The sequence below is a fragment of the Ranitomeya imitator genome, chromosome 2 (assembly GCF_032444005.1).
Source record: "Ranitomeya imitator isolate aRanImi1 chromosome 2, aRanImi1.pri, whole genome shotgun sequence".
Taxonomy (NCBI): domain Eukaryota; kingdom Metazoa; phylum Chordata; class Amphibia; order Anura; family Dendrobatidae; genus Ranitomeya; species Ranitomeya imitator.
In genome coordinates, this window is record NC_091283.1 from 152953604 (window position 1) to 153097782 (window position 144179).

General features: G+C 45.5%; 1 protein-coding gene across 1 annotated transcript; it reads right to left on the reverse strand.

The window, feature by feature from the left end:
* Positions 1–498: 498 nt before the first annotated feature.
* LOC138667256 (uncharacterized) lies at positions 499–96528 on the reverse strand. The gene is made up of 3 exons (XM_069755516.1): positions 96374–96528; positions 1537–1690; positions 499–1444 (listed from the first exon to the last, which is right to left on the reverse strand). Exons 2-3 carry the CDS (start codon positions 1548–1550, stop codon positions 856–858), a joined length of 603 nt encoding a protein of 200 aa, XP_069611617.1. The 5' UTR covers positions 1551–1690; positions 96374–96528; the 3' UTR covers positions 499–855.
* Between the last annotated feature and the right edge of the window lie 47651 nt (positions 96529–144179).

The window sequence follows — 144179 nt, forward strand, 5'->3', positions numbered from 1 at the left end:
TGATTGCCCATCATCTGCTGCAGATGACATTGATTATGCAAATACTGTCTTGACAACTACACGTGTTCGTCCTTCACGTCGTCAGCCCTCTGGCCTAAAAGTTCGTGATGTTTTAACCAATTTTTTTGTGTCACCAGAGGGATCTACGGTTTGGCAAGACAATGCTGTTTTGCCTTAATTTTTGTTTAGATTCTAAGTTAATAATTCACATAATTTCCTTCAGAAATTGGTGTAATATGTATCTGATGATGAAAAGATGTAAGTGTGTAAAGTTGACAAATCATGTATGTAGCTGGACCAAGACATAAGACTCTGTTTTCAGAACAAATTTTTACTGCTCTGCGCATATATATATGTATTCCCAAAACATTTTCATATGTAATTTAAACAAAACAAACAACACAGCTTTACATGCCATGGTCACAAAAAACTAAGGCCAACAAAAGGCCAAAATGACAGGCAAAATCTAACATCCAAAACATTACAGGTTATGGTAGGTTGGGGGTGGTGATGGTGATGGCGGGTGTCCAGCATGTGCGGAATTTGGCCTGGGTGGTTGACCAACCACTCTGTCTACCTGTGTTATTGCAGATAGAAATTGCGGGTGTTGCTGCAAGCTGCGATCATGTGTATGACCTAACACTTGATGTGGAGGGTAGAAGGGCATTAAGTCCTGGCTACTGGCTTGACCCATTTGTTCCGAACCCCCAATATGGCCATGTCGAGCAGACACATGTTGGGACCAGCCTCCAAACATGTGTCTGTTCAAGAGGTCAGATTGGGGATGTGCTGCAAAATCATAAATACCCCTGTTTTGGCCTTGTTGTGTGGTTTGTGCAGGCTGTTGTTGTGGAGCTATAGGTTGCGGGGGTGGTGCTGACACAGTTTGTGATTGGTCCTGTGGAAGGTCTTGCACCGCCAGAAGGTTGTAGATGACATTTGCCACCGTTCAAGATTATTAAAGATATTAGTCGGGTTGTTTGGGGGTGTTGCCGCATCTAGCAAAATTTGGATGCAACCTCTGGTCCGCAGCCTGAGCGAGCGGGGAATGGGACGTAAATAGCGGGCAAGACTGCAGAAGTAAGCTTCCTCCCCATCATCATTGGCAGCTTGGGACAAATAGTCCAACACCCCGGTATCAACTTGCCTCCTGGTGCCAATGTTCAAAGCCACCCTTCTGCGACGACCACGGTTTGGTCTGGTAGTAGGCTGTGGTGATGTATCCAGAGCCAATGTTGGACTGCTGCTCTGGCCTCCTTCATCAACCTCAGGATTTGCCTCCTGTGGAGCGGTAGACGCTGCTGCTGGTTGTGGTGGTGGGGGAGGGTGGTTGCTGCCTGTTGCTTGCCCAGATGGTCCAGCCAATTCTGCATCTTCAGCAACAGGGTCAATCAGCAACTCAGAGTCAGATCCAGTCTCTCTTTCAGTCAGATTTGACTCTGTTCTGTATTTCACAAAACATTATTTATATTAAAAAATACATACATATTCACATCATAAAATGTGTTAAATATTTGTACACATGCATGCACTTACGGTCGTAGCTCCATCACCGGGGCAAGAAAATTTAGACGGTCATAATAAAGGTATTTCCTTTTTTGGGGGGCTGCATCACCACTCCGCCCATGAACTTGACGCTCACGCCGGTATTGGTCCCGGCAACTCCGCCAGCGTCTATTTACATCATTGACTGCAAATATACAAAACATTTGAGATAAAAATGTGGCACCCCTAGGGGTATTTGCCACAAAAATAGTTACTGACAGTAAGTACAAATACTAAAATAGCAAGACTGCACTACCACCTCCGGCCAGAAGGGGGAGCTCCAGAGACTCCCCTTGATCCATTCTGGTCTGAGAGAAGAAATGGCAGTTGGGCCAAGGAGCTGATGGTGAGAGGTCATACAGTTGAATCTCTAACAGCCCTATGACTGTTACCAGGCCTAAATCACCGGCCTGAGGAGAAGAGGGATAGAGAAAAAGGACATTGTGAGAACCGGGTAGCATTAATCACTACCCAGAACAGGCGCAAAGACGGATACCGGATCCGTGGCTGTATTCATTATATATAATACAGCAACCGGAAAAACGTGAGGTGATATCAGCTTCACTATGGTCAGATGCAGCAACAGACACAGAGTTCAGCGGTACTCCCAGAGGGGGTAAACCGATAAAAGGACTCGGGTTGCCCGTCGAACTAGGACCCGGAGGGGACAGATTGGGCCGGCAGCCAGTTCACATACAGCAGCAGGGCCACACAGAAATTGCGCACAATAAGAGGCGAAGACCCCGGCAGGGTCAAAGTAACTCAGAGTTCCCATACAGACTTCGGTGACAGGACTGGTTGTAAATCCTTTTATGTTAAAGTAAACTGGTTAAACGTTTCAGTGCCTCAGTCTTTCATTTGGACAATAGCCATCTATCCAGGATCAGGATCGTCACCGCTGGGAGTACCTGCTGCTGATCAAGTAAGTGCCTGTCCCCTCATGATACCCCTTACACTGTGCATTGCCTGAGGCCACAGCACCGGGTCAAGCCACCCGTGACATCCCCCTCAAGAGACAGACTCCATTGGTCCGGTGCTGGGTATCCCGGTCTCCTGGGCGTCACAATTGGCGTCACGAACAGGATCTAGCCAGCCCGTATACCGGGTATTGTGTGCCGTGATTGGAGCCCAAAACTGTGAAAACTGGGATGAAAAATCTTGAAAATTGACTTTATTAAAGAAAAATCCATTCCCCATTGAAAACTATTGAAAGTGACTTTTCCCCATTGGTTATAATGGAGTAAAGATGGCCGCCATCCCCTGAGGTAATCACTTCATAACCGTTAGGCACGAGACTGTTAATTGAGCTACGCCATCACCTGAGCCCCAGTCTAACTGAAAAACTTCAGAATCCGCCATTACAGAGCGCGGTAGGTGGGAGCAGCAGGGGGCGTGTCATTGTGGGCGGCACCAAGCTGAGCGCTCTGACATCAGAGCAAGGGGAAAATCGATCCTGCTGCACAGCGGAACGAATCTACACTATCCCGACGGAAGCGGAGGACCGGAAGGGTCCGGATTAACTAAGGGGGCACAGTATGTCGCAGCACGGAGACGCCGCAGCACTCGGCAACGCTAATGCAGCTGAAAGACAGAGTGTCAATAGAGAGTCCGGCAGCGCAGCGGTGCAAGGAGTGGCGCCCATCATGCCGGTGCTGATGCCATATACCCCGGGTGGCCCATGGCTTCCAATGTATGAAGGTGAGCCTAATACCCTTGACGATTTCAGAGAAAAGATGCTGGCCCATTTTGACATGTTCCCTGTGGGTGAAGTTCAGCGTGTTAGTCTCCTGATGATGCAGTTAAGTGGCCATGCTAAGCGAGAAGTCACAGCATGGGCAGCTGATCTAAAAGGCACTGTTGAACGCATATTTGCTGGATTAAAAGCTACATTTGAAACCACGGCCAGCAGCAAAGCTAAAATACGATTCTTTAGTTGCAAACAAAAAGCTAATGAGGGCGTGAGAGACTTTGCCTTAAACCTGCAGGAAGCCCTTAAATCACTTACACTGGCTGAACCCATTTTTAACACCGGAGCGGATAAACTTCTAAGAGATCAATTTATTGAGGGACTCTACACCCCTTCTCACCGGGGGCATGTGAGCATGCTTGTTTTTAAGAACCCTGAATTGACATTTGCCCAATTAAAGGAGAGCGCTATACGTCTCCAGCTGGCAGAGGCACCTCGGGATCAGGATCCTGCGCAACCCATGGCAGAGGCACCTCAACAACAGGGAGTGCCAGTGACATCAGCTATGTCTGGGGCCATTGCTAAGCCCCTGGGGCCCAGTACTAATGAGGCTCTTCAACAAAAGCTTGACTCTTTAGCTGATGTTGTTGCTTCAATGGCTAAAACCATGCAGGAGATGAGAGGACACAAGATGGAGTTGGCAAACTGTAGAGAGGATGTTCCATGGATGAGACCCCGGAGATACCCGACATGGAGAGGACGACCCCGCGACCGCTACCAACCGGATGGACAGCCCATTTGCCGCCGTTGCCAGCAGCCGGGCCACTTTGCACGAGATTGTGATTTAAACGGGAATCCCCTGGGAATGCGGGCCGCTTCGCAGGAATGAACTTTCAAGGCCCAACACCCTGGCACGACAGGTACATCGGAGGACGACCCATTATCCCTATCGTGCTGGACGGAATTCCCCTCAACGCTTTGCTGGACACAGGTTCCCAGATTTCATCTATACCGTATATCCTTTATAAGAGGTACTGGGCTGATGCAGATATTGATAAAGGGCCCTCTGATGTTGAACTAGATATATGGGCCAGTAATGGTAAGTTGGTACCGAAACTAGGATTCAGGGAGATGACCATAAAGATTGGTAAAGTAGAACTGAAGAAACAGGGTATAATTGTTGTTGATGTTGACCGGCGGAACTGTGAACCAACTGTATTGATAGGAATGAATGTGTTAGAGAACTGCTTTTCCGAAGTCATTTCTGTCTTACAGCAAATTGCTGAAACTGCCCAATCCTGCCAGCAGAGAGTTCTCCGGAGGGAAATAAAAGTATTGATGTTAAGGCAACAGGTAGAAGTTGCAGGTGGAGAAATCGGCAGTGTGAGGGTAAGTGATCCAACGTCTATTGTAATCCCACCAAAAACAGAAATGCTGGTATGGTGTAGAGCAGCCATTGGTACTAATGGACGAGATTATCAAGCCTTAATAGAACCAGTGTACACCGACAGCAGGCCCACTGTACTCACAGCACGAGGGATAGTCGAGGTACACCGGGGACGAGTGCCGGTACGACTTTTGAACTGTGGAGAGGAAGAGGTCACTTTGCCAAGGTATGCTACAATGGCAAAGCTATATACTGTTGACAACAATGCCATCACAACCATTGAGCCCTTAGAACCAACCTGTCAGGTGGAAGGCAATGGCTCAGATGGAGAAATGGAGGATTGGTGCCAACAGCTACACGTGGGCATAAATTCAACACCTACCCATCAAAAACAAGGGGTGTATAGGCTAGTGACGGAATATGAACAAGTCTTCAGTAAACACCCATTGGACTTCGGACGGAAAGAAGGGGTAGAACACACAATCCCCACAGGTGACCATCCCCCAATAAAAGAAAGATATAGACCCATACCGCCCGCTCACTATCAATGTGCAAAAGATATGCTGAGGGAAATGAAACAGGCCGGGGTAATAAGAGACAGCTGTAGCCCCTGGGCGGCCCCTCTAGTGATTGTCAAAAAAAAGGACGGAACCATGAGAATGTGCGTAGACTACCGGAAGATTAATAACATCACCCATAAAGACGCCTACCCCTTGCCTAGGATAGAAGAGTCCTTAACTGCTTTGAAATCTGCTAATTATTTTTCCACCTTAGACTTAACAAGCGGGTATTGGCAAGTCCCTGTGGCTGAGAGAGATAAGGAAAAGACGGCATTCACCACACCAATGGGTCTATGTGAATTTAATCGCATGCCGTTCGGACTCTGCAACGCATCCGGTACCTTCCAGCGGCTGATGGAATGCTGCCTCGGACACAAGAACTTCGAGACCGTCCTCCTGTACCTAGATGATGTGATCGTCTACTCAAAGACTTACGAACAACACTTAATAGACCTGGCAGAAGTGTTCGAAGCCTTATCCAGGTATGGCATGAAAGTCAAGCCATCCAAATGTCACCTTCTCAAGCCAAAGGTACAGTACCTGGGACACATCGTGAGTTCGGAGGGAGTAGCACCAGATCCCGAGAAAATAAGCGCCATAAGGGATTGGCCAAGACCTACCAGCGCAAAAGAAGTGAGACAATTCCTGGGATTGGTGGGTTACTATCGCAGATTTATAAAAGGATTTACCAAGTTGGCAGCACCCTTGCAAGACACCTTGGTAGGGCAGACGAAGAAACCTTCAAACCGAAACCCTCCTTTTCAGTGGAACGACGAAAGGGAAGACTCCTTTGAACAACTAAAGAAGGCACTAACCGGAGAAGAGGTTCTGGCATACCCAGATTACCATAAACCTTTCATCCTCTACACCGATGCCAGTAATGTGGGACTAGGAGCGGTGCTGTCACAAAAGCAAGAAGGTCGGGAGAAAGTCATCGCCTTTGCAAGTAGAAAGCTCCGGCCTACTGAAAGAAATTCAGAAAATTACAGCTCCTTCAAATTGGAACTACTGGCAGTAGTTTGGGCTGTGACGGAGCGTTTCAAACACTATCTGGCCGCTGCAGAATTTATTGTCTATACTGACAACAATCCGTTGACCCACCTGGACACAGCCAAATTAGGTGCGTTAGAACAGCGATGGATAGCCCGGTTATCTAATTACAACTTCATAATCAAGTATCGAGCAGGTCGCAAGAATGGAAATGCCGATGCCCTATCCCGGATGCCACACTTGAGAGATGTAGAAGAGGAAACGGGGGAGCTTGAAGAAATTGAACTACCAGCCTTCCATCGTCCCAAGGCAAAACATCATCAGTCAAGTACCTATCAGAAACAACAAGAGGTGAATTTTAATCCGTTAGCACACCATAGATGGGCTGACACCCAAGACAGCAATCCGGCTGTGAAGTTGGTGAAGGAACTGTTGACTGAGCAAAGTGCATATCCCGATGAGGATGCCCCAGAAGAGACGCATCAACTCTGGAAAGAGAGAGGCAAAATGTTCCTGTATCAAGGGAAGCTCTGTAGAAGATACACCAATCCGAAAACACATGAATTGGTTTGGCAGATTATTGTGCCTAAACAAGATGTGAAGATGGTCCTCGAAGCTTACCATAATGGTGCTGGTCACTTCGGTTGGAAAAAGTTAGAAGTACTTCTAAGAGAAAGATTTTATTGGGTCGGGATGAGAAAATCAATCGAACAGTGGTGCAGAAATTGTGGCCCGTGCAACCTCAGAAGAAACGATCAAAAGAACCAAAGAGCACCACTGCAGCCCATAATCACCAAACAACCACTTGAACTTGTAGCCATGGACCACGTGAAGTTGACACCAAGCCGGTCCGGCTATGTCTATGCCTTGACCATCGTGGACCATTATTCACGTTTCTTGGTAGTAGTACCCGTAAAAGATCTGACAGCAAAAACAGCAGCCAAAGCGTTCCAAACGTACTTTTGTAGACCCCATGGATATCCGGAACAGGTTCTCACCGACCAAGGTACAGCCTTTGAATCAGAGATCTTCAGAGAATTCTGTAATATGTATGGTTGCAAAAAGATCCGGACGACGGCCTATCATCCACAAACAAACGGCTTATGCGAGAAGATGAACCATATTGTAATAGACCTACTAAAGACTTTACCTGAGACAGAAAGGAATCAATGGCCAGAGAAATTGCCTGACTTGGTGGATCTGTATAATCATGTCCCGGTGAGCTCCACCAACTGCACCCCAGCTTACCTTATGCGTGCAAGACCCGGCCAATTACCAATCGATCTAGAAATGGGAATTCTGAAACCAGACGCAGAAGTTCAAGACTCCAATTGGGATATCATACGGCAAAAGCAGTATCGCCAAGTGCAAGAGAGTGTGGAAAGAAGCCTTCAGCAAACTAGAGAAAGACAAGAGCGAACTTTCAACCAGAATGCTCTAGCGACCCCATTAAGACCGGGTGACCAAGTGCTCAAGAGAAATCGTCGAACCAATAAACTGGACAATCAGTGGGAAGCCGTACCCTACACAGTTTTACCAACAAGAGTGGATAATCCTAAAATGTGTCTCATTAGCAAAAACGGAGGCTTAACATCTGTACTAGTGTCAAGAGACAATCTTAAATTATGTCCGGAAGCATTGAAAGAGCCAGACGTTGTCCAGCCAGAACCAGAAGTTATTCAACCCATACAGGTTCAACCAGTAAAGGAAAAAGAAGAGGAAGTGTATCACACCTGTATAGGAGACTTTCCCAAAACCCTACTAACATACCATGGTGCAGTAGTGGTTCCCATGGTGGCCTTTTACCCAACACCGAACCCAATACCAGAAGTCCCAAGACAGGAAGAGGCTGACCCCGTACTACAGGAGGTTCCAGGCCAGGAAGAACAGATTCCTGGTCAGAGTAATCCCATTCACGGTGGACTTGCCAACTCCATAGTCGTGGAATTATCTTTAGCAGAGCGGGCAGATACTACATCCGCAGTAGACAGTAGTACACCACATGAAGAGACACCGCTATTACGTAGATCACAGCGTAGTACCCAGGGTCAATTACCGGCCAGGTATGCAGATTACCAACTATAAAGCTCATAATGTGAATTGTATATATGTTATGCCGTATATAGTTAAACAGAAAATGTAGTATAGTCATTGTTATCAGTCTGCAACGTTTAAGCCCAGTGCCTACAGAGACTTGTCTGTATGAACTTCTTGCATATTCTTGAACTTTTTATCAGCCCGGAGGCACTAAATCAAAGCTCCGGAAAGACTGCTTTTTGAACTTTGCTTTTTGCTCTTTTTGAACTTTCTTTAGACTTTATATTGATAACTCCGTTGGAAAAATGGAACTAAATTCCTGGACACTAAGTACAGTGCCTTTCCTAATACCTTCAAGGATAGAACTGTATTAATGGACGCTATTTGAAGTGACTTTTTACAGAACTCTATTTTTGTTTCCTTGAGTGGTTTTTGTAACTTTTCATTTTTAAGACTCTGTACATATTAATTGTTATTTCAAAATGTTATTGTCCCACAGTCCCGGAGTACTGTTCTTAACTAAGGGGGAATGTGGCACCCCTAGGGGTATTTGCCACAAAAATAGTTACTGACAGTAAGTACAAATACTAAAATAGCAAGACTGCACTACCACCTCCGGCCAGAAGGAGGAGCTCCAGAGACTCCCCTTGATCCATTCTGGTCTGAGAGAAGAAATGGCAGTTGGGCCAAGGAGCTGATGGTGAGAGGTCATACAGTTGAATCTCTAACAGCCCTGTGACTGTTACCAGGCCTAAATCACCGGCCTGAGGAGAAGAGGGATAGAGAAAAAGGACATTGTGAGAACCGGGTAGCATTAATCACTACCCAGAACAGGCGCAAAGACGGATACCGGATCCGTGGCTGTATTCATTATATATAATACAGCAACCGGAAAAACGTGAGGTGATATCAGCTTCACTAGGGTCGGATGCAGCAACAGACACAGAGTTCAGCGGTACTCCCAGAGGGGGTAAACCGATAAAAGGACTCGGGTTGCCCGTCGAACTAGGACCCGGAGGGGACAGATTGGGCCGGCAGCCAGTTCACATACAGCAGCAGGGCCACACAGAAATTGCGCACAATAAGAGGCGAAGACCCCGGCAGGGTCAAAGTAACTCAGAGTTCCCATACAGACTCCGGTGACAGGACTGGTTGTAAATCCTTTTATGTTAAAGTAAACTGGTTAAACGTTTCAGTGCCTCAGTCTTTCATTTGGACAATAGCCATCTATCCAGGATCAGGATCGTCACCGCTGGGAGTACCTGCTGCTGATCAAGTAAGTGCCTGTCCCCTCATGATACCCCTTACACTGTGCATTGCCTGAGGCCACAGCACCGGGTCAAGCCACCCGTGACATCCCCCTCAAGAGACAGACTCCATTGGTCCGGTGCTGGGTATCCCGGTCTCCTGGGCGTCACAAATATCACACACAAACAGTTACAGGCTTTGCCAAAACACATGGGCCCAGGAGGCTAGGGGGACATAAAATTCCTTTGGCCCTATATTAACGGACTATAGCTAAATTAATTTAAAGCCATATTTGTGTCTCTTGGGAATGTTTTGGCATCTTCAACCAAGAGCATGGATGATTTACTAACATCATAAGCAAAACACATATGATGCTTTCAGGCTTACATGAAAAAAAAAAAAAATTTTGAAGAATGGTACTTACATATTTCTTGCTGAACCTCTTGAGGTCGCTCATCAAAATCGGGGAACATGTGGCGACATATTGCCCTCCATGCTGCATCTTTACGTGCACGGTCTGCATAATGTGCGTCGCGTTGGTCCCATAATTCGGGCCTATCATGGACCAGAGCAATGAGCATCTCCACATAAATATGCCTGGCCATGCTGCTACTACAGAACACTCCGTGGAGGCGTGCTTCCTGGTTTGCAATCCAGCGTGGGCCAGAAATTAGCATTCCAAAGCTTCCTGATAATGGATGATTCAATTTCCTGTCACCTGGAGAAGTCTTCCGTATTTCTCGCAATGTACACGCATGGTCCGTATGTAATCCGATGTTTTCTCGCACCCATAGACTTTCATTGGCGAGTCTCGCCCGAGATACGCTGACAATCGCAGCATGCTGCGATTTCACTCGGATCCTGAATACGGCCGAGAAAATATCGGATGATGGGAGCTGCCCCATAGATTAACATTGGGGCGAGTGCTATGCGATTTTTTATCGCATTGCACTCGTCCGTATTACGGTCTAGTGTGACCCCGGCCTAAAACACAGAAGCAGAGCCTCTCCAAGAAAGAAGTATTTGCGCTACGCAGTGATATTAAAAAAGGGGATCTAAAGTCCAATATTATTCCAGCTCAAGGCAAAGATCCACATCTGGATCCGCTCATATGACTCCATGTTTTCCGGAGCGTTACACAGCACTGAACACCTGCGGGATCCTCTGTGATTAAAAAGAAAGTTGTTGCTTTTGAAACTATTCATTTCCCGCAATGGATGTGCAAAATATTGACATATTTGTGATGCATATGTTTATCAAAATGTGTACCGGGCCACCTCAACAGTGGTTTGCAGAAATGCAGTCCACATACCGTATGTGGCAAAATGCAATGTGGCTGACAAGGGCCAGGTATGACAGCAAACTACACCCCAAGTTATACCACTGCTAGTCAGCTGTCAATCAGAAAGGACTAAGAAATAGTCAAATAGAGCTTAATCTTAGGGTATGTGTCCACGTTCAGGCTTGCTTCAGGATTTGGTCAGGATTTTATGCAGGTAAAATCCTGACCAAATCTGCACCTGAGGTCACTGGCAGGTCACCTGCGGTGTTCTGGCGTTTTTTGCTCATTGTAGCAACATGCTGCGTTCTGAAAAAACGCAACGCATGTGCGTTTTCGCAGCAAAAACGCATGCGTTTTTTCCTGCATAGTGGAGACGGGATTTCATTAAGGCTACATTAGCATTGCGTCGGGCGCAGCCGCGGCGACGCATGCGTCATGCTCCCCTATATTTAACATGGGGGCGCATGGACATGCGTTATCTTTCGTTTTGTGACGCATGTGGCATTTTTGGCGCAAGCATCAGGGCGCAGAGGACGCAGCAAGTTGCATTTTTTTTGCGTTCAAAATCAAGCCAAAAATGGACGCATGCGTCACAAAACAATGCGTTTTTGCATGTGTTGTGCGTTGCGTCGCCGACGCAACACACAACAACGCAAATGTGAACGTAGCCTAAATCCCCTCCACTATGCTGAGACGCGGGATTTCTACGTCGATGCTGTGCCCGTCACTCAGAAAGGCGGGATTTCCAGGACAGACAGACAGACAGAAAGACAGACAGACGGAAAAACCCTTAGGCAATTATATATATATTTTACTTTGCGTTTTAGCGGGAAAATGCACTATGCCAAGTATAAAAATGCCATAAACGTCATGCATCTTTTACATGCAACCTCTTTAGCCTTATTCCAATTACTATATAGAACCTAAACAAAGACGACTGAAAAACAATCATCATACTTAGAGCACAAAAAAAGGCAACAAACCCCAAAAATGCAACAAAATGTAGAAATACTCCCTTAATAAACAAAACATTGTTTGCAGTGTGTCTTACATTTCACTATTGGCTTTCAGCAAACATCTGGCTGCAAGATCTATTACAAAAAAAAGAAGAAGCTTGGAAACAAAAACAAGAAAAAGCTGCAAAATCGCTGTGTGTGTGAAAACACCCTCAAACTTTGTGGAAATCGATAATCTCATGGACAGCTCTGCAGAGCCGCAGGACAGCATTTCTCACCCTTTTAGGGTATGTGTCCACTTTCAGGATGGCCGGCGGTATCGTCGGAGCGGCTTAGCAGCTCTGCGGTAAGCCCCGCCCCCTTTCTGGGACGCGATGATGCCGGATGTGTTCATAGCACACATCCGGGATCATCGCTCCCCACCATAGGGCCCTGTGCTATATCTTGCGGCGACGCAGCGTCGCCGCAAGATATACGGACATGCTGCGATCTGAAAAGACGCGCAGCATGTCCGTAGTCGCAGGGCCGCCGCGTGCGTGTTACTACGCATAGTGGAGACGGGATTTCATTCAATCCCCTCCACTATGCTGTAACATCTGGATGCTGCGTGTCTGACGCTGCGGCTCTATGCAGCGTCAAACACGCAGCGTTTACTGCACGTGGACACATACCCTTAGGGTATGCAGAGGCGTAGCTAGAGCTTTTGCCGCCCGGGGCTGTTCCCGAGCTTGGCGCCCCCCCCCACCCACCCAGGCGGAAAAAGACCTCAGATGGAGAAGTTAAATTGTTTCGCCGGTGAATGTTACCATCACATGATTGGGACTGCAGAAAAAAAAAACAAGTTCTGCTTACCTGACCGCGCTCCTGCTCTTTCCACGCAGCTGAAACGTGCGCTCGCCGGCGACTGACAATGATGTCAGACGCCGGCGACATGCACACTGGGACTGACGTCAGCTGCCTCAGATTGGCTGGCGGCTGTTAACTATTGACGTGCGGGCGCGGGCCCGCACGTCAATAGCGTTAAACAGCTGCAGCGCCGGGCCAGTGACCCACCCCCAGGGCTGGCTCCAGGTTTTTGAGGGCCCCGGGCAAAAGAGTCTCAGTGGGTCCCCCCTTTAACACATACCATGATTCATGATGCCCAGATACGGCAGAGAAATCTAGGTATAGTACAATGCCAGATTTCACTTCTAACATGAGTGACAGCTATTGCAAATTCTACAGTGTATGTATACAGGATAGGAGGAGTGGTACTGTGCATTGTATATATACAGGGGAGTGATGGTACTGTGCAGTGTATATATAGAGGGGAGTGGTACTGTGCATTGTATATATACAGGGGAGTGATGGTACGGTGCAGTGGATATATACAGGATAGGAGGAGCGGTACTGTGCAGTGTATATATACAGGACAGGAGGAGCGGTACTGTGCAGTGTATATATACAGGGCAGTGGTACTGTGCAGTGTATATATATACAGGAGGAGTGGTACTGTGCAGTGTATATATACAGGAGGAGTGGTACTGTGCAGTGTATATATACAGGAGGAGTGGTACTGTGCAGTGTATATATACAGGGGCAGTGGTACTGTGCAGTGTATATATACAGGGGAGTGATGGTACTGTGCAGTGTATATATACAGGGGCAGTGGTACTGTGCAGTGTATATATACAGGGGCAGTGGTGCTGTGCAGTGTATATATACAGGGGCAGTGGTACTGTGCAGTGTATATATACAGGAGGAGTGGTACTGTGCAGTGTATATATACAGGGCAGTGGTACTGTGCAGTGTATATATACAGGAGGAGTGGTACTGTGCAGTGTATATATACAGGGCAGTGGTACTGTGCAGTGTATATATACAGGGGCAGTGGTACTGTGCGGTGTATATATACAGGGGAGAGGTACTGTGCGGTGTATATATACAGGGGCAGTGGTACTGTGCAGTGTATATATACAGGGCAGTGGTACTGTGCAGTGTATATATACAGGGGCAGTGGTACTGTGCAGGGTATATATACAGGGGCAGTGGTACTGTGCAGTGTATATATACAGGGCAGTGGTACTGTGCAGTGTATATATACCGGGCAGAGGTACTGTGCAGTGTATATATACAGGGCAGTGGTACTGTGCGGTGTATATATACCGGGCAGAGGTACTGTGTGGTGTATATATACAGGGGCAGTGGTACTGTGCAGTGTATATATACAGGGCAGTGGTGCTGTGCAGTGTATATATACAGGGGAGTGATGGTACTGTGCAGTGTATAAATTTCAACAGCCGCCCAGCCCAGGCCCCCAGCACCTGTCCTGTATATATATTATATATACTGTCATGCAGGCTGTACAGATACAGTATATACATATACAGGACAGGTGCTGGGGGCCTGGGCGGCTGCTGAAGTATATATATATATCAGCTGTGGCCGCCCCAGGTCACCCAGACTGTCAGAATACAAAGATACATCGCACTCACTCAGGGCGGCAAGGAAGGAGCTCCTCCGGAATCTGCCTGTCCTAATAAGTGTTCACTTCACAGCAGCCAGCAAGGGGCGGGCGGAGGAGCAGAGCAGGAGAAGTGCTCTCTCCGCCCACAAACAAAGTCACGCTGCCTTCTTAACCCCGATGTGCCTGCACTGCCTGGCCCTGCACTGAATGAAAAGATGCTTGTGCCAGCAGGGCTAGATGCCCGCCCCCCGCATTGTGCCGCCCGGGGCGGCCCGCACCCCCCGCAGCCCCCTTCCTACGCCACTGAGGGTATGTGTCCACGTTCAGGATTGCATCAGGATTTGGTCAGGATTTTATGTCAGTATTTGTAAGCCAAAACCAGGAGTGGGTCATAAATGCAGAGGTGGTGCATATGTTTCTATTGTACTTTTCCTCTAATTGTTCCACTCCTGGTTTTGGCTTACAAATACTGACATAAAATCCTGACCAAATCCTGATGCAATCCTGAACGTGGACACATACCCAAACACAAGTCACCATCATGTTCAGATCATTCAGGAACCTGCATTGCTGTATTTATGTTATAAGGATGAAGGACAATTCTGGCAAAGTTTGAAAACGTTTCACAAACTTTCCATGGAACGACAGCTGTGAGGAGCCACGAATGACCGTCCAGTTTAGTTGGCTTGGCCTCAAATGTCATATAACATTTGATGAGCAGCCTGCAAGTATTAAGCTCTAGTCCTGAGATTATTTTACCATTGCAGCCTTCTCAGTGACGCAAAATGGAATATACGGTATCTTTTACTTGTATCAAAAGCTTTTACCACAAATTATTGATAAGCACCAGACTGAATATTCTGCAAATACTTTAATCAAGGATATAACATAATTGAAATGTATTTTGAAGCTTCTCCTTGCATTACAAGGGCTCACCTTAATTTACCTAGTTTATCAATATTTAATGGAAGTTTTTCCAATAGAAATAGATATGAGTCCTTGCCTAAGAACTTCACTTATCAGCTGAGTAGAGCAGCTAAAAACATCTCTTGCTCTGGAGGACTTAGCACATGTGCATTACATGGTCAGCCCATGTACTTCATACAACAGGTCACGCATAAAGAGCTCCTGTGCAACTTCACGGGAATTAACCATTTGATACAGGATTTTGCAAAAGATTACAGCTTATTACTGGAGGTCCCAAAAATGTGACATCCTAACTGACTTATTATTATGGGACTCTTGGAATGAAAGGCATTGTTCAAAGTGGTTAACCCTTCTTAACCGATATTTTACACATTCAGTCACTTGCCATAACTTTGCAGCAGGTCTGGCACATAAGGTGGAGAGAAGGGCATATGTGCTTATTAATACGAAGACAATAATAAAAAAAAGGATCATTAAGGCTTGGTTTTTGCATTGCCTTGTATTAAGGTTTTTGGAGAATATAAAGATTCCTGTGGAGCCTCAGTACAACGTCCTGGAGGAATCTCTGTCCTGACATGTTTCTGAACTCTGCAGCATTGAAAGCCCTTTTGTTTCATTATACAAATTAACATCCTACAAGTTCTAAGATGGTTTCATAAAATACCATACACAAATAATTCTACCACCCCACCTGAGAGTGATGAGAATCGTGTGGAGAAATGTAACTGAATCATACGGCTGCAGAGTCAACACTGGGCATGGCAGCGACGCTGTTTTTATTGGCAGGGGAGTTCAGTGGAGAATCCCTAGGGATTTAATGTATTTATTGATCAATGTTACATCGTGTAATCTGCTGAGTCTGGGATTTATGCAATCATGTATTTTTATTCCAGTGTCCTTCATGTAGCTTCTGAACCCTGGGATTTCCAAGAAGAAATTATAGAAACAAAAAAGAACTAGGTCATAACCTCAAGTATTTTCAAGGTAAGAGAAGCCTTAGAAGGTGTTGACCCAACTGGATTTTTGACCACATAAAACATGGGCATGAAAAAGGAGTGGGGCATCCAATGACACAAGGACCCACCAGCTACTGTACCTTCCCCAGCAATAACTGCTGACCCAAAGGGCTTAAGAACACCTTAATGATATATTCCCACTGGACACTCCTTTGAAAATGATTGAAAAATGAGGTACCTGGCATGTAGAAGCCATGATAATTGCAGGGGTGAGACCCTTCAGGCTATAAATTTTGCACAGATCGCACAGAATTCAGCACTTATACAAAATCTAATAAGTGCTTTATTTGTAACGTGGTACGAGGTGATAGCGGTAGAAGACGTACTCATCTCGGAGCTTCAACTCCCTCCATAAATTTTCTATGGTATTGTCACAGATGTGGATTGTGGAGCCACTGTGCCACAGACCGTGGAGAATCTGGAGGGGCGTGACTAAGTGAACACCTGTTCACTAGAGCCTCTGATGGTGAGGTTACGCTTGGCTCCCATTGAACGGCAGGCGCCACTCCAGGACAGGCCAACGGAAGCGCAGCAACTGGACCCAGAGGAAATAGTGGAGGGAGCAGCTGGCACAGTTTGTATTAGAATGCAGAGTGCGGCAGACAGAGTTTGTATCAGAGTGCAGAGGGCAGTTTTTGTTTCAGAGTGCAGCTGACAGGATCTGCAGTAGAGTGCAGCAGATAGGATCTGCAGTTGAGTGCAGCAGGAAAGGTCTGGATTAGAGTGCAGCAAGCAGGGTCTGCAGTTGAGTGTAGCGGGGACTGGTATGCAACCTTACGCAACTTAGACTGCAAAACAGGAAGGTTGATCAGGCCACTCCGCAGTGGGGAGGAAGCAATATATACATAATGTGCAAAAAGGAAAAAAAAGAGCATGAACCGCACATCCCAAATTCATACTTTGATCTAAAGCCGCTAGGCAAAAATTTATATACTGAACATGAGGTTTTCAGTTTAACATTCTGATCAGACTGTATGAAGCCCACTGCCACTTCACGGCAAACCTCGTAGTGGGTCCTATTGCCCTAACGGAGCGGAGCCGTGCGGCAACCACCGCCACAGCGGCCACGCACCAGCAGGGCGGACGGCCTGTTGCCCCACAGCACCCATGCTGCGAGACTGAGCCCCCATGACTCCAGACCGCGCCGCCCCACCAGCACAAAGCCACAGCAACAATGGCCGCCACACAGCACCAGCACCAAAATGAAAGGAGCATTGAAACTCACCTTCCTCCAGCTCTTCAGTGAGCGCCAAAATGGGCTAGACCCCATACTTTGCAGTCTCCTGCTAATTAAAATCACCTGTGCCAAATGGGAGGAGTGCTGGTCCAAGAAAGAGACAAGAACATGCTTTGCAAAAAGGAAAAAAAAGAGCATGAACCGCACATCCCAAATTCATACTTTGATCTAAAGCCGCTAGGCAAAAATTTATATACTGAACATGAGGTTTTCAGTTTAACATTCTGATCAGACTGTATGAAGCCCACTGCCACTTCACGGCAAACCTCGTAGTGGGTCCTATTGCCCTAACGGAGCGGGCACGGCTCCGCTCCGTTAGGGCGATAGGACCCACTACGAGGTTTGCCGTGAAGTGGCAGTGGGCTTCATACAGTCTGATCAGAATGTTAAACTGAAAACCTCATGTTCAGTATATAAATTTTTGCCTAGCGGCTTTAGATCAAAGTATGAATTTGGGATGTGCGGTTCATGCTCTTTTTTTTCCTTTTTGCAAAGCATGTTCTTGTCTCTTTCTTGGACCAGCACTCCTCCCATTTGGCACAGGTGATTTTAATTAGCAGGAGACTGCAAAGTATGGGGTCTAGCCCATTTTGGCTCTCACTGAAGAGCTGGAGGAAGGTGAGTTTCAATGCTCCTTTCATTTTGGTGCTGGTGCTGTGTGGCGGCCATTGTTGCTGTGGCTTTGTGCTGGTGGGGCGGCGCGGTCTGGAGTCATGGGGGCTCAGTCTCGCAGCATGGGTGCTGTGGGGCAACAGGCTGTCCGCCCTGCTGGTGCGTGGCCGCTGTGGCGGTGGTTGCCGCACGGCTCCGCTCCGTTAGGGCGATAGGACCCACTACGAGGTTTGCCGTGAAGTGGCAGTGGGTTTCATACAGTCTGATCAGAATGTTAAACTGAAAACCTCATGTTCAGTATATAAATTTTTGCCTAGCGGCTTTAGATCAAAGTATGAATTTGGGATGTGCGGTTCATGCTCTTTTTTTTCCTTTTTGCAAAGCATGTTCTTGTCTCTTTCTTGGACCAGCACTCCTCCCATTTGGCACAGGTGATTTTAATTAGCAGGAGACTGCAAAGTATGGGGTCTAGCCCATTTTGGCTCTCACTGAAGAGCTGGAGGAAGGTGAGTTTCAATGCTCCTTTCATTTTGGTGCTGGTGCTGTGTGGCGGCCATTGTTGCTGTGGCTTTGTGCTGGTGGGGCGGCGCGGTCTGGAGTCATGGGGGCTCAGTCTCGCAGCATGGGTGCTGTGGGGCAACAGGCTGTCCGCCCTGCTGGTGCGTGGCCGCTGTGGCGGTGGTTGCCGCACGGCTCCGCTCCGTTAGGGCGATAGGACCCACTACGAGGTTTGCCGTGAAGTGGCAGTGGGCTTCATACAGTCTGATCAGAATGTTAAACTGAAAACCTCATGTTCAGTATATAAATTTTTGCCTAGCGGCTTTAGATCAAAGTATGAATTTGGGATGTGCGGTTCATGCTCTTTTTTTTCCTTTTTGCAAAGCATGTTCTTGTCTCTTTCTTGGACCAGCACTCCTCCCATTTGGCACAGGTGATTTTAATTAGCAGGAGACTGCAAAGTATGGGGTCTAGCCCATTTTGGCTCTCACTGAAGAGCTGGAGGAAGGTGAGTTTCAATGCTCCTTTCATTTTGGTGCTGGTGCTGTGTGGCGGCCATTGTTGCTGTGGCTTTGTGCTGGTGGGGCGGCGCGGTCTGGAGTCATGGGGGCTCAGTCTCGCAGCATGGGTGCTGTGGGGCAACAGGCTGTCCGCCCTGCTGGTGCGTGGCCGCTGTGGCGGTGGTTGCCGCACGGCTCCGCTCCGTTAGGGCGATAGGACCCACTACGAGGTTTGCCGTGAAGTGGCAGTGGGCTTCATACAGTCTGATCAGAATGTTAAACTGAAAACCTCATGTTCAGTATATAAATTTTTGCCTAGCGGCTTTAGATCAAAGTATGAATTTGGGATGTGCGGTTCATGCTCTTTTTTTTCCTTTTTGCAAAGCATGTTCTTGTCTCTTTCTTGGACCAGCACTCCTCCCATTTGGCACAGGTGATTTTAATTAGCAGGAGACTGCAAAGTATGGGGTCTAGCCCATTTTGGCTCTCACTGAAGAGCTGGAGGAAGGTGAGTTTCAATGCTCCTTTCATTTTGGTGCTGGTGCTGTGTGGCGGCCATTGTTGCTGTGGCTTTGTGCTGGTGGGGCGGCGCGGTCTGGAGTCATGGGGGCTCAGTCTCGCAGCATGGGTGCTGTGGGGCAACAGGCTGTCCGCCCTGCTGGTGCGTGGCCGCTGTGGCGGTGGTTGCCGCACGGCTCCGCTCCGTTAGGGCGATAGGACCCACTACGAGGTTTGCCGTGAAGTGGCAGTGGGCTTCATACAGTCTGATCAGAATGTTAAACTGAAAACCTCATGTTCAGTATATACATTTTTGCCTAGCGGCTTTAGATCAAAGTATGAATTTGGGATGTGCGGTTCATGCTCTTTTTTTTCCTTTTTGCAAAGCATGTTCTTGTCTCTTTCTTGGACCAGCACTCCTCCCATTTGGCACAGGTGATTTTAATTAGCAGGAGACTGCAAAGTATGGGGTCTAGCCCATTTTGGCTCTCACTGAAGAGCTGGAGGAAGGTGAGTTTCAATGCTCCTTTCATTTTGGTGCTGGTGCTGTGTGGCGGCCATTGTTGCTGTGGCTTTGTGCTGGTGGGGCGGCGCGGTCTGGAGTCATGGGGGCTCAGTCTCGCAGCATGGGTGCTGTGGGGCAACAGGCTGTCCGCCCTGCTGGTGCGTGGCCGCTGTGGCGGTGGTTGCCGCACGGCTCCGCTCCGTTAGGGCGATAGGACCCACTACGAGGTTTGCCGTGAAGTGGCAGTGGGCTTCATACAGTCTGATCAGAATGTTAAACTGAAAACCTCATGTTCAGTATATAAATTTTTGCCTAGCGGCTTTAGATCAAAGTATGAATTTGGGATGTGCGGTTCATGCTCTTTTTTTTCCTTTTTGCAAAATATATACATAATGTCCCACAGCCATTGGCTGGGGAGGAAATAGCAAGTGCACGCGCTGGCCATTTAAGAGGGCGGGAGCACACATGCGCATGCCCTAAGGACCTGGCTAGAGGACCGGCTGGAAGCATGCCAAGCATGGGGAAGGGAAGAACTGTATGCAGCATGGGTGAGTGAAGAGACACGCCGGAGACCCTGCCTGTCAGACCAGGGATACGGCATAGTGCTAACAGTGCCCCCCCCCTCCTCTTCAAGCCATCTAGGAAGTTCCGGAGAAGAATCGGAGCGTGAATATTCTCCTTAGGCTCCCAGGACCTTTCTTCAGGACAAAATCCCTTCCAGTCAATGAGGAATAAGGTCTTGCCTCACCTTCTTAATGGACAAGATGTTCTCCACTTCAAAAACATCATCCGAGGCTGTTGGCAGGGGCATGGTACTGGGATCCTTGAAGAAGGGACTCAGGATGACGGGCTTCAGTAGAGATACATGAAAGGAATTTGGAATTTGCACAGAAGGAGGAAGCTTCAATTTATAGGAGACCTTGTTGATCTGCTTCAACACCTCGAAAGGCCCGATAAAACGAGGACCCAACTTGTAAGAAGGAACCTTCAGCCGGACGTACCTGTATGAAAGCTATACCTTGTCACCAGGACGGAAGCAAGGAGGATCCAGATGCTTTTTGTCTGCATGTTTCTTTATTCGGGCGGAGGATGCCTTTAAAGTGGCTTTGGTCTCCTCCCACAACTTCACAAAATTCTTGGAGAGGACATCTGCCACAAGGACAACAGGAGGAACAGTCACCAGGAGAGGAACCTTGGGTTGCCGACCGAACACAATGTAGAACGGAGATTCTCCCGAGGCTTCACCAACATGATTGCTATACGAGAACTCAACCCAGGGAACTAATTTCCCCCAATCATTATGGTGGCCATTGATGAAGTGTCGCAGGCAATTGCCCAGGACTTGGTTGACACACTCCAATTGCCCACTGGACTGGGGGTGAAAGGTCGATGAGAAATCCAAGATGATAACCAGATGTTTAGAGGGAGCTCGCCAGAATCTGGAAGTGAACTGTGAACCTCGATCAGACACAGGCAGGCAGAAAATATGTTTGATGAAGCGGTCAGGCAGTTCAGGAGTGGACAGAAGAGCAGACAACGAGGTAAAGTGCGCCATTTTGTAGAAGCGATTCACGACTACCCAGATGATGGTGCAACCCTCGGATACTGGCAAATCCGTAATGAAGTCCATTGGTATGTGCTGCCATGGACCAGATGGTACGGGTAAAGGCAGGAAGTTGTCTGGAGACTTTATTGAGGGCACAAATCAGACAGGCAGCCATGTAAGCATAGATCCCTCTCCTAATGGACGGTCACCAGTAGTGGCGAGAAATCAACTGTACAGTCTTCCTTTGTCCCGTGTGACCAAACACCTTGCACAAGTGGCCCTACGACAAAACTCGCTCCTTCTCGGATTCAGCCACAAGGGTCTTCCCTGGAGGAATTTGTGACAGACTGACTGGAGCGACAGTGACCATCTTAGATGGTTCAATGATAAATTGTGGATCCTCCTCTTGATCCTCAGACAGAAAAGACCGAGAGAGGGCATCTGCTCTGATGTTCTTGTCACCGGACCTAAAATGTAAAAGGAAGTTAAAGCAAGCAAAAAATAAAGACCACCTAGGTTGGCGTGGTTTAAGTCTCTGGGCGGACTGGAGATACGCAGGTTCTTATGGCCCGTGTAGATCAGGGGTGGGGAACCTCAGGCCCCATGGTCATTTATGGCCCTTGATGACCTTTTATCAGGCTCCCAAGCAGATTCTCTGGGACTGCATTCTTGGGCAGGGAGGTGTATTTTGATTACAATCAGCTCATTAATTTATTATTGCTCTGTTAGCACACACATGCAGTGTTCACTACTGAACACTGAAGGGCATGCAATGAAAGATTACATACTGAAACCACTGCCAGAGTCAGGATGTACTTTGTGGGCAGAGTTTGTACAGCCCCCGACGGATGGTATAAATATCCAAATGGCCCTTGGCAGAAAAAAAGATTCCCCACCCCTGGTATAGATGATCACAGGATAGACTGCACCCTCCAGCAGGTAACGCCACTCCTCCAAAGCCATCTTAATGGCAAGTAACTCTTGGGCCCCGATAGAGTACTTACGCCCCGATAGAGTACTTACGCTCAGGAGCTGAGAAGGCCTTAGAAAAGAAACCGCAGGACACTCGGTGACCCGAGGAGGCCTTCTGGGTGAGCACAACTCCAGCCCCTAACGAGGATGCGTCCACCTCTAGGAAGAACTGTTTGTTCAATTCCAGGTGATGTAGAACAGGAGCGGCGGAGAAGGACCATTTAAGATAGTGGAAGGCCTCTTCAGCCTCGGAGGACCAGTTCTTCGGATCGGCTCCCTTTCGAGTCATAGCAGAGATAGGAGCGGTCAGCATGGAGAAGTGAGGAATGAATTGCCGATAATAATTAGCATAGCCAAGGAATCACTGAATTGCTTTGACCCCCACAGGCAGCGGCCAAGGATGGAAGAGACTTTCTCAGGATCCATCCTGAGTCCGGTATCTGAGATAATGTAACATAAGAAGGGAAGAGAGGACTGTTTTAAAACTAATTTCTAATACTTGGCGTATAGGCGATTCTTCCTCAGATGCTGAAGAACCTGCCAAACTGCTCGTCTGTGGGAGGCCAGATCCGAGGAAAATACTAGAATATTGTCTAGATACATGAGTACGCAGAAATAACGCAGGTCCAGGAAGATGTCGTTGACGAATTCTTGAAAAAATGCTGATGCATTACTGAGACCGAAGGGCATCACTCGGTATTCATAATGTCCGTCCCTAATGTTAAAATCCATCTTCCATTCGTCTCCCGGCAAATGCGGATTAGGTTGTAGGTGCCTCTTATGTCTAATTTGGTGAAGATCCTGGCACCCCTTAATTAGTTGAACAACTCAGGACTCAATGAGATAGGGTATTTATTGTTCACTGTGCTCTGGTGGAGACCTCAATAGTCAATACAAGGTTGGAGTGATCCATCCTTCTTCTTAATGAAGAAAAACCCAGCCCCAGCAGGAGAGGAGGATTTCTGAATGAACCCACTGGCCAAATTCTCCTGAATGTAGTCCGACATGAGTCTCAGCTGAGGACAGAGGGTAAATTCGGCCTCTAGGGGGTGTAGATCCAGAAATCAAGTCGATAGGGCAGTCATAGGACTGTGGGGCAGCAAAGTCTCTACTTTCGTCTTGTCAAAAACATTGGCAAAGGACCAATAGGCTGACTGCAAACCGGGCAGCGATGCCGGACATGACGGGGCCTTAACCGGATGTACTGGAGCCAGACACTTCTCATGAGAGGAGTATCCCCAGAGGAGCACCTCTCCAGTTCTCCAGTCCAACACAGGTTCGTGCTGCCGTAGCCAAGAAAGGCCTAAGAGAAAGGCGCGAGACATGTGTGAAATAACATAGAAGGCAATTTTCTCAGTATGAAGCATTCCAATACGGACCTCTTGCGGCTCAGTAGCCAGACGAACGGCCTCCCGAAGAGTTCTCCCATCGACATATGTTATTGCCAGGGGGTTCTTGAGTGGATGAACTGGGATTCGGAATAGATCCACTACCGCTTAGAGGATAAAATTTCAGGCTGCACCAGAATCCAAATATGCCGACTCAACAATCTGGGATTCACCAGATGTCACGGCTACAATAAGGGTCAGAGGTAGGGAGATGTCCTTTCCATCTAGAGAGGCCTCTCCTACCGCCCCTAGATACTGGAGCTTCTCTGGTCTCACCGGACAGACTCGAATGGAGTGACCCACAACTCCACAATAAAGGCACTGGCCTTTAGTGCAACGATCCCTCAGTCTCTGTCTAGCAAGGGCAAGGTGGTCGATCTGCATGGGTTCCAATGAGTCCTCGACAAGGGAGGGCAAAGGAACAGGTGGTCCTTGAAAAGACAGAGCCAGGCACCATGGTTTTCTTTCACGTGCAACCTCATTAGCACGTTCATGGAAGCGGAAGTCTATACAGATGGTGAGGGAGATCAGGTCGTTGAGGGTAGTTGGTAGGTTGGTAGGTCTCAACTGGCTAGCTCATCCTTGAAGGGACTCTGTCACCTGAATTTGGAGGGAACAATCTTCAGCCATAGGGGCGGGGTTTTCGGGTGTTTGGTTCACCCTTTCCTTACCCGCTGGCTGCAATATTGGATTGAAGTTCATTCTCTGTCCTCCATAGTACACGCCTGTACCCCATAGACATATAAAGCAGTATAATGCACCCCAAGTCATATATAGTACTAGCTGTACTACCCGCCTTCGCTCGGGTTAATAACTGCTGTTAGCAAAATAGAATGTGTTAATAAAAATTTATTCTGCACACAAAAACCACAAAACAAATAGATAGAAATGTAATTATTAAAAGGCAAAAACTAAGCTAATAGAAGCATTTCACAACATATATTTCAACACCAGAGATATTCCACACAGATTTAACTAAATTGACCAAGTAATGTGAAGTAATCTTCTACTACTTATTCGAGAGCCTTTTGATAAACGACATTCTTAGTTTTTCCCTCAGGTGCAAAGACAAACAGATTTTTGGCTGTTCCAACTCTTGAACAGGCCACAAAGTTGACCATGGGAAAAGCATGGAGATTGTAAATCGATTACAACTACTTTCAATGACTGGGGGCAGAATTGTTAACACTTAAAGGGTAGGATAATTTTCATGTACCATCACCCACATATATATATATATACATACATATATGTACATACACACGCATATATATGTGTATATAACTTTAGGGTGAGCCCAGTGATAACAGAAAGATTGAGTGGTAACCAGTCACATAGATAGCAGAATGCCAACCACCAGAGTCATAGACCGCCTACCAAGAAATTAGTGGCACGGATATACGTTATGTAGAATATTACTTTATTTAATTGAAAAATGGTAACAACATAATAATTTCATGTGCACATGTTGGAATAAAAATAAAAACAATAATATAATAGGTGACATATATATATATACAAAATGATCACCAATATATAAAAACCGAAATTGGCATAGGGTGTACCATATAAGGGAGAATAAATCTCAGGGCTCCTAAAAAAACTTTATGTAAAGTACTGAGTAACACAAGTGAAAAAATAAAATAGGAGTGTATAAGTATAAAATATGAGGTTAAAATATATTACCCAAGAGATAAGCCGTAGGCTATATGCTAGTGCAAAATGTGCAATGTGCAATATGCAAAAAAAGAGCCAAAATGTGTTATGTGCTAACGATACAAAGTACAGTAGTACGCGCATAGTTTGGATCGGTGGCACCATTAAGGTATTGGCATTCCTCCTATTTAAAGGGACACGGTCACCTGAATTTGGAGGGATCAATCTTCAGCCATGGAGGCGGGGTTTTTGGGTGTTTGATTCACCCTTTCCTTACCCGCTGGCTGCATGCTGGCTGCAATATTGGATTGAAGTTCATTCTCTGTCCTCCATAGTACACGCCTGCGCAAGGCAAGATTGCACCTTGTGCAGGCATGTACTCCGGAGGACAGAGAATGAACTGCAATCCAATATTGCATGCAGCCAGCGGGTAAGGAAAGGGTGAATCAAACACCCAAAAACCCCGCCTCCATGGCTGAAGATTGTTCCCTCCAAATTCAGGTGACAGTGTCCCTTTAACCCTCTACTACTGTACTTTGTATCGTTAGCACATAGCACCTTTTGGCTCTTTTTTGCATATTGCACATTTTGCACTAGCATATAGCCTACGGCTTATCTCTTGGGTAATATATTTTAACCCCATATTTTATACTTATACACTCCTATTTTATTTTTTCACTTGTGTTACTCAGTACTTTACATAAAGTTTTTTTAGGAGCCCTGAGATTTATTCTCCCTTATATGGTACACCCTATGCCAATTTCGGTTTTTATATATTGGTGATCATTTTGTATATATATATATGTCACCTATTATATTATTGTTTTTATTTTTATTCCAACATGTGCACACGAAATAATTATGTTGTTACCATTTTTCAATTAAATAAAGTAATATTCTACATAACGTATATCCGTGCCACTAATTTCTTGGTAGGCGGTCTATGACTCTGGTGGTTGGCATTCTACTTTCAATGACTGTCCCTCCCTCTCCTCAGAAAGTTTATTGGCCCTTGAGGAAGCAGCTCTTGTTCTCTTGTCTGCAAGCCTCAATTCCCTCTGCTCAGAATGTTCATTGGCTCTTGAGGAAGCAGCTGCTGTTCTCATGTGTGTCAGCCTTGTTTCTCGGTCTTCACATTTTTCTTTTCGCATCAGCTGACATTCGTGTCATGGAATTCCTTTTCTTATGAGGCATTATTGTGGTAAAAATAGTCTAACTGGCAGTTTCTATATCCTCTCACATAGAGGTAATGTGACTGACATCAGCCTTTCCACCAACACACCCTAACTGACATTCTATTACCTCACACAAGCTTTGTTATACTGAGAATGTCCTTTGTTGCCTATATTAACCAATCAGAGCTCAGATTAATTAACTGTAGCAAAATAGAAGCTGAGCTGTGATTGGTTGCTATTGGCAGCCTGATAAATCCCCAGCCAACAGGAAGCCCTCCCCCTGGCAGTATATATTGGCTCACACATACACATAATAGACAGGTCATGTGACTGACAGCTGCCGTATTTCCTATATTGTACTTTTGTTGCTCTTGTAATTTGTCTGCTTATTAATCAGATTTTTATTTTTGAAGGATAATACCAGACTTGTGTGTGTTTTAGGGCAAGTTTCATGTGTCAAGTTGTGTGTGTTGAGTTGAGTGTAGCGACTTTTGTGAGATGAGTTTTGTGTGGCGACATGCGTGTAGCAAATTTTGTGTGTCGAATTGCATGTGACAGGTTAGTGTAGCAAGTTGTGTGCAGCAAGTTTTGCGCATGGCGAGTATTGCGCGTAGCAAGTTTTATGAGTGGTGCGTTTTGAGTATGTGCAAGTTTTGTGTAAGACAACTTTTGCAACTTTTGTGTATGTGGCAATTTTTCCACATGTGCAAGTTTTGCGTGTGGCGAGTTTTCCATGAGGTGAGTTTTGCACATGTGGCGAGTCTTGCATGTGGCGAGTTTTGCATGTGGCAGATTTTGCATCTGGCGAGTTTTGAGTGGCGACTTTTGTGTTTCGACTTTTATGTGGCGAGGTTGGTGTATGTGTGGTGAAATGTGTGCTGACGGTGGTATATGTGTTCAAGCATGTGGTAGTGTGTGTGTGTGTGTTCATATCCCCGTGTGTGGTGAGTATCCCATGTCGGGGCCCCACCTTAGCAACTGTACGGTGCATATACTCTTTGGCGCCATCGCTCTCATTCTTTAAGCCCCCCTTGTTCACATCTGGCAGCTGTCAATTTGCCTCCAACACTCTTCCTTTCACTTTTTCCCCATTATGTAGATAGGGGCAAAATTGTTTGGTGAATTGGAATGCGCGGGGTTAAAATTTCGCCTCACAACATAGCCTATGACGCTCTCAGGGTCCAGACGTGTGACTGTGCAAAATTTTGTGGCTGTAGCTGCGATGGTGCAGATGCCAATCCCGGACATACACACATACATACACATACATTCAGCTTTATATATTAGATAATGCCTCAGTCATATATAGTTTAATGCAGCCCCATACCAGTATAATGCACCCCAATAGTAGTATAATGACGCACAATGGTGGTATAATACAGCCCCATGGTGGTATAATGCACCCCCATAGTCATATATAGTATAATGCACCCCCATAGTATATTGCACCCCCTTGTCATATATAGTATAATGTACCCCCATAATGGTATAATGAACCCCCATAGTAGTATAATGCAGCCCCATAGCAGTAAAATACAGCCCCATATTACTATGATGCACCTCCATAGTGGTATAATGCACACCCATAGTGGTATAATGCACCCCCTTGTCAAATATAGTATATTGCAACCCCATAGCAGCATAATGCAGTTCCATAGCAGGATAAGGCGCCCCATACTGCAGCTTTACAAAAAAAAGTCTTAGTTACTCACCGTTAATGGTATTTTTCGGAGTCCATGACAGCACCACGATAGAGGGGATCTGCCCTTCAGGAACAGGAAACCAACAGTTACAAAAGGGCGGCACCTCTCTCATGCATCAGTTGGATTACAGAGCTTGAGAGGACCACCATGGTTAATAGCAAAATTATGTACAAAACTCTAACGACTAACTATTCTACACATGTGAACCTCATAAGAGGAAGAAGTGCACACCCAATGTAAAAAAGGGGAGGGAATGTAAGGGTGCTGTCATGGGCTCAGAAAAATATCATTAACGGTAAGTAAGAATTTATTCGATTGCCCATGACAGCACCATGAGAGAATTACAGAGAGTAATAACTACTTAGAGAGGGACTACAGCCTGCAGTACCCTTATCCCGAAGGAGAGGTCTGTGGAAGCACCCAAGTCTCACCTATAATGATTGTAAAATGTGCTCAGAGAGGACCAAATGTCCGCCTTACATATTTGGTCAATGGAGACTTCCGACCTCTCCGCCCACGAGGCTGCCATGGAACGAGTGGAATGCACCCTCAGCTTCTCAGGTGCCGGCCTGCCACTTGAAGTGTGCGCTAGAGAAATAGCCTCCCTAAAGGTACCTTCACACTCAGCGACGCTGCAGCGATACCGACAACGATGTCGATCGCTGCAGCGTCGCTGGAGAGCTGTCACACAGACAGCTCTCCAGCGACCAACGATCCCGAGGTCCCCGGGTAACCAGGGTAAACATCGGGTTACTAAGCGCAGGGCCGCGCTTAGTAACCCGATGTTTACCCTGGTTACCAGCGTAAAAGTAAAAAAAACAAACACTACATACTTACCTACCGCTGTCTGTCCCCGGCGCTCTGCTTCTCTGCACTCCTCCTGCACTGACTGTGAGCACAGCGGCCGGAAAGCAGAGCGGTGACGTCACCGCTCTGCTTTCCGGCTGACCGACGCTCACAGCCAGTGCAGGAGGAGTGCAGAGAAGCAGAGCGCCGGGGACAGACAGCGGTAGGTAAGTATGTAGTGTTTGTTTTTTTTACTTTTACGCTGGTAACCAGGGTAAACATCGGGTTACTAAGCGCGGCCCTGCGCTTAGTAACCCGATGTTTACCCTGGTTACCAGTGAAGACATCGCTGGATCGGTGTCACACACGCCGATCCAGCGATGTCTGCAGGGAGTCCAGCGACTAAATAAAGTTCTGGACTTTCCTCAGCGACCAACGATCTCCCAGCAGGGGCCTGATCGTTGGTCGCTGTCACACAGAACGATTTCCTTAACGATATCGTTGCTACGTCACAAAAAGCAACGATATCGTTAACGATATCGTTATGTGTGAAGGTACCTTAATCCACCTAGCCAACGTGCTCTTTTACACCCTAAGACCCTTCCTGGTTCCTTGAAAGGAGACAAACAAGGCATTGTCCTTCTTCCAGGAATCAGTGACCGATAGGTACTCTAGGAGACATCTCCTAACATCTAGAGTGTGGAGCTTACTCTCTTTCTGGTTGGCAGGATTGGGGAGGAAAGATGGAAAGGACTATTTCTTGTGTTCTATGAAAACTGGAAGCTACTTTAGGTAAGTAAGCTGGATCAGGCCAAAGAATTACCCTATCGTCACAGCAACGGGTTTTAACTGATCATGCGTCTCACAATATTTAAAAACACAAGTGTTTTACATGGGGTTAGAAAAATATTTTGAATTGAATGTCCTCAGTGGTTGATACCTTATATATCTTTCCTGTATCATTACATGGGGTTGACAGTTGTACTTTCCAGCTGTCACTGGGGCGTGGAGTGTAGAGAGGCTTATTCTATAATGAACATGCAACTACAAAAGAAAAAGGGTGGAGGAAGAAGCCGCAGAATGATAGCTTGAGGTGGTGCTTTCTAGTTGGAAAGTGAATAAAGAACTTATATACAGCCTTAGCAGATGATACAGGCTTTTATACAATTAATTCATATGGCAGAATGCGAAGGAAACAGACTGTTCCTAGCTGCTTTTATGGAGTCATAAAGCAATCCCCTTGTCAGATGAGCAGTCTGGCAATCTGCGGGAGGGGCTGGAAGCATATTATTTCTCGGTCTTTCTGAACCTTATGTAACCTGAAATCTGGCAAGGTAATATAGAAGGCAATGGACACCAGTAGACCTGGAATTATATAAAACAGAATTTCCAATTAATGACTTCCTTGAGGTTAATGTAATGATGTAATGATTGCTATTACTATTCTGCCACACATTTCACAGAAAAACATGCAAGGAATTACTGTGAGGGTCCATACAAATCAATGTCCTATACACACACCAGTAAGCACAATGCATTACTGTGGTGGTCCATACACAATATCAGTATCAGCAATGAATTCATTACTGTGGAGGAAGGTCTACACACGGTATCAGTATTTGCGATGCAGCACTGTGGAGGGAGGTCTACACACAATATCATGCCTTGCAGCGCTGGGGTCCTGGGTTCTAATCCCACCCAGGACAACATCTGCAAAGAGTTTGTATGTTCTCTCCATGTTTGCGTGGGTTTCCTCCGGGTACTCCGGTTTCCTCCCACATTCCAAAGACATACTGATAGGGAATCTAGATTGTGACCCCATCGGGGACAGTGATAATAATGTGTGCAAACTGTAAAGCGCTGCAGAATATGTTAGCGCTATATAAAAATAAAGATTATTATTAATATCATAATGTGATATGCAGCACTGTGGAGGGAAGACTACACACAATATCAGTACGTACGATGCAGCACTGTGGATGGAGGTCTACACACAATACCAGTATGTGTGATGCAGCACTGTGGAGGAAGGTCTACACACAATACCAGTATGTGTGATGCAGCACTGTGGAGGAAGGTCTACACACAATACCAGTATGTGTGATGCAGCACTGTGGAGGAAGGTCTACACACAATACCATTATTATTTATCATTTTTATTTATTTAGCACCATTGATTCCATGGTGCTGTACATGAGGAGTTATATACAAATTACAGATATCACTTACAGTAAGCAAACTAACAATGACAGATTGATACAGAGGGGAGAAGACCCTGCCCTTGCAGGCTTATATTCTACAGGATGGTGGGGAAGAAGACAATAGGTTGAGGGTTGCAGCAGCTCTGGTGTTAGTGAGGCGGTAGCTCAGGTAGTGATGAGAAGGCAGCGGGGTCAGTGCAGGCTTTAAGCTTTCCTGAAGAGGTGGGTTTTCAGGTTCCGTCTGAGGGATCCGAATGTGGTTGATAGTCGGAGGTGTTGGGGCGAAGAATTCCAGAGGATGGGGGATATTCGGGAGAAGCCTTGGAAACGGTTGGATGAGGGGCAAATGAGTGTGGAGGAGAGAAGGAGGTCTTGGGAGGACCGGAGATTGCGTGAGGGAAGATATCAGGAGATTAGTTCAGAGATATATGGAGGAGACAGGTTATGGATGGCTTTGTAGGTCAGTATTAGTAATTTGAACTGCCAGTGAAGAGATTTGCAGAGTGTAGAAGCAGAGGAGTAGTGAGGATAGAGATGAATTAGTCGGGCAGCAGAGTTAAGGATGGACTGGAGAGGTGCAAGGGTGTTAGCAGGGAGGCCACAGAAAAGGATGTTGTAGTAGTCGAGTCGGGAGATGATGACGGCATGCACAAGCATTTTAGTAGATTGACGGGTGTGGAAAGGATGGATTCTGGAGATATTTTTGAACTGGAGGTGACAGGAGGTGGAAAGAGCTTGGATGTGCGGTTTGAAGGACAGGGCAGAGTCAAGGTTTACTCCGAGGCAGCGGACTTCCGTTACAGGGAGAGCGTGATGTCATTAATTGCGATAGATAGGTCAGGTAAGGAAGATCTATGAGATGGAGGAAAGATGATGAGTTCAGATTTGTACACATTGAATTTGAGGAAGCGAGATGAGAAGGACGATATGGCTGATAGACACTCCGAGATTCTGGACAACAGAGAGGTGACGTCTGGGCCAGAGAGGTAGATCTGAGAGTCATCGGCATAAAGGTGGTATTGAAATCCATGGGACTTTATAAGTTGTCCCAGGCCAAGTGTATAGAAGAGTAAGGGTGCTAGAACAGAGCCTTGTGGATTTCCAACAGAGAGAGGGTGGGATGAGGAGGTAGTGTGGGAGTGAGAGACGCTGAATGTGCGGTTGGAAAGGTATGAGGAGATCCGGGATAGGGCGAGGTATTTGATACCAAAGGAGAAGAGGATCTGTAGTAGGAGGCAGTGGTCAACTGTGTCGAAAGCAGAGGACAGGTCTAGAAGGAGAAGTATAGAGCATTGTAAGTTAGCTTTGGCTGTAAGTAGGTCATTAGCCATTTTGGTCAGGGCTGTCTCAGTTGAATGATGGGGTGGAAACCAGATAGTAGATTGTCAAATATCAAGGTAGATGAGAGGTGGGAGGAAAGTTCAGCATGGATGTGCTGCTCCAGGAGTTTGGAAATGAATGGGAGCAGCGATATTGTGCGATAGCTGGACATAGCAGTTGGATTGAGGGTTGGCTTTTTAAGGATAGGCGTGATTGTGGCATGTTTGAAAGCAGAAGGGAAGGTGCCAGAAGTTAGTGATAGGTTGAAGAGGTGGGTTAGGGATGGGATAAGAGTGGTGGTGAGGTTGGGGAGGAGGTGGGATGGGGTCGAGCGCACAGGTCGTGAGGTGCGAGTTGGAGAGGAGACAATTAAGCTCCCCTTCAGTGATGTTGGATAGGGAGGTTATGGGGTTTTTGTGTGGTCGATCTTAGTTTTAAAGTGTATGGCAAAGTCCTCAGCAGAGATGAGGGAGGTTCGAGGGGGCAGTGGGAGGAGGAGGAGGGAGTTAAAAGTTTTGAATAACTGTTTGGGGTTGTGGGATAAGGAAGATATGAGGGTTGTGAAGTAGGCCTGTTTAGCAGAGGTGAGAGCGATTTGAAAGCTAGTGTTGCCTGTTTGAATGCAGTGAAGTGTCTTGCGAATGTGTTTTCTTCCAACGCAGCTCTGCAACCCTGGAAACTTGCTGGAGCTTTTTAGTGGTGTCATTGTGCCAGGGTTTTCTATTGATATGTCACACTCTGCCATGAACGAGAGGGGCAACCGTGTCAATAACGAGAGTGGTATTGTAGAAAGCAGTGGCACTGTCTGTGTCGTGGAGTGAGGATATGGATGCCAGTATGTGCGATGCAGCATTGTGGAGGAAGGTCTACACACAATACGCGTATGTGCGATGCAGCACTGTGAAGGAAGGTCTACACACAATACGGGTATGTACGATGCAGCACTGTGGAGGAAGGTCTACACACAATATGGGTATGTGCAATGCAGCACTGTGGAGGAAAGTCTACACACAATACCAGTATGTGCGATGCAGCGCTGTGGAGGAAGGTCTACATACAATACCAATATGTGCAAATTAGTTCTTCGGGGGTCAATACACAATACCAGTATGAGCAAATTACTACTGCGGTGGTCCATACACAATACCAGTATGAGTGAACTAGTACTGTGGTGGTCCATTCACAATACCAGTAAGTGAGATGCAGCATTGTGGTGTTCCATAGCATCATGTACAAAAAAAATTACCAAAGTGTCATAACTTATTGTTGTGTGCAAAGAACTACCTGAGAGAATGTAGCATGCAATACTTGCAATGTACGTCTGAGGGGCCTTCACCAGACATAGGACATATCTTACCAATATGTGCTATGCAATAAAGTACAATACTGACACAGCCTATACAAAATACAACAATGCAGTCCATCTGGTTTCACTGTGTGTGGAAAGGCAGGACTCATACAGATGTACGGCTCTTCTGTAGGCAACCTCATCAATGACCAGCCACTTACATTGTGGTGTATCCACAACACACTCAATGTTCTCTCGGAGAACATCTAACGTACCCACTGGTCAGACTGCATATTGTAGACATCTGGTTACAAAACATATCTTAAAAGCCATTAATTTCAGGAGGGTGGATGTAATGGAGGACTATGTTCGGCCACAGATGGTACCTCCCTCACATTCATTGCCGCTGTCATAGACCACAAGGAGAAGAGTTTTAATATAATGATTAACCCTAGCTGCCACTGAGCAAACATTTATATGCTGCTTTTACAGCACAAGAGGCACATATCACACCAAGAGTGAACATTAAATTAAATATATTGCTTTTAGTGCATTTAGCCAACGATAAAAGCATTATCAGTAATTTCTTTATTTACACCACCAAAAATAAACTACAGTCAGCACAAAGCAGTAAGAAAATCACAGCCACCAGTACAGCTGAATGAGAATACCTGCAAAATTATGTGTTCATTTGCTACCCACTTGTGGGCATGGTCTTAGGTGGCATGCAGCAGGAGGAGCAGCAGCTGCATTGTGGGACCCCACCTTAAAATTCAGGGTAGATAATGTGTCCAGTAATGTCTAGTTGGAGGAGTTGCGCAATTCATGTCAGCCGGTATGATCTGCCTTGCATTCTTCCGTGTCACAGTTTCATTCCTAATATCCTCAAATAAGTGAATATATGGCAGTGGCTCTGCAGTCGGGGCCTGGAAAACTTTAGATGGACCTTAGCGCTACTTTAGGATTTTCTTTCTTAGGATCTGTTGGGGTCTGACAGCTGGACTCCAACCAATCAGTAAATGTTGGATTCTTCTCACAGTGTTCCATTATTTTCATTGATGGTGTGGTAGAGCGCCTCACTCAGCTGGACACAGAGGTATCAACAACAAAAGAAAGAAAACAGTCCTTTTTCCTAGCGGGATCAGACTGCTAACAGACAGCAATGTGCACGGTTCAGTTAAGGTACACAACTCCCTGGAGTCCTATCTCTCCAGGGACCACTAAACACTGGAAACTGCCAGTCAGCCACTTAAGCCCTGACCTTGTGACTCCATCATGTGACTGATGACATGAGTCTGACATCACACAGGTCCTGGCAGTTTTTCAGGAGATACGTGAACATTCTAACTCCCGCTCTATGAGGGTATGTGCACACGTCAGGATTTCTTGCAGAAATTTTCCTGACAAAAACCGGAAATTTCTGCCAGAAATCCACATGCATTTTTACCGCGTTTTTTTGACGCGTTTTTGGTGCGTTTTTTCCAAAATGCATAGAATTGCGGGAAAAACGCAGAAAATCCGCAAAAATAATGAACATGCTCAATTTTTTACCGCGATGCGTTTTTTTCGCGGAAAAAAACGCATCCATGTGCACATAACATGGAGAATGCATTCTAAATGATAGAATGCATAATGTATGAGTTTTTATAGCGTTTTTACCGCGAAAAAACGCGAAAAAAACGCGAAAAAACCTGAACGTGTGCACATAGCCTGAATGTCCACTAAAACCAGCACATTATATAATTTTATATGTACCATCCTAACCCGCAGTGCTGGAGGAAACTAATCTGGTTTCACATCACTGACGCGATCATGCGCAGTGACACGTATCTGCCCTCCATCACTTCACCAGTGACTGTCACAGTGGGAATATCTTTTTGAAGTATTCATCCAGAACATCAGTATTTTCCTGTTATAAATCCTTTATTTGGAGGATTTAAAAAGACTTGAGTATAAATGGATTAACAGCACTAGCCCTTCTGCTCCAAGTTCTAGAAGTAGGAATAATGTCTGCTAGCTTTGGTCTTCTGGAGAGCGTAGGGGGACAGGCAGGGGCCCATTGGCTTCCACTCAGACAAACTAATTACAGACAGGTTATTATTTATAATGATGAGCAATACTATGTTCGAGTCGCCGTGGCTGTAACACATGCAGGGATTGCCTGTTTGTTAACCAATTCCTGAATGTGTTGTGCTGAACAGCCATGAGACATGCAGCCATGGCGACCCGAACATAGAGTATAGAATACTATTAGCGCACGTGAGGTCTCGGGATAACACCTAATGTGACCATGCTCACTCATCACTAGTTATTAACCATATAATTACAGTATAATAACAGGATTGAATGTATAAATAAAATGTATGTAAATAAAATACACGTATATGATGACAGATGCAAATAATTATTTATAAACATAAAAATCAGATGATATGAACAGAAGCGTGCCGTCACGTTTCCAGTACGGATCACAGAACAGGCCAAACTTCTACCCAACGCATTTCAGGAACATTGGTTTTCTTCTTACCAATGCCTTGCTCCAACAGCAGAAGATACTCACTGCTGTTTGCCGCCGGCCAGGTCACTGCCCGAGAGAGAACTTTTATAGGAGTTTGCCTGTAGACTATTGGACTCTATTACAAACCACCAGGTACTCATCTTGCAGCACTTAGTATATCAACTGGACTATTATCAACCACCAGGTTTATTTCTAGCAGCTAACAGTACAGTAGCAAGAGAATATACATGCTATTATTGCTTTACGTGCAGCGTACACCTTACCCGACACATATTGTACTGTGGCTCAATCTCCGATGACAATATTTAGGCTGGAGTCACACTAGCAATTTTAAAATCGGTGCGTTTTCCATGCAGGAGACTCGGACGAGTGTAATGCAAGTGTCATGCATTTTTTATACGAGTACAATCCGATTTTTCACATCTAGCATCCGATTTACATCCAAATGCAGTGCGATTGCTATTTCATTGCAATGCGATTTTAACATGAGCTTTTACATACAGCAATTCTCTGTCATTTACACATCGTCTTCAAAGGAAATATTCGTCAAAACACACACAATATATATATATATATATTTACACTGCTCAAAAAATAAAGGGAACACTAAAGTCCCACATCCTAGATATCACTGAATGAAGTATTCCAGTTGTAAATCTTTATTCATTTGGCAAACAGCTGTTGCCTTCTTACCAAGCTGCTTGCCTATTGTCCTTTAGCCCATACCCATCCTTGTGCACGTCTATAATTGTGCCCCCTAAGGGTATGTGTCCACGTTCAGGATTGCATCAGGATTTGGTCAGGATTTTACATCAGTATTTGTAGCCAAAACCAGGAGTGGAACAATTAGAGGAAAAGTATAATAGAAACATATGCACAACTTCTGCATTTATCACCCACTCCTGGTTTTGGCTTACAAATACTGACATAAAATCCTGACCAAATCCTGATGCAATCCTGAACGTGGACACATACCCTTAGACAGCTCTTTGGTCTTGGCCATGGTGGAGAGGTTGCAGTGTGATGAATGAGTGTGTGCACAGGAGTATTTTATGCATGTAACAAGTTCAAACAGATGCAATTAATACAGGTAATGAGAGGAGAGTAAGAAGACTTCTTAAAGAAAAACTAACAGGTGAGTAAGAGCAAGAATTCTTGCTGGTTGGTAGATGATCAAGTGCTTATTTCATGCAATTTAATTATTTAACCCCTTTCTGCCAGCTGACGGAATAGTACGTCAGCTGGCAGTATCCCCCCGACAGCTGACATGTCGCGGCTTTGAGGTGGGCTCATCGCTGGAGTGGTGGAGCCACACCATTTTTGAACAGCTGACATGTGCCCGCAATGGGAACGAGCGGAATCGCGATCCACCCGTGCCTATTAACTAGTTAAATGCCGCTGTCAATCTCGGACAGCTGCATTTAACAAGCGCTGCCGGCCGCACGGCTGGAAGTACGCGCAGCGCTGACCCCCCATCATGTGATCGGGGGTCATCGGTGCGTTGCCATCATAACCAGAGGTCTCCTCGAGACCTCTATGGTTGTTGATGGAAGATTGCTATGAGCGCCACCCAGTATCGGAAAATTGCAGATTTTTTTTTTTTTTTTTTAGCAAACTTTGAATTTTTTTTTACGACTTAGATAAAAGAGAACCTAGACATATTTGGTGTCTATGAACTCGTAATGACCTGGAGAATCATAATGGCAGCTCAGTTTTAGTATTTAGTGAACCTAGCAAAAAAGTCAAACAAAACACAAGTGTGGGATTGCACTTTTTTTGCAATTTCATCGCACTTGGAATTTTTTTCCCCCATTTTCTGTTACACGACATGGTAAAACCAATGGTATCGCTCAAAAGTACAACTCGTCCATTCTGCAAAAAATAAGCCCTCACATGGCCATATTGATGGAAAAATAAAAAAGTTATGGCTCTGGAAAGAAGGGGAGCGAAAAATGAAAATGAAAAAACGCTTCAGGAGTTAAGGGGTTAAAAATCATACAATATTATTTTCTGCTTTGTATTTTTAGATTCTGTCCCTCTCAGTTGATAAAAATTACAAACCGCTCCATTCTTTGTAGGTGCAAAAACTTGCAAAATCAGCAGTGTATCAAATAGTTATTTTCACAACTGTACATAGAATCTCATCAGTAGCAGCTTCCATCTCCTATCTCAGTAATGGGAGTGTCAGTTGTCACAGAATACAGATTTTACCTCAGAATTGAGAATTTTCTGTTAGAGACAGAAGGACATTTCTGTGATAAGGTTGATTGCAAAGTTGCTTATTTCATGTGTATTATTGATTTATGAAATAAAAATTATAGTAATGGTTACGCTTTAAAACATTGACTCGACTTATTGATCTTTCAGCACACAAAATTGTTTTAAAGTGGGTATCCAGGACATTTTTTTTATATAATGTATTTAAGCACTAACAGGCAGGAAATTGCAACTTACCTGCCTGTTGTGCACAGTGCAGTTCTTCCCTGGTACAGATTGGTCACAGACTGCTCCTGTCGGAAATTCAGAAGAATCCGCTTCCCTGTCTACAGAGCGGAAGCTTCTTTTCCGCTCCACTGTCGATGGAGCGGGACTTCCCCGCCATTCTGTGGCGAGGAAGAATGGCTCTGTGCACAACAGGCAGGTAAAATGCAAGTAACTGAATATTAGTGCTTAGGTACTTATTTTTTTTTCATAAAGTCCCGGATACCCCCAAGGTTCTTTTCTTGTCTGGGTTACATTCAACTTAATAATAATCCAACTTAGAGGGACATCCCAATCGAGACCAAATTAGGTTTGTTTTCTTATTGAATTAAATGGACGGTGAGAAGTGTTCAGCTCTTTCAATACTAATGGAAACTATGGATTTCACTGGTGAATCAATCCAGAGTCATAGCAATATCTAAGCATGCCGTGAACTTTGCTAGCAGGGCTGTGGAGTCAGTAAGCCAAACCTCCGACTCCTCAATTTCCACGACACCAACTCTGACACCACGACTCCGACTCCCTCTCCCTCAGACATGGCTCATGTTTAAGTTAAAGTGATAAATTTACTGTAGTAAAATGGTAACATCAGACTTTTAATCATTATTATGATATAATAATCAAGCCACTTTGATAGAACATAAAATACACTGCTCAAAAAAATAAAGGTAACACTTAACCCCTTCATGACCCAGCCTATTTTGACCTTAATGACCTGGCCGTTTTTTGCAATTCTGACCAGTGTCCATTTATGAGGTAACTCAGGAACGCTTCAACGGATCCATGCGGGGGGGTGGGATCGGAGCACGGGGGAGCGGACAGGAGGACGGGGAAGCAGGCAGGACGACGGAGGGGAGCGAAGCACAGGACGGAGGACTGGGGAGGAGATCGTGGCGTGGGGAGGGGGCAGATCAGGGTTTCCAGCCATGGCCGAGGATATTGCAGCATCGGCCATGGCAGGATTGTAATATTTCACCAGTTTTCATAGGTGAAATATTACAAATCGCTCTTATTGGCTGTTTCACTTTCAACAGACAATCAGAGCGATCGTAGCCACAGGGAGGGAGGGGTTAAGCCACCCCCCCGGGCTGAAGTACCACTCCCCTGTCCCTGCAGATCTGGTGAAATTGGAATTAACCCTTTCACCCGATCTGCAGGGACGCGATCCCTCCATGACGCCACATAGGCGTCACAGGTCGGATTGGCACGACTTTCATGAAGCCTATGTGGCGTCACAGGTCGGGAAGGGGTTAAACAACAGAATATAACTCCAAGTAAATCAAACTTCTGTGAAATCAAACTGTCCACTTAGGAAGCAACACTGACAATCAATTTCACATGCTGTTGTGCAAATGGAATAGACAACAGATGGAAATTATTGGCAATTATCAAGACACACTCAATAAAGGAATGATTCAGCAGGAGGGGACCACGGACCACATCTCAGTACCAATGCTCATAGTAGCATGAGATGGACTCTACAACCCACACAAGTGGCTCAGGTAGTACAGCTCATCCAGGATGGCACATCAATGCGAGCTGTGGAAAGAAGGTTTGCGGTGTTTATCAGCATAGTGTCCAGAGGCTGGAGGCGCTACCAGGAGACAGGTCAGTACACCAGGAGACAGCAACAACCCAGCAGCAGGACCGCTACCTCAGCCTTTTTGCAAGGAGGAACAGGAGGAGCATTGCTAGAGCCCTGCAAAATGACCTCCATCAGGCCACAAATGTGCATGTGTCTGCACAGTTAGAAACTGACTCTATGAGGATGGTCCGAGTACCCAACGTCCACAGATGGGGGCTGTGTTCACAGCCCAACACCATGTAGGATGCTTGGCATTTGCCACAGAACTCCAGGATTGGCAAATTCACCACTGGCGCCCTGTGCTCTTCACAGATGAAAGCAGGTTCACACTGAGCACATGTGACATACGTGACAGAGTCTGGAGACACCGTGGAGAGTGATCTGCTGCATGCAACATCCTTCAGCATGACTGGTTTGGCAGTGGGTCAGTAATGGTGTGGGGTGGCATTTCTTTGGAGGGCCGCACAGCCCTCCATGTGCTCACCAGAGGTAGCCTGACTGCCATTAGGTACCGAGATGAGATCCTCAGACCCCTTATGAGACCATATGCTGGTGCAGTTGGCCCTGGTTTCCTCCTAATGCAGGGCAATGCCAGACCTCATGTGGCTGGAGTGCATCAGCAGTTCCAGCAAGATGAAGCTAAGGACTGGCCTGCCGTTCCCCAGACCTAAATCCGATTGAACACATCTGGGACATCATGTCTCGCACCATCCACCAACGTCACGTTGCACCACAGACTATCCAGGAGTTGGCGGATGCTTTAGTCCAGGTCTGGGAGGAGATCCCTCAGGAGACCATCCGCCGCCTCATCAGGGGCATGCCCAGGTGTTGTAGGGAGGTCATACAGGCACATGGAGGCAACACACACACAACTGAACATCATTTCCCTGTCTTGAGGCATTTCCACTGAAGTTGGATCAGCCTGTAATTTGATTTCCAAATCCAGACCTCCATGGAATATTCATTTTGGTTTACATTGATCATTTTTATGTTTAATTGTTCTCAACACATTCCACTATGTACACTGTGTTCCAAATTATTATGCAAATTGGATTTAAGTGTCATAGATTTATTTGTTTTTCAAATAAAGTCATGGATGGTATTGTGTCTCAGAGCTCAATGGATCACTGAAATCAATCTTAAACACATGTGATAATTAGTTTTCCAGGTGATTCTAATTAAAAGAAAACTACTTAAAAATTATGTTCCACATTACTAAGCAGGCCACAGTTTTCAAGTAACATGGGAAAGAAAAAGGATCTCTCTGCTGCCGAAAAGCATCAAATAGTGCAATGCCTTGGTCAAGGAATAAAAAACATTACATATTTCCCAAAAACGTAAGCGTGATCATCGTACTGTTAAGAGATTTGTGGCTGAATCTGAGCACAGACGTGTTCATGCTGATAACGGCATAATGAGGAAGGTTTCTGCCAGGCAAGTTCATCGGATTAAGAGAGCAGCTGCTAAAAAGCCATTACAAAACAGCAAACAGATATTTGAAGCTGTTGGTGCCTCTGGAGTTCCTCGAACCTCAAGGTGTAGGATCCTTCAAAGGCTTGCTTTGGTTCATAAACCTACTATCCGGCCACCCCTAAACAGTGTTCACAAGCAGAAATGGTTGCAGTGGGCCCAGACATACATGAAAACTAATTTTTAAACAGTCTTGTTTACTGATGAGTGTCGGGAAACCCTGGATGGTCCAGATGGATGGATTAGCTGATGGTCGGTGGATGGCCACCATGTCTCAACAAGGCTGTAACATCAGCAAGGAGGTGGAGGAGTCATGTTTTGGGCTGGAATCATGGGGAAACAGCTGGTAGGGCCCTTTAAGGTTCCTGGAGGTGTGAAAATGACCTCTGCAAAGTATATAGAGTTTCTGACTGATAGCTTTCTTCGATGGTACAAAAAGCAGAAACGTGCCTTCAGGAGCAAAATCATCTTCATGCATAACAATGCACCATCTCATGCTGCAAAGAATACCTCTGCGTCATTGGCTACTATGGGAGTAAAAGGAGATAAACTCATAGTGTGGCCACCATCTTCCCCTGACCTCAACCTTATAGAGAACCTTTGGAGTATCATCAAGCAAAAGATCTATGAGGGTGGGAGGCAGTTCACATCAAAACAGCAGCTCTGGGAGGCTATTCTGACTTCATGCAAAGAAATACAAGCAGAAACTCTTCAAAAACTCACAAGTTCAATGAATGCAAGAATTGTGAAGGTGATAATAAAGAAGGTTAACATGTAACTTGGCCTGTTAGGATGTTTTGGAGTTTAATAGCTTTTTGGTTCATTGAATGTGACCTCCTAATGCTGCAAATTCCACAAATGAGCATTTTCATTTCTCAACATATCAAATGTTTAGAAATTCTACTGTGCCTAATAATTTGGAACAGTGCATTTTGAGTTTTTATTCATTTTGGAGATTATATTGTTATCATTGGGATGGTTATTCAATAAAATTCGATGTATACTCTAACGGGTGCTGACTTTTATTAGACTGTCATTCGCACCGACCATTTAGGAAAATCCGAGAAAAATATAATTTGCATAATAATTTGGAACATGGTGTAATGAATAAAGATTTGTAACTGAAATATTTAATTCAGTGATATCTAGGATGTGGTATTTTAGTGTTCCCTTTATTTTTTTGAGCAGCGTATATTTATTGGAATACAACTTTAGAACAAAAAAACTTTTGCATATTTACAATTTATTATACACTATGCAGTAAGTGGAAAAAAAAAACAGTTTTGAACAAAAACGTACTGAATAACATTTGTGCAGTCTATGAATATTTCTGAGAAATAGTATCGCCTCCATCAGATCCTCCTTCATAGATGACCTCAAATCTGACCTAATTAGTTTAAGGCTAGAGAACAACCTCTCTACACTAACCTGGGTTGGTGACAAAGTAGTTACCACATGGGCAACATCTCTAACAATTTCAGGGTATAAAGGAATTGCCTTGTGCAGAGTCAGTTTTGATGAACGATTTAACTCTTCTACTTCTTTGAGAGCAAGTGAAACATTTTGCTGAAATATGGTCAATCTGTTTTCGATGGGAGAGGAATCTTTTTCCCTGCGGCAACGCTTTGCCTGCTCCATGTCATCCAAATACTTGTCGAAATCAAGCTCTCATCTGATAAGGATGAAGACATGGCAGCAGCAGCACTGGCAGAAGGCGAGTTCTCTTGCTCTTGGCTGTCCTGTAGTTCACTCATCCTAACTGCTACTTCAATCAGAGCTTCTTTTCCTTTAGTAAGCTGTTGATCATCCAGCAATATACGATGACTCAGGTCCACATAAACAGCTGCCAGAAGAATTGTATTTTCTAATAGCAGTGTCTCTCTCCGTTTCATTGAAGCAGCAATGCCATCTGCGATTAAACCTCCTCTTTGGGACAGGCAAAACAACAAGTTCTTCCACTCCTTTATAAAAATGCCTGGAGGTAAACCATCAGTTTGTAACTTTTTAGTCACTGTTAGCTAGGTTCACATTGCGTTAAAACAGCCCGTTCAACACATGCGTTAAACGGGCTGCGTTAACGCAAGTGCCGACATGTCATATCACTAGCGCAGATAGAGCTAGCAGATGCTCTATCTGCGCTAGAGGTGACGGACCCGTAAACGCTGCAGCCCACATCCCAGGGTCCGTCACTCAATGATGGTACATCGCTAGCGATGCGCAAGAAATAGAGCTTAATGGCAGCGTTAACGGACTGCGTTACACTGAGTTATGTAATGTTATGTACGTTATGTAATGGAGTCCGTCTAACGGACTTTTAAAACATAATGTGAACCCAGCCTTAATGGGTGATGAAGCAATTCCTTCAATTCAGCCACCTGTGTCCATGTAGTGTTACCTGAGGGTTGTCCATACCTACAAGGAAAGGTTTCAGCCAGGGGCGTAACAACTGCGGTCGCAGGGGTCGCAGCTGCGACTGGGCCCGGAGTGTTTAGGGGCCCGCCCAGTCCAGTAAACAAGTAGTACTAGCAGGGGAAACTAAGCAGACAAGTCACGCACCCTGCTGGCCACGCCCACAACGGCCAGCTTCCCCAGACTTCCAGCAGTGTGCGGCGAGTGGGGGTGTCCGTGAAGGACATGTGACCTAGCAGAAGGGCTGGGTGTGTCACTACTCACTAAAGCAAGCTTGACAGAGATGGAAGGCAGCAGCTGGTGAGAGAAGTGCAGTCGCGGCTGTAAAGTGCTGATGTGCTGCTTACACCTGACACATGCGCGCGCGCGCACACACACAAACACACACACACGTTCTGTCCACACAGGACCTGTGATGAGGTCACAGGAGGGGAGGAGTCAGGGGTCACATGATCAGTGGCCTCAGTGTATGCAGGACTCTGCTGTGCTTGATTGTCATGGTGCTGAATGAGGGGATGTTTATGTGTGAGGTCAGGAGGGGTTTACAGTGTGGATGTAACAGAGCTGTGTGTACAAGGTGTACCGAGCGGAGCCGTGTATGTGTGTTGTGGAGCAATGTGTACGAGGTGTACGGAGCGGAGTCAGGTGTGCACGAGGTGTACAAAGCTGAGCCGAGGGTGAAAGAGGTGAGCGGAGACGTGAATGTATGGGTTGTATGGAGTGGTGCTGTGTGTTTAAGAGGTGTATGGAGCGGAGCCGCGTGTGTACGGGGTGGACGGAGCGGAGATGCGTGTGTATGGAGTGTAGGAAGCAGAGCTGTGCGTGTGTGAGGTGTACGGAGCAGATCCGCGGGTGTAAGGAGCGGAGCCGCATGTGTACAAGGTGTAAGGAGCGGAGCCGCTTGTGTACAAGGTGTAAGGAGCGGAGCCGCGTGTGTACAAGGTGTAAGGAGCGGAGCCGCGTGTGTACAAGGTGTAAGGAGCGGAGCCCCCTGTGTACAAGGTGTAAGGAGCGGAGCCGCGTGTGTACAAGGTGTAAGGAGCGGAGCCGCGTGTGTACAAGGTGTAAGGAGCGGAGCCGCGTGTGTACAAGGTGTAAGGAGCGGAGCCGCGTGTGTACAAGGTGTAAGGAGCAGAGCCGCGTGTGTACAAGGTGTAAGGAGCAGAGCCGCATGTGTACAAGGTGTAAGGAGCAGAGCCGCGTGTGTACAAGGTGTAAGGAGCAGAGCTGTGTGTGCGGGGTTCTCGGAGCGAAGCCGTGTGTGTACGGGCTGTAAATTTCCGAGTCAGGAAATGTGCACTGTGGGGGAGTATTGCGTGTACTCGCTAGCGTCAGAATGTGCAGTGCATATGCTCCGGAGCCAACCAGTACACCCAATACACCGCCACACTGCACTGGTTCGGAAATAACGCACTGCAGCGTCATACCAGGAAGAAACAGCACACAGATTTCAAACGCCGGGAGTGTGCTTGGAATTAGAGCGAGGGAGGACATGAACGCCCAGTGTCTGCATGCACTTCCGAAGACATCGCCCTAATTAGTATAGGGACATATTAGTTATAAAATCATTTTTCTCAAAGATTACAGGGCAGTATTAGGTCAGACTATACAACATTGCAACAAAACTATATGTGCGAAATGAATAGGGAAAATGGGAATTTCAGTGGGAAATATTTTGGCGCGGGGGGCCCCATTTGAAAGTTCACATCGGGGCCCCTCACTTTGTAGTTACACCACTGGTTTCAGCTCAAGCAATTGCTCAATCATTAAATAAATGCTGCCACCGAGTGGCTTGATCCACAATTGCCCCTTTTCCGGCGCGTCTCTTCAAGATGGAATCAATTTTAGGGGTTCCGGCAGCAATAGCCAATTTCCTCACTTTGCTAATCAGAGTTCCAGCATACTCCTCTTGCAGACTATCTCTTAAGGCCCCTTCACATTAAGCGACGCTGCAGCGATACCGACAACGATCCGGATCGCTGCAGCGTCGCTGTTTGGTCGCTGGAGAGCTGTCACACAGACCGCTCTCCAGCGACCAACGATGCCGGTAACCAGGGTAAACATCGGGTAACTAAGCGCAGGGCCGTGCTTAGTAACCCGATGTTTACCCTGGTTACCATGCTAAAAGTGAAAAAAACCAAACACTACATACTTACCTACAGCCGTCTGTCCTCCAGCGCTGCGCTCTGCTTCTCTGCTCTCCTCCTGTACTGTCTGGGAGCCGGAAAGCAGAGCGGTGACGTCACCGCTCTGCTTTCCGGCTCACAGACAGTACAGGAGGAGAGCAGAGCACAGCGCTGGAGGACAGACAGCGGTAGGTAAGTATCTAGTGTTTGTTTTTTTTTACTTTTAGCATGGTAACCAGGGTAAACATCGGGTTACTAAGCGCGGCCCTGCGCTTAGTTACCCGATGTTTACCCTGGTTACCAGTGAAGACATCGCTGGATCGGTGTCACACACGCCGATCCAGCGATGTCAGCAGGAGTCCAGCAACGAAATAAAGTTCTGGACTTTCTTCAGCGACCAACGATCTCCCAGCAGGGGCCTGATCGTTGGTCGCTGTCACACATAACGATTTCATTAACGATATCGTTGCTACGTCACAAATAGCAACGATATCGTTAACGATATCGTTATGTGTGAAGGTACCTTTACAAGCTGCAGCGTGTGCACAACACAGTGCATGTGTTAAATAGGAAAGAGGTGTGGAGCAGTTTCAACAAGATCATCTAATTGTAAAGAATTATTTTGCTGTTCTTCTGTAGTAATATCTGTCTGTTCCTCCATTATGGGTACAGGACTGTGGCCTTCCATCTCCAACATACTGAATGTGAAATGTTCTTCTAGCTGCTGTTCACCTTCATTATTCTCATTCATCAGTTTAATTGTACTTATGTTTAAAGAATTATCAGTTACAACAGCAAGAGCCTGTTCTTTTTTTAGCTCATAATCTTGCAGAACTTTTTCCACTAAGGTCTGGAGAAACTGGCTGCTGTGATGAGCCTTGGTATCTTTTACTGCCAGCGCTTTAGTAACAATTTTTTTGCTGTCACAAACATATTGAACGTTGATAGCAAAATAGTTCACTCTGAAGTGTGCAGGCATCCATTTTAAGAAACACAACGCGTCTCTTGAGAGTCTTTTTAAGATTTTCCTTTTGGCAAGGGTTTCTTCAATCACAAATTTTCTAACACTTTCTCTTTCCAGAGAAGCACCAAGTTTGCAGGCCATTTCTCCATTAAGAGCTGTAAAAGCTGGTTGTGCAAATAATGATAATGGTACACAACAGGCTCAATGAGCTGTATTTTAAACATACCTGCTGTCATTGTTACAGTTGTTACAGTAACAATGTCACTTCCAGAATATCTTGTATCTGATGTTTGAGATGTTCTTTCCTCATCTTTTGCCTGGTGGCAAGTGCTGGTTTCTTGGTGCTGCTGTGATCTTTTTCAATCACAGCTTTGTAAACTTCTGGGTGGCAGCATTGTATGTGTCTTTTTAGATTGGAAGCTCTTGAAGGAGCATTTTTATCACTTCCTGAGTAGGCACTGATTTTGGCATCACAACATTTGTTTTCATCTGGGTCACTTATACACTGACACACAAAATGTTTTGTTTTTGTTTTTTTATCTTGAGTCAGAAGTGTGAAATGCTCAAATACATCTGACTTCATAAGATGCTTCTTAGACATTTTGTAATTATGTAAATTTGCTCTCAAAATAATGTAATGTCATGTAAAAAAATAAGGTATATTATAATCCCTGCAAGAATAGGGAATCATGTACTGTATAATTTAGAATAGAAATAAAGTAATTTTTGCATAAATCAATAGGACAGATGATAAGTAGAACGTTTGTAAAATATGTTGTTACATAGCTTTACTGTGAACTTTCAATGTCAATCCTGTCTCAGGATACAGCTCACTATATGCTTCACATCATATTTCTTCACAGTCTATGAAGAGGGGAGGAGGGAGCATGTTTGTGCTGAATCATATTCCAGAACACACCCACAAAATAAAATATATGTTCTCATCGATCCTGTTACTGTATTTCCGAATTTGAGATGTTAGAAAACAGTTTTTCCCCTTATATTTTATGTACAGTGTATATAAGTAATCAGAGCAGCTAATTTTTACAGACATGAGCTAATAAGAAAAACAAACTAAAACATCAAGCATATAGAGACAACATATACTGGACTATTGATTTATGCACAGTTTATTGAAAGTTTAGATATGCTTTAAGAAGTATTTACCTTAATCCTGCTTTCCTGTTCACTCCAGAAGTTCTAAGATGAATGCAGGCATTCCTTCCCTGTGTGTTTGTTATTTTTTGCCCTTATCTGTAGAGGATGAGCTTCACTACTTATCATGAACATAAACTGCAGCACAGATTCATCTCAGCTGAAAGTCTAGCCCTTGACCAGGAATAGATCAGACATTTATAGGACATTTCATAACTTTCACAAATTCTTATGAAAATAATATTCCCTACAAACTGCATTGAACTACTGTACCCAATTTATTATATATTTTAGGAGTCGGTCCATTTTATACCGACTCCAACAAAATGGGCTCCGACTCCACAGCCCTGTTTATTAGAATTGTACCCTGATGAAAAGCTGATCATTGAGATTTCACAAATACTTCACACGTTAGTTCAGTGAGTCTTTGCTTCAGTATGTTACATGGTAATGTGTAACTCAAGGATGTGAGACGCAGTTCACGGCCCACCGCCCCAAAGGAAGATAGCCATAAGTGCATAACTCAAATCTATGCATAAGTAAGTGGGCTACTCTCCCAACACATTCACCTTACCCTGATGAAGGATGCTTTGCACATCTGAAACATTGCATTATTGACTGCACTGATGACAAGAGAAGGTGAATATAAATGCAAATAAGCAAAATGAGCTGCGAAATAAAAAGAAGTAGTTGTTTGCAGCAGCTGTCTGCTTCGGCTCACCTAGGAGAACGCTGAACCCTAGTATATCATCTCTGCACACGCCAATTTTTTTTTCACAGTTTGCCTGACATATACATGTAAACACACACATACATGCATACATACATACAACATGATTCATGTAAACACACACATACATGCATACATACATACATACAACATGATTCTTAAATATTTAAATCAAAATGCTTTGTTACTTGCTTTTAGAAAACATCTGTAAAAGCCTCTACATAAATGGATTACAGCACAGAAGCCAAGAGTTTTGACTGCAGAGATGGATAATAGAAACCCCACCTTCATATGTCACCTACGTCATGAATTACTTCATCCTCTTGAACACCAGATATTTCCAAATTATTGTGCCAGGTCCTATACAAGATACTAAGGTTTTGACTTTGCATCATCTGTGTTATAGGGGAATAGTTCTTTCCAGCCATAAAATCAATTTATAGATATTACTCGCCTGACCTGGCTCCAATGTTGGACCATGCTTCTTTCTCCTATGGCCGGCTCTTTCTGTACTAGGCTGTCCTAGGTGACTCTGGTGACCCATAAAGCATCTCAGATTTCATCCCCCAAAACTTTTAAGGCTGGCTCAGGCAGCTAAGAGTTGCCGGAGTATTCAGGAAATATAGCACCTAGCTAACACACGTTTTTGTATACTTTAGTCACATCTTCCTCCAAGTTCTGCTCGAGCCAGATTGGATAATTATCCTACTTACAACTCCTATCAGCTTTCCTGTATCCAACTACTCGTTCCTAGCTCAGTCCAGTTAATCCTGTTGATTGTGCTGTGTCAGCTCTGCTGTGTCAAGCTACAAACTCATTTATTAATTAGATCTGATGAGTCAAACTGCAAGTTACAGATGCTTCTTCTCCATCAAGATACCTGTTTGTTGGCTTGTTACTGATGTCTTCTTACTATCGCATACTACAACTCCGCTGATACTGCTTTTAACTATAACCCTGCTGGATGATACCTAATAGAAAATACATACAGTATCTGCTATCCCTGGAGTTAACCAAATATCTGTGCAAGATAGCAATTGCATATACTTTTGTGACGCTGAATCATTGCTCACAGACAAGTCGTGAGTAGGAGAAGTCAAGAAGTAGAGATGAGCGAACCTTTCAAGGTTTGGTTTCACTGAACAGACCTCCGTTCGCCGAACGTACCCGATCCCCATCAGATTCAACAAGAGGCAAAAACAAATCGCATAGACAACACCTAAAGGGGTGAGGTGACAAAAAGCTTTGCAAACAGGTAAAATTAAGGGTGGACAGCAGGAAAAGTGGCATCAATTGACCCACAGTAGAAATTTGCAAATGGCACATCGGCAGTCAGCCATGGGTCTTGCATGAGGTATCAGGCTCTGGCCCATCATTTACAGCTTGGAATTGAGGTTTCAATGAGGACCTTGTGGTTAAGGGATCAGTGTAAGCCTTCTTAGCTGGGAGACCTGACACCTCATGCAACACCTCCAATTTTTTTTTGTTATTCCAGCCACTCTCAGATGGCACAAACATCAGTTTTATACACTACTATTGATTTAGAAATATAAGAATAGTAACAAAGGTAGTTGACTGATCAATTGACCCACGGTAGAACCTGTTATAATGGCACACAAGCAGTCAGCCATGGGCCATGCATGATGTATCTTGGTCTGGCCCTGCATTTACAGCTTGGAATTTAAGTTTAATGAGGACCTGGTGGTTAAGGGATCGATGTAATCCTTCTTAGCTGGGAGACAGCACACCTTATGCAACACCGCCATTTTTTGTTATTCCAGCCACACTCAGATGGCACAAACATCAGTTTTATAGACTACTATTGGTAGAAAAATGTAACGCAAACGCATTTGGTGCAAAAACGCGTTTAAACGCGTTTAAACGCCGCGTTTTTTAGACGCATGCGTTTTTGCGTTTAAACGCGTTTTGACGCGTTTTTTCCTGCGTTTGCGTTTTTGAAACGCATGATGAGAAGTGTGTGACAGCTGCCAATCATCAAAATCAACTAGAAAACCCACTATAAACATAAATACCTAGGGTTAGGGTCCCTAGTAACCCTAGGGATCCTAACCCTAACACAAACCCTAACCCTAAGGATCCTAACCCTAACCCTAAAACACAAACTCTAACCCTAACCCAAACTGTAAAACAAACTCTAACATAAACCCTAACACAAACCCTAACACAAACCCTAACCCAAACTCTAACCCTAACCCTAGGGATCCTAACCCTAACACAAACTCTAACCCTAACCCTAGGAATCCTAACCCTAACCCTAACACAAACCCTAACCCTAGGGATCCTAACCCTAATCCAAACGCTAACCCTAGGGATCCTAACCCTAACACAAACCCTAACCGTAACCCTAACCCTAAGGGATCCTAACACTAACCATAACCCTAGGGTTAGGGTTAGGATCCCTAGGGTTAGGGTTAGGGTTTGTGTTAGGGTTTGTGTTAGAGTTTGTGTTAGAGTTTGTGTTAGAGTTTGTGTTTTAGGGTTAGGGTTTGTGTTAGGGTTAGGCTTAGGATCCCTAGGGTTAGGGTTAGGGTTTGTGTTAGGGTTAGGATCCCTAGGGTTAGGGTTAGGGTTTCTGTTAGGGTTTGTGTTAGAGTTTGTGTTAGAGTTTGTGTTAGAGTTTGTGTTAGAGTTTGTGTTAGAGTTTGTGTTAGAGTTTGTGTTAGAGTTTGTGTTAGAGTTTGTGTTAGAGTTTGTGTTAGAGTTTGTGTTTTAGGGTTAGGGTTAGGGTTGGGGGGTGGCTTATAAGTGTGTATTCTTGTGTTTTTCTATAAAAACGCATGCAAACGCATGTGCTTAAAAACGCATGCGTTTACATAGACATCAATATGTTTTTTTGCCGCGAAAAAACGCATGCGTTTTTTCGCGGCAAAAAAAACGCCACTAAAATTACTACATGTTGCATTTCTGCAACAAAACGCATGCGTTGCAAAAACGCGTCAAAACACATGCAAAAAACTCCTGCTTTATAATGTTAAGTATAGGGAAAAAAAACGCAAATGTGAAACCACCCTAACACAGGTAGTTGACAAAGTAATTGTAGGCCTGTCTGCCTGGGAGACCTACTTACATGGGCAACCCACCAGATGGAGACCCAACTTACAGTATCCACATTTCAAAAAAATAACTGTCACACAGCACTAAAGTGGCATCAATTTCCATAGAATAGAAACAGTATAATAGACCTTTGACACAAATTCCAGCACAGGCAACCCTCCAGATGGAGACCCATCTTGGAGGCTCCATATCGGTAACATCAGCAGCTGTAGGGCGGATGTTGCTAAAATGTAACTTTTATTCCAGATAGATAAAAAATTACTAGGCTAACATTAATTCCAGCACTGTATCACACTTATAGGGAAAGATAAACACGCTTCAACTTGCGTCTTATTCATGATCTCATGAGATCTCCAAGGCATATTAATTTAAACACTGCATGATTGCGGTGAGCCATGGTTGCGTAGTACAGAGGTGGAGGAGGTTCTATTTGTACTGTTGGAATGCATGTCTGATTAAGGGAGAGGTTGATGATATAGGTGGTGGCCCTAGAGGTGGTGGAGGCAGAAGCAGTGGAGGAACTGTTAGATACAGAGCTTTGTCCCACAAGCCTTGGAAATTCAAAGACTTGTAGAGCAGACCCTTGACCGCCTATGCCCACAGCCACCCAGTGCCCAATCCGCAAAATGTAATGCCCCTGCCCATAGTTGCTCATCCAGGTTTCAGTGGTGAAATGCACCCTTATACTCAAAGAGAATTTGTAGTTACACTCTGCGATGCCGCAAGGATAAATTCAGGAAAAATATCAAGGATTCTCAGTGGCTTATTCTATGCGTTTTGGGGATCTCATGCCCCCTTCATCAGTAAGTACCACCTGGTGGTATTTCCTGATGAAGGGGGCATGAGACTCCAGAAACGCGTAGAATAAACCACTGAGAATCCTTGATATTGTTCGCGAATTCACCCTTGCGGCAGCGCAGAGTAAAACTACAAATTCCCTTTGAATATATGGTTTCTTTTGGTCGTGGATGACCTGTGGATCTGCAGCAGCCATCAACCTATATGCCTTTATCTCATCCTAACCAGGTGAGCAAATTTCATGATATATTCTCTCCTTTGTAACATGGATAAGCCCCTGCTGCGCTTTTCGGTCCCCCTATTGTTTGCAATAGTGAAATGCACCCTGGCAGACACAGATTTTTCCAGAGAATGGGTCATGTTGTCAGCAACATACCTGTGTAGCGCATGCATTGCTTTCTTTGAGAAGTAATGGCGACTGGGCAACTGATACTGGGGAACTGCAACAGCCTTCAGCTTTCGGAAACCGTTTGTATCCACCAGGCGGAAAGGCAGCATTTCCGTAGCCAACAGATTGGTGATGGTGAAGTTCAAGCTCTTAGCCTTGCCATGTGTAGGAAACATTCTTTTACGAGACCACAACTGCGGGACCGAGAGCTGACTACTGTGCTGACAGAGGGCGGAGTATGGAGAACAGGACAAACTGCTGGACTGGGAGTGAGGTGCAGGCGGAGATGTTATGGTGGATTGAGAAAGATGTGGCATGATAGGTGACACAAAAGAAGCAGTCATATTTACTCCCATAACAGCTGACCAGCTCTCACTCACCCCAACTGTGGTGGGAAAAAATTGCAGTTTATGTGGCCAGAGACCTGTATGTGAACACTTAGAATTGTGACTGAGGAGGAAGAAGCAGCAGATGTGGTTAATGGGACAGAGAGGTCCGCTAGATCGCATTTTAGCGCAGAGATTCCCACACTAAGGAATGTTGATCACACATGTGCCAGTTCATGCATATAATTGTCAAAGTATTGCAATTTTTGCCTCAAATGATTTTCTTTTTGCAAATTTGACAGAAAATGTGTGTCGGGTCATCCTTTGCAGTCTCAAAAAACACCCAGGATAGACAACCCTTGCTGCCCCTTCCAACTGCACACTTGTGATGGGTGCTGGCCACAGGCAGAGTTGGGGCTGAGGATGCAGTGCTTGTCATGGTTGACTAACTTCATGTCTATGTGGGAAGCCACAATGTAAACTCCTCATCTTCCTCCTACTCCACAGAGTTACTCAGCTGCATACCTCTGGGTTCACGCCAAGTGGGATCTACAACCTCATCGTCATCCTCTCTATTCTCACAATCCTCACCCTGAGAGTCACCCTGCTCCTCTTCCTGCCCCGACACCACAGTACAGTCCGCGTGTGACTCTGGTATCTGTGTCTCATCAGGATCATCTCTACCATTGGTGGTTAACGTCTGGTGATGAGGATCTGGATTCTGCTCGGACCCTACTTCATCCAGTCCCAGATCAAACATGAAAAAAATTTGGGCATCAGTGTAGATGCTTTCCTCCTCCCCACCTCTCTGCACTGTGACACTGAGCAAATGGCACCTTAAAAACAAGATGTCCACTTTTTGTATGGCCAGGGACATGTGACTTCAGCAAACAATCACAGAAGACCTTGTGTTATGACGTTGTGGATGGTTTCTGCACCCTGATTGGTTGCCGGAATCAACACACAAAGTTAAGGGAAGAACAAAAAAAAGAAAAAGCGTTCCGCTGCTGTAGCCTCTCCACATGCTCCTCTGACCTAGACACACCCCCTTCCCTCATCAAACTCGTCCCCCTGCTCATCATACAGCAGCACTATCATACCCAAAGTAATAACAAAAGCATTAGTGGAAATGCAATGATTTACCTAACTCTAACTGACTTTTACCGAATTTGAGTAAAAATGCTTCTGAAAGCAAGAATCCGAATGTGCTACATTTGTGACGAATTTGACTTTGGCGAATCAAATGTTTTCCAAACACGTTCACTCATCTATATCAAGGTCAAGAGCATCATAAACAGAGGGAAAAGACAAAGGCAGGTCACATTCTGGGGTCAGAACTCCTAAGTCAGAGTGCATCAAAGCAAAAGGGATAATACAAACTGGTAATAAAAAGGCAAATCCAAGGCCTGGCACAAAAGATTGGAAAGTCTGAGTTCAGAGTACAGAGCACAGAGAAAACACACCATTGAACTTAAAGCTATGACTGGCCGAAGCCTGGGACTGACAGCTTAGCTAAACAGCTGGATCATCACTAAGAACAGGGAACAACCGAAGGAAGCCCAGCACCACCCAAGTCTCAGATTGGATAGCTGTGCAGTCTATCAAAATACTGAGAGGTCAGCACACCCCTACACTAATTTGAACAACTGAGCTGTCACTCTCCAAACTGACAGCTCAGCATGACCCTAATTCCATAGGGCAGCAATAGTGTCACTCACTGCGTCCAAGACACACTGAGCGGAGGAATCGTGACATTACCACTTCCTCTAGTGGGAGCCACCAGATCCCCAAGTTTTCAAGGAAATTTCATATGGAAGGCCTTGACTAACTGATTGGGAAAACAAAGGATGGAACGATCTTTAGGAGCGCTGAGGCAAAAAGGGTAAAATACTAAAAATAAAAGGCACACACCTTTATTAAAAATATATTGAACTCCACAACGCGTTTCGATAGCAGTACGCTATCTTCCTCAGGTGGTATAAGGAGGATAGTGGCCCTTTAGCTTTCCCTAGCCGTTAAAGTCTTTTCAACCAACAAGTTCTTCTCATGTGCGTTCCCTGTTTCTTTTTTTGCATTGACTAATTGATTGCCCTTCACATCTCGGGCTGGAATCCAGGATCTCTTCTTGTGTCCGTATCCCGTGCAGTGGATGAGGTATTTGAGGGAATTTCGGAGTCTGAGAATCCTCGATCACCTCATACTCCAAGCCACCAATGACCAAAACTGGTGGAGGCGGAGATGAGGGAGACCCTGCCGAAAGGACAAAATCCTTTAATAGGGATCTATGTAAAATGTTAGGTATCTGAAGAGACACGAAGCTTTCATTTAAAAGACACTGGATTGACCACCTCCAGAATCTCTTACGGACCAATAAACTTTGGACCCAACTTCGCCGACATCACATTAAGTTTAATATTTTGAAATGACAAAAAAACCTCATCACCAATCTTAACCTCTTTCTGACCTTAGACGTATCCATATGACTAAGTGGCCTGGTACTTACCGATCTTGGGAGTACGGATGCGTCCAGGTGATTTTGCTTGCACTGATGCTGTGCGTGCGATTGTCGCAGGGTGTCACCTGATTTTGATAGCTGACTCCCGACACTTTAACCCCCTAAATGCTGTGATCGAATTCGACTACAGCATTTCGGGAGCAGGCAGAGGGAAAAAAGCCCCTCTGCCCTTGGATCGGAGACCATGTGTTGACGATTGTTGCCATTTTGATCCAATGTCGTCATGATGACATCAGGGTCACAAGAGCTAGCAAAGTTGCTTGATTATACTGAGAACATGATGAAGCAAGTTTGCCTGTCAGTGCAGTGCTGACAGCTTGCATAGCATAGGGATGCTTCTGCTATACAAGCGACCAGCTTGCAAGAAATCAAAGTCCTATAGTGGGACAAAGTAAAAAAGTAGACTATATATATATATATATATATATATATATATATATATATATATATATATATATATATATATATCAAAAATATATACAAACAATAAAAGTACACATATTTGGTGTCGCCGCAGCCCGAACAACCCGACCTAAAAACTGTCAAACTAGTTAACTCCTTTAGTGAACCCCGTAAAAAAAAGGCAAAAAACAATGCTTTATCATCATACAGCCGAAAAAAAGTGGAATAAAACGCGACCGGAAAGATGAATATAAATAGACATGAAACTGCTTAAAATGTAATATTTTCCTGCAAAAACAAGTCATCATTGAGCTCCACCATAAAAATATAAAAAAAATTGTAGCTATAAGAATAAAGCAATGCAAAAATAATTTTTTCTATAATAGTTTTTAATGTGCAAAAGCGCCAAAACATAAAAACTATATACCGTATATACTCGAGTATAAGCAGAGATTTTCAGCCCAAATTTTTGGGCTGAAAGTGCCCCTCTCGGCTTATACTCGAGTCACGGTGGGTGGCAGGGTCGGCGGGTGAGGGTGAGAGGGCGCTGAGGCATACTCACCTAGTCCCGGCGATCCTGGCACTCCCCCTGCAGTCCCACGGTCTTCGGGTGCTGCAGCTCTTCCCCTCTTCAGCGGTCACGTGGGACCGCTCATTAGAAAAATGAATATGGACTCCACTCCCATAGGGGTGGAGCCGCATATTCATTTCTCTAATCAGCAGTAACGGTGACCGCTGATAGAGGAAGAGGCTGCGGCACCGAAGACCAGCTGTCCGGGGGAAGGAGCGGGACGTCGGGAGCAGGTAAGTATCGCATATTCACCTATCCCCGTTCCACACGCCAGGCGCCGCTCCATCTTCCCGGCGCCGCTCCATCTTCCCGGCGTCTCTCCGCTCTGACTGTGCAGGTCAGAGGGCGCGATGACGCATATAGTGTGCGCGGCGCCCTCTGCCTGATCAGTCAGTGAGGAGAGACGCCGGGACCAGACGCTGGGAGCTGCAAGCAAGAGAGGTGAGTAATAATAATAATAATAATAATCTTTATTTTTATATAGCGCTAATATATTACACAGCGCTTTACAGTTTGCACACATTATCATCGCTGTCCCCGATGGGGCTCACAATCTAAATTCCCTATCAGTATGTCTTTGGAATGTGGGAGGAAACCGGAGTGCCCGGAGGAAACCCACGCAAACACGGAGAGAACATACAACTCTTTGCAGATGTTGTCCAAGGTGGGATTAGAACCCAGGACTCCAGCGCTGCAAGGCTGCTGTGCTAACCACTGCGCCACCGTGCTTTTTTTTTTTTTTTTTATTGCAGCAGCAGCAGCAATAGCACAGCTTTATGGTACATCTATGGGGCAATAATGAACGGTGCAGAGCACTATATGGCAGAGCTATGGGGCAATGAATGGTGCAGAGCACTATATGGCACAGATATGGGACAAAAATGAACGGTGCAGAGCACTATATGGCACAGCTATGGGGCAATAATGAATGGTGCAGAGCACTATATGGCACAGCTATGGGACAAAAATGAACGGTGCAGAGCACTATATGGCAGAGCTATGGGGCAAAAATGAACGGTGCAGAGCACTATATGGCAGAGCTATGGGGCAAAAATAAACGGTGCAGAGCACTATATGGCAGAGCTATGGGGCAAGAATGAACGGTGCAGAGCACTATATGGCACAGCTATGGGACAATAATGAACGGTGCAGAACACTATATGGCACAGCTATGGGGCAATAATGAACGGTGCAGAAAACTATATGGCACAGCTATGGGGCAATAATGAACGGTGCAGAGCACTATATGGCACAGCTATGGGGCAATAATGAACGGTGCAGAGCACTATATGGCACAGCTATGGGGCAATAATGAATGGTACAGAGCACTATATGGCACAGCTATGGGGCAATAATGAACGGTGCAGAGCATTGTATATGGGGCACAGCTTTATATGGAGCATCTATGGGGCAATAATGAACTGTATGGAGCATTATATGGGGCGTATTTTGTATGGAGCATCTTATGGGCCCATCATGAACTGTATGGAGCATTATATGGGGCTTCTGATTCAATATGGATATTCAAAAACACTTAACCTACTTATGTCTCAATTAATTTTACTTTTATTGGTATCTATTTTTATTTTTGATATTAACCGGTAGCTGCTGCATTTTCCACCCTAGGCTTATACTCGAGTCAATAAGTTTTCCCAGTTTTTTGTGGCAAAATTAGGGGGGTCGGCTTATACTCGGGTCGGCTTATACTCGAGTATATACGGTAACTGTGGTATCACTGTAGTAGTACTAACCCGAAAAATAAAGCTGTCTTATCAATTTTCCACAAGCTGAACAACATAAAAAAAAAATTCCTGAATTGCTAGTTTTTGTTCATTCTGCCTCCCAAAACTTGGAATAGAAAGCAAACATAAAATGTCATGTGCCCGAAAATGGTACCAATAAAAAAAGTCAACTCGTCCCGCAAAAAATAAGCCCTCACATGACCCTCTGTGCCAAAATATGGAAAAAATTATAGCTTCCAAAATATGGTGATGCAAAAACTAGTTTTTGCTAAAAAAAAAAACAACAACAAACAAAAAACAGCAAACATGGCCTTTTGTGTATAACAGCAGCCAAACTTAAAAAAACTTATATAAATCTGGTATCACTGTAATCGCACCGACCCAAAGAATAAAGTCATCTAGTCACTTATACCGCATGAGCAACGGCGTAATAAAAAACAAAATTCTTCACCTACTGTTGATTTTTTTATTCTGCCTCCCAAAGATTGCAGTAAGGCTCAGTGCACATTTATCCTGCACTCTGCGCAGTGCTAACACCGGGGTTTTCATGTACATCCCTGAAATACGTGATTTAGACGTAAACCTTGGCGGAAGATTCCCTATAATGAGGCAGATAGAGGCACTGTGGACGCTGTCTGACCTGTGATCCGGCGGTGTTCGTCTTTTTATATGTGCATAAAAACAAGAACAGCCACAGTTTCGTGCACTTTTGAAAAGAAGGACAACACTGAACGCCAGACGGAGTCCAGAGAAAGGCAGGAGTCACACTCAGCGTAGGGAAATACGGTCCGTATTTTACATGCCTAATATGCAGAAATATTCCCAAAATAGTGATCCGTATGTCATCCACAGGCAGGTTGTGGCAGCTTATTTTGTGCATGTAAACCTCCGTAATCCGTATGGCATCCGTACAGCGAGATTTTCTCGCCGGCTTCCAAAACGGACATACAATGGATCCATGGGCTCAAATATTCATGAAAACATATATACAGTTATATGAAAAAGTTTGGGCACCCCTATTAATCTTAAGCTTAATGTTTTATAAAAATTGCTTTTTTTGCAACAGCTATTTCAGTTTCATATATCTAATAACTGTTGGACACAGTAATGTTTCTGCCTTGAAATGAGGTTTATTGAACTAACAGAAAATGTGTAATCTGCATTCAAACAAATTTTGACAGGTGCAAAAGTATGGGCACCCCACCAGAAAAGTGACATTAATATTTAGTAGATCCTCCTTTTGCAAAAATAACAGCCTCTAGTCGCTTCCTGTAGCTTTTAATGAGTTCCTGGATGAAGGTATTTTTGACCATTCCTCTTTACAAAACTATTCCAGTTCAGTTAAGTTTGATGGTCGCCGAGCATGGACAGCCTTCTTCAAATGATCCCACAGATGTTCAATGATATTCAGGTCTGGGGACTGGGATGGCCATTCCAGAACAGTGTAATTGTTCCTCTGCATGAATGCCTGAGTAGATTTGGAGCGGTGTTTTGGATCATTGTCTTGCTGAAAGATCCATCCCCTGCATAACTTCAACTTTGTCACTGATTCATGAAAATTATTGTCAAGAATCTGCTGATACTGAGAGGAATCCATGCATCCCTCAACTTTAACAAGATTTCCGGTGCCGACATTGGCCACATAGCCCCAAAGCATGATGGAACCTCCACCAAATTTTACTGTGGGTAGCAAGTGTTTTTCTTGGAATGCTGTGTTTTTTGGCCGCCATGCATAACGCCTTTTTGTATGACCACCAACTCAATCTTGGTTTCATCAGTCCACAGGATCTTCGTCCAAAAAGAAATTGGCTTCTTCAAATGTGCTTTTGCATACCTCAGCCAACTCTGTTTGTGGCGTGCTTGCAGAAACGGCTTCTTTCGCATCACTCTCCCATACAGCTTCTACTTGTGCAAAGTGCGTTGCAGAGTTGACCAATGCACAGTGACACCATCTGCAGCAAGTTGATGCTGCAGCTCTTTGGAGGTGGTCTGAGGATTGTCCTTGACTGATCTCACCATTCTTCTTCTCTGCCTTTCTGATGTTTTTCTCGGCCTGCCACTTCTGGCCTTAACAAGAACTGTACCTGTGTTCTTCCATTTCCTTACTATGTTCCTCACAGTGGAAATTGAAAGGTTAAATCTCTGAGACAGCTTTTTGTATCCTTCCCCTGAACAACTATGTTGAATAATCTTTGTTGTCAGATCATTAGACAGTTGTTTTGAGGAGCCCATGATGCCACTCTTCAGAGGAGATTCAAACAGGAGAACAACTTGCAAGTGGCCACTTTAAGTAGCTTTTCTCATGATTGCATACACCTGGCTATGAAGTTCAAGGCTCAATGAGGTTAGAAAACCAAAAAAGTGCTTTAGTAAGTCAGTAAAAAGTAGGCAGGAGTATTTAAAACAAGAAAATGATAAGGGTGCCCATACTTATGCACATGTCAAATTTTGTTTGAATGCAGATTGCACATTTTCTGTTAGTACAATAAACCTCATTTCAAGGCAGAAACATTACAGTGTCCAACAGTTATTAGATATGTGAAACTGAAATAGCTGTTGCAAAAAAAAACAATTTTTATAAAACATTAAGCTTAGGATTAATAGGGGTGCCCAAACTTTTTCATATAACTGTATTTTTAATTAAAAAGTGAATTTAAAACAATATGATAAAGTTTATTATTGAGCAAGTGCTAAAAATAAATAGTACAATTAAATGGACTAAAATAAAAATTGGGGATAAAAATTATACAGCTCTGGCAAAAATTAAGAGACCACCACATCAAAACCCTGTCATGGTCAGCCCGATCTCCAGACCTGAACCTCATTGAAAACCTCTGGAATGTAATCAAGAGCAGGGGTGTCAAACTGCATTCCTCGAGGGCCTCAAACCATGCGTGTTTTCAAGATTTCCTTAGCATTGCACAAGGTGCTGGAATCATTCTCTGCAGGTGATTAAATTATCACCCGTGCAATGCAAGGAAATCCTGAAAACATGACCTGTTTGCAGCCCTCGAGGAATGCAGTTTGACACCCCTGATCAAGAGGATGATGGATAGTCACAAGCCATCAAACAAAGAATAACTGCTTAAATTTTTGCGCCAGAAGCAGTGTAAAAGACTGGTGGAAAGCATGTCAAGACACATGAAAGCTGTGATTAAAAATAATGGTTATTCCACAAAATATTGATTTCTGAACTCTTCCTGAGTTAAAACATTAGTATTGTTGTTTCTAAATGATTATGAACTTGTTTTCTTTGCATTATTTGAGGTCTGAAAACACTGGTTTTTTTTTGTAGTTTTTAACATTTCTACTTTTCAGAAAAAAAATACAAAATTTATTACTTGGAAATTCAGAGTCATGTCAGTAGTTTATAGAATTACCATATATACTTGAGTATAAGCTGAGATTTTCAGCACAAATTTTTGGGCTGAAAGTGCCCCTCTCGCCTTATACTCGAGTCACGGTGGGTGGCAGGGTCGGCGGGTGAGGGGGTGAGGGCGCTGAGGCATACTCACCTAGTCCCGGGGCTCCTGACGTTCCCCCTGCCCGTCCCACGGTCTCCGGGTGCTGCAGCTCTTCCCCTCTTCAGCGGTCACGTGGGACCGCTCATTAAACTCATGAATATGGACTCCACTCCCATAGGGGTGGAGCCACATATTCATTCCTCTGAGCAGTGCCAGTGACCGCTGACAGGAAGAGCTGCGGCACCCGGGGACAGTGTGACAGGCAGGGGGAGCGTCAGGAGCGGCAGGACTAGGTGAGTATTATATTCACCTGTCCCCGTTCCAGCCGCCGGGCGCCGCTCCATCTTCCCGGCGCCGCTCCGTCTTCCCGGCATCTCTGCGCTCTGTGTTATGAACAGGTGATTCAGAACCACAATGGACCTGGTGGTTACGAGCACAGAAAATGACCTGATAGTTGCTAATCACATAGGACGAGCTCTGAGACGTGGGAACTCTGCTGACCACAATTCCTAATCCTATCATACCACACTAAAGGTAGCCGTGGAGCGTTCCTGACCAGACCTAGACGCCTCGGCACAGCCTGAGAAACTAGCTAGCCCTGAAGATAGAAAAATAAGCCTACCTTGCCTCAGAGAAATTCCCCAAAGGAAAAGGCAGCCCCCCACATATAATGACTGTGAGTAAGATGAAAATACAAACACAGGGATGAAATAGATTTTAGCAAAGTGAGGCCCGACTTACTGAATAGACCGAGGATAGGAAAGTGTTATGTTTGCTAATGACAGGTGTTATGAAGGCAATCCAGAAACACAGTGTGCTTAGCGATCAGAGCGCACACAGTGATCTGACAAATACCCAAAAATACAAGAACGAGCTCTGAGACGTGGAAACTCTGTAGACTGCACACCTGATCCTATCCTAAACACAACTAAAAGCGGCTGTGGATTGCGCCTAACAACTACCTAGGCAACTCGGCACAGCCTAAGAAACTAGCTAGCCTGAAGATAGAAAAATAGGCCTGACTTGCCCCAGAGAAATTCCCCAAAGGAAAAGGCAGCCCCCCACATATAATGACTGTGAATAAGATGAAAAGACAAAACGTAGGGATGAAATAGATTCAGCAAAGTGGGGCCCGATATTCTAGGACAGAGCGAGGACAGTAAAGCGAACTTTGCAGTCTACAAAAAACCCTAAAGCAAAACCACGCAAAGGGGGCAAAAAAAAAACCCACCGTGCCGAACTAACGGCACGGCGGTACACCCTTTGCGTCTCAGAGCTTCCAGCAAAACAAAAGACAAGCTGGACAGAAGAAAAGCAACAAAAAAGCAAAAAGCACTTAGCTATACAGAGCAGCAGGTCACAGGAACAATCAGGAGAAGCTCAGATCCAACACTGAAACATTGACAAGGAGCAAGGATAGCAGCATCAGGCGGAGTTAAGTAATGAAGCAGTTAACGAGCTCACCAGAACACCTGAGGGAGGAAGCTCAGAAGCTGCAGTACCACTTGTGACCACAGGAGTGAATTCAGCCACAGAATTCACAACAGTACCCCCCCCTTGAGGAGGGGTCACCGAACCCTCACCAGAGCCCCCAGGCCGACCAGGATGAGCCGCATGAAAGGCACGAACAAGATCGGAAGCATGAACATCAGAGGCAAAAACCCAGGAATTATCTTCCTGAGCATAACCCTTCCATTTAACCAGATACTGGAGTTTCCGTCTAGAAACACGAGAATCCAAAATCTTCTCCACAATATACTCCAATTTCCCCTCCACCAAAACCGGGGCAGGAGGCTCAACAGATGGAACCATAGGTGCCACGTATCTCCGCAACAACGACCTTTGGAATACATTATGTATGGAAAAGGAGTCTGGGAGGGTCAAACGAAAAGACACAGGATTGAGAACCTCAGAAATCCTATACGGACCAATAAAACGAGGTTTAAATTTAGGAGAGGAAACCTTCATAGGAATATGACGAGAAGATAACCAAACCAGATCCCCAACACGAAGTCGGGGACCCACACGGCGTCTGCAATTAGCGAAAAGTTGAGCTTTCTCCTGGGACAAGATCAATTGTCCACTACCTGAGTCCAGATCTGCTGCAACCTATCCACCACAGAATCCACACCAGGACAGTCCGAAGACTCAACCTGTCCTGAAGAGAAACGAGGATGGAACCCAGAATTGCAAAAAAATGGAGAAACCAAGGTAGCCGAGCTGGCCCGATTATTAAGGGCGAACTCAGCCAACGGCAAAAAGGACACCCAATCATCCTGGTCTGCAGAAACAAAACATCTCAGATATGTTTCCAAGGTCTGATTGGTTCGTTCGGTCTGGCCATTAGTCTGAGGATGGAAAGCCGAGGAAAAGGATAGGTCAATGGCCATCCTACCACAAAAGGCTCGCCAAAACCTTGAAACAAACTGGGAACCTCTGTCAGAAACAATATTCTCAGGAATGCCATGCAACCGAACCACATGCTTAAAGAACAAAGGTACCAAATCAGAGGAGGAAGGCAATTTAGCCAAGGGCACCAGATGGACCATTTTAGAAAAGCGATCACAGACCACCCAAATGACTGACATCTTTTGAGAAACGGGAAGGTCAGAAATGAAATCCATCGAAATATGTGTCCAAGGCCTCTTTGGGACCGGCAAGGGCAAAAGCAACCCACTGGCACGAGAACAGCAGGGCTTAGCCCTAGCACAAATCCCACAGGACTGCACAAAAGTACGTACATCCCGTGACAGAGATGGCCACCAGAAGGATCTAGCCACTAACTCTCTGGTACCAAAGATTCCAGGATGACCAGCCAACACCGAACAATGAAGTTCAGAGATAAGTTTATTAGTCCACCTATCAGGGACGAACAGTTTCTCTGCTGGACAACGATCAGGTTTATTCGCCTGAAATTTTTGCAGCACCCGCCGCAAATCAGGGGAGATGGCAGACACAATGACTCCTTCCTTGAGGATACCCGCTGGCTCAGATAAACCCGGAGAGTCGGGCACAAAACTCCTAGACAGAGCATCCGCCTTCACATTTTTAGAGCCCGGAAGGTACGAAATCACAAAGTCGAAGCGGGCAAAAAATAACGACCAACGGGCCTGTCTAGGATTCAAGCGCTTGGCAGACTCGAGATAAGTCAAGTTCTTATGATCAGTCAATACCACCACGCGATGCTTAGCTCCTTCAAGCCAATGACGCCACTCCTCGAATGCCCACTTCATGGCCAGCAACTCTCGATTGCCCACATCATAATTACGCTCAGCGGGCGAAAACTTCCTGGAAAAGAAAGCACATGGTTTCATCACTGAGCAATCAGAACCTCTCTGTGACAAAACCGCCCCTGCTCCAATCTCAGAAGCATCAACCTCGACCTGGAACGGAAGAGAAACATCTGGCTGACACAACACAGGGGCAGAACAAAAACGACGCTTCAACTCCTGAAAAGCTTGCACAGCAGCAGAAGACCAATTAACCAAATCAGCACCCTTCTTGGTCAAATCGGTCAATGGTTTGGCAATGCTAGAAAAATTACAGATGAAGCGACGATAAAAATTAGCAAAGCCCAGGAATTTTTGCAGACTTTTCAGAGATGTCGGCTGAATCCAATCCTGGATGGCTTGGACCTTAACTGGATCCATCTCGATAGTAGAAGGGGTAAAGATGAACCCCAAAAATGAAACTTTCTGCACACCGAAGAGACACTTTGATCCCTTCACAAACAAAGAGTTAGCACGCAGGACCTGAAAAACCATTCTGACCTGCTTCACATGAGACTCCCAATCATCTGAGAAGATCAAAATGTCATCCAAGTAAACAATCAGGAATTTATCCAGATACTCACGGAAGATGTCATGCATAAAAGACTGAAACACAGATGGAGCATTGGCAAGTCCGAACGGCATCACTAGATACTCAAAATGACCCTCGGGCGTATTGAATGCAGTTTTCCATTCATCTCCTTGCCTGATTCTCACCAGATTATATGCACCACGAAGATCTATCTTAGTGAACCAACTAGCCCCCTTAATCCGAGCAAACAAGTCAGATAACAATGGCAAGGGATACTGAAATTTAACAGTGATCTTATTAAGAAGGCGGTAATCAATACACGGTCTCAGCGAACCATCCTTCTTGGCTACAAAGAAGAACCCTGCTCCCAGTGGTGATGACGATGGGCGAATATGTCCCTTCTCCAGGGATTCCTTCACATAACTGCGCATAGCGGCGTGTTCGGGCACGGATAAATTAAATAATCGACCTTTAGGGAATTTACTACCAGGAATCAAATTGATAGCACAATCACAATCCCTATGCGGAGGTAGAGCATCGGACTTGGGCTCTTCAAATACATCCTGATAATCAGACAAGAACTCTGGGACCTCAGAAGGGGTGGATGACGAAATCGACAAAAATGGAACATCACCATGTACCCCCTGACAACCCCAGCTGGATACCGACATGGAATTCCAATCCAATACTGGATTATGGGTTTGTAGCCATGGCAACCCCAACATGACCACATCATGCAGATTATGCAACACCAGAAAGCGAATAACTTCCTGATGTGCAGGAGCCATGCACATGGTCAGCTGGGCCCAGTATTGAGGTTTATTCTTGGCCAAAGGTGTAGCATCAATTCCTCTCAATGGAATAGGACACCGCAAAGGCTCCAAGAAAAACCCACAACGTTTAGCATAATCCAAATCCATCAGATTCAGGGCAGCGCCCGAATCCACAAACGCCATGACAGAAAACGACGACAAAGAGCATATCAAGGTAATGGACAGAAGGAATTTGGACTGTACAGTACCAATGACGGCAGACCTAGCGGACCGCTTAGTGCGCTTAGGACAATCAGAAATAGCATGAGTGGAATCACCACAGTAGAAACACAGACCATTCAGACGTCTGTATTCCTGCCGTTCAACTCTAGTCATAGTCCTATCGCACTGCATAGGCTCAGGTTTAACCTCAGGCAGTACCGCCAAATGGTGCACAGATTTACGCTCGCGCAAGCGTCGACCGATCTGAATGGCCAAAGACAAAGACTCATTCAAACCAGCAGGCATAGGAAATCCCACCATGACATCCTTAAGAGCCTCAGAGAGACCCTTTCTGAACAAAGCTGCCAGCGCAGATTCATTCCACTGAGTGAGTACTGACCATTTCCTAAATTTCTGACAATATACTTCTATATCATCCTGACCCTGGCACAAAGCCAGCAAATTTTTCTCAGCCTGATCCACTGAATTAGGCTCATCGTACAGCAATCCGAGCGCCAGGAAAAACGCATCGACACTACTCAATGCAGGGTCTCCTGGCGCAAGAGAAAATGCCCAGTCTTGAGGGTCGCCGCGCAAAAAAGAAATAATAATCAAAACCTGTTGAATAGGATTACCAGAAGAATGAGGTTTCAAGGCCAGAAATAGCTTACAATTATTTTTGAAACTTAGAAACTTAGTTCTATCTCCAAAAAACAAATCAGGAATAGGAATTCTTGGTTCTAACATAGATTTCTGATCAATAGTATCTTGAATTTTTTGTACATTTATAACGAGATTATCCATTGAAGAGCACAGACCCTGAATATCCATGTCCACACCTGTGTCCAGAATCACCCAAATGTCTAGGGGAAAAAAAAAAAAGTGAACACAGAGCAGAAAAAAAAAAAAAAATGATGTCAGAACTTTTTCTTTCCCTCTATTGAGAATCATTAGTTTGGCTCCTTGTACTGTTATGTTTGCTAATGACAGGTGTTATGAAGGCAATCCAGAAACACAGTGTGCTTAGCGATCAGAGCGCACACAGTGATCTGACAAATACCCAAAAATACAAGAACGAGCTCTGAGACGTGGAAACTCTGTAGACTGCACACCTGATCCTATCCTAAACACAACTAAAAGCGGCTGTGGATTGCGCCTAACAACTACCTAGGCAACTCGGCACAGCCTAAGAAACTAGCTAGCCTGAAGATAGAAAAATAGGCCTGACTTGCCCCAGAGAAATTCCCCAAAGGAAAAGGCAGCCCCCCACATATAATGACTGTGAATAAGATGAAAAGACAAAACGTAGGGATGAAATAGATTCAGCAATGTGGGGCCCGATATTCTAGGACAGAGCGAGGACAGTAAAGCGAACTTTGCAGTCTACAAAAAACCCTAAAGCAAAACCACGCAAAGGGTGCAAAAAAAAAACCACCGTGCCGAACTAACGGCACGGCGGTACACCCTTTGCGTCTCAGAGCTTCCAGCAAAACAAAAGACAAGCTGGACAGAAAAAAAGCAACAAAAAAGCAAAAAGCACTTAGCTATACAGAGCAGCAGGTCACAGGAACAATCAGGAGAAGCTCAGATCCAACACTGAAACATTGACAAGGAGCAAGGATAGCAGCATCAGGCGGAGTTAAGTAATGAAGCAGTTAACGAGCTCACCAGAACACCTGAGGGAGGAAGCTCAGAAGCTGCAGTACCACTTGTGACCACAGGAGTGAATTCAGCCACAGAATTCACAACAGGAAAGATAGCTTTGCGGTCAGCACAAAAACCTACAAACAACCACGCAGAGGGGGCAAAAAGACCCTCCGCACCGACTAACGGTACGGAGGTGCTCCCTCTGCGTCTCAGAGCTTCCAGCAAGCAAGAAAAACCAATATAGCAAGCTGGACAGAAAATATAGCAAACAAAAGTAACACAAGCAGAACTTAGCTTATGCAGGGCAGACAGGCCACAAGAACGATCCAGGAGAAAGCAAGACCAATACTGGAACATTGACTGGAGGCCAGGAACAAAGAACTAGGTGGAGTTAAATAGAGCAGCACCTAACGACTTAACCTTGTCACCTGAGGAAGGAAACTCAGAAGCCGCAGCCCCACTCACATCCACCAGAGGAAGCTCATAGACAGAACCAGCCGAAGTACCACTCATGACCACAGGAGGGAGCTTGACCACAGAATTCACAACAGTACCCCCCCCTTGAGGAGGGGTCACCGAACCCTCACCAGAGCCCCCAGGCCGACCAGGATGAGCCAAATGAAAGGCATGAACCAGATCGGCCGCATGAACATCAGAGGCAAAGACCCAGGAATTATCTTCCTGACCATAACCCTTCCACTTAACCAGGTACTGGAGTTTCCGTCTCGAAATACGAGAATCCAAAATCTTCTCCACTATATACTCCAACTCCCCCTCAACCAAAATCGGGGCAGGAGGATCAACGGATGGAACCACAGGTGCCACGTATCTCCGCAACAATGACCTATGGAATAAATTATGGATAGAAAAAGAAGCTGGAAGGGTCAAACGAAAAGACACAGGATTAAGAACCTCAGAAATCCTATACGGACCAATGAAACGAGGCTTAAACTTAGGAGAGGAAACTTTCATAGGAATATAACGAGATGACAACCAAACCAAATCCCCAACACAAAGTCGGGGACCCACACAGCGCCTGCGGTTAGCGAAACGTTGAGCCTTCTCCTGAGACAATGTCAAATTGTCCACCACATGAGTCCAAATCTGCTGCAACCTATCCACCACAGTATCCACACCAGGACAGTCCGAAGACTCAACCTGCCCTGATGAGAAACGAGGATGGAAACCAGAATTGCAGAAAAACGGCGAAACCAAAGTAGCCGAGCTGGCCCGGTTATTAAGGGCGAACTCAGCCAAAGGCAAAAAGGACACCCAATCATCCTGATCGGCAGAAACAAAACATCTCAGATATGTTTCCAAGGTCTGATTGATTCGTTCAGTCTGGCCATTTGTCTGAGGATGGAAAGCCGAGGAAAAAGACAAATCAATGCCCATCCTAGCACAAAAGGCTCGCCAAAACCTCGAAACAAACTGGGAACCTCTGTCAGAAACGATGTTCTCCGGAATGCCATGTAATCGAACCACATGCTGGAAGAACAATGGCACCAAATCAGAGGAGGAAGGCAATTTAGACAAGGGTACCAAATGGACCATCTTAGAGAAGCGATCACAAACAACCCAAATGACCGACATTTTTTGAGAGACGGGGAGATCCGAAATAAAATCCATAGAGATATGTGTCCATGGCCTCTTCGGGACTGGCAAGGGCAAAAGCAACCCACTGGCACGAGAACAGCAGGGCTTAGCCCGAGCACAAATCCCACAGGACTGCACAAACGAACGCACATCCCGTGACAGAGATGGCCACCAAAAGGATCTAGCCACCAAATCTCTGGTACCAAAGATTCCAGGATGACCAGCCAACACCGAACAATGAACCTCAGAGATAACTCTACTCGTCCATTTATCCGGGACAAACAGTTTCTCCGCTGGGCAACGGTCAGGTCTATTAGCCTGAAATTTTTGCAGCACCCGCCGCAAATCAGGGGAGATGGCAGACAAAATTACCCCCTCTTTGAGAATACCCGCCGGCTCAGACAAACCCGGAGAGTCGGGCACAAAACTCCTAGACAGGGCATCAGCCTTCACATTTTTAGAGCCCGGAAGGTACGAAACCACAAAGTCAAAACGGGAGAAAAACAGCGACCAACGAGCCTGTCTAGGATTCAACCGTTTGGCAGACTCAAGATAAGTAAAGTTCTTGTGATCAGTCAAGACCACCACGCGATGCTTAGCTCCTTCAAGCCAATGACGCCACTCCTCGAATGCCCACTTCATGGCCAGCAACTCTCGATTGCCAACATCATAATTACGCTCAGCAGGCGAAAACTTCCTGGAAAAGAAGGCGCATGGTTTCATCACCGAGCCATCAGAACTTCTTTGCGACAAAACAGCCCCTGCTCCAATCTCAGAAGCATCAACCTCGACCTGGAACGGGAGCGAAACATCTGGTTGGCACAACACAGGGGCAGAAGAAAAACGACGCTTCAACTCTTGAAAAGCTTCCACAGCAGCAGAAGACCAATTGACCACATCAGCACCCTTCTTGGTTAAATCAGTCAACGGTTTAGCAATACTAGAAAAATTATTGATGAAGCGACGATAAAAATTAGCAAAGCCCAGGAACTTTTGCAGACTCTTCAGAGATGTCGGCTGAGTCCAATCATAAATGGCCTGAACTTTAACAAGGTCCATCTCGATAGTAGAAGGGGAAAAAATGAAACCCAAAAACGAAACCTTCTGAACACCAAAGAGACACTTTGACCCCTTCACAAACAAAGAATTCGCACGCAGGACCTGGAACACCATTCTGACCTGCTTCACGTGAGACTCCCAATCATCCGAGAAGACCAAAATATCATCCAAGTATACAATCAGGAATTTATCCAGGTACTCTCGGAAGATGTCATGCATAAAGGACTGAAACACCGATGGAGCATTAGAAAGCCCGAATGGCATAACCAGGTACTCAAAATGGCCCTCGGGCGTATTAAATGCTGTTTTCCATTCATCGCCCTGTTTAATACGCACAAGATTATACGCACCACGAAGATCTATCTTGGTGAACCAACTAGCCCCCTTAATCCGAGCAAACAAATCAGACAGCAGCGGCAAGGGGTACTGAAATTTGACCGTGATTTTATTTAGAAGGCGGTAATCACTACAAGGTCTCAGCGAACCATCCTTCTTGGCCACAAAAAAGAACCCTGCTCCCAATGGCGACGACGACGGGCGAATATGACCCTTCTCCAAGGATTCTTTTACGTAACTCCGCATAGCGGCGTGCTCAGGCACAGACAAATTAAACAGTCGACCTTTAGGAAACTTACTACCAGGAATCAAATCGATAGCACAATCACAATCCCTATGCGGAGGTAGGGCACTGGACTTGGGCTCATCAAATACATCCCAGTAATCCGACAAGAACTCTGGGACCTCAGAAGGGGTGGATGATGAAATAGACAGAAATGGAACATCACCGTGTACCCCCTGACAACCCCCGCTGGACACAGACATAGATTTCCAATCCAATACTGGGTTATGGACTTGTAGCCATGGCAACCCCAACACGACCACATCATGCAGATTATGCAACACCAAAAAGCGAATATCCTCCTGATGCGCAGGAGCCATGCACATGGTCAGCTGGGTCCAGTACTGAGGCTTATTCTTGGCCAAAGGTGTATCATCAATTCCTCTCAATGGAATAGGATACTGCAAGGGCTCCAAGAAAAACCCACAGCGCCTAGCATACTCCAAGTCCATCAAATTCAGGGCAGCGCCTGAATCCACAAATGCCATGACAGAATAGGACGACAAAGAGCAGATCAAAGTAACGGACAAAAGAAATTTCGACTGTACCGTACCAATGCTGGCAGACCTAGCGAACCGCTTAGTGCGCTTAGGACAATCGGAGATAGCATGAGTGGAATCACCACAGTAAAAACACTGCCCATTCTGACGTCTGTGTTCTTGCCGTTCAGCTCTGGTCAAAGTCCTATCGCACTGCATAGGCTCAGGTTTATGCTCAGGTAATACCGCCAAATGGTGCACAGTTTTACGCTCACGCAAGCGTCGATCGATCTGAATGGCCAAAGACATAGACTCATTCAGACCAGCAGGCATAGGAAATCCCACCATGACATCCTTAAGGGCTTCAGAGAGACCCTTTCTGAAAATTGCTGCCAGAGCACATTCATTCCATTGAGTGAGCACAGACCACTTCCTAAATTTCTGACAATATATCTCTACCTCATCCTGACCCTGACACAGAGCCAACAAATTTTTCTCTGCCTGATCCACTGAATTAGGTTCATCATACAGCAATCCGAGCGCCAGAAAAAACGCATCAATATTACATAATGCAGGATCTCCTGGCATAAGGGAAAATGCCCAGTCTTGAGGGTCGCCACGTAAATAAGAAATAATGATCTTAACTTGTTGTACTGGGTCACCAGAGGAGCGGGGTTTCAAAGCCAGAAACAGTTTGCAATTATTTTTGAAATTCAGAAACTTAGCTCTATCTCCAGAAAATAACTCAGGAATAGGAATTCTAGGTTCAAACATAGATTTCTGAACCATAATGTCTTGAATTTTTTGTACTCTTGCAGTGAGATTATCCACACAAGAAGACAGACCTTTAATGTCCATCACTACACCTGTGTCCTGAACCACCCAAATGTCTAGGGGAAGAGAAAGGCAAAACACAGTGCAAAGAAAAAAAAATGGTCTCAGAACTTCTCTTTTCCCTCTATTGAGAAGCATTAGTACTTTGGGCCTCCAGTACTGTTATGAACAGGTGATTCAGAACCACAATGGACCTGGTGGTTACGAGCACAGAAAATGACCTGATAGTTGCTAATCACATAGGACGAGCTCTGAGACGTGGGAACTCTGCTGACCACAATTCCTAATCCTATCATACCACACTAAAGGTAGCCGTGGAGCGTTCCTGACCAGACCTAGACGCCTCGGCACAGCCTGAGAAACTAGCTAGCCCTGAAGATAGAAAAATAAGCCTACCTTGCCTCAGAGAAATTCCCCAAAGGAAAAGGCAGCCCCCCACATATAATGACTGTGAGTAAGATGAAAATACAAACACAGGGATGAAATAGATTTTAGCAAAGTGAGGCCCGACTTACTGAATAGACCGAGGATAGGAAAGATAGCTTTGCGGTCAGCACAAAAACCTACAAACAACCACGCAGAGGGGGCAAAAAGACCCTCCGCACCGACTAACGGTACGGAGTTGCTCCCTCTGCGTCTCAGAGCTTCCAGCAAGCAAGAAAAACCAATATAGCAAGCTGGACAGAAAATATAGCAAACAAAAATAACACAAGCAAAACTTAGCTTATGCAGGGCAGACAGGCCACAAGAACGATCCAGGAGAAAGCAAGACCAATACTGGAACATTGACTGGAGGCCAGGAACAAAGAACTAGGTGGAGTTAAATAGAGCAGCACCTAACGACTTAACCTCGTCACCTGAGGAAGGAAACTCAGAAGCCGCAGCCCCACTCACATCCACCAGAGGAAGCTCATAGACAGAACCAGCCGAAGTACCACTCATGACCACAGGAGGGAGCTTGACCACAGAATTCACAACAGCTCTGACTGTTCAGGTCAGAGGGCGCGATGACGCATATAGCGTGCGCGGCGCCCTCTGCCTGATCAGTCAGTGCAGAGAGACGCCGGGACGAGACGCCGGAACGAGACGCCGGGAGCTGCAATCAAGAGAGGTGAGTATGGCTTTTTTTTTTTATTATTATTATTGCAGCAGCAGCAATGGCACAGATTTATATAGAGCATCTATGGGGCAAAAGTGAACGGTGCAGAGCACTATATGGCACAGCTATGGGGCAAGAAAGAACAGTGCAGAGCACTATATGGCACAGCTATGGGGCAAGAAAGAACGGTGCAGAGCACTATATGGCAGTTATGGGGCAAGAATGAATGGTGCAGTGCACTATATGGCACAGCTATGGGGCAATAATGAATGGTGCAGAGCACTATATGGCACAGCTATGGGGCAAGAAAGAACGGTGCAGAGCAGTATATGACACAGTTATGGGGCAAAAATGAACGGTGCAGAGCACTATATGGCACAGTTATGGGGCAAGAATGAACGGTGCAGAGCACTATATGGCACAGCTATGGGGCAAGAAAGAACGGTGCAGAGCATTATATGGCACAGTTATGGGGCAAGAATGAACGGTGCAGAGCACTATATGGCACAGTTATGGGGCAAGAATGAACGATGCAGAGCACTATATGGCACAGCTATGGGGCAATAATGAACGGTATGGACCATCTATTTTTATTTTTGAAATTCACCGGTAGCTGCTGCATTTTCCACCCTAGGCTTATACTCGAGTCAATAAGTTTTCCCAGTTTTTTGTGGCAAAATTAGGGGGGTCGGCTTATACTCGGGTCGGCTTATACTCGAGTATATACGGTAATTAAAAATTTACATTTTACTCAAAAATATACCTATAAAGAGAAAAATCAAACTGAACATTTTGCAGTGGTCTCTTAATTTTTGCCAGAGCTGTATATGAGAACCACTCAAAAATGGTTTTATGTCCCTCAGGATGGTCAATACATGTCCCTCAGGATGCGGACGGAGTCTTATTAAACCCACTGGAGCGCTTTGTGTTCACAGCAGAATGCCTGTGAATCATAAGACAAAAAAAAGAAAGCGTGGATTGGGCTCAATTAGTGATAGTCAGATTTTTAAGAAAAACGGTCAAGGGCCTTTATTTTTAGAGGGATTTGCAGGTTTGGTAGTGGGGCAAATCCCTCTCTCCACTCCGGGTTTTGGAAGTGGCTCTATGGCCACAATTCCATTTAATTCTGTCAGTTTGGCCTTGGGTATGTCAGTTTGGAGTTTGCAAGTTGCAGAGCAGAAGGCTCTGTGCAACCCAGGTCTGTGTGGCACTAACACAGAGCCAGGGAACTCAAGGTGTCTGATGCACCCAAGAGACACGGCGGTGCCATTGTCCACGGCAATGGGTTTTGAATGCGGACTATATTTGTAGAAACCCAGCTGCCACCTGGAGGATATCACTTCTGTATGCGAGTCTGAAAATAAAGACACTGTTTATGTTGAACGTTACTGTGATCCCTGTCTGTCCATCACAATGCAACAACCTCGCTGAACTACAAGTTATAGAAACCTTTGAAAAACATTTAATTATTATATGCCATGTAAGAAAGTGGTGAACTACAAGCTAAGATAACACAGGTGGCATAATGACTACTATTTTGTACCCAACAGCTGATTGCATAATGGGTTTGTGACCTTCCCACTGGAGAGTTGCTTTAACTTCCCATAAAGTCCAGTACAGTTAGGGCCAGAAATATTTGGACAGTGACACAAGTTTTGTTATTTTAGCTGTTTACAAAAACATGTTCAGAAATACAATTATATATATAATATGGGCTGAAAGTGCACACTCCCAGCTGCAATATGATAGTTTCCACATCCAAATCGGAGAAAGGGTTTAGGAATCATAGCTCTGTAATGCATAGCGTCCTCTTTTTCAAGGGACCAAAAGTAATTGGACAATGGACTCTAAGGGCTGCAATTAACTCTGAAGGCGTCTCCCTCGTTAACCTGTAATCAATGAAGTAGTTAAAAGGTCAGGGGTGGATTCCAGGTGTGTGGTTTTGCATTTGGAAGCTGTTGCTGTGAGCAGACAACATGCGGTCAAAGGAACTCTCAATTGAGGTGAAGCAGAACATCCTGAGGCTGAAAAAAAAGAAAAAATCCATCAGAGAGATAGCAGACATGCTTGGAGTAGCAAAATCAACAGTTGGGTACATTCTGAGAAAAAAGGAATTGACTGGTGAGTTTGGGAACTCAAAAAGGCCTGGGCATCCACGGATGACAACAGTGGTGGATGATCGCCGCATACTTAATTTGGTGAAGAAGAACCCGTTCACAACATCAACTGAAGTCCAGAACACTCTCAGTGAAGTAGGTGTATCTGTCTCTAAGTCAACAGTAAAGAGAAGACTCCATGACAGTAAATACAAAGGGTTCACATCTAGATGCAAACTATTCATCAATACCAAAAATAGACAGGCCAGAGTTAAATTTGCAGAAAAACACCTCAAGAAGCCAGCTCAGTTCTGGAAAAGTATTCTATGGACAGATGAGACAAAGATCAACCTGTACCAGAATGATGGGAAGAAAAAAGTTTGGAGAAGAAAGGGAACGGCACATGATCCAAGGCACACCACATCATCTGTAAAACATGGTGGAGGCAACGTGATGGCATGGGCATGCATGGCTTTCAATGGCACTGGGTCACTTGTGTTTATTGATGACATAAGAGCAGACAAGAGTAGCCGGATGAATTCTGAAGTGTACCGGGATATACTTTCAGCCCAGATTCAGCCAAATGCTGCAAAGTTGATTGGACGGCGCTTCATAGTACAGATGGACAATGACCCCAAGCATACAGCCAAAGCTACCCAGGAGTTCATGAGTGCCAAAAAGTGGAACATTCTGCAATGGCCAAGTCAATCTCCAGATCTAAACCCAATTGAGCATGCATTTCACTTGCTCAAATCCAGACTTAAGACGGAAAGACCCACAAACAAGCAAGACCTGAAGGCTGCGGCTGTAAAGACCTGGCAAAGCATTAAGAAGGAGGAAACCCAGCGTTTGGTGATGTCCATGGGTTCCAGACTTAAGGCAGTGATTGCCTCCAAAGGATTTGCAACAAAATATTGAAAATAAAAATATTTTGTTTGGGTTATGTTTATTTGTCCAATTACTTTTGACCTCCTAAAATGTGGAGTGTTTGTAAAGAAATGTGTACAATTCCTACATTTTCTATCAGATATTTTTGTTCAACCCTTCAAATTAAACGTTACAATCTGCACTTGAATTCTGTTGTAGAGGTTTCATTTCAAATCCAATGTGGTGGCATGCAGAGCCCAACTCGCGAAAATTGTGTCACTGTCCAAATATTTCTGGCCCTAACTGTATATGCTGCTACTTAAAACACAAGAAAATCTAGTTTACTTTGACAACTGTAATGAAAAATGTTCCCATTGTTTAATTAGCAGACAGTCACACTGCACCCTCCTTGAGGAGTGGAGAGCAACTATAACATGAGACAACCACCCATGCGACTTTTACATGTATTTTCCATTTGATGTGTAATGTTTCTGACAGTAGGTATATTGTCCCAATAAGAAAAGAATATGGAACATGTCTGGCAAAGGATCCCCAGACATCTGTGAGTAAGCGGACATGTCTGTCTAAGCTGCAGCAGTCACTTTTGCCATAGGCTCAGGCCCATTCCCTCCCCTGTTAAAATGACTCATTTTCCCTTACATTGTAGAAATGCTTGTCGGTTGAAATTTTCACAGTTTCTCTAAAATAATTCTGAAAATGAAGAAAAGCTACCTATCGGATTCATTACATATCAATTCATAAACTGCATGAAAATTGATTTTAGATCCCTTGGAAGAAAATAAGAATGTGAAAAATTCTTCCACTTGGACATAAATTACGGTAGGTTTTAATTACTGTATATAGAAAACATGATAAACTTTTGAGACGTGTGATGCAAATTTCATTCAACTTTTTAATGTTGCTTTAAATATGTACTTTGCCTTTTTCATGTATGTGGTGAAAACTTGACGATTAGTATTTTGTTTTATTTTTAAACGCTTTTTTTGTGCAGAAATGCAGCAATCCCAATGCAACTGTGATTTTACATAAAAAAAACACACACTTTGGGCACAAGTTCTCAGAAAATCAAATCCACTTTGCTTAACCTGTAACACATAGTGTATTTTCAGCACATAAAATGCAGGGGGCAAAAAAAAAAATTAAAAAAAAGTCAGTATTCACATTTTGTGGAAACATAGGCTCAATCAAATTCAAACTAAGTAATATATACAGTTGTGCTAAAAAGTTCACACACCCAGGCAGAATTTTTGCTTTCTTGGCCTTTTTTCAAGGAATATGAATTAGAACACCAAAACTTTTTCTCCACTCATGTTAGTGGTTGAGTGAAGCCATGTATTGTCAAACTATTGTGTTTTCTCTTTTTAAATTATAATGACAACCCAAAACATCCAAATGACCCTGGTCAAAATTTCACATACCCTGGTGATTTTGACCTGATAACGTGCACCGAAGTTGGCACAAATGGGTTTGAATGGCTACTAAAGGCAACATCCTCACCTGTGACCTGTTTGCTTGTAATCAGTGTGTGTGCATAAAAGCTGAGTGAGTTTCTGGGATCCAGACAGACTCTAGCATCCTTCATCCAGCCACTGACGTTTCTGGATTGTGAGTCATGGGGAAAGCAAAAGAATTATCAATGGATCCACGGGAAAATGTAGTTGAACTGTATAAAACAGGAAATGGATACAAAATGATATCCAAGGAATTGATGATGCCAGTCAGCAGAGTTCAAACTGTGATTAACAAATGGAAAATTAGGGGCTCTGTAAAAACCAAACCACGGTCAGGTAGACCAACAAAAATGTCGACCACAACTGCTAGGAAAATTGTTCGGGATGCAAAGAAAAACCTACAAATAACATCAGCTGAAATACAGCAGTCTCTGAAAACTAGCGGTGTGGTTGTTTCAAGATGCACAATAAAAAGTCACTTAAAGAAAAATGGGCTGCATGGTCGAGTCGCCAGAAGAAAGCCATTACAGCGCAAATGCCACAAAGTATCTTGCCTACAATATGCAAAACAGCAGAGACAAGCCTCAAAACTTCTGCAACAAAGTATTTTGGAGTGATGACACCAAAATTGAACTTTTTGGCAATAACTATAAACGTTATGTAACACCGCTGGGTTTATACCTTGTTTCTTTGCTCCTCTCTCCCTAACTTGCAGGGATACTGTAGTCGGTTACCTGTATGGATGCGGCTAAGTTCCTTGTACTGCTGCGTAGCTGTACATGTGCTGTGATGTCTTTGCCCTGCTGCATGACCACCCGCATGTGCGGTCCCTGGCTGCCGCTGTGGAAGCTATCCGCAGCATACAAGGTCCTCTGCAGCTGGCGCACAACTTTCCACGTCTGTTCAGGCTAGCAGTCACTGCCAGGTGCCCTAAGCCACAGTTCCTGTGCTATCTGTGCTGTAATGGTTTCTGTTTGTGCTTAGGGTGCGCACGGCCACACCTACCCTGCTTTTATCAGGGTTTGAGTGTGCACCTGTGTTGCTTTCCTCAGCCTATCCCTGAGGGGCAGCTTCTATATAAACTCCCTCTTTCCTACTGGGCGTTGCCAGAGCATTGCATTGTGTTTCTGTGTCTTGCCTTGTGAGTTAGGTATCCAGCTCCCGTTCTGTCTGCAGTATGTTCTGGGAGAGCTGATACCTGATTTCCGCCTGTTCTGGGGGCAAGGTACCCAGATCCACCTATCCTGGTGGCTGCATATCCAGATCTGTTTGTGTTTCGTTTTTCCGCCTAATCTGGGGGCAGAGTACCCAGACCCGCCTATCCTGGAGGCTGCAAATCCAGATCCGTTTGTGTTTTGTTTTTCCGCCTAATCTGGGGGCAGAGTACCCAGACCCGCCTATCCTGGAGGCTGCATATCCAGTACCTGATCCTGTCTGAACTGTGTCCGTTGTGTTATGTTCCTGAAGTACTTTTGTGTCTGACTCCCCGCACCCAGTGACTGAACTTTCAAGGCTCATCTTTTAAAGATGGAGTCCGGTGTTCTTGCTGAGCTCTTATTATGCTGTGCTCAGCCTTCCATGCGGTGCTAACCCCGTCTGGCCCAGTTCCAGTCCAGCGGTGCTTGCACCATCACGCTTGAGTTCCTTCCTAGGTCCGATGCCCGGAGCCTTACGGCCGTAGCTAAGGACCTGATGACCACCGCTATCTGGTCCTGTGCCATCGTCTGACGTCTGTCCAAGGTCGGTGTCTGATGTTCTCCTGTTGAGCCTGTGCTGCGCCTGAGGCTTGAGAGAGAGGCCGTCCTAGTAAGCCTGTACCAGATGACCCTGGACTGCATCAACCTGTGATGACCCTTGCCATCGTCAGAAGTCCGTCTGAGGTCGGTTTCTGATGTTCTCCTGCTGAGCCTGTGCTGCGCCTGAGAGAGAGGCCGTCCTAGCATGCCCGTGCCAGATAACCCTGGACTTCATCAACCCGTGATGTCCTCCTACCTTCGTCTGTTATCCTGAGACGTGTACCCTACTCTGATGTGTGGAATCGGGATCCTGACATTATGTTTTGTTACGTAGTGTTTTCATTTGAGTAAACTTTGTTTCTTCATACTTGAAGTTGTGCGGTGTAATCTAGTTCTGCATATCGCCATCTTGTCCACATGCTCAGCTGCCACAGACCCTACTCACTGCCCTTACCTAGTCTGGGTAGGTCCAGGTAACTCTATGGGGTCCAGTGGGTCCACATTCCGTTCCCACTAGGGACGCTCGCCCCACGTCGTTATGTCTAGCGACGTGGAGGCGTCGGCTCGGCATCTGCGGTCGCAGCCGTAACACGTTACATTTGGACAGAGGTCAACAAAGCCTATGATGAAAAGAACACCATTCCTACTGTAAAGCACGGAGGCGGATTGCTGATGTTTTAAGGGTGTGTGAGCTACAAAGGCACAGGAAACTTGGTCAAAGTTGAAGGAAAGATCAATGCAGCACGTTATCAGTAAACACTGGGGGTAAATTTGCACTCATCAGCTGCGCGTGGGACGTACTTGGACATTCCAGCATGACAAAGATCCAAAACACAAGGCCAAGTCCACCTGTCATTGGCTACAGCAGAACAAAGTGAAAGTTCTCGAGTGGTCATCCCAGTCTCCTGACCACAATATCATTGAGCCACTCTGGGGAGATCTCAAGAGCGCAGTTCATGCTAGACAACCCAGGAATTTACAGGAACTGGAGGCTTTTTACCAAGAAGAGTGGGCAGCTTTACCATCTGAGAAAATAAAGAACCTCATCCACAACTACCACAAAAGACTTCAAGCTGTCATTGATGTTAGAGGGGGCAATACACTGTATTAAGAAATGGGGTATGTGAACTTTTGATCAGGGTCATTTGGATGTTTTGGATTGTCATCAGGGGCGGATTATCAGAGGGTCAATATGGGCGGTAGCCCAGGGCCCAGTGGTCTGGGGGGGCCCTGGGCTACCGCAGATTAACCCTCTGATAATCCTCTGTGACTGCCCGCCGGGCGTCGCTTATGTGCCCCCCGGACCCGGTGGGCAGAGAGAAGGGGTCCGCATTGGGCCCCTTCTCATCTGCTCACCGGGCCCCTTCCGGCGCTGCGGCGGTTTCCTATTGATGTGCGGGCGCGCGCCCGCACATCAATAGTTAACAACAACAGCCGCCAGCCAATTGGAGGCTGGCGGCTGATGTCGGCCGCAGCGCACACGTTGCCGGCGTCTGACGTCATTGTCAGTCGCCGGCGAGTGTACGCTGCTGCAGGGAGCTCGCCGCCTGGAGCGCGGACAGGTGAGGAGACTGCTTGTTTTTTTTTGGATCAGTTATCGGTGGACACACTGGGGGGCAATGCTGGAGGACACACTGGGGGGCAATGCTGGAGGACACACTGGGGGGCAATGCTGGAGGACACACTGGGGGGCAATGCTGGAGGACACACTGGGGGGCAATGCTGGAGGACACACTGGGGGGCAATGCTGGAGGACACACTGGGGGGCAATGCTGGAGGACACATTGGGGGGCAATGCTGGAGGACACACTGGGGGGCAATGCTGGAGACACTGGGGCAGATTGGAGGACACACTGGGGGGCAATGCTGGAGGACACACTGGGGGGCAATGCTGGAGGACACACTGGGGGGCAATGCTGGAGGACACACTGGGGGGCAATGCTGGAGGACACACTGGGGGGCAATGCTGGAGGACACACTGGGGGGCAATGCTGGAGGACACACTGGGGGGCAATGCTGGAGACACTGGGGCAGATTGGAGGACACACTGGGGGCAATGCTGGAGACAGTAGGGCAGATTGGACGACACACTGGGGGGCAATGCTGGACACACTGGGGCAGATTGGAGGACACACTGGGGGCAATGCTGGAGACCGTGAGGCAGATTGGAGGACACACTGGGGGCAATGCTGGAGACAGTGGGGCAGATTGGAGGACACTGGGGGGGGCAATGCTGGAGGACACAGTGGGGCAGATTGCTGGAGACAGTGGGGCAGATTGCTGGAGACAGTGGGGCAGATTGCTGGAGACAGTGGGGCAGATTGCTGGAGACAGTGGGGCAGATTGCTTGAGACAGTGGGGCAGAATGCTGGAGACAGTGAGGCAGATTGGAGGACACACTGGGGGGGGCAGTGCTGGAAACACTGGGGCAGATTAGAGGACACACTGGGGGCAATGCTGGAGACACTGGGGCAGATTGGAGGACACACTGGGGACAATGCTGTAGACAGTGGGGCAATGCTGGAGACAGTGGGGCAATGCTGGAGACAGTTGGGCAGATTGCTGGAGGACACACTGGGGGGCAATGCTGGAGGACACACTGGGGGCAATGCTGGAGACAGTGGGGCAGATTGCTGGAGACAGTGGGGCAGATTGCTGGAGACAGTGGGGCAGATTGCTGGAGACAGTGGGGCAGATTGCTGGAGACAGTGGGGAAGATTGCTGGAGACAGAGGGGCAGATTGCTGGAGGACACACTGGGGGGCAATGCTGGAGGACACACTGGGGGGCAATGCTGGAGGACACACTGGGGGCAATGCTGGAGACAGTGGGGCAGATTGCTGGAGACAGTGGGGCAGATTGCTGGAGACAGTGGGGCAGATTGCTGGAGACAGTGGGGAAGATTGCTGGAGACAGTGGGGCAGATTGCTGGAGACAGTGGGGCAATGCTGGAGACAGTGGGGCAGATTGCTGGAGGACACACTGGGGGCAGATTACTGGAGGACACACTGGGGGCAGATTGCTGGAGACACTGGGGCAGATTGCTGGAGACACTGGGGCAGATTGCTGGAGACACTGGGGCAGATTGCTGGAGACACTGGGGCAATGCTGGAGACACTGGGCCAGATTGCTGGACACACTGGTGGTAATATGCTGGACACACTGGGGCAGATTGCTGGACACACTGTCTGGGGGCAATATGCTGGACATACTGGGGCAGATTGCTGGACACACTGGGGGTAATATGCTGGACACACTGGGGGCAGGACTGGAGGCATGGGCAGAATGTAGACACGGGGCATGATTGGAGACATGGGGCAGGATTGGATCATGGGGCAGGATGGATACGATGGAGACAGATGGGGCAGGATGGGGAGATCATATGGTGTAGAATGGATACTCATGAGTGCAGGATGGGAGAACATATGGCTGGAGCCAGGAATGAGATAAACGGAGCCAGGGTGGGGAATATTATTACCATAGGGGCTAATTAAGGGATATTATTACTGCAGTGATGCATTATTTTATTTTTTGAGTATACTGTTTTAAATGGGGGGGCGGTCCTCTTATTGTGCAGAGTGACACTATATCGCCTTTTTATCTTCATGTGGTGTAATGTAGAAGTTGTGAAAAATTAAGTAATGTGTTCTGCAAGTGGAGCTCGAGATAACTGTGTTATTTCCTGCAGAAACGAGTCCTGGCTGGAAGAAATGATGGCAGTCTGTGCTGGATGAAAGATGAAGGAGTTCACCTAGAGACATCACTGGTGAGTCAGTGTTACCTATACACTGACACTATACACTGTATACTATATACAAAGGTCCTGTGTACAATGTCACCAGTGATCACTGTATTACCTCTACACAGACACTGCATACTAAGTACAGATCTCCTGTGAATACTGGCACTTATGGTGATAGTATTGTGTTTTTTGTTTTTTTTATTACTGATCAGTATTGTGGTACTCAGTCACTATGTGGTGGTAATATGTGGTCTGGAAATGGTGTTGTGGTATTTGTCCCTTGTATGTGCTATTTGGTCACTAAGTGGTAATATGTGGTCTTGACATGGTGCGGTGGTATTTGTTCCTTGTATGTGATATTATTCGATCACTGTGGTTGTAATTTGTGGTCTGGTCATGGTGCGGTGGTATTTGTTCCTTGTATGTGATATTATTCGATCACTGTGGTTGTAATTTGTGGTCTGGTCACGGTGCGGTTGTATTTGTTCCTTGTATGTGATATTATTCGATCACTGTGGTTGTAATTTGTGGTCTGGTCACGGTGCGGTTGTATTTGTTCCTTGTATGTGATATTATTGGTCAAGATATACCTAAATTGTATTGCAGATTTTAACAAATATTTAATAGGTTACATTAGAGTAGGGCCCGGCCATTTTTCTGGAATAATCTGGTTCGGGTATATCATGACCCCCGTCTCATGACCCCCGTCACAAGACCCCCGTCACATGACCCCCGTCACATGACCCCCGTCACATGACCCCCGTCACATGACCCCCGTCACATGACCGGGGGGGCCCACAGTGTGTGAACAGCCCGGGGCCCTGGCTACCGTTAATCCACCCCTGATTGTCATTATGATTTAAAAAGAGAAAACACAATAGTCTGACAATAAATGACTTCACCCAATCACTAACCATGACTGGAGAAAAACTTTTGGTGTTATCATTTATATATTCTGTGAATAAAGGCCAAGAAAGCAAAAATTCTGCCGGGGTATGTAAACTTTTGAGCACAACTGTATATATATGTATTTGTGTGTGTGTATATATAATATATTTATATTATATATACACACACTAGATGGAGGCCCAATCTTGTCAGCAGAAAGGTTTTAGGCTATGTGCACACGTTCAGGATTTCTTGCAGAAATTTCCTGAGCAAAACCAGACATTTTCTGCAAGAAATCCGCATGCATTTTTTTTCCGCGTTTTTTTTCCCCGCAAAATTAATGAACATGATGCGTTTTTTACCACAATTCTTTTTTTGCGGAAAAAAAACGCATCATGCGCACAAAAATTGCGGAATGCATTCTAAATGATGGGATGCATAATGTATGCGTTTTTTATGCATTTTTATAGCGAAAAAAACACAAAAAAAACGCAACGTGTGCACACAGCCTAAGATGGAGCGTGGGAAGGTATTGGCTGTAATTGATTGGGTTCAACCTTGTGATCTTATAGCGGTATTCTCATTTCCAAGATCATATCCCAATATGTAGTAGGTGTAATAATAATAATATTAGCAAATGCCTCCAATTAGACATGTAGTATAATTTTTCTAATTCGCTATGTCTCTTTCCTCATGTACAGGGCATTACAGGACCTTGGGTACCCATGTTTACGACCACTGCTATAGTGACAGCTGGTTGCTAGTGGTCGTAACCATGGAAACCTAAGGTCCTGCAATGCCTACACATGAGGAAAGAGATATAGGAAATCAGAAAAACTATACAACATTTCTGATAGGAGGTATTTGTTAATATTATTATTACTAGATGGAGGGCGGCCGCATCGGGAGGGCGGTAATGTCACGATGGGGGCAGGCATGCGGCACTGTTGTTGCCTAATGGCATCCTGTGATAATCTAATGACTTTTGCATCAGGGGACTCATGTGCTTGATGCCTATGCTTACATGCATTGTTTTTGTCCCATCGATGCTATTGCTCTTCAAGAGTCTCATTTGCCCTTTGTTGTCTTCGACGTTGTGCCTTTGCTGCTTTCCTTTCATTGTCATTGGCGTACTTTTTATGAGGAGCCATGTTGATATTTCCTATTTAAAGGGGTTTTCCCACGAACAAAAGTTCATTTTAAAAATTGTCTTGTGTCTGACCGTGTACTGAACAAACCACAGCTCCTGGGCAGGGGAGGAAGCAAAAGACAATACTGACATTACAGCAGGAGATCGCAGAGGATACATTTTGTGAGGTAAAATATTTTTTAAAAACAGTCAGTGAAATATTTTACCTCACAAAATGAATCCACTGTGATCCCCTGCTGTAATGTCAGTATTGTCTTTTGCTTCCTCCCCTGCCCAGGAGATGTGTATGTTCCATACACGGTCAGACACAGTCAGTTTTTAAAATGAACTTTCGTTCGTGGGAAAACCCCTTTAATGTGACCGGCTTCCTCTGCCTGTAGACACGTCGCGCATCTGCCGCCGGGATCAGCGAATGATTCACTGCTCCTGCGCGTAATTCACGCAGGCGCAGTAAATCAGACCGCTGCCATCTTTGTGCAGACAGATAGCAACAGTCACATTAAAACTGCGCATGCGCTCCTCCTGTACAAAGATGACGGCAGTCAGTGAATCATTCGGCCGATCCCGGCGGCAGCGTGTTCGCGATGGTGTTCCACTGGTGGTACCGCGCAAGAGGCTGCGTGAGTGTGTGTGAAAGTGTGAGTGTGAATGTGAGTGTGTGTGTGAGAGTGTGTGTGTGTGGTGCATATGGTGTATAGAGTGTGTGTGTGTGTGTGTGTGGTGTGACAGTGTCCCGCTGGTGGTACTACGCAATAGGTTGGTACCAGCGGCAGTTTACATATTGAGACACCAATTACTTGGGTGTTCCAATATGGCAGTCGGTGAACTTCCTCCGCTTGGCATTCTGGGATACGGTGACATCTGGACAGGAGAGGAAATGAAAATATTGCAATTATATAAATGCTAGCTATTGAACCCGTTCTATGCCTGGGTAGCGAGCATTTATATTGGTATATGGTCTCTATCCTGGTATGTTCTGCTTCCAACTTGCGCCCTAATCTTGTCATGTGCTGCAACCATCTTGCTCCCCCATCCTGTCATGTGCAGCCTCCATCCTGCGCCCTCATCCTGTTTTGTGCGCCTCCATCTTGTCATGTGCTACTCTCTTCCTGTGCCCTCATCCTGTCATGTGCTGCTCCCATCCTGCGCCTCATCCTGTAATGTGCTGCTCCCATCCTGGGCCCCCATTCTATCATGTGCTGCTCCCATCCTGCGCCCGCATTCTGTAATGTGCTGCATTCTCTAATGTGCTGCTCCCATGTTGCGCCCCTATTCTGTAATGTGCTGTTCTCATCCTGCACCCATATCCTGTCATGTGCTGCTCCCATCCTGCGCCTCCATTCTGCCATCTACTGCTCCTATCCTGCGCCCCCATCCTGTAATGTGCTGCTCCTATCCTGTAATGTGCTGCTCCCATCCTGCGCCCCCATTCTGTCATGTGCTGCTCCCATCCTGCGCCCCCATCCTGTCATGTGCTGCTCCCATCCTGCGCCTCCATCCTGTCATGTGCTGTTCTCATCCTGCGCCCCCATTCTGCAATGTGCTGCACCCATTCTGTGCCACCATTCTGTCATGTGCTGCTCCCATCCTGCGCCCCATCCTGTCATGTGCTGCTCTCATCCTGCGCCCCCATTCTGTAATGTGCTGCTCCCATCCTGTCATGTGCTGCTCCCATCCTGCGCCCCCATTCTGTCATGTGCTGCTCCCATCCTGCGCCCGCATTCTGTAATGTGCTGCATTCTCTAATGTGCTGTTCCCATGCTGCGCCCCTATTCTGTAATGTGCTGTTCTCATCCTGCACCCATACCCTGTCATATGCTGCTCCCATCCTGCGCCCCCATCCTGTAATGTGCTGCTCCCATCCTGCGCCCCCATTCTGTCATGTGCTGCTCCCATCCTGCGCCCCAATCCTGTCATGTGCTGCTTTCATCCTGCGCCCCATCCTGTAATGTGCTGCTCCCATCCTGCACCCCCATTCTGCAATGTGCTGCTCCCATCCTGTACCCCCATTCTGTAATGTGCTGTTCTAATCCTGCGCCCCCATTCTGTTATGTGCTGCTCCCATCCTGCGTCCCCATTCTGTCATGTGCTGCTCCCATCCTGCACCCCCATCCTGTCATGTGCTGCACCGATTCTGCACTCCCATTCTGATATGTGCTACTCCGATCCAGCACCCCCATCCTGTCATGTGCTGCTCTCATCCTGCGCACCCATTCTGTTATGTGCTGCTCCTATCCTGCGCCCCCATCCTGTCATGTGCTGCTCCCATCCTGCGCCCCATCCAATCATGTGCTGCTCCCATCCTGCGCCCCCATTCTTTCATGTGCCCCACATGCTGCTCCATAAAGACTGATGGCCCCATAAGATGCTCCATAGCATAATATACCCCGTATGCTGCTCCATAGCATAATATGCCCCGTATTCTGCTCCATAAAGGTTGATGGCCCCATAAGATGCTCCATAGCATAATATGCCCTGTATGCTGCTCCATGAAGGTTAATAATGGCCCCATAAGATGTTCCATAGCATAATATCCTCCGTATGCTGCTGCTACGGTTAAAAAAAAAAAGACATACTCACCTTCCGTCGCTGGGCTCCGAGTGCCGAGGGCCAGAGCAGGCGGGGACACCGGCGGTGTCAGGTGCCGGAGTCGCCGATGGCTCAGGCCCCCGGCACTTGCGATATTCACCTGTGTCTTCCGGGTCTCTGCTGTGACGTTCAGGCAGGGGGCGCGCACTAACCACGTCGTCGCACCCTCTGACCTGAATGTCACAGTCAGAGGACATGGAATACGGAGCCCAGCAGTGGAACGGGGACAGGAGAATATCGCATACTCTCCCTCCCCGTCATACTCACCCCCTCCTGGCACTTCTCTGCTTCTCCGTCAGAGATCGCAGTATGCGTTCAGAGCTTACGCACACTGCAATCTCCTGGGATGCGTCACTCTGTGGGGTCCAGACTGCGCAGGCGCGTCACGCTTGCGCAGTCTATAAAGGCTTCAGACAGAGTGATGCTCCGAGCGTTGTATTATAGATATGAATATCTATGGGCTAGAGAAAGGTCCACATCCTGGACTGAAACGTCGCACATGGGCCTACAAATCACTTTTATTTTTTCTATTGGATACGGATACGGATATTCATGACGACATATTTAATATGGGTTTTACTTGCCTCTGCTGTAACCAACAATTATTACTGGCCTAATTGATACAGCAAAGATATATATCTTGGTACCGTGTTAGCCAGTAGATAAATATTGGGCCAGTTCTTAGATGATTGTTTTATTTTTCTCTGATTAGGGTCTCTGTTGTGATGACCCCTCATAGTCTGAGGGGCAAGTTCCTTAGTTGATGTAAAAAGACATAAATCTGTGCGACACATTCATTCCTGCATTAAGACTGTCAAGTCAAAGTCCAAGAACAGGGACATTCTACATGCTTCCCAAAATCCACAAATCTGGAAATCCAGGAAGACCATTATTTCATGTGTGGGCACCCTTACTGAGCAGGTATCTGGATGGGTAGAGGGTATTCTTAAACCCCTGGTAAAGGATACACCCAGCTTCATTCAGGACACAACTGACCTATTGAATAAACTATCAGCAATAGGTCCTCTACCAGAAGGAACCATCCTGGCCACCATGGATGTGGAATCTTTGTACTCCAATATCCCACACCAGGATGGATTAAATGCCTGCAAATTCTTCCTGGAAAACACAGGGACTGATGCATATTCTGTGGTGAAACTTATAAAATTCATCTTCACCCACAATTACTTTGAATTTGACAAGAAGATCTATCTACAGGAGACTAGCACAGCAATGGGAAGTAAAATGGCCCCACAGTATGCAAATCTTTTCATGGCCAAGCTTGAAAGCGACTTTTTGTCCTCATGTTCCATCAGGCCTCTGGCGTACTACCGCTACATTGATGATATTTTATTCATCTGGACGGAGTCTGAGCCGCAGCTAAAGACGTTCCATGAACAGTTTAATCAATTTCATCCTACCATCAACTTGACACTCAACTACTCGGGCACTGAAATTAACTTTTTGGACACCATCACTAAGCTGCAGAACAATAAAATAGAGACATTCCTGTATCAGAAGCCAATCGACCGTCCAACATACAGTACCTTAAATGGGACAGTTTCCATCCAAAACACATAAAAAACCCTATTGTCTACAGCCAAGCCATCAGATACAATCGTATATGTTCCAACCCAATGGATAGGGATGAACACCTTGGTCACCTCAGAGAGACCTTTTTGAATCAGGGCTACCATCCAAGAACAATTGAAAACCAGATTACAAGAGCCACCAGAATATCAAGGAATCACCTGCTACATTACAAAACTAAAGAAGAAAATAACCGGGTACCTCTAGTAGTTACCTACAATCCAAATCTGAAGGTGCTTAAGGGGAGCTGCACGGAAATTACAACCTTTACTACAAAAAGATGCCCGCTTACAATCCATTTTTCCAGACCCCCCACTACTGTGTTTTAGGCAGCCCCCAAATCTAAGAAGCATCATTGTCAAGAGCTCCCTGTCCTCTCCAACAGCTGCAGGTACAGTACCTTTCCTTGCAATCAGAAAAAATGTAAAACCTGTCCATTTATAATGACCACGGACAAGATAAAGATCCCCAATTCACATCAGGACTACAAGATACCAGGTACTTTCAGCTGCATCACTTCTAATGTGGTGTACGTAATTATTTGTACTAAATGTCTAACTGGGGGTCTGTATGTGGGGGAGACAGGGCAAAAGCTTAGAACAAGAATGAATGCTCACCGCCACACAATAAGAGAAAAAAGAATGGATCTACCTGTGGCAATACATTTTTGTCTCCCAAATCATAACATTATGGACATGAAATTACTTGTGTTAAAAGGCAGCTTCAAATCTCAGAGAGACAGAAGAGTATGGGAATATAAACTGATGACGATCTTTGACAGTCTTAGTGCAGGAATGAATGTGTTGCACGGATTTATGTCTTTTTACATCAACTAAGGAACTTGCCCCTCAGACTATGAGGGGTCATCACAACAGAGACCCTAATCAGAGGACAATAAACAATCCTTATCTAAGAACTGGCCAAATATTTATGGACATAACTGTTTATCACTCATGGTAATTCTGCTTCATGTCACCTGTCTTATCCATGGTTTTTCCTTTTTTTTTTTTTCCTGCGCTATGTTGTGCATAAATATGTGATTCTTCAGAATTTCTTTTAGTCTTTGCCTGATGAAGAGACCTGTGTAGTCTCGAAAGCTTGCAATTTGTTACCATCTTTTCACTTAGCCATTAAAAGGTATCAACCACTGAGGGCTCTCAATTCTAAATATTTTCTGGCCTAATTGAAGCATGGTGGTTTCTACAGTAGATCATAGCATTCTCCAGCCATAGAAATATATATTTATAATGCAATTGAAATTTGTATAAATGCTTCCAGGACAGAAAGGTTTCATGTGTGCAATATTTTACAAATGTCATATATATCAAGTGATTATAGTACCACTACCAGATCTGCTGCAAAATCCTTGAGAACGGCACTGCTTTACACAACACGTCCAGATCTAAGCTGCACTATCTGTGCAGATGATGATGAGGACCTTCAATATTTGTTTCTAAAGGTCGAACCAGCTTTACATTTGGATCTCCATTAAATGGTGGGGGTTTGTTATTGTTAAGAAAAGAGCTGCAGAGAAATTGGCGTTTCAGACATCAACTTCTCCAACAAGCTGGAGCTAAAACGATGTCTAAAACTTTCCACACACAATGCCAAGCCAAGCGTTTTGGCTATGTAATGAGTCCAGAGATAAAACATCTCACATTTGAGAAGAAATTTCTGTTGCTTTCAATAGAAAATCAAAGCTATATGATCCACACTGCAATAACAAGCATAAAAATCCATCTGATTAACAGATTCGAGAGCTATCCAAGTCATGTCTGCAGACACAATGTGATATAAAGGGGGTCTCCGTTGAAACGTCCTGATGTCTGAAGTCAGTGCTTTTAGTACTGGTTTATTCTGGGGAATAAAGGCTATGAGCTCAGATTGCTGATGTAACAAGTCGATGGGAGTTTACTTAAAGGCCTTTTCACATACCGTAGGTTGATGCAAATTGTACAGGGGCAGACTGGTGTAAGAGCAATTGTTCAATTCCCATGTGGCTGCTTCATACGGTCGTCCTCTTATTTGCTTTTTGTCGCGGCTCCTGTGCAGGCGTACTTTGTCTACCCTATTGAGAGCAAAGTACAGCAGTGCGCAGGCGTCGGGCCTCTCTGACCTTTCCCTGCGCCTGCACACTGCAGTACTTTGTTCTGCCCTCAACAGGGCAGATAAAGTACGCCTGCGCAGGAGCCGCGACAGGACACAAAGAAGAGGATGTCATCATATGAAGATGGGAGGCGCGGGACCCGGACCTACTACACCCATCGGTCCGGACTGCACTGGGACCGCCCCTGGGTGAGTATAATCTAACTTGTTTTTGTTATCTTTCAGGTTACATCGGGGGCTTATCTACAGAAATACAGAATGCTGTAGATAAGCCCCTGAACGCGGTGGCCGCAGCTTATAGGCCAAAAATGGGGTGACAGATTCACTTTAAAAACCTATGAGACCAGTGCTCCCTCTATGCAGTGTGCCATGGAAAGGAAACCGATAAAACATAGTAATGAAGATTAAGGGGTCCAAAAACAACTCCTCTTATTGGCACAAATTGAAATTTTCAACCCTATTTTCCAGAGCACAAGGGAGGGAAAACTGATCAAGATATCCCCCAAAATTTCCTTTGGCAGCAGCAGAATAATAGACATGGATCAGATGACAACTATAGCTGCTGCTGTCACCAGGAGACCCTCCAGGCCACTTCCATTCTCCTGCAAAAGACATTTAGCCATCTGTCAGCCTTCCAACAAAACAGATCACCTCACTCATAGCAGTGGTGAGATGCCAGGTAATGACCAGGCTTGGATTTAGGGGGGGGGGGGGGGGGGCCGGGCCCTGGGCCACCCACCAAGCGGGGGCCTCGAACCAATAAAGGGATAAATATCTCAAAACATGTAAAATACACCTCTCTTTGCTGTGAACAGTTTCTAATGATAAGGAACATTTAACAAAACAGAAACTATTGAAAGTGTAGGGACCTGGCTACGGTCCTACATCTCAGTGGCTGGCGCAGAGCGTCAGAGTCATGGCACCTGACCTGCCTCAGCTTCCACTCACCTGGCTAGCCTAGCCAGACTTCCAGTACCCTCCCTGTACCTAATGCTTAGCTTATGGCATGCGGCAGCCTTCTGCGATCTCAACAGAAGCTTCTAGGCGCTACCTATTCAGCTATATGATCGCTCCCTCGGATTAGATCAGATGAGTTTGTTCAGCTACTTTCGAGGAAGGAGGCGGAGCCGTTCAGCTACCTTTGAGGGAGGAGGCGGAGCCGTTCAGCTACCTTTGAGGGAGGAGACGGAGCCGTTCAGCTACCTTTGAGGGAGGAGACGGAGCCGTTCAGCTACCTTTGAGGGAGGAGACGGAGCCATTCAGCTACCTTTGAGGGAGGAGGCGAAGCCACAATGTCGGTGCGAGAAGAGGATTCTCCACTGCGGAGCGCGGCAGGACTTCACTCTGGATCTTCAGTCACTGAAGATCCAGAGGTGAAGTAGTTCAGTCTTCACAGTGTCGCGGTGGGTGAGTATGATCTCTGTCTGTGTGTGTCTCTGTGCGTGTGTCTGTCTGTGTATCTTTCATGCAGCTGCTGTCCTACACAGTACCATACTGTATATATAGGTCCAAACTATATCCTGCATTACAGTGTATCTGTGTATACTGTATGTATATAGTGTGGTTCTGCTTACAGTATAGCGCTGTGTATATACACTTTATACAGGCCATCAGGCTCTATTCTATATACAGCCAACACAGCAACAGCCTCTGATATATACAGGTAAACAGCCTCTGATATATACAGCAAATATTGAGATAGCTCTAAGGATATATCTAATTTTGATGGTAACAAACTGTAGTGGTGAGTAGGGTTGAGCGACTTTTACTTTTATAGGATCGGGTCGGGTTTCATGAAACCCGACTTTTTCAAAAGTCGGGTCGAGTGAAATCAGCCGATCCTATAAAAAAGTCGGGGTCGGGGTCGGCCGAAACACGAAACCCAATGCAGTGCATTGGGTTTCCAATGGTTCCCAGGGTCTGAAGGAGAGGAAACTCTCCTTCAGGCCCTGGGATCCATATTTAAGTGTAAAATAAAGAATTAAAATAAAAAATATAGCTATACTCACCCTCGGACGCGCCCTGGTACTAACCGGCAGCCTTCCTTCCTTAGAATCAGCGTGTGAGGGGCCTTAGATGACGTCACAGCTTGTGATTGGTCGCGCGACCGCCCATGTGACCGCTCGCGCGACCAATCACAAGCCGCGACGTCACCGAAGGTCCTTCAAGCGCTGATTCTTAGGAAGGAAGGCTGCCGGAAAAAAGCAGGGCGCGTCCGAGGGTGAGTATATTCCTATTAGGAATAAATCCGGAATAAATACGAGTCCTCACTCATTCATGTGCTTTGTGGCAGTGGATTAGGATGAAAATTTCTGCCTATGTTAGCACAGTTTGTCAACATATGGTAGCGATTTGTGGTTACTCCAATGTCGCATTTTAACGACAGACACATACAGTAAGTTAGGAAAACATATAAAACCTGAAAGAAAAATATTTTTTTCTTACTGTAAAAAGGACACAATGCGAAGGTAGGAATTTGCAGAACAGTAATTAATAAAACCACTTTAAATATAAGAAATTATGTAAGTGAAGATTAATTCAACCCTGAAACAAACCCTTCTTAACATTTTGGAATATTTATAAAAAATTAAATGCATATCTAGACAAAACACTCAGTCAACCTTTCTATTTTAAAAGTGAGAAGCACAGACAGAAGGTAGGCAATGGAGATAAAAAAAAGACAGATAAATGGCCGGTGATGTCACGCCTATTGATACCTGCCAGATCTGAGCTGGTGATGTCACCTTTACAGATACCTGCCATGCCATGGGCATAAGGCCGGGATCACACACAACGAGATACGGCTGAGTCTCGCAGGTTAAAGCCAAACTCTGGCACCGACACTCCAGAGAGGAGCGTGCGGCCGCATAGCAATACATGGAGCCGCACGCTCCGCTCCAGAGTGCCGGTGCCAGAGCTTGTTTTTAACCTGCGAGACTCCGCCGTATCTCGCTGTAGTGTGACTCCGGCCTTATGCACAGGTATCGTGCACATTTTACAGCACAATATCTGCCTTTTGTGAATGAGATCCATAAGGTTTAAGTAGATGTGCCCTCACTAACCACACTCACCTGCTGATGTGGAAGACCGTGGAGCCAGAAATACCACTTTAAGAAAACCCTGATGCAAGTAAGCAATATTCAGTGTTTTAGGAGAGGAGTGTGACAATAATGGGAGACAGTCATATATTTGAGTTAGGCTATGTTCACACACAGCAGATTTGTTGCCGATATTGTGGCAATTGTCCTATTCAACTCAGTGAGACGTGCAGAAATCCATATACATGCTACAGAAGCAGTGACAGATGAATGGAAAAGCATAATATAATGAAATTTTGCACCCTACCTTAATAATCCTGTTTTTTATATGTACAACCTTTATGCAGCACACAGCTGGTAGCGTAAGTTGCATGTGACGTCAGTGGTAAATGACATTATGGCTGAGATCTGTCTGGAGTCTGAGAAGGAGCAGCATGCGAATCAGTTCAGTTAAAGTCAGAAGTCGTCATGTACCACTGAAAACAACATAAAAAAAACAGATTAGTTGCTACTTCTACTGTGATTTAAACATAATTGTGTGATCCATAGTACAAGTCGCTGTATAGATTGATGTACAGCCAACAGACATCTTGTAAAGCAACGATGGCACTAGAGACTCAAGCTCTGCCCCAGTTGTGTAGTTAAAAAGAAGGAAACTGGCAAAAGCCAACCGCGCATTTTTTTCAACATCTGCTGTGTTTAAAAACACATGTCAGAAACATAACAGGTCTTGAAGCTGTTTCAGATTTTCTGTTGTCATTAGCAATGGGTCGACTGCCAGATTCATTTGCTGTCACCAAAAAAGCCTTGAGAAGTTTGCAGCTAACATGGCCTGCAAACCCAAGTTAAGCAAAAATTAGTGGTTACAGTCAGCAACAACTGCAATTTCCATAGAAATACCGTCCAAATTAAAAGTAATGCTTGAAAGGGACTTGTACTAAAAGCTCCATAGAGAACACTACATAGGTATACAAGTCCTAGATGTTATTTTTCACACTGCATAGGAAGCCTGCAGATAAAAACTGAATAACAAAGCTTTCCATAAGGGTTATATACATACTAGATGGTCGCCCGATTCTAACGCATCGGGTATTCTAGAATATGTATGTATGTATGTATGTATATAGCAGCCACATAGTATATAGCACAGGCCACGTAGTATATAGGAGCCATGTAGTATATAGCAGACAAATACTACGTGGCCTGTGCTATATACTATGTGGCTGCTATATACAAACATACATACATATTGTAGAATACCTGATGCATTAATACAGGCCATGCAGTATATAACAGTGGCCACGCAGTATATAACACAGCCCAAACAGTATATAACACAGCCCACGCAGTATATAACACAGCCCACGTACTATATAACACAGCCCACGCAGTATATAGCAGCCACGCAGTATATAACACAGGCGACGTAGTTTATAACACAGCCCAAACAGTATATAACACTGGCCACGTAATATATAGCACAGCCCACGCAGTATATAGCACAGCCCACGTACTATATAATACAGCCCACGCAGTATATAACACAGGTGACGTAGTATATAACACAGGCCACGCAGTATATAACACTGGCCACGTAATATATAGCATAGCCCACACAGTATATAACACAGCCCACATAGTATCTAACACTGGCCAGGTAGTATATAGCAGCCACGCGGTATATAACACAGCCCACGTAGTATATAGCAGTGTGGGCATCATATCCCGTTAAAAAAAATAATTAAAATAAAAAAATAGTTATATACTCACCCTCCAGCGTCCAGCGCAGCTGTGCCGATGCGTGCGCGGCTGCCGCCATCTTCCGTTCCTAGGATGCATGGCGAAATTACCCAGATGACTTAGCGGTCTCGCGAGAGCGCTAAGTCTTCTGGGTAATTTCGCAATGCATCTCTGGGAACGGAAGCTGGCGGCAGCCGCGCACGCCTGGGCGGACTACGGAAGGTGAAAATAGCAGGTTTTTTGTTTTTTTTAAATTATTTTTTACATTACATCTTTTTACTATTGATGCTGCATAGGCAGCATCAATAGTAAAAAGTTGGGGACACACAGGGTTAATAGCAGCGTTAACGGAGTGAACGCTGACTGGAGGGGTGTATGTGGAGGAGAGTATGGAGCGGGCGCCGGGCACTGACTGGACGGAAGTAGGGAAGGACTAATTCTCGGCTGGGCTGTGGCCGTCGCTGATTGGTCGCGGCAGCCAGGACAGGCAGCTGGCGAGACCAATCAGTGATGCGGGATTTCCAGGACAGACAGAAAGACAGACAGACAGACGGACGGAAGTAACCCTTAGACAATTATATAGTAGATATATGTAAGGAGGTGAAACACCAGAAGAGTCTGGGGGCGGTTACCTTCTTGGCTCTGTGCCTGGAACCATTGAGCTGTGCTGCAGTTTCCCCAGGGGGCAGACTTAGAGACTGGGACAGGAAGGAAGCGGGCAGAGAGCGGGAAAGGCACGCGCGCAAGGCACAGACCAGGGTGAGCAGCAGTCAGAGCAGGGTGCAGCTGCGGTCCGGGAGAGAGAGAACTCCCGGTCTGAGGACAAATACAGGGAGACTGCCCAGAAAGACTGCATCTTGTGAGTACTTGAAAGCGGACTCTGCTGTGACTGGAGAGGGGCGCTTTGAGACCCGTGTAGAGACATTGGCCCGTACAGAGACTTCTACCCCCTGGTCTCTGCGGTATCAGTACAGAGACTGTGATTCCTGGTACAGAGACTTAACAGTGCAGAGCCGCTGATTCCTGGCTGTGCTGTAAAAGCTAAAGGCTCAGAGCCTGTGCATACCACATTAACTCCCGAAACCACAGGCAGCAGGCTCTTAGAGACTACTCAGCCCACGGACAACAGAGGGACGACAAGTGCCGCTGTTTCTCGGCGCCTACGTTGGAGAAGACGACCCTTCAAGCAAGTCCTCATCAGACTGATAAGTGTTCTTTTCTCAAGAAATCTTGCTTACTCCTGTTACATCGTTTGACTCCCATATTTTTGCACTGTTTTATTGCTAGTTATTTTCCATTGTTTCCTCCCTGCGAGGAGAACCTTATTCCTGTTATTAAATCCCTCAACTGTTGGTCTGTCCGTTCCGTGGTGACATACTTAGTACCTGCATACTATTACATTTATATAAAAAATTGGTTCCATTCGTACCCAGAAAAGTAAGACTATTATTTCTCATTTGTCATCCGTGTGCTGTCTGTACACAATCTGTGTTTTTACTACGCAGCTAATAATCTTTTACAGCACCATTTACAGTTTCTTATGCTACAGAATTGTAATGTATCCATAAAGATATCATGCCACTCTGATGGTCCCTATGGCATCTGATTTATAACCCTTTACATTTCGGAACGAAATTGCAGCATGCTGAATAAAGCTGAGAAAAAATATGCAGATCTGCACTGCCTCATTGACTAAGGCTATGTGCACACCTTGCGTCGGGTCCCTGCGGGTTCTCCCGCAGCGGATTTGATAAATCTGCAGGGCAAAACAACTGCGGTTCTCCCTGCAGATTTATCGCGGTTTGTTCCGCGTTTTCCGCTGCGGGTTTCCGCCTATACTATTGATGCTGCATATGCAGCAATATGCAGCATCAATAGTAATGTTAAAAATAATAAAAATTGGTTATACTCACCCTCTGATGTCCGGATCTCCTGGGCGCTGCACCCGGCGTTCCGGTTCCAAAGATGCTGTGGGAGAAGGACCCTTCGTGACGTCACGGTCATGTGACCGTGACGTCACCGCAGGTCCTGGTCGCACAGCAACTCTGACCGGACGGCCGCGTGCAGCGCCCAGGAGCTCCGGACATCAGAGGGTGAGTATAACCAGATTTTTTATTTTTTAACCCCAAATATGGTTCCCAGGGCCTGGAGGAGAGTCTCCTCTCCTCCACCCCGGGTACCACCCGCACATTATCCGCTTACTTCCCGCAACGTGGGCACAGCCCCATGCGGGAAGTAAGCGGTTCAATGTATTCCTATGGGTGCAGAATCGCAGCGATTCTGCACAAAGAAGTGACATGCTGCGGGTTGTAAACCGCTGCGTTCCCGCGCGGTTTTTCCCGCAGCATGTGCACAGCGGTTTGCGGTTTCCATAGGGTTTACATGTTACTGTAAACGCTATGGAAACTGCTGCGGACCCGCAGCATCAAAATCGCGGCGGTTCCGCGGATAAAAACCGCTAAGTGTGAATATAGCCTAACATTTGCTCGAGTGCAATAACCTTTTTTCTCACATTGCACTCGTCCAATTTATACGTTAGGGCTCGCTCACACGAACACGGACTGAGAAAAACAGCAGTTTTTAAAACTTAAAAACAGAATGCCTAAGGGAGCACTAACTATTCATTAAGCAGATGCCTATAAAAGGTATGATATATATAGTCAATTACTTAGCTTACTTTGTGCCAGAAATTTCAGCTTAAATTTTGACACATGGAGTTGCCCTTTCCACTTAGACCACACACCACAAATTCTGTCAGAAAAGTTGCAGAAAATTTATAAAATCCATAATAAATATGACATGAAAGACATGTTTGGCACAATTAGAGACAGAATTACAGCACACTTGGATAGAAGTAAAATGGTAAATGTGTAGCCATGAAGGTTGTGTGATACTTAACATTCACTCCTATCAATGTGCAGCTCAAAAAGAATATTCCTACAGATTTTCAATATCTCTGCTTACAAACAGGAAATGGACAACACTTAGACTATGTGCACACGTAAGAAAAGAGGTGCAGAATTTTCTGCACAAAAATCCGCATCTCCTGGCAGAATCCGCAGCTGCGGATTTGCTGCGGTTTTTATGCGGTTTAAGGCTATGTGCACACGTTGCGGATTTTCTGCGGATCTGCAGCGTTTTTTGCGGTGCAGAAATGCTGCAGATCCGCAATTGATTTACAGAACGATGTAAATCAATGAGGAAAAAAAAAAAGCTGTGCACATGTTGCGGAAAATCCGCTGCGGAAACGCTGCGGTTTAAAAGAAGTAGCATGTCACTTCTTTTTTGAGAATCTGCAGCGTTTTTGTACCCATTCCATTGTAGAAATCCGCAGTGGTTAAAAATGCAGCAAATCTGCAAAAAAATGAAGCAAAAACGCACAAAAAACGCTGCAGATCTGCGCAAAAAACGGAAAAAATCCGCAGATGCGTTTTCTGCCAGGAGAAGCAGAATCCGCACCAGAAATTCCTAAGGCTAATAGGCAACGTGTGCACATAGCCTAAGTGTGTTTTTTGTGCGGAATTGATGTGGATTTTGTGTGGATTTTCTGCAGTTTTTACCACTGTGGATTTCTATTAATGGAGGGGTGCAGAAACGCTGCAGATCCGCACAAAAGAAGTGACATGCACTTCTTTGAAATCTGCAGTGCTTCTGCGCGGATTTTTCTGCACCATGTGCACAGCTTTTATTTTTTCACATTGATTTATATTGTACTGTAAATGACAGTGCAGATCTGCAGCGTTTCTGCGCGGAAAAAAAACGCTGCAGATGTGCAATAAATCTGCACTAAATCTGCATCGTGTGCACACAGCCTTTTATTTTATTATGGTTCAGTTCCAGAAGGTGGGACCCTACTGGCTTTACCGGTTTCATCCACAGTGTGGCTAAGCTGAGAAGCAAAGTAAGGGGGTTGTCTCACCATGAAGCTTCTGGAGCCGCCGCACCCCAGCCTCCTCACTTCCTACTTGCCAGGGAGCAGTGTACTCCTGCTTGATTGACAGTTTCGACCAACAGCATCATTTCACCACTTGTCTGAATTGTGTGATCTGTAAGGCTAGGTTCACACTAGCGTTGCGCCGCCCTGCGTCGGCGACGCAACGCGCGACGCACGTAAAAACGCGTGCGTCGTTTTTGACGAAAATCGGACGCACAGAAAATGCTACAATGTAGCGTTTTCTTGCGTCCGACGCTAGCGTCGGAAACGACGCACGTGGCGAAAAACGCCACCAAAACAACGCACGCGTCCCCTATGTTAAACATAGGGGCGCGTCGCCGCTGCGTCGCCACTGCGTCGCCGGCGCAACAGCGACGCACATTGGCGGAACGCCAATGTGAACGTAGCCTAATGCTGCTTTATGAAGCCACTTTGCCTCTGAAGCATCAGATACGTGCAGTGACACCGAAGCCGGCTAACAGAGCCCTCCGAGTATCCTGCCAGCTCCAGAGAAGCGACGACAAGCTTTATTGGCAAAGAGATGGTGAGCACTGTACTTGTTTGGCCACAACTACTGGACTGTAGTAATGGCTGGTTACCTATGCAATAAGCAGTAAACATTAATATCCCTCTGTTCTCGAAAACGCAGATGAGCTTTCGTAACAAGTTGCTTATTCTTACAAGCACTTTGCAATTTTACCCAATTCAGAAGATGAAAAGAAATCCCTTTAACATTAACTTGGTGCAGTTTTTACATTCAATGTTAGCAATAGCAAGAAAAATACATTACGTTATGCTTACGGCTAGTCCTTTGTACACACTGGCGCACACAGAACTTTTGTCCAATGAGCAAGCAGGAGAAGGTTTTCCAACATGGATTCTGAAGAGGGTCCGTTTCAAAATCCACAATAAGAATCTGAACAAACCCTAATGCTACTTTCACACATCAGGTTTTTGCCGTCAGGCACAATCCGCCAAGTTTTGAAAAAAAACGGATCCGCATTTTTTCCGCCGGATCCGTTTTTTTTCTCATAGAGTTGTAATAGTGCCGGATTGTGCCTGATGGCCGCACGTTTCATCCGTTTTTTGCCAGATCCGTCTAAAATTATTTTTCCGGCGGACGGAGAAAACCTTCAGGCTGTGTGCACACGTTCAGGATTTTTTTGCGTTTTTTCATCGGTTTTCCGCGGGAAAAACGCTTAAAAATGCATACATAAGCATCCCATCATTTTTAATGCATTCTGCAATTTTTGTGCACATGATGCGCTTTTTTGCAAAAAAAAAAAAACGCATTGCGGTAAAAAATGCAGCATGTTCATTAATTTTGTCAATTTTTTGCGTTTTTCCCGCTATTTAATGCATTGGGAAGCTCCGGAAAAAAACGCACAAAAAAATGCATGTGGATTTCCTGCAGAAAAAGTCCGGTTTTGTTCAGGAAAATTCTGCAGAAAATCCTGACGTGTGCACATAGCCTCACAGTAACGTTTTTTCTGTCCGGCGAAAAAACGCCAAGTGACGGTTCCAGAGATAAACGGATGAATCTGATATGTGAAATGATGAATTCGGCCTCCAAATCCGCTTTTCCATGCATTCTCCATACAATCATGCAAAACTCTGTCTCTCACTCTCGCTCTCTCCTTTTCCCCGGAACAGGAACTCCAAACTCTATCCCAGAGATCATTTAAAAAAAAAAATGGATCCGTTGCATCAGTTTTTCACAATTTGCAACCGATCCGTTTTTTTAAATTTTAAATTTGCCGGATCCTGCCTCACAGCAAAAACATGATGTGTGAAAGTAACCTAACTAGTGAAGTTTCATTCACTAAAAATAAGAAAAATAAGCAGCGAGGCATTCACACTGGATGGAACAGAGAAGATGACTTCCTCTATAATAACTGAATAGCTTAACTATAATAGCTATAATAACTCTTTGCTAGAAATAATCCACCTCAAGAGATTAACTAATCTGCCTAAGGGGTCCAGCTTGTCTACATCCTGACAATCAGTGCGGCATTACATTATTATAATCCATTGATGACCATGTAATACTCTGTTGTGTCAGGCCTCCAGAGCAGGTGTCACTCTTTACAAGGGCTCTCTGCTCTGGTTTGGGAGGGGTGAAGGCAGGTGGTCCATATGCAACAATAAGGTAGGTGTAAATTAACTGTCCATACTAATATATATATATATATATATATATATATATATATATATATATATATATATATATATATATATATATATAAAAATTAGAATACCCCTTCAAAGATCAAATCATTTTTCAACCCACATCATGTCATGTAGCTTAAATTCTACGAAAGATTGCGTGACTCCGGGCCAGGGTAGAGTATTATAACATTTTGCTGTCCACTTTCAGCCATTTAACTATATTAGGATGTGTCTGTTGAACAGATTCATTTTTGCTGAGGATAATATCTAGGATCTGAGGAGTTCGCTCTTTGATCTGCACCATTCAGCACATGTGCAATCTATTGCTCCTGGCCATTCCATGCCTTGTGCTGAGTAAACCTTTAATGCTCACTTCACAGAGTTAAGTTTCCCTTTAACTGTCCGTCCAAAACTCCTTGCCCCTACATTCCTTATAAGGCTGCAGATGTACAGTTGCATCTGGTGCCATCAACTTATCCAGAATCTATAAAGATTTGGTTTACAATAATGAAACATGCTGTTTTAATAGATATCAAATAAAACCGGAACATTTTGCCACACTCCAGAGGAATTCTTTTGTCATTTGCCAGATCTTTTAAATATTTTTGGCTTGAGGGTAATAAAAAAGGTTAGGTACAATGTCAAGGATCCCCGGGAGGAAAAACGTGAAGACTTACATGTCCAGATCACAGGAAAAGATTATACATACGTGGCAACATTAAGTTATTAAAAAACTTACACATCACAATAGAGCGAGACGTAATAAAATAAATGTCTTCTAAAGTATATCTGCAGACAACACACAACAGAGGCAACCAAGGTAATACTGAGAATGCCGCCTTATTCATCACTAGAGATCAGCGGTGACATCACTGAGAATGCCGCCTATCCATCACTAGAGATCAGCGGTGACATCACTGAGAATGCCTCCTATCCATCACTAGAGATCAGCGGTGACATCACTGAGAATGCCTCCTATCCATCACTAGAGATCAGCGGTGACATCACTGAGAATGCTCCTATCCATCACTAAAGATCAGCGGTGACATCACTGAGAATGCCTCCTATCTATCACTAGAGATCAGCGGTGACGTCACTGAGAATGCCTCCTATTCATCACTAGAGATCAGCGGTGACATCACTGAGAATGCCTCCTATCCATCACTAGAGATCAGCAGTGACATCACTGAGAATGCCTCCTATCCATCACTAGAGATCAGCAGTGACATCACTGAGAATGCCTACTATCCATCACTAGAGATCAGCAGTGACATCACTGAGAATGCCTCCTATCCATCACTAGAGATCAGCGGTGACATCACTGAGAATGCCTCCTATCTATCACTAGAGATCAGCGGTGACATCACTGAGAATGCCTCCTATCCATCACTAGAGATCAGAGGTGACATCACTGAGAATGCCTCCTATCCATCACTAGAGATCAGCAGTGACATCACTGAGAATGCCTCCTATCTATCACTAGAGATCAGCGGTGACATCACTGAGAATGCCTCCTATCCATCACTAGAGATCAGCGGTGACATCACTGAGAATGCCTCCTATCCATCACTAGAGATCAGCGGTGACATCACTGAGAATGCCTCCTATCCATCACTAGAGATCAGAGGTGACATCACTGAGAATGCCTCTTATCCATCACTAGAAATCAGCGGTGACATCACTGAGAATGCCTCTTATCCATCACTAGAGATCAGCGGTGACATCACTGAGAATGCCTCCTATCCATCACTAGAGATCAGCGGTGACTATCACTGAGAATGCCTCCTATCCATCACTAGAGATCAGCGGTGACATCACTGAGAATGCCGCCTATCCATCACTAGAGATCAGCGGTGACATCACTGAGAATGCCTCCTATCCGTCACTAGAGATCAGCGGTGACATCACTGAGAATGCCGCCTGTCCATCACTAGAGATCAGGAGGGAAATAACTGAGAATGCCGCCTGTCCATCACTAGAGATCAGCAGTTACATCACTGAGAATGCCTCCTATCCATCATTAGAGATCAGTGGTGACATCACTGAGAATGCCGCCTATCCATCACTAGAGATCAGCGGTGACATCACTGAGAATGCCTCCTATCCATCACTAGAGATGAGCGGTGACTATCACTGAGAATGCCTCCTATCCATCACTAGAGATCAGCGGTGACATCACTGAGAATGCCTCCTATCCATCACTAGAGATCAGCGGTGACATCACTGAGAATGCTCCTATCCATCACTAAAGATCAGCGGTGACATCACTGAGAATGCCTCCTATCTATCACTAGAGATCAGCGGTGACATCACTGAGAATGCCTCCTATCCATCACTAGAGATCAGCGGTGACATCACTGAGAATGCCTCCTATCCATCACTAGAGATCAGCGGTGACATCACTGAGAATGCCTCCTAACCATCACTAGAGATCAGCGGTGACATCACTGAGAATGCCCCCTATCCATCACTAGAGATCAGCGGTGACATCACTGAGAATGCCTCCTATCCATCACTAGAGATCAGCAGTGACATCACTGAGAATGCCTCCTATCCATCACTAGAGATCAGCAGTGACATCACTGAGAATGCCTCCTATCCATCACTAGAGATCAGCGGTGACATCACTGAGAATGCCTCCTATCCATCACTAGAGATCAGCAGTGACATCACTGAGAATGCCTCCTATCCATCACTAGAGATCAGCAGTGACATCACTGAGAATGCCTCCTATCTATCACTAGAGATCAGCGGTGACATCACTGAGAATGCCTCCTAACCATCACTAGAGATCAGCGGTGACATCACTGAGAATGCCCCCTATCCATCACTAGAAATCAGCGGTGACATCACTGAGAATGCCTCCTATCCATCACTAGAGATCAGCGGTGACATCACTGAGAATGCCTCCTATCCATCACTAGAGATCAGCAGTGACATCACTGAGAATGCCTCCTATCCATCACTAGAGATCAGCAGTGACATCACTGAGAATGCCTCCTATCTATCACTAGAGATCAGCGGTAACATCACTGAGAATGCCTCCTATCCATCACTAGAGATCAGCAGTGACATCACTGAGAATGCCTCCTATCCATCACTAGAGATCAGCAGTGACATCACTGAGAATGCCTCCTATCACTAGAGATCAGCGGTGACATCACTGAGAATGCCTCCTAACCATCACTAGAGATCAGCGGTGACATCACTGAGAATGCCCCCTATCCATCACTAGAAATCAGCGGTGACATCACTGAGAATGCCTCCTATCCATCACTAGAGATCAGCGGTGACATCACTGAGAATGCCTCCTATCCATCACTAGAGATCAGCAGTGACATCACTGAGAATGCCTGCTATCCATCACTAGAGATCAGCGGTGACATCACTGAGAATGCCTGCTATCCATCACTAGAGATCAGCAGTGACATCACTGAGAATGCCTCCTATCCATCACTAGAGATCAGCGGTGACAGCACTGAGAATGCCTCCTATCCATCACTAGAGATCAGCGGTGACATCACTGAGAATGCCACCTATCCATCACTAGAGATCAGCAGTGACATCACTGAGAATGCCTCCTATCCATCACTAGAGATCAGCAGTGACATCACTGAGAATGCCTCCTATCCATCACTAGAGATCAGCGGTGACATCACTGAGAATGCCTCCTATCCATCACTAGAGATCAGCGTTGACATCACTGAGAATGCCTCCTATCCATCACTAGAGATCAGCGGTGACATCACTGAGAATGCCACCTATCCATCACTAGAGATCAGCAGTGACATCACTGAGAATGCCTCCTATCCATCACTAGAGATCAGCGGTGACATCACTGAGAATGCCTCCTATCCATCACTAGAGATCAGGGGTGACATCACTGAGAATGCCTCCTATCCATCACTAGAGATCAGCGGTGACATCACTGAGAATGCCTCTTATCCATCACTAGAAATCAGCGGTGACATCACTGAGAATGCCTCTTATCCATCACTAGAGATCAGCGGTGACATCACTGAGAATGCCTCCTATCCATCACTAGAGATCAGCGGTGACATCACTGAGAGTGCCTCCTATCCATCACTAGAGATCAGCGGTGACATCACTGAGAATGCCTCCTATCCATCACTAGAGATCAGCGGTGACATCACTGAGAATGCCTCCTATCCATCACTAGAGATCAGCAGTGACATCACTGAGAATGCCTCCTATCCATCACTAGTGATCAGCAGTTACATCACTGAGAATGCCTCCTATCCATCATTAGAGATCAGTGGTGACATCACTGAGAATGCCGCCTATCCATCACTAGAGATCAGCGGTGACATCACTGAGAATGCCTCCTATCCATCACTAGAGATGAGCGGTGACTATCACTGAGAATGCCTCCTATCCATCACTAGAGATCAGCGGTGACATCACTGAGAATGCCGCCTATCCATCACTAGAGATCAGCGGTGACATCACTGAGAATGCCTCCTATCCATCACTAGAGATGAGCGGTGAGTATCACTGAGAATGCCTCCTATCCGTCACTAGAGATCAGCGGTGACATCACTGAGAATGCCGCCTGTCCATCACTAGAGATCAGGAGGGAAATAACTGAGAATGCCGCCTGTCCATCACTAGAGATCAGGAGTGAAATCACTGAAAATGCCGCCTATCCATCACTAGAGATCAGCGGTGACATCACTGAGAATGCCGCCTATCCATCACTAGAGATCAGCGGTGACATCACTGAGAATGCCTCCTATCCATCACTAGAGATCAGCGGTGACATCACTGAGAGTGCCTCCTATCCATCACTAGAGATCAGCGGTGACATCACTGAGAATGCCTCCTATCCATCACTAGAGATCAGCAGTGACATCACTGAGAATGCCTCCTATCCATCACTAGTGATCAGCAGTTACATCACTGAGAATGCCTCCTATCCATCATTAGAGATCAGTGGTGACATCACTGAGAATGCCGCCTATCCATCACTAGAGATCAGCGGTGACATCACTGAGAATGCCTCCTATCCATCACTAGAGATGAGCGGTGACTATCACTGAGAATGCCTCCTATCCATCACTAGAGATCAGCGGTGACATCACTGAGAATGCCGCCTATCCATCACTAGAGATCAGCGGTGACATCACTGAGAATGCCTCCTATCCATCACTAGAGATGAGCGGTGAGTATCACTGAGAATGCCTCCTATCCGTCACTAGAGATCAGCGGTGACATCACTGAGAATGCCGCCTGTCCATCACTAGAGATCAGGAGGGAAATAACTGAGAATGCCGCCTGTCCATCACTAGAGATCAGGAGTGAAATCACTGAAAATGCCGCCTATCCATCACTAGAGATCAGCGGTGACATCACTGAGAATGCCGCCTATCCATCACTAGAGATCAGCGGTGACATCACTGAGAATGCCTCCTATCCGTCACTAGAGATCAGCGGTGACATCACTGAGAATGCCGCCTGTCCATCACTAGAGATCAGGAGGGAAATAACTGAGAATGCCGCCTGTCCATCACTAGAGATCAGGAGTGAAATCACTGAAAATGCCGCCTATCCATCACTAGAGATCAGCGGTGACATCACTGAGAATGCCTCCTATCCGTCACTAGAGATCAGCGGTGACATCACTGAGAATGCCGCCTGTCCATCACTAGAGATCAGGAGGGAAATAACTGAGAATGCCGCCTGTCCATCACTAGAGATCAGGAGTGAAATCACTGAAAATGCCGCCTATCCATCACTAGAGATCAGCGGTGACATCACTGAGAATGCCGCCTATCCATCACTAGAAATCAGCAGCGACATCACCGAGAATGCCTCCTATCCATCACTAGAGATCAGCGGTGACATCACTAAGAATGCCTCCTATCCATCACTAGAGATCAGCGGTGACATCACTGAGAATGCCACCTATCGATCATTAGAGATCAGTGGTGACATCACTGAGAATGCCGCCTATTCATCACTAGAGATCAGCGGTGACATCACTGAGAATGCCTCCTATCCATCACTAGAGATCAGCGGTGACATCACTGAGAATGCTGCCTGTCCATCACTAGAGATCAGGAGTGAAATCACCGAGAATGCCACCTGTCCATCACTAGAGATCAGGAGTGAAATCACTGAGAATGCCGCCTATCCATCACTAGAGATAAGCGGTGACATCACTGAGAATGCCTCCTATCCATCACTAGAGATCAGCGGTGACATCACTGAGAATGCCGCCTATCCATCTCTAGAGATCAGCGGTGACATCACTGAGAATGCCTCCTATCCATCACTAGAGATCAGCGGTGACATCACTGAGAATGCCGCTTATCCATCACTAGAGATCAGCGGTGACATCACTGAGAATGCCTCCTATCCATCACTAGAGATCAGCGGTGACATCACTGAGAATGCCTCCTATCCATCACTAGAGATCAGGGGTGAAATCACTGAGAATGCCGCCTATCCATCACTAGAAATCGTTAGCGCTATATAAAAATAAAGATTATTATTATTATTATGGCAGCAGCGGCTCAGTATTTGGATATCAGGTGCAGTAATAGGGACACATACGGCAGCAGCGGCTCAGTATTGGGGTATCAGGTGCAGTAATAAGGACACCTACGGCAGCAGAGGCTCAGTATTGGGATATCAGGTGCAGTAATAGGGACACATACGGCAGCAGAGGCTCAGCATTGGGGTATCAGGTGTAGTAATAGGGACACATACGGCAGCAGCGGTAGGCAGATCCTGTATATAAGGCAGCACTCCCCCCCCATAGGCAGATCCTGTATATAAGGCAGCACTCCCTCCCCTAAAGGCAGATACTGTAGAATAAGGCAGCCCCCATAAAAACACAGCAAATAAATACTCACCTCTCTTCCTCCTTGTTCCAGTGGTGCTTCCTGCTCCTGCTCATCTGACAGCGGGCACTGGGCGGTGACGTCATCGTGCCCGCTGTCAGACGGTGTGGGGGATGATGGGAGGAGCGCAGCGCAGCGCTCCTACCCTCATCACTGCGGTGAGCTGTATCGGCTAGATGCCGATATAGCTCACCATGCGATGACGGGCAGGGTGCCCACTGCTGGCACTGGGGCCCCCCCCCCTCCACCTGCTCAGGGGCCCCATAGCGGAAGAGTAGGGAGATAGATTCTCCCTGCTCTGCCACAGAATGTAACTGCATCGGCGCGCAGTAGCGTAGCTCCCGGTGGGCCTCCTCAGAGCGCAGGGCGATGGCCCGCTCTGTAGCTACGCTACTGTCGCCTATCCATCACTAGTTATAAGCGGTGACATCACTGAGAATAGCGCCTACCTAGGCAACTCGGCACAGCCTAAGAAACTAGCTAGCCTGAAGATAGAAAAATAGGCCTGACTTGCCCCAGAGAAATTCCCCAAAGGAAAAGGCAGCCCCCCACATATAATGACTGTGAGTAAGATGAAAAAACTCTCTGGTACCAAAGATTCCAGGATGACCAGCCAACACCGAACAATGAAGTTCAGAGATAAGTTTATTAGTCCACCTATCAGGGACGAACAGTTTCTCTGCTGGACAACGATCAGGTTTATTCGCCTGAAATTTTTGCAGCACCCGCCGCAAATCAGGGGAGATGGCAGACACAATGACTCCTTCCTTGAGGATACCCGCTGGCTCAGATAAACCCGGAGAGTCGGGCACAAAACTCCTAGACAGAGCATCCGCCTTCACATTTTTAGAGCCCGGAAGGTACGAAATCACAAAGTCGAAGCGGGCAAAAAATAACGACCAACGGGCCTGTCTAGGATTCAAGCGCTTGGCAGACTCGAGATAAGTCAAGTTCTTATGATCAGTCAATACCACCACGCGATGCTTAGCTCCTTCAAGCCAATGACGCCACTCCTCGAATGCCCACTTCATGGCCAGCAACTCTCGATTGCCCACATCATAATTACGCTCAGCGGGCGAAAACTTCCTGGAAAAGAAAGCACATGGTTTCATCACTGAGCAATCAGAACCTCTCTGTGACAAAACCGCCCCTGCTCCAATCTCAGAAGCATCAACCTCGACCTGGAACGGAAGAGAAACATCTGGCTGACACAACACAGGGGCAGAACAAAAACGACGCTTCAACTCCTGAAAAGCTTCCACAGCAGCAGAAGACCAATTAACCAAATCAGCACCCTTCTTGGTCAAATCGGTCAATGGTTTGGCAATGCTAGAAAAATTACAGATGAAGCGACGATAAAAATTAGCAAAGCCCAGGAACTTTTGCAGACTTTTCAGAGATGTCGGCTGAATCCAATCCTGGATGGCTTGGACCTTAACTGGATCCATCTCGATAGTAGAAGGGGTAAAGATGAACCCCAAAAATGAAACTTTCTGCACACCGAAGAGACACTTTGATCCCTTCACAAACAAAGAGTTAGCACGCAGGACCTGAAAAACCATTCTGACCTGCTTCACATGAGACTCCCAATCATCTGAGAAGATCAAAATGTCATCCAAGTAAACAATCAGGAATTTATCCAGATACTCACGGAAGATGTCATGCATAAAAGACTGAAACACAGATGGAGCATTGGCAAGTCCGAACGGCATCACTAGATACTCAAAATGACCCTCGGGCGTATTGAATGCAGTTTTCCATTCATCTCCTTGCCTGATTCTCACCAGATTATACGCACCACGAAGATCTATCTTAGTGAACCAACTAGCCCCCTTAATCCGAGCAAACAAGTCAGATAACAATGGCAAGGGATACTGAAATTTAACAGTGATCTTATTAAGAAGGCGGTACTCAATACACGGTCTCAGCGAACCATCCTTCTTGGCTACAAAGAAGAACCCTGCTCCCAGTGGTGATGACGATGGGCGAATATGTCCCTTCTCCAGGGATTCCTTCACATAACTGCGCATAGCGGTGTGTTCGGGCACGGATAAATTAAATAATCGACCTTTAGGGAATTTACTACCAGGAATCAAATTGATAGCACAATCACAATCCCTATGCGGAGGTAGAGCATCGGACTTGGGCTCTTCAAATACATCCTGATAATCAGACAAGAACTCTGGGACCTCAGAAGGGGTGGATGACGAAAGCGACAAAAATGGAACATCACCATGTACCCCCTGACAACCCCAGCTGGATACCGACATGGAATTCCAATCCAATACTGGATTATGGGTTTGTAGCCATGGCAACCCCAACACGACCACATCATGCAGATTATGCAACACCAGAAAGCGAATAACTTCCTGATGTGCAGGAGCCATGCACATGGTCAGCTGGGCCCAGTATTGAGGTTTATTCTTGGCCAAAGGTGTAGCATCAATTCCTCTCAATGGAATAGGACACCGCAAAGGCTCCAAGAAAAACCCACAACGTTTAGCATAATCCAAATCCATCAGATTCAGGGCAGCGCCCGAATCCACAAACGCCATGACAGAAAACGACGACAAAGAGCATATCAAGTACAGTACCAATGACGGCAGACCTAGCGGACCGCTTAGTGCGCTTAGGACAATCAGAAATAGCATGAGTGGAATCACCACAGTAGAAACACAGACCATTCAGACGTCTGTATTCCTGCCGTTCAACTCTAGTCATAGTCCTATCGCACTGCATAGGCTCAGGTTTAACCTCAGGCAGTACCGCCAAATGGTGCACAGATTTACGCTCGCGCAAGCGTCGACCGATCTGAATGGCCAAAGACAAAAGACTCATTCAAACCAGCAGGCATAGGAAATCCCACCATGACATCCTTAAGAGCCTCAGAGAGACCCTTTCTGAACAAAGCTGCCAGCGCAGATTCATTCCACTGAGTGAGTACTGACCATTTCCTAAATTTCTGACAATATACTTCTATATCATCCTGACCCTGGCACAAAGCCAGCAAATTTTTCTCAGCCTGATCCACTGAATTAGGCTCATCGTACAGCAATCCGAGCGCCAGGAAAAACGCATCGACACTACTCAATGCAGGGTCTCCTGGCGCAAGAGAAAATGCCCAGTCTTGAGGGTCGCCGCGCAAAAAAGAAATAATAATCAAAACCTGTTGAATAGGATTACCAGAAGAATGAGGTTTCAAGGCCAGAAATAGCTTACAATTATTTTTGAAACTTAGAAACTTAGTTCTATCTCCAAAAAACAAATCAGGAATAGGAATTCTTGGTTCTAACATAGATTTCTGATCAATAGTATCTTGAATTTTTTGTACATTTATAACGAGATTATCCATTGAAGAGCACAGACCCTGAATATCCATGTCCACACCTGTGTCCAGAATCACCCAAATGTCTAGGGGAAAAAAAAAAGTGAACACAGAGCAGAAAAAAAAAAAAAATGATGTCAGAACTTTTTCTTTCCCTCTATTGAGAATCATTAGTTAGGCTCCTTGTACTGTTATGTTTGCTAATGCCAGGTGTTATGAAGGCAAATCCAGAAACACAGTGTGCTTAGCGATCAGAGCGCACACAGTGATCTGACAAATACCCAAAAATACAAGAACGAGCTCTGAGACGTGGAAACTCTGTAGACTGCACACCTGATCCTATCCTAAACACAACTAAAAGCGGCTGTGGATTGAGCCTAACAACTACCTAGGCAACTCGGCACAGCCTAAGAAACTAGCTAGCCTGAAGATAGAAAAATAGGCCTGACTTGCCCCAGAGAAATTCCCCAAAGGAAAAGGCAGCCCCCCACATATAATGACTGTGAGTAAGATGAAAAGACAAAACGAAGGGATGAAATAGATTCAGCAAAGTGGGGCCCGATATTCTAGGACAGAGCGAGGACAGTAAAGCGAACTTTGCAGTCTACAAAAAACCCTAAAGCAAAACCACGCAAAGGGGGCAAAAAAAACCCACCGTGCCGAACTAACGGCACGGCGGTACACCCTTTGCGTCTCAGAGCTTCCAGCAAAACAAAAGACAAGCTGGACAGAAAAAAAGCAACAAAAAAGCAAAAAGCACTTAGCTATACAGAGCAGCAGGTCACAGGAACAATCAGGAGAAGCTCAGATCCAACACTGAAACATTGACAAGGAGCAAGGATAGCAGCATCAGGCGGAGTTAAGTAATGAAGCAGTTAACGAGCTCACCAGAACACCTGAGGGAGGAAGCTCAGAAGCTGCAGTACCACTTGTGACCACAGGAGTGAATTCAGCCACAGAATTCACAACAGGTGACATCACTGAGAGTGCCACCTATCCATCACTAGAGATCAGCGGTGACATCACATCACTGAGAATGCTACCTATCCATCACTAGAGATCAGAGGTGACATCACTGAAAATGCCGCCTATCCATCACTAGAGATCAGCGGTGACATCACTGAGAACACTGCCTATCCATCACTAGAGATCAGAGGTGACATCACTGAGAATGCCTCCTATCCATCACTAGAGATCAGCGGTGACATCACTGAGAACACTGCCTATCCATCACTAGAGATCAGAGGTGACATCACTGAAAATGCCGCCTATCCATCACTAGAGATCAGCGGTGACATCACTGAGAATGCCTCCTATCCATCACTAGAGATCAGCAGTGACATCACTGAGAATGCCTCCTATCCATCACTAGAGATCAGCGGTGACATCACTGAGAATGCCTCCTATCCATCACTAGAGATCAGCAGTGACATCACTGAGAATGCCTCCTATCCATCACTAGAGATCAGCGGTGACATCACTGAGAATGCCTCCTATCCATCACTAGAGATCAGCGGTGACATCACTGAGAATGCCACCTATCCATCACTAGAGATCAGCAGTGACATCACTGAGAATGCCTCCTATCCATCACTAGAGATCAGCGGTGACATCACCGAGAATGCCTCCTATCCATCACTAGAGATCAGCGGTGACATCACCGAGAATGCCTCCTATCCATCACTAGAGATCAGCAGTGACATCACCGAGAATGCCTCCTATCCATCACTAGAGATCAGCGGTGACATCACTGAGAATGCCTCCTATCCATCACTAGAGATCAGCGGTGACATCACTGAGAATGCCTCCTATCCATCACTAGAGATCAGTAGTGCCATCACTGAGAATGCCTCCTATCCATCACTAGAGATCAGTGGTGACCTCACTGAGAATGCCTCCTATCCATCACTAGAGATCAGCGGTGACATCACTGAGAATGCCTCCTATCCATCACTAGAGATCAGCGGTGACATCACTGAGAATGCCTCCTATCCATCACTAGAGATCAGCAGTGACATCACTGAGAATGCCTCCTATCCATCACTAGAGATCAGCGGTGACATCACTGAGAATGCCGCCTATCCATCACTAGAACCAGTAGTATGGTGTGCCTAAATAACTGGGTAGTGCTTAAAAGATATTATTCTAGATATATCTACTGGAATGCCATTTTTCTGACATTGCAAGTGTCATAGGTTCATTAGTCTAGGTATAATTGTTGGTGGATGAAGTGTGGCTGTGCCATTGTTTTAAGACTAAATGTGATAACTTATGTCTCTATACAATGACTGTAGACTGCAAATTTGTACATCCTTCTGGGATAGTGCGATGGATTTTAAACAACTAAGTGCAAGCCTAGAAAATACATATCAAGATAAAATAAATAGAATAAAAGCAACAGAGAGTGAATGGAATTTAAATGACAAATTTTCAAGCCTCGGAGTAAAAGAAGGATTGCTGTGAATTTGGAAACCATGGAATATTTAGCACAGCAAGTAATACAGCAATAAATGTATGAGGCGTAAGACAAAATAAATCACTTACTCTGGAAAAAGATCAACAAAAAATATGTCTCCCAGACAGGCAAAGTGCTTTATGGCTTGGTATTCTCTAAAAATGAAAAGTGAATGGTAAAATTACGCAATGATGAAAAAATTCATTTTAGGATTCTTAAACCACAAAATCATTGCTCCAGCATATTCATGTTGACTGTGGTAAGGGAACGTAGAACCAGGCCCTATGAAGGTATCAATCAAGGGAAACTAATGGAAATGTAAACTGTGTGCACCCAGATTTGTACACCCATGCCCGACACAAAAAAAGATGATCCAGCACAATTCCTGAAGGTCTGCGGATCAAAATAAAGTCTAGGAAGGATCTGCGTAATGTAGAGAAATAAATCATACTGTGTCTCATCATGCATAACGCTTCATGGAAATGAGCTCCCACAATATCACATATCATTGTAGTAAAACATAGGAGAGTAGGAGCTTCCTAACTTATAAAAAAGCATGTTTTATCATATAATAATAATTTTTATTTATATAGCGCCAACATATTCCGCAGCGCTTTACAAATTATAGAGGGGACTTGTACAGACAATAGACATTACAGCATAACAGAAATACAGTTCAAAACAGATAACAGGAGGAGTGAGGGCCCTGCTCGCAAGCTTACAAACTATGAGGAAAAGGGGAGACACGAGAGGTGGATGGTAACAATTGCTTTAGTTATTCGGACCGGCCATAGTGTAAGGCTCGGGTGTTCATGTAAAGCTGCATGAACCAGTTAACTGCCTAAGTATGTAGCAGTACAGACACAGAGGGCTATTAACTGCATAAAGTGAATGAGAACATGATGCGAGGAACCTGATTGTTTTTTTTGTTTTTTTTTTTAAATAGGCCACACAGGGATCGTTAGGTTAATGCATTGAGGCGGTAGGCCAGTCTGAACAAATGAGTTTTTAGGGTACGCTTAAAACTGTGGGGATTGGGGATTAATCGTATTAACCTATGTAGTGCATTCCAAAGAATCGGCGCAGCACGTGTAAAGTGAGGATGCTAGCCTGAGGTCATTAGCGGAGCGGAGGGCACGGGTAGGGTGGTATCATATGATATTTTAGACAGAATGTCCTAATCAAAGTGAGCCACACAATATATTACGCATACAATATAATGATCTAGTTATGGCACAGCCCTTTCATGGGCAGCTTAGATACACTGTATTTATAAGTCAGACCTGACAGCAGCACATGTTGAGTTATCCACAGATGTATGAGTTCAGTCATATACTGTACTAGATGGTGGCCTGATTCTAACGCATCGGGTATTCTAGAATATGTATGTAGTTTATTTATGAAGTTTTCAGAATAATGCAATTTATACACAGGATTCGGGCGGCCGGGCGCGATCAATTAGCGAAGCGTGGTTCAAATTCCGCGCCAATTCGCGGCCGCACTGCGACTGTCGCTGATTGGTCACGCCCGGCCGCGAACAATCAGTGAAGCCAGGGCCGGCTCCAGGTTTTTGAGGGCCCCGGGCGAAAGAGTCTCAGTGGGCCCCCCTCTTTAACACATACCATGATTCATGATGCACAGATACAGCAGAGAAATATAGCACAGCCAAGTAGCATATAACACAGCCCATGTCGTATATAGCACAGCCATGTAGTATATAGCACAGACACGTAGTATATAACACAGTCACGTAGTATATAACACAGCCCACATAGTAAATAGCACAGACACGTTGTACATTGCCCAGCCACATAGTATATTGCCCAGCCACGTAGTATATAGCACAGCCATGTAGTATATAGCACAGCCACGTAGTATATAGCAAAGCCATGTAGTAAATAGCACATCCATATAGTATATAGCACAGCCACGTAGTATATAACACAGAAACGTAGTATATAACACAGCCCACGTAGTATATTGTCCAGCCAAATAGTATATAGCACAGCCCATGTAGTAAATAGCACAGCCCATAGTATATTGCCCAGCCACGTAGTATATAACAGCCCATGTAGTATATAGCACAGCCACGTAGTATTTAGCACAGCCACGCAGTATATAGCACAGCCACGCAGTATATAGCACAGCCCATGTAGTAGATAGCCCAGCTCCGTAGTATATTGCCCAGCCACGTAGTATATTGACCAGCCACGTAGTATATTGCTCAGCCATGTAATATATTGCCCAGCCACGTAGTATATTGCCCAGTCACATAGTATATAGCACAGGCCACATAGTAAAGAGTAGACATGTAGTAAATAGCACAGACACGTAGTATATTGCCCATCCACGCAGTATATAGCACAGCCACGTAGTATATAGCACAGTCACGTAGTATAACACAGCACATGTAGTATATAGCACAGTCACGTAGTATAACACAGCACATGTAGTATATAGCACAGCCACGTAGTATATAGCACAGCCATGTAGTATATAGCACAGCCACGTAGTATACAGTGGGGCAAAAAAGTATTTAGTCAGTCAGCAATAGTGCAAGTTCCACCACTTAAAAAGATGAGAGGCGTCTGTAATTTACATCATAGGTAGACCTCAACTATGGGAGACAAACTGAGAAAAAAAAATCCAGAAAATCACATTGTCTGCTTTTTTATCATTTTTTTTTGCATATTATGGTGGAAAATAAGTATTTGGTCAGAAACAAACAATCAAGATTTCTGGCTCTCACAGACCTGTAACTTCTTCTTTAAGAGTCTCCTCTTTCCTCCACTCATTACCTGTAGTAATGGCACCTGTTTAAACTTGTTATCAGTATAAAAAGACACATGTGCAGACCCTCAAACAGTCTGACTCCAAACTCCACTACGGTGAAGACCAAAGAGCTGTCAAAGGACACCAGAAACAAAATTGTAGCCCTGCGCCAGGCTTGGAAGACTGAATCTGCAATAGCCAACCAGCTTGGAGTGAAGAAATCAACAGTGGGAGCAATAATTAGAAAATGGAAGACATACAAGACCACTGATAATCTCCCTCGATCTGGGGCTCCACGCAAAATCCCACCCCATGGGGTCAGAATGATCACAAGAACGGTGAGCAAAAATCCCAGAACCACGCGGGGGGACCTAGTGAATGAACTGCAGAGAGCTGGGACCAATGTAACAAGGCCTACCATAAGTAACACACTACGCCACCATGGACTCAGATCCTGCAGTGCCAGACGTGTCCCACTGCTTAAGCCAGTACATGTCCGGGCCCGTCTGAAGTTTGCTAGAGAGCATTTGGATGATCCAGAGGAGTTTTGGGAGAATGTCCTATGGTCTGATGAAACCAAACTGGAACTGTTTGGTAGAAACACAACTTGTCGTGTTTGGAGGAAAAAGAATACTGAGTTGCATCCATCAAACACCATACCTACTGTAAAGCATGGTAGTGGAAACATGATGCTTTGGGGCTGTTTCTCTGCAAAGGGGCCAGGACGACTGATCCGGGTACATGAAAGAATGAATGGGGCCATGTATCGTGAGATTTTGAGTGCAAACCTCCTTCCATCAGCAAGGGCATTGAAGATGAAACGTGGCTGGGTCTTTCAACATGACAATGATCCAAAGCAGAGGAGATCTGCATGGAGGAATGGGCCAACATACCAACAACAGTGTGTGGCAACCTTGTGAAGACTTACAGAAAACGTTTGACCTCTGTCATTGCCAACAAAGGATATATTACAAAGTATTGAGATTAAATTTTGTTTCTGACCAAATACTTATTTTCCACCATAATATGCAAATAAAATGTTAAAAAAACAGACAATGTGATTTTCTGGATTTTTTTTCTCAGTTTGTCTCCCATAGTTGAGGTCTACCTATGATGTAAATTACAGATGCCTCTCATCTTTTTAAGTGGTGGAACTTGCACTATTGCTGACTGACTAAATACTTTTTTGCCCCACTGTATAGCACACCCCACGTAGTATATAGCCCAGCCACATAGTATATAGCCCAGCCACGAAGTATATTACCCAGCGATGTAGTATATTGCCCAGCCACGTAGTATATTGCCCAGCCACGTAGTATATTGCCCAGCCACGTAGTATATTGCCCAGCCACGTAGTATATTGCCCAGCCACATAGTATATTGCACAGCCACGTAGTATATTGCCCAGCCACGTAGTATATTGCTCAGCCACGAAGTATATTGCCCAGCCATGTAGTATATTGCCCAGGCACGTAGTATATTGCTCAGCCACGTAGTATATTGTCCAGCCACATAGTATATTGCCCAGCCACGTAGTATATAGCACAGCCCATACAGTATATAGCACAGAGATGTAGTATATAACACAGCCACGTAGTATATAGCACAGAGATGTAGTATATAACACAGCCCATGCAGTATCTAACACACCCACATAGTATATAGCAATGTGGGCACCATATCTCTGTTAAAAAAAGAATTAAAATAAAAAATAGTTACCCTATATACTCACCCTCCGTCGGCCCCCGGATCCAGCCGAGTCGTTTACCGATGCTCCTCGCGACGCTCCGGTCCCAAGAGTGCATTGTGGTCTCGCGAGATGATGACGTGCAGTCTCACGAGACCGCTACGTCATCATCTCGCAAGACTGCAAAGCATGGACCGGTCACCGGAGTGTCTCGAGGAGCGGGAAAGGCCTGGGCTGGATCCGTAAGGTGAGTATATGATGATTTTTTATTTTTATTATTATTTTTAACATTAGATCCCGCGTCAATGTCGCTGATTGGTCGCGCCGGCAAATCAGCGCCGGCTGGGTGCAACCAATCAGCGAAGTGGGATTTAAATCCTGCGGCAATGTCGCTGATTGGTCGCGCCAGCTGGGTTTAATGGACTGCTACAACGGTCGGTTTAATGGAAAGCTACAACGCTATGTGGGCGGCGGACGCTGACTGGGGGGTAGTATAGAGGGGGCACTGATTGCAGGGGAGTAGGGAGCGGCCGGACTGTGCCCGTCGCTCCCAAGAGTGCATTGCGGTCTTGCGATATGTTGATGTGCGATATTGCGAGACCGCTACGTCATCATCTCGCAAGACCGCAATGCATGGACCGGTCACCGGAGCGTCGCGAGTAGCGGGAAAGGCCTGGGCTGGATCCGGAAGGTGAGTATATAATGATTTATTTTTATATTATTTTTAACATTAGATCCCGCGCCAATGTCACTGATTGGTCGCGCCGGCAAATCAGCGCCGGCTGGGCACGACCAATCAGCGAAGCGGGATTTAAATCCCGCTCCAATGTCGCTGATTGATCGCGCCGGCTGGGTTTAATGGACTGCTACAACGGTCGATTTAATGGACTGCTACAACGCTATGTGGGCGGCAGATGCTGACTGGGGGGGTAGTTGTTGTGAATTCTGCTCTTGGGCTCACTCCGGTGGTTATGAGTGGTAGTGCTGCTGTCTTTGGATCGCAGCATTTATCAGGTGTGTTCACTTTTTGCAATTTGGACTCAGCTATTTAGTCCTGCTTGATCCTTTAGTCAGTGCCAGTTGTCCACTGTTTTTGGAGGATTCACATCCCCTTTCTGGTCTCTCCTGTTTGCTGTGCTTTTCAACAAAGATAAGTCCTGGCTTTGTTTTTGCTGTCCACATGCTGTGGGCCTTATAGTTCAGTGCATTTTCATGTTTTGTCTTGTCCAGCTTGTCTGTGTAAGGATTTTTTGCAGCCAAGCGGTATCTCTGGAGATGTAGATATACCCTCCATGTCTTTAGTCAGATGTGGAGTTTTGTATTTTCTGTGGTGGATATTTTCTAGTGTTTTAATACTGACCGCATAGTACTCTGTTCTATTCTTTCTTTTTAGCTAGTAAGGCCTCCTTTGCTAATCCTGATTTCAGTCTGCGTTTGTCATTTCCCTCTCCTCTCACAGTCAATATTTGTGGGGGTCTGTCTATCCTTTGGGGATTTCCTCTGAGGCAAGATAGTTTTCCCGTTTCTATCTTTAGGGGAAGTTAGTCCTTAGGCTGTGTCGAGGTGTCTAGGGAGTGTTAGGTACATCCCACGGATATTTCTAGTTGCGCTGCTAAGTTCAGGGTCTGTGGTCAGTACAGGTACCACCTTCTCCAGAGTACGTCACATGCTGCTCCTAGGCCACCAGATCATAACAGTACAACTGGCCAACAATGAGTTAATTGCATCTCAGAAGAAGGGAGGAAAGGTTTTGAGACATTTTTTTTTTCCTTAGCCTGTTTTGTCTTTTCCTCCCTCTTAATCTCTGGGTGGCTGCGGAACCTAATAATAACATGAATGTTCAGGAGTTAGTTTCTCGTGTGGATCAGCTTGCTGCTAAGGTACAGGGTATTTCAGATTATATTGTTCAGACTCCTGCCTTAGAACCTAAGATTCCCACTCCTGATTTATTCTTTGGTGGCAGATCCAAATTTTTGAGTTTCAAAAATAACTGTAAACTGTTTTTTGCATTGAGACCCCGGTCTTCTGGTGATCCCATTCAGCAGGTTAAAATCATCATATCCCTGCTGCGTGGTGACCCACAGGATTGGGCATTTTCCCTGGAAACTGGCAATCCTGCTTTGCTTAATGTTGATTCTTTCTTTCAAGCATTGGGTTTATTGTATGATGAGCCTAATTCTGTGGATCAAGCTGAGAAGATCTTGTTGGCCCTGTGTCAGGGTCAAGAAGCGGCAGAATCGTATTGCCAGAAATTTAGAAAATGGTCTGTACTGACTAAATGGAATGAGGATGCCTTGGCGGCAATTTTCAGAAAGGGTCTTTCTGAATCCGTTAAAGATGTTATGGTGGGGTTCCCCACGCCTGCTGGTCTGAGTGATTCTATGTCTCTGGCCATCCACATTGATCGGCGCTTGAGCGAGCGCAGAGTTGTGCACACTGTGGCGTTGTCCTCTGAGCGGAGCCCTGAGCCTATGCAGTGTGATAGGATTTTGTCTAGAGCTGAACATCAAAGATTCAGGCGTCAGAATAGGTTGTGTTTTTACTGCGGCGATTCTGCTCATGTTATTTCTGATTGCCCTAAGCGTACAAAGAGAATCGCTAGTTCTGTTACCATCAGTACTGTACAACCTAAATTTCTGTTATCTGTGACCTTGATCTGCTCATTATCATCATTTTCTGTCATGGCATTTGTGGATTCAGGCGCTGCTCTGAACTTAGTGGACTGAGAATTTGCCAGACGTTGTGGTTTACCCTTGCAGCCTTTGCAGAACCCTATTCCTTTAAGAGGGATTGATGCTACACCGTTGGCTAAAAATAAACCTCAGTTTTGGACACAGCTGACCATGCGCTTGGCGCCAGCCCATCAGGAAGATTGTCGTTTTCTGGTGTTTCATAATTTGCATGATGATATTGTGCTGGGTTTTCCATGGTTACAGGTACATAATCCGGTGTTAGATTGGAGATCTATGTCTGTGACAAGTTGGGGTTGTCAGGGGGTTCATGGTCACGTTCCTTTGATGTCAATTTCCTCTTCCCCCTCTTCTGAAATTCCTGAGTTTCTGTCAGATTTCCAGGATGTATTCGATGAGCCCAAATCCAGTTCCCTTCCACCGCATAGGGACTGTGATTGTGCTATTGACTTGATTCCAGGTTGTAAGTTCCCTAAGGGCCAACTTTTCAACCTGTCTGTGCTAGAACATGCCGCCATGCGGAGCTATATTAAGGAGTCTTTGGAGAAGGGGCATATTCGGCCATCTTCTTCACCATTGGGAGCAGGTTTTTTTTTTGTTGCCAAGAAGGATGGCTCCTTGAGACCCTGAATTGATTATCGCCTCTTGAATAAGATCACGGTCAAATTTCAATACCCTTTGCCTTTGCTTACTGATTTGTTTGCTAGGATTAAGGGGGCTAGCTGGTTTACTAAGATTGACCTTCGAGGGGCATATAATCTTATTCGTATTAAGCAGGGTGACGAATGGAAAACTGCATTTAATACACCCGAAGGCCATTTTGAATACCTTGTGATGCCATTCGGACTCTCTAATGCCCCATCTGTGTTTCAATCCTTCATTCATGATTGGATTCAGCCCACATCTGTGAAGAGCCTTCAGAAATTCTTGGGCTTTGCTAATTTTTATTGTCGTTTCATTGCCAACTTCTCCAGTGTGGTTAAACCTCTGACCGATTTGACCAAGAAAGGCGCTGATGTGACGAATTGGTCCTCCGCGGATGTTTCTGCCTTTCAGGAGCTTAAACGCCGATTTACTTCTGCCCCTGTGTTGTGTCAGCCGGATGTTTCTCTTCCATTTCAGGTTGAGCTTGACGCATCTGAGATTGGGGCAGGGGCCGTTTTGTCTCAGAAGAATTCTGATGGTTCCTTGATGAAACCGTGTGCCTTCTGTTGTGAATTCTGTTTTCGAACTCCCTCCTGTGGTCATGAATGGTACTTCGGCGAGTTCTGTCCATGGACTCCCTCTGGTGGCTGTGAGTGGAGCTGCTGCTTCTGAGGTTCCTTCCACAGGTGACGTAGTTTATTCTTTGGCTGGCTGTTCTATTTAACTCCACTCAGATCGTTACTCCATGCCAGCTATCAATGTTCTTGTACTGGTTCAATTCGCTCTTGGATCTTTCTGGTGACCTGTCTACTCCAGCAGAAGCTAAGTCCCTGCTAGTTATTATTTGTTCATTGTTTCCTTGTCCAGTTGGCTATCATGATTTTGTCTTGCTAGCTGGAAGCTCTGGGATGCAGAGTGGCACCTCCGCACCGTGAGTCGGTGCGGAGGTCTTTTTGCACACTCTGCGTGGTCTTTTGTAGTTTTTTGTGCTGACCGCAAAGATACCTTTCCTATCCTCAGTCTGTTTAGTAGTTCTGGCCTCCCTTTGCTGAAACCTGTTTCATTTCTGTGTTTGTGACTTTCATCTTAACTCACAGTCAATATATGTGGGGGGCTGCCTTTTCCTTTGGGGAATTTCTCTGAGGCAAGGTAGGCTTTATTTTCTATCTTTAGGGCTAGTTAGCTCTTAGGCTGTGAAGAGGCGTCTAGGTCGTGTTAGGTACGCTCCACGGCTATTTCTACTTGTGTGATAGGATTAGGGGTTGCGGTCAGCAGAGTTCCCACTTCCCAGAGCTTGTCCTGTGTGAGTTTAACCATCAGGTCGTTCCGGTTGCTCCTAACCACCAGGTCCATAACAGTACAGCTGGCCCAAAGTATTAATGCATCTCAATAGAGGGATAAGAGAAGTTCTGAGACCATTTTTTTTTCTCTGCAGTGTTTTTTGTCTTTCTTTTCCCCTTAACCTCTGGGTGGTTCTGGACACAGGTGTAGATATGGACATTCAAGGTCTGTCCTCTTGTGTGGATCATCTCACTGCAAGGGTACAAAACATTCAAGATTTTGTGGTTCAGAATCCGATGTTAGAGCCTAGAATTCCAATTCCTGATTTGTTTACTGGGGATAGATCTAAATTCCTGAATTTCAAAAATAATTGTAAACGGTTTCTAGCTTTGAAACCCCACTCCTCTGGTGACCCCGTTCAACAAGTAAAAATCATTATTTCTTTGTTGCGTGGTGACCCTCAAGACTGGGCATTTTCCCTTGCGCCAGGAGATCCTGCATTGCGTGATGTAGATGCGTTTTTTCTGGCACTTGGATTGCTTTATGATGAACCAAATTCAGTGGATCAGGCAGAGAAAATCTTGCTGGCTTTGTGTCAGGGTCAGGATGAAGCGGAGGTGTACTGTGAGAAGTTTAGAAAGTGGTCTGTGCTTACTCAGTGGAATGAGTGTGCCCTGGCGGCAATTTTCAGAAAGGGTCTTTCTGAAGCCCTTAAGGATGTCATGGTGGGATTTCCCACGCCTGCTGGTCTGAATGAGTTTATGTCCTTGGCCATTCAGATCGATCGGCGCTTGCGTGAGCGCAAAGCTGTGCACCATTTGGAGGTATTCTCTGAGCATAGGCCTGAGCCTATGCAATGTGATAGGACTTTGACCAGAGCTGAACAGCAAGAACACAGACGTCGGAATGGGCTGTGTTTTTACTGTGGTGATTCCACTCATGCTATCTCCGATTGTCCTAAGCGCACTAAGCGGTTCGCTAGGTCTGCCACCATTGGTACGGTACAGTCTAAATTTCTTTTGTCCGTTACTCTGATTTGGTCTCTGTCGTCCTATTCTGTTATGGCATTTGTGGATTCAGGCGCTGCCCTGAATTTGATGGACTTGGAGTTTGCCAGGCGCTGTGGTTTTTTCTTGGAGCCCTTGCAGTATCCTATTCCATTGAGAGGAATTGATGCTACGCCTTTGGCCAAGAATAAGCCTCAGTACTGGACTCAATTGACCATGTGCATGGCTCCTGCACATCAGGAGGATATTCGCTTTTTGGTGTTGCATAATCTGCATGATGTGGTCGTTTTGGGGTTGCCATGGCTACAGGTCCATAATCCAGTATTGGATTGGAAATCTATGTCTGTGTCCGGCTGGAGTTGTCAGGGGGTACATGGTGATGTTCCATTGCTGTCAATTTTGCCTTCTACTCCTTCTGAAGTCCCTGAGTTTTTGTCAGATTACCGGGATGTATTTGAAGAGCCCAAATCCGGTGCCTTACCTCCTCATAGGGATTGCGATTGTGCTATTAATTTGATTCCTGGTAGTAAGTTTCCTAATGGCCGACTGTTTAATTTATCTGTGCCAGAGCACGCCGCTATGCGGAGTTATATAAAGGAATCCTTGGAGAAAGGTCATATTCGCCCGTCGTCATCACCGTTGGGAGCAGGGTTTTTTTTTGTGTGGCCAAGAAGGATGGCTCTTTGAGACCTTGTATTGATTACCGCCTTCTTAATAAGATCACAGTCAAATTTCAGTACCCTTTGCCTCTGCTGTCTGATTTGTTTGCTCGGATTAAGGGGGCTAGTTGGTTCACCAAGATAGATCTTCGAGGGGCGTATAATCTTGTGCGAATTAAACAGGGCGATGAATGGAAAACAGCATTTAATACGCCCGAGGGCCATTTTGAGTACCTGGTTATGCCATTCGGGCTTTCTAATGCTCCATCTGTGTTTCAGTCCTTTATGCATGACATCTTCCGAGAGTACCTGGATAGATTCATGATTGTATATTTGGATGATATTTTGGTCTTTTCGGATGATTGGGAGTCTCATGTGAAGCAGGTCAGAATGGTGTTCCAGGTCCTTCGTGCGAATTCCTTGTTTGTGAAGGGGTCGAAATGTCTCTTTGGGGTTCAGAAGGTTTCATTTTTGGGTTTCATTTTTTCCCCTTCTACTATCGAGATGGACCCTGTTAAAGTTCAGGCCATTTATGATTGGACTCAGCCGACATCTGTGAAGAGCCTGCAGAAGTTCCTGGGCTTTGCTAATTTTTATCGTCGCTTCATCGCTAATTCTTCTAGTGTTGCTAAACCGTTGACTGATTTGACCAAGAAAGGTGCTGATGTGGTCAATTGGTCCTCGGCGGCTGTAGAGGATTTTCAGGAGTTGAAGCGTCGTTTTTCTTCTGCCCCTGTGTTGTGCCAGCCAGATGTTTCGCTCCCGTTTCAGGTTGAGGTTGATGCTTCTGAGATTGGAGCAGGGGCTGTTTTGTCGCAAAGAAGTTCTGATGGCTCGGTGATGAAACCATGTGCCTTCTTTTCTAGAAAATTCTTGCCTGCTGAGCGCAATTATGATGTTGGCAATCGAGAGTTGTTGGCCATGAAGTGGGCATTCGAGGAGTGGCGACATTGGCTTGAAGGAGCCAAACATCGCGTGGTGGTCTTGACGGATCACAAGAATTTGACTTATCTCGAGTCTGCCAAATGGTTGAATCCTAGACAGGCTCGATGGTCGCTGTCTTTCTCCCGTTTCGATTTTATGGTTTCGTACCTTCCGGGCTCTAAGAATGTGAAGGCTGATGCCCTGTCAAGGAGTTTTGTGCCTGACTCTCCGGGTGTTCCTGAGCTGGCGGGTATTCTCAAAGAGGGGGTAATTTTGTCTGCCATCTCCCCTGATTTGCGGCGTGTGCTGCAGAAGTTTCAGGCTGATAGACCTGACCGTAGTCCAGCGGAGAAACGGTTTGTCCCTGATAGATGGACTAGTAGAGTTATCTCTGAGGTTCATTGTTCGGTGTTGGCGGTCATCCTGGAATCTTTGGTACCAGAGATTTGGTGGCTAGATCCTTTTGGTGGCCTTCTTTGTCACGGGATGTGCGTTCTTTTGTGCAGTCCTGTGGGACTTGTGCTCGGGCTAAGCCCTGCTGTTCTCGTGCCAGTGGGTTGCTTTTGCCCTTGCCGGTCCCGAAGAGGCCCTGGACGCATATTTCCATGGATTTTATTTCAGATCTCCCTGTCTCTCAAAGGATGTCGGTCATTTGGGTGGTTTGTGATCGCTTCTCTAAGATGGTTCATTTGGTACCCTTGTCTAAATTGCCTTCCTCCTCTGATTTGGTGCCATTGTTTTTCCAGCATGTGGTTTGTTTGCATGGCATTCCGGAGAACATCGTCTTGGACAGAGGTTCCCAGTTTGTTTCGAGGTTTTGGCGGTCCTTTTGTGCTAAGATGGGCATTGATTTGTCTTTTTCTTCGGCTTTCCATCCTCAGACAAATGGCCAAACCGAACGAACTAATCAGACTTTGGAGACATATCTGAGATGCTTTGTTTCTGCTGATCAGGATGATTGGGTGTCCTTCTTGCCTTTGGCTGAGTTCGCCCTTAATAATCGGGCCAGCTCGGCTACTTTGGTTTCGCCTTTTTTCTGTAATTCTGGTTTCCATCCTCGTTTCTCTTCAGGGCAGGTTGAGCCTTCAGACTGTCCTGGTGTGGATACGGTGGTGGACAGGTTGCAGCAGATTTGGACTCATGTGGTGGACAATTTGACACTGTCCCAGGAGAAGGCTCAACGTTTTGCTAACCGCCGGCGCTGTGTTGGTCCCCGACTTCGTGTTGGGGATTTGGTTTGGTTGTCATCTCGTCATGATCCTATGAAGGTTTCCTCTCCTAAGTTTAAGCCTCGTTTCATTGGTCCGTATAAGATTTCTGAGGTTCTCAATCCTGTGTCATTTCGTTTGGCCCTTCCAGCTTTTGCCATCCATAATGTGTTCCATAGGTCGTTATTGCGGAGATACGTGGCGCCTATGGTTCCCTCCGTTGATCCTCCTGCCCCGGTGTTGGTCGAGGGGGAGTTGGAGTATGTGGTGGAGAAGATTTTGGATTCTCGTGTTTCGAGACGGAAACTCCAGTACCTGGTCAAGTGGAAGGGTTATGGTCAGGAGGATAATTCCTGGGTTTTTGCCTCTGATGTTCATGCTGCCGATCTAGTTCGTGCCTTTTATTTGGCTCATCCTGATCGGCCTGGGGGCTCTGGTGAGGGTTCGGTGACCCCTCCTCAAGGGGGGGGTACTGTTGTGAATTCTGTTTTCGAACTCCCTCCTGTGGTCATGAATGGTACTTCGGCGAGTTCTGTCCATGGACTCCCTCTGGTGGCTGTGAGTGGAGCTGCTGCTTCTGAGGTTCCTTCCACAGGTGACGTAGTTTATTATTTGGCTGGCTGTTCTATTTAACTCCACTCAGATCGTTACTCCATGCCAGCTGTCAATGTTCTTGTACTGGTTCAGTTCGCTCTTGGATCTTTCTGGTGACCTGTCTACTCCAGCAGAAGCTAAGTCCCTGCTAGTTATTATTTGTTCATTGTTTCCTTGTCCAGTTGGCTATCATGATTTTGTCTTGCTAGCTGGAAGCTCTGGGATGCAGAGTGGCACCTCCGCACCGTGAGTCGGTGCGGAGGTCTTTTTGCACACTCTGCGTGGTCTTTTGTAGTTTTTTGTGCTGACCGCAAAGATACCTTTCCTATCCTCAGTCTGTTTAGTAAGTCTGGCCTCCCTTTGCTGAAACCTGTTTCATTTCTGTGTTTGTGACTTTCATCTTAACTCACAGTCAATATATGTGGGGGGCTGCCTTTTCCTTTGGGGAATTTCTCTGAGGCAAGGTAGGCTTTATTTTCTATCTTTAGGGCTAGTTAGCTCTTAGGCTGTGAAGAGGCGTCTAGGTCGTGTTAGGTACGCTCCACGGCTATTTCTAGTTGTGTGATAGGATTAGGGGTTGCGGTCAGCAGAGTTCCCACTTCCCAGAGCTTGTCCTGTGTGAGTTTAACCATCAGGTCGTTCCGGGTGCTCCTAACCACCAGGTCCATAACAGCCTTCTTTTCTCGGAAATTTTCACCTGCAGAACGCAATTATGATGTCGGCAATCGGGAGTTGTTGGCTATGAAGTAGGCATTTGAGGAGTGGCGACATTGGCTTGAGGGGGCCAAGCACCGTATTGTGGTCTTGCCCGATCATAAGAATCTGATTTACCTCGAGTCTGCCAAACAGCTGAATCCTAGACAGGCTCGATGGTCCCTGTTTTTCTCCCATTTTGATTTTGTGGTCTCGTACATTCCTGGTACTAAGAATGTTAAGGCGGATGCCCTCTCTAGGAGTTTTTTTCCTGATTCCCCTGGGGTTCTTGAGCCAGTCGGCATTCTGAAGGAAGGGGTGATTCTTTCTGCCATCTCCCCTGATTTACGACGGGTTCTTCAGGAATTTCAGGCTAATAAACCTGACCGCTGTCCAGTGTGGAAACTGTTTGTTCCTGATAGATGGACTAGTAAAGTGATTTCTGAGGTTCATTGTTCTGTGTTGGCTGGCCATCCTGGGATTTTTGGTACCAGAGATTTGGTTGGTAGGTCCTTTTGGTGGCCCTCTTTGCCGTGGGATGTGCGTTCTTTTGTGCAGTCCTGTGGGATTTGTGCGCGCTCTAAGCCTTGCTGTTCCCACGCTAGTGGGTTGCTTCTGCCTTTGCGGGTCCCTGAGAGACCTTGCATGCATATTTCTATGGATTTTATTTCAGAGCTTCCGGTTTCCCAGAGGATGTCTGTTATCTGGGTGGTTTGTGACCGGTTTTCTAAGATGGTTCATTTGGTACCTTTGCCTAAATTGCCTTCCTCTTCTGATTTGGTTCCGTTGTTTTTTCAGCATGTGGTTCGTTTGCATGGCATTCCGGAGAATATTGTGTCCGATAGAGGTTTCCAGTTTGTTTCTAGGTTTTGGCGGGCCTTTTGTGCTAGGCTGGGCATTGATTTGTCTTTTTCTTCCGCATTTCATCCTCAGACAAATGGACAAACCGAGCGAACTAATCAGACTTTGGAAACTTATTTGAGATGCTTTGTGTCTGCTGATCAGGATGATTGGGTGGCTTTCTTGCCATTGGCCGAGTTTGCCCTTAATAATCGGGCTAGTTCTGCTACCTTGGTTTCGCCTTTTTTTTGTAATTTTGGTTTTCATCCTCGTTTTTCTTCAGGGCAGGTTGAGCCTTCTGATTGTCCTGGTGTGGATTCTATGGTGGACAGGCTGCAGCAGATTTGGGCTCATGTGGTGGACAATTTGGTGTTGTCTCAGGAGGAGGCTCAGCGTTTTGCTAACCGTCGTCGGTGTGTTGGTTCCCGGCTTCGGGTTGGGGATTTGGTCTGGTTGTCTTCCCGTCATGTTCCTATGAAGGTTTCTTCCCCTAAGTTCAATCCTCGGTTTATTGGTGCTTATAGGATTTCTGAGATTATCAATCCAGTGTCTTTTCGTTTGGCCCTTCCAGCCTCTTTTTCCATCCATAATGTTTTCCATAGATCTTTGTTGCGGAAGTATGTGGTGCCCGTTGTTCCCTCTGTTGATCCTCCGGCCCCGGTGTTGATTGATGGGGAGTTGGAGTATGTGGTTGAGAAGATTTTGGATTCTCGTTTTTCGAGGCGGAAGCTTCAGTATCTGGTCAAATGGAAGGGTTATGGCCAGGAGGATAATTCTTGGGTTGTTGCCTCCGATGTTCATGCTGACGATTTGGTTCGTGCCTTTCATTTGGCTCGTCCTGGGGGCTCTGGTGAGGGTTCGGTGACCCCTCCTCAAGGGGGGGTACTGTTGTGAATTCTGCTCTTGGGCTCCCTCCGGTGGTTATGAGTGGTAGTGCTGCTGTCTTTGGATCGCAGCATTTATCAGGTGTGTTCACTTTTTGCAATTTGGACTCAGCTATTTAGTCCTGCTTGATCCTTTAGTCAGTGCCAGTTGTCCATTGTTTTTGGAGGATTCACATCCCCTTTCTGGTCTCTCCTGTTTGCTGTGCTTTTCAACAAAGATAAGTCCTGGCTTTGTTTTTGCTGTCCACATGCTGTGGGCCTTATAGTTCAGTGCATTTTCATGTTTTGTCTTGTCCAGCTTGTCTGTGTAAGGATTTTTTGCAGCCAAGCGGTATCTCTGGAGATGCAGATATACCCTCCATGTCTTTAGTCAGATGTGGAGTTTTGTATTTTCTGTGGTGGATATTTTCTAGTGTTTTAATACTGACCGCATAGTTCTCTGTCCTATTCTTTCTTTTTAGCTAGTAAGGCCTCCTTTGCTAATCCTGATTTCAGTCTGCGTTTGTCATTTCCCTCTCCTCTCACAGTCAATATTTGTGGGGGGCTGTCTATCCTTTGGGGATTTTCTCTGAGGCAAGATAGTTTTCCCGTTTCTATCTTTAGGGGAAGTTAGTCCTTAGGCTGTGTCGAGGTGTCTAGGGAGTGTTAGGTACATCCCACGGATATTTCTAGTTGCGCTGCTAAGTTCAGGATCTGCGGTCAGTACAGGTACCACCTTCTCCAGAGTACGTCACATGCTGCTCCTAGGCCACCAGATCATAACAGGTAGTATAGAGGGGGCACCGACTGCAGGGGAGTAGGGAGCGGCCGGACTGTGCCCGTCGCTCCCAAGAGTGCATTGCGGTCTCGCAAGATGTTGATGTGCGATCTTGCGAGACCGCTACGTCATCATCTCGCGAGAACGCAATGCATGGACCGGTCACCGGAGCGTCGCGAGGAGCGGGAAAGGCCTGGGCTGGATCCGGAGGTGAGCATATAATGATTTTTTTTTATTTTTTTATTATTTTTAACATTTGATCTTTTTACTATTGATGCTGCATAGGCAGTATCAATAGTAAAAATCTGGTCACACAGGGTTAATAGCAGCGTTAACGGAGTGCGTTACACCATTCCATAACGCGGTCCGTTAACGCTGCCAATAGCCCTGTGTGAGCGCTGACTGGAGGGGAGTATGGAGCGGGCACTAACTGCGAGGACTAAGGAGCGGCCATTTTGCCGCCGGACTGTGCCCGTCGCTGATTGGTCGTGGCTGTTTTGCCGCGACCAATCAGCGACTTACGATTTCCGTTACAGACAGACAGAAACACGGAAGTGACCCTTAGGCAATTATATAGTAGATATCTGACTATCAGATGCTGCAGTGATTCACATAAAAACATACTTTACAGGCCACTAGAGAGGCGACACCCAGTGGCTTCTCCCCACCCAATTCACTTGAGTGACAGGTCTCTCCCTTTGCGCGTGTATACGGAAATACTTGTCAGTTATTGGTAGCGTGGAGAAGCAAGAGACCTGTTTTTCCAACTAATCACCCATGCTGGCTTTTAAGGCGGTTGCAGCTTCTCAGATTCAAATATACATGGCTGAAATTTCACAGTATCTGAAGCATGCTGCCTATTGAGGAGGCAGCATGCATCACCTGTCAAGTTCCCTTTAATATATGACAATAATTATTGTAGATACCATTATATCCCATAGGGAATACAGTTGATAACCCCCATCATGCAGTTCTCCTAATTAAAAGGAATCTGTCAGCAGGTTTTTGCTATTTAGTCTATAGGCAGAAAGCCTGACTCCAGGGACATGTCACTAACTTGGCTGTGTTCTGTAGTTTCAATATAGTGTTTTATTAGCTGATCACTACCGAACTAGGTGTCCTGTGCCGGCCAGTTAAGTAAGTCAGTGTAACCCCACCCACACCATTGATTGACAGCTTGCTGACAATGTACGAAGGAAACAGCTAATCAGGGGTGCTGGCAGGTAGTACAGGGCTCAGCATTCTGACCACTGCTACTTCCAAAGCAGGAAAAACAGGGATTGGATCACGGCTCTCTGCACTTACAGCATGCAGCTCACAGATTCCAAAGCAAAACCTGCTGACAGATTTCTTTTAAACACATAAGTTACAGGAAAAGACATGTATAAGGATGTAATAGCCAATCTTTGTAAACTAAAGGCTTGGGAACATCTTTGAGTAAAATTTCTACTCTTATTTCCGATCCGAGCCATGAATAGCTCCTGTCATTATATACATCTTGTGTAAAAATTTTCTTCTCTGCTGTTTTCTTTGGCATTTGGGGTTTCCTTCAAATATCAAGTATCTAAAGGCAATTTCCTTTCTCATATGCTCTGTTGAACGTACTGGTTAATGTCTATGTCTCTTTCCAGATGTCCTTTGTTTCTGTGTTATTGAAGATCAAAGTTTGCTGTCCTATCTACAAAAGAAAGAAAAATACAGCACCAGTATGAAATGGAGCATTCCTAATTGTTCATTAGTGCATCTTTTTGCCCATGGGTGATGAGAAGAATACCTTTACTCTATGATCACACTAAATGTTCATTGATGGATAGTGGGTTGATCCTTTTAGCCAAGTAGTAAAATATGTTTCTTGTGGTGCTGCAAAGACTCAGTGGTGCTGGAAGAATAGAGCCAATGAGAAATAAATGAAGTTTTTGTACTGTAAGCAGAATATACACATTTCAAACATGGAATAAATGTGCACCTTAATATTGTTGCTAAAATTAAGCTACTTTTCAAATAGTATTTATTAAACACTAGCTGAAGAGCCCGGCATTGCCCTGGCATAGTAACTAACTGTGGTTAGTTATAATAAATTATAATGAGTATCCTCCATCCCATAGTCCTGTGCCCATATACCCATCATACATGACCTCCATCCCATAGTCCCGTGCCCATATACCCATCATACATCCTCCATCCTGTAGTCCCGTGCCCATATACCCATCATGCACATCATCCATCCCGTAGTCCCGTGCCCATATACCCATCATACATCCTCCATCCTGTAGTCCCGTGCCCATATACCCATCATGCACATCATCCATCCCGTAGTCCCGTGCCCATATACCCATCATGCACATCCTCCATCCCATAGTCCCACGCCCATATACCCATCATACATATCATCCATCACATAGTCCCATGCCCAAATACCCATCATACATCCTCCAGCCCATAGTCCCGTGCCCATATACCCATCATACACATCCTCCATCCCGTAGTCCCCTGCCCATATACCCATCATGCACATCCTCCATCCCATAGTCCCGCGCCTATATACCCATCTTACATATCCTCCATCCCATAGTCCTGTGCCCATATACCCATCATACATAACCTCCATCCCATAGTCCCGTGCCCATATACCCATTATACATATCCTCTATCCCATAGTCCCGTGCCCATATACCCATCATACATATCATGCATCCTATAGTCCCATGCCCATATACCCATCATACATCCTCCATGCCATATTCCCGTGCCCGTAAACCCAGAACACATCCTCCATCCCATAGTTTCGTGCCCAAATAGCCATCTCTTCCATCCCATAGTCCTGTGCCCATATACCCATCATACATAACCTCCATCCCATAGTCCCGTGCCCATATACCCATCATACATATCCTCCATCCCATAGTCCCATGCCCATATACCCATCATACATCCTTCATCCCATAGTCCCGTGCCCATATACCCATCACACATCCTCCATCCCATAGTTCCGTGCCCAAACAGCCATCATACATATCCTCCATCCCATAGTCCCGTGCCCATATATCCACCACACATCCTTTACCCCATAATTCCGTGCCCATATACCCATCATACATACTCCATCCCATAGTCCCATGCCCATATGCCCATCACACATCCTCCATCCCATAGTCCCGTGCCCAAATAGCCATCATACATATCCTCCATCCCATAGTCCCGTGCCCATATATCCACCACACATCCTTTACCCCATAATTCCGTGCCCATATACCCATCATACATATCCTCCATCCCATAGTCCCATGCCCATATACCCATCATACATCCTTCATCCATAGTCCCGTGCCCATATATCCATCACATCCTTTACCCCATAGTTCCGTGCCCATATACCCATCATACATATCCTCCATTCCATAGTACCATGCCCATATACCCATCACACATCCTCCATCCCATAGTCTCGTGCCCATATATCCATCACACATCCTTTACCCCATAGTTCTGTGCCCATATACCCATCATACATATCCTCCATCCCATAGATCCGTTCTCATATACCCATCACACATCCTCCATCCCATAGTTCCATGCCCATATACCCATTATGACATCATCTTCGCCATGGCAACCATTCTGACATCATCATCGCCATGGCAACTTATTATGACATCATAGTCACCATGGCAACCATTATGACATAACCGTCACCATTACAACCTATTATGACACCTTCGTCGCCATGGCAACCATTAGGACATCACCGTCACCATTGCAACCTAATATGACATCATCGTCGCCATGGCAACAATTGACCTCATTTTCGCCATGGCAACCTTTATATCACTGTCGCCATGGCAACCATTATGACATCATTGTCGATACACACACATACCCTCATTTTTAGATATATAGATGTCCTACCATTTAGCATCACCTAGCTAGTTGCAAAATCTGGCACAAATGCATGAGTTGTGCTCCTGATATCAACTTCGGTTCTCTCAGTGTTAATATACAGCAGCAGGGATAACATTGTACATGGCCGATTAGTCATATAAACTGTAGCATGGAAGGAGAGCACATGAACTGCAAAAGGGGAAATCACTACAGATATGAAGCCAAACCCATACATGAGAGCTCGTTAAGACAGCAGCCTGCTGGACACACAGACCTCACATCCAGCATCTATATCCGAGAGAGAGATTTTCCAGCTCCAAATTTTGGGTCTCTATTGATTTCTATGGGGTTCGGGTTCAAGTCCAGGTACCCAAACCAAAGTTTGAAATAAAGTTCGGTCGAACCCGACAAAGCCGAAATTCAATGGGTCCGCTCATCCCTAGTCAAGATATTACACATTTTTAAGTGCCCTTCAGTTATCATTCCAATGTTCCTTACCACACAGGACAAAGGAATGCTTTATTCATATGAAGCAGTATGCCTGTACTCTTGTACACTGTTCAAAAAAATAAAGGGAGCACTTAAACAACAGAATATAACTCCAAGTAAATCAAACTTCTGTGAAATCAAACTGTGCATTTAGGAAGCGACACTGTTTCACTATCAATTTCACATGCTGTTTTTCAAATGTAATAGACAACAGATGGAAATTATTGTCAATCATCAAAAAAAAAAATGGATCTACCTGTGGCAAAACATTTTTGTCTCCCAAATCATAACATTATGGACATGAAATTACTTGTGTTGAAAGGTAGCTTCAAATCTCAAAGAGACAGAGGAGTCTGGGAATATAAACTGATGACGACCTTTGACACTCTCACTGCAGGAATGAATGTGTCACATGGATTTGTCTTTTTACATCAACTAAGGAACTTGCCCCTCAGACTATGAGCGGTCATCACAACAGAACCAGAACCCCAATAAAACAATCCTTATCTAAGAACTGGCCCAATATTTATGGGCATAACTGTTTATCACTCATGGTAATTCTGCTTCATGTCACCTGTCTTATCCATGGTTTTTCCTTTTTTTTTCTATGCTATGCTGTGCATAAATACTGTATGTGATTCTTCAGAATTTCTTTTAGCTTTTGCCTGAGGAAGAGACCTGTGTAGTCTTGAAAGCTTGCAATTTGTTACCATCTTTTCAGTTAGCCATTAAAAGGTATCAACCACTGAGGACTCTCAATTCTAAATATTTTTGGCAATCATCAAGACACACTCAATAAAGGAGCGGTACTGCAGGTGGGGACCACAGACCACATCTCAGTACCGATGCTTTCTGGCTGATGTTTTGCTCACTTTTGAATGTTGGTTGTGCTTTCACACTCTACAATCCACACAAGTGGCTCAGGTAGTGCAGCTCATCCAGGATGGCACATCAATGCGAGCTGTGGCAAGAATTTTTGCGGTGTCTGTCAGCGTAGTGTCCAGAGGCTGGAGGTGCTACCAGGAGACAGGCCAGTACACCAGGAGACGTGGAGGGGGCCGTAGGAGGGCAACAACCCAGCAGCAGGAAAGCTACCTCAGCCTTTGTGCAAGGAGGAACAGGAGAAGCACTGCCAGAGCCCTGCAAAATTACCTCCAGCAGGCCACAAATGTGCATGTGTCTGCACAAACGGTTAGAAACCGACTTCATGAGGATGGTCTGAGTGCCCGACATTCACAGATGGGGGTTGTGCTCACAGCCCAACACAGTACAGGATGCTTGGCATTTGCCACAGATCACAAAGACTGGCAAATTCACCACTGGCGCCCTGTGCTCTTCACAGATGAAAGCAGGTTCAGACTCAGCACATGTGACAGACGTGACAGAGTCTGGAGACGCCGTGGAGAGCGATCTCCTGACTGCAATATCCTTCAGCATGACTGGTTTGGCAGTGGGTCAGTAATGGTGTGGGGTGGCATTTCTTTGGAGGGCCGCACAGCACTCCATGTGCTTGCCAGAGGTAGCCTGACAGCCATTAGGTACCAAGATGAGATCCTCAGACCCCTTGTGAGAGCATATGCTGGTGCGGTTGGACGTGGGTTCCTCCTAATGCAGGACAATGCCAGACCTCAAATGGCTGGAGTGTGCCAGCAGTTCCTGCAAGATGAAGGCATTGAAGCTATTGACTGGCCTGCCCGTTCCCCAGACCTGAATCCGATTGAACACATCTGGGACATCATGTCTCGCACCACCACCAATGTCATGTTGCACCACAGATTGTCCAGGAGTTGGCGGATGCTTAAGTCCAGGTCTGGGAGGAGATCCCTCAGGGACCATCTGCCGCCTCATCAGGAGCATGCCCAGGCATTGTAGTGAGGTCATACAGACACTTGGAGGCCACACACACTACTGAGCATCATGTCCTTGTCTTGAGGCATTTCTGTTGTGAATTCTGCTCTTGGGTTCCCTCCAGTGGTTGTTGATGGGAATGCAGTTGTCTCTGACTCGCAGTCCTGGCCAGGTGTATCGGATAATTACAATTCTGACTGGGATATTTAGGTGTGCAGGATCCTTTAGCCCTTGCCAGTTGTCAATGTTTCTTTGGAAGTGTTGGATCTCAGCCTGGCCTCTCCTGCTTATCTGCCAGTTCAGCAAAGATAAGTGTCTGTTTCTTTTCCTGTGGCACACATGCAGTGTGCTTATTTTCAGTACTGTTCGTTTGTTTTTCTTTTGTCCAGATTAGACTGTGTCTGTGTTTTCTCAGTCTGGTTGGTTTCACTGGAGTTGCAGATATACGCTCCTGCATCTTTAGTTAGATGTAGGAAGTTTTTTGTATATTCTGCTGTGGATTTTTTGAAGGGTTTTAATACTGACCGCACAGAACTCTGTCCTATTCTGTCCTATCTAGCTAGAGTGGCCTCCTGTGCTAAATCCTGTTTTTTCTGCCTGTGTAGGTTTTTTCCTCTCCGACTCACCACCAATATTTGTGGGGGGCTGTCTATCCTTTGGGGATTTTCTCTGAGGCAAGATAGTATTCCGATTTCCATCTTTAGGGGTATTTAGTCCTCCGGCTGTGACGAGGTGTCTAGGTGTGTTAGGTACACTCCACGGCTACTTCTAGTTGCGGTGTTAAGTTCAGGGTTGCGGTCAGTATAGTGGCCACTTTCTCCAGTGAAAGTTCTCATGCAGCTCCAAGGTCACCGGATCATAAAACATTTCCACTGAAGTTGAATCAGCCTGTAACTTTATTTTCCACTTTGATTTTGAGCATCATTACAACTCCAGACCTTTGTGGGATATTAGTTGTGATTTACGTTGATCATTTTTAGGTTTTATTTTACTATGTAAAGAATAAAGATTTACAACTGGAATATTTAATTCAGTGATATCTAGGATGTGGGATTTTAGTGTTCCCTTTATTTTTTTGGAGCAGTGTATATATTGACAGATAAAAAAAACCTATACAAACAAGTATTCCAAAAAAATATTTTTCATCCTGCCTTTCTGTACAATTATTACATGATGCATTATTGCATTATAGTGGTAAATGCCCCTTGAGACATTGCATTGCATAACCATAAAGTGAACCATGAGTCTATTATGTAATACCAGACCTGATTTACAACATCTGTAAAAACAGGTGACTCTCAGAAGTTCACAAACATCTGCCAGAACTACTCATGACCCATCCGATCATCATCAGTGATGTATCGACAGTCCTGATTAGATCTAATTGATAACCTCTGAACAGTTAACAACAAAATGAGCCTCACTAACACGATAATCTTCCTACACTATAGAACTGCTCTTCAGAGATGACGATGCTAGGCAACTTCAACTCATAATAAAGCCAGGCCAGTAATCAGTTATTATTTAGGGAGAGGAGCAAACTGTGCTCTGTAAATGAACCCCTTAATTATATCTTAGTCCTTTCCCTTTATCTGCACATGTTAGACACAGAATAACCCACAAAATGCCTAGATTACTTCCAAATGTTTCCAAGTTGAAAATGTTTCCACTCTCAAGGAAAAAAAGAAGAGGGGGGAGTAGGAAAATATGTGAAGTGAATGGAACTATATAGTTCACAGAAAGAGAGTGACTTCATCTGGTTTATGACAACGTGTAGATCACAATGTATAGACTTATCTCATTGCTATGGGCTACAGTTCTTTCCAGTAACATTTTCAGACATTGAGTCAAGCTGTCAAGTAAAAACGGCCTTGATTTATTACAAGCACTTACAATCTGAGCTTTATATGCCAAATCAACGAGATAAGAACTGTCACTCAGAGTAGAAAAGGCAAATAGAATCTTTAAAGATGCTGCTATACAGTAATAGAATAGTAGTAAAAACAAATCGGGTTCTACATAAAACACAAAAAAACACGTGTAGGCAAATTAATATAATTTACAACATCAGCAATGTGATTATTATAATATATATATATATATATATATATATATATATATATATATATATATATATATATATATATATATATACTGTTCAAAATAATAAAGGGAACACTAAAATCCCACATCCTAGATATCACTGAACTAAATATTCCAGTTGTAAATCTTTATTCATTACATAGTGGAATATGTTGAGAACAATAAAACCTAAAAATGATCAACGTAAATCACAACTAATATCCCACAGAGGTCTGGAGTTGGAATGATGCCCAAAATCAAAGTGGAAAATGAAGTTACAGGCTTATCCAACTTCAGTGGAAATGCCTCAAGACAAGGCAATGATGCACAGTAGTGTGTGTGGCTTCCACATGCCTGTATGACCTCCCTACAACGCCTGGGCATGTTCCTGATGAGGCAGCGGATAGTCTCCTGAGGGATCTCCACCCAGACCTGGACTAAAGCATCCGCCAACTCCTAGACAGTCTGTGGTGCAACGTGACGTTGGTGGATGGTGCGAGACATGATGTCACAGATGTGTTCAATCTGATTAAGGTCTGGGGAATGGGCGGGCCAGTCCATAGCTTCAATGCCTTCATTTTGAAGGAACTACTGACATACTCCAGCCACATGAGATCTGGCATTGTCCTGCATTAGGAGGAACCCAGGGCCAACCGCACCAGCATATGGTCTCACAATGGGTCTGAGGATCTCATCTCGGTACCTAATGGCAGTCAGGCTACCTCTGGCAAGCACATGGAGGGCTGTGCGGCCCTCCAAAGAAATGCCACCCCACAGCATTACTGACCCACTGCCACAGCGGTCATGCTGAAGGATGTTGCAGGCAGATCGCTCTCTACGGCATCTCCAGACTCTGTCACATGTGCTCAGTCTGAACCTGCTTTCATCTGTGAAGAGCACAGGGTGCCAGTGGTGAATTATTTGCCAATCCTGGTGTTCTGTGTCAATTGTCAAACATCCTGCACGGTGTTGGGCTATAAGCACAACCCCCATCTGTGGACGTCGGGCACTCAGACCATCCTCATGGAGTCGGTTTCTAACCGTTTGTGCAGACACATGCACATTTGTGGCCTGCTGGAGGTCATTTTGCAGGGTTCGGGCAGTGCTGCTCCTGTTCCTCCTTGCACAAAAGCTGAGGTAGCAGTCCTGCTGCTGGGTTGTTGCCCTCCTACGGCCCCCTCCACGTCTCCTGGTGTACTGGCCTGTCTCCTGGTAGTGCCTCCAGCCTCTGGACACTACGCTGACAGACACAGCAAACCTTCTTGCCACAGCTCGCATTACTGTGCCATCCTGGATGAGCTGCACTATATATATATACATATATATATATCACATATACTCACACACTGTGTAGCTGCTTTGTTTTCTACCATGTCCTCATGATTGACCTCTATGCTGCTGCTACAGGTTACGGGAAAGGAATTTACAGCATCCCTTTCTTTTGCCGCATTCCTAGTCTTTATATCAGTAGGCAAAAAACTGTACAAGAGATCATTTCATGCTCCCAATTTTGCAGGTCACACTTGGACAAAAGCTTGCTGTTAACCCGGCCAGGCTGACATAATAAATTGCACAGCAATGTTCTCCCTCCCATGGCAGCTTTGCAAGAAGATAACAATGTAAATTAATTTATATGCTGTAAGATATCCTAATATGCTTGAGCCATCAGAATAACATTTCTAAATTCTGCCTAATTTGTTAAATATTTGCTAAAATATAGTCTTAGCTACATATCCCTATAAATACTGCAATATGCAAAGATACAACTGAATCCACTACCATCCGACCCCAGTCGAGCGCTGCCAACCAGCCCTGGGGCAATATGAGATTGGAAAAACATTTATGGGTCCTTCCATGAGTGTTTTCCATCTCTCTAAACACATCATTATCTAAACTAATTATAGGCACATTCCATTTGGAAGTTGCGAGCGATAACGGGACAGCGACAGGTTATCAATCGCCAAACTTGCAAGTTTCGGTGACACCGCTGTGTTATGATAGGGGTGCCCCTACTCTTTAAAATAGCAAATGTCCTGAAACTTAACACGCAAGACCGTTCTTATGAGATACAAGTCACCACGAGAGATGTCTGGTAATGGCATATTTCTGTTTACTTACTGAGGATATTTGCAGGGCATCACGAATAGGAAGGACACATGCCACAAGCTAATATCAAGCCTTTCACGATCATATCCGGAGATAATATAGTTGGCACTATTGCAGTCCAATTAGGCAGAAGAAATAATTTTGTGAAGGAGACAGTCACACACCGTTTGCAATGCATAGCAGCAGCAAAATAAATTTAAAGTAAAAAAATACCGTAAGCACATAAGATTTCAGTTTTTATTCATAGAAAGTTTGTACATGCAAACATTAGTCTGATCTGACACTTTGTATGCAGACAATATGCTTCTTCACACCACAACAATTCATTCATTCAGTCCAGAAGATTGTTTTGTTTTGTTTTTCTTTTTGGCCTATCGGGAGAGTAATCTGGATGACAGAGATTGTATCTGCAGAAAGGTTCATTTAATTTCCGGAGGCTTGGACATCCAGATGTTTGGAACAGGGAAGGCCCAATAAGAAGTGACGTGGCTCAACAAACGTTTTCCACTCCATTCAGAAGATTACATAGTGGATGAAAGCTGGTCTATGGGGTCAAGGTTAATGTCAGCGTATCAGTGC